The sequence below is a fragment of the Dendrobates tinctorius genome, unplaced genomic scaffold, assembly GCF_039654945.1.
Source record: "Dendrobates tinctorius isolate UK_male_01 unplaced genomic scaffold, ASM3965494v1 ptg000320l, whole genome shotgun sequence".
NCBI lineage: Eukaryota > Metazoa > Chordata > Amphibia > Anura > Dendrobatidae > Dendrobates > Dendrobates tinctorius.
Genome location: NW_027361987.1, coordinates 1,675,095 through 1,819,273, shown reverse-complemented (window position 1 = coordinate 1,819,273; position 144,179 = coordinate 1,675,095). Strand labels below are relative to the sequence as shown.

Below are 144,179 nucleotides of genomic sequence, written 5' to 3'. Positions count from 1 at the left end.
ATAGTTGACGGAGACAAAATAAATCCCAAAAATGAAATCCTCTGTACACCAAAAAGGCATTTCGATCCCTTGACATAAAGGGAATTCTCCCTCAAAATCCGGAACACAGTCCGAACATGTTCCACATGAGAGTCCCAATCCTTGGAAAAGATCAAAATATCATCCAGATAGATGATCAAAAATTTATCCACAAAGTCTCGGAAAATATCATTCATGAAGCACTGGAAGACAGAAGGGGCATTAGTGAGCCCAAAAGGCATCACCAGGTACTCAAAATGTCCCTCCGGAGTATTAAATGCCATCTTCCATTCATCCCCCTGCTTAATGCGAATAAGATTATACGCCCCCCTGAGGTCAAGCTTGGTAAACCAGCAAGCACCTTTAACTCTGGCGAATAGATCAGAAATCAGGGGTAACGGATACTGATATTTAACAGTAATTTTGTTGAGGGAACGATAGTCAATACAAGGCCTTAATGAACCATCTTTCTTGGCCACAAAAAAAAACCCAGCACCTAAGGGTGAAGAGGATGGTCTAATATGACCCTTCTCCAACGACTCCTTAATATAGGATCGCATAGCCTCGTGCTCGGGTACTGATAAATTGAAAAGTCGACCCTTGGGAAATTTACACCCAGGGCTCAGCTCAATTGCACAGTCATAACTCCTATGAGGAGGCAAAGACGCAGACTCATTCTCACTAAATACATCATAAAAATCAGCCAAATAGTCAGGAACATTATGCGGCTGGGGAGAGGTGGAGAAAACAGGAGTGTCACTAAGGGCACACCTACAACCCCAACTCACCAGAGATAAAGATTTCCAATCCAAAACTGGATTATGGATTTGCAACCAGGGAAACCCCAGAATGAGGGTATCATGCAAATTATGCAACACCAAAAATCTGCAATTTTCTTGATGGTCTGGGGCGACCCGCATTACGACCTGGGACCAAAACTGAGGTTTATTCTTCGCCAAAGGAGTAGCATCAATCCCCCTCAAAGGGATAGGCGTCCACAGAGGTGTCATAGGAAACCCACAATGTTTAGCAAAATCCAAGTCCATCAGGTTCAGAGCTGCTCCCGAATCCACAAAAGCCTTAGCGGAAAATGTGGACAGGGAGCAAATCAGAGTAATTGCCAGAAGAAACTTAGGTTGAACACCACCCACAGCAAATGTGTGTGCAAAACGTTTCTCTCATTTAGGGCAGACAGAAATAATATGAGAGGCATCTCCACAGAAAAAACACAGCTTATTACGCCTTCTGAACTCCTGACATTGCGCCCTAGACAAAACTCTATCACATTGCATAGGTTCAGACATTTGTTCAACAGGTGGCAACACCTCTCGTGCAGTTTTGCGTTCACGCAAACGCCGATCAACCTGAATGGCTAATGACATAGAATCGTCAAGACCAGAAGGAACAGGAAATCCCACCATAGTATCTTTTACGGTTTCTGACAAACCCTTTCGAAAGAGAGCTGCCAAGGCACCATCATTCCAGGTAGTGAGGACCGCCCACTTTCGGAATTTTTGACAGTACAACTCTGCAGAATCCTGACCCTGGCTTAATGCCAACAGGGCCTTTTCAGCCTGATCAATAGCATTAGGTTCATCATACAACAACCCCAAGGCCTGAAAAAATGTGTTCACATCAGTCAGAATAGGATGATCAGGTTTCAAAGAAAACGCCCAATCCTGGGGATCGCCGCGCAGCAAAGAGATGACAATTTTAACCTGCTGCGCGGAGTTCCCCGATGAGTTAGGCTTCAAGGCAAAAAATAATTTACAATTATTCTTACAATTCAGAAATTTAGACCGATCCCCAAAAAACACATCAGGAGTAGGGGATCTTTGGTTCAGCAGCATGTGAATGAGCAAGATAGGTGGAAATTCCCCGCACTTCAGCAGTAAGCTGCTCCACACGATCAGACAATTGCTTAATCTCCATTGAGAAAAAATTCCCCCTACGGCCTCAGAGAAATAGAGGACAAAATATACACACAAAAAAATTCTGACACTTTTTTTTTTTTTTTACAATTCTTTCCTGCTATTGAGTACCCTAGAATCTGCGGTATGGCTGGTGATTCTATTATGAATGAGTCACCGGAGGAGGAGAAAACAAAAATACAAGCTAAGTCCAGAAAACCGGGGAGGTTGATAGCTATCGGATTGCAGACCCCTGATCCTATACACCACAACTAACAGTAGCCGTGGGGGGTTCCTACGGTGCCCTAGACCCCTCGTCACAGCCGGAGAACTACATAAGCCTAAAGAAGGAAAGGGGAAATCTAAACTGCCCCAGAGCAGACCCCAAAGCAATAGACAGGCCCCAACATGTATTGTCGGTGAAATACAGATGAAAACACAAACACAGACAGAAAGACAGGCTGAGCAAATGATGGGGCCCAACTAACTAGATAGGACAGGACAGAAAAGATGCTGGCTGCAATCCGCAAAAAACCCTACCAAAAATGTCCCAACCGTCTGATAGGGAAAAAGGCCCTGAAGTCGCTAGACTTCAAAACCACTATATCAGCACTCAGGTATATTCTGAAAACAGATCAAAGAGATAAACTGATCAGAGACAAAAATGGAATTCAGCCAGTCCCAACCAGGACTGGCTGAATATAAACACTAAGGAAACCAGACAAAATCTCATGGAATAAAAGCAGGGCAAAAAACTTAGCTTTTAGTAGACAGGAACTAAAACTGGATGCAAGAGCTCAGAGCAGAAAGGATCACCAGCAACCCTGCAGGGCGTCGGCTGCCTTATATCCACTCAGAAATTCCAGATATCCAATCACACTCCGCCTGTTCAGATGACAGGTTCTTCCCATCCCAATCAATTTCATTACCTCTCTTCACCAGCAGAGGGAGTTCATCAGACATCAAAGGTGAAGGGGAGAATGAACTCACAACACTAATGGTCCTGCAGCAGACACCGGAGGAATAGAAGGAGTGACTGCTTTATTCCCACACAAGACTTGGGGGCACAACAGCAACTGGATAGTGAGCCAGGACTTAGTAGCAAGGAGTCCCCGAAGCAGGCTACAGCTGTCTGCCGTACAAGTAGAGTTCATAAGAACATCGGACAGGAGGAACTCCAGTGTAACTCAGTACTAGGAGTACTTCATTTAAAGGCGCTATAAGAGGAGACGTTCAGAAAGGTACAGGTGGGCGGAGTGTTGGAAAGGAGTATTCCATCTGGCCTGGAGGTTGACTGAGTCCCTGACCCGGAGGACACGGCATGGAGGCAGGCACCTGTTTGTACAACAGACTGTGAGTAAAGCTTTGGAACTACATGCCCTGGTGTCCTCCACTCATTCCCGCGTCACACACACCTGGCACCGCTGCATCCCTGTGCCTACACTGCACCATTCCTGCAACGCGTCTCTACACTGCCCTGGGACTACAGCCCTGCCTGTGGAGGGCTATAACATCACTGCTGCACCACACCATCTGTCCCAGAGGATCTGTCTGCAGCGTCGGCTTACATCTCTATTGCCGAACACCACAGGTGGCGTCACGAATCACTCATAAACTTTCATCACTCTAAGCACACTGCAACAACTCCTTTTACAATGGGTGCCCAGGGCCACGGGCAGGGTCTCAGCTGCCGTGACATCTCCCATTGAAGCTCATAGGGCCCGGTACCAAGTACCCCACAGCCCTGGGAGGTCGACCCACTGAGAAGCTGCAGTGACCATAGTGAGAAGAGAGGCACTGACAAGGCATGTGAGGCACCATCATAACATCTGGTTAGGAGCCCACTCAGATGTCCTTGAGCTGAACCACTCGCTGCACCTCGGAACACATGTAATATTATCTTCACAGCAAGTAGTAAAGAAATCAGTGACACCTGTAAGATAAAAATGCCCATTACACCCATAGATGACTTCCCTGATGGGTACAGAGTCTGAAATGGGGTAACTTTAGGGGGTCGTACGTTGTCCACGAACATCGGGGGCTTTACAACTGGCCCCCACAAGCGAGGACTGCCAAATTAGTGCTCCAAAAAGCAAAACAGTGACTCTCCCCATTGGAGCCCGGCCGTGTGCAGTCATTCCTGACCTCAGGTTTGGGAGAAATTTTTGTGTAAATTGTGGCTCCATTTTACTCTCTGTGAAATAGAAAAATTTGAGTCTAAAACATTTCACCTCGTACACACACGGCTCCGCTCCGTACACCTCGTACAGACGCGGCTCCGCTCCGTACACCTCGTACACACACGGCTCCGCTCCGTACAACTCGTACACACGCGGCTCTGCTCCGTACACCTCGTACACACGCGGCTCCGCTCCGTACACCTCGCACACAGGCAGGCTCCGCTTCGTACACATTGTACACACGCGGCTCCGCTCCGTACACCTCGTACACACACGGCTCCGCTCCGTACACCTCGTACACACACGGCTCCACTCCGTACACCTCGTACACACGCGGCTCCGCTCCGTACAACTCGTACACACACGGCTCCGCTCCGTACACCTCGTACACACACGTCTCCGCTCCGTACACCTCGTACACACGCGGCTCCACTCCGTACACCTCGTACACACGCGGCTCCGCTCCGTACACCTCGTACACACACGGCTCCACTCCGTACACCTCGTACACACACGGCTCCACTCCGTACACCTCGTACACACGCGGCTCCGCTCCGTACACCTCGTACACACGCGGCTCCGCTCCGTACACCTCGTACACACACGGCTCCACTCCGTACACCTCGTACACACACGGCTCCGCTCCGTACACCTCGTACACACGCGGCTCCGCTCCGTACACCTCGTACACACGCGGCTCCGCTCCGTACACCTCGTACACACACGGCTCCACTCCGTACACCTCGTACACACACGGCTCCGCTCCGTACACCTCGTACACACGCGGCTCCACTCCGTACACCTCGTACACACGCGGCTCCGCTCCGTACACCTCGTACACACACGGCTCCACTCCGTACACCTCGTACACACACGGCTCCACTCCGTACACCTCGTACACACGCGGCTCCGCTCCGTACACCTCGTACACACACGGCTCCGCTCCGTACACCTCGTACACACACGGCTCCACTCCGTACACCTCGTACACACACGGCTCCGCTCCGTACACCTCGTACACACGCGGCTCCGCTCCGTACACCTCGTACACACACGGCTCCGCTCCGTACACCTCGTACACACACGGCTCCGCTCCGTACACCTCGTACACACACGGCTCCGCTCCGTACACCTCGCACACACATGGCTCCGCTCCATTTACCTCGTACACACGGCTCCGCTCTGTACACCTCGTACACATGCGGCTCCGCTCCGTACACCTTGTATACACACACGGCTCCGCTCCGTACACCTCGTACACCTCGTACACACAGGGCTCTGCTACATCCACCCTGTAAACCCCTCCTGACCCCACACAGAAACTTCTCCTCATCCGACACACTCTGAGGCCCCTGATCATGTGACCCCTGACTCCTCCCCTCCTGTGACCTCATCACAGGTCCTGTGCACAGAGCAGCCATATATGTGGAGTGCGGCTCTCCAGGTTAGTGATGGGCAGTCCGGCTCCTTTCCCCACTTTTCTCACTCCTGTCCCTTCACTATAAAGCCTGGGCCCCATTATACAGCTGTACAGAGGTCTAGTGAAGGCTTTTTAGCCCTTTCCTCAGACTGTAGCTCCTGGGAACAGGCCCTCACTCCTGTCCCTTCACTATAAAGCCTGGGCCTCATTATACAGCTGTACAGGGGTCTAGTGAAGGCTTTTTAGTAGAGTTGAGCGACTTTTGGTTTTTTAGGGTCGCGTTTCGTTTTGTTGAAACCCGACTTTTCCAAAAGTCGGGTCGAGCAAGATCGTCCGATGATAGGGAAAAGTCGGGGTCGTCCCGAAACACGAAACCCAATGTAAGTCAATGGGGAATAAAAGTCGGCAGTGAGAGGAGGACAGGAAACACACCTACAGTGCCCATTTGAATGCCAAAAGCATCAATTCTTCTTTCTTAAGCTTGTCAACCTTAATTAACTTCATAATACAAGTTATGCACTGAAAAATGGGGGTTATTTGGCTACAAACTGTGGGGGGGGAGGGCTGGCTGCAGGTTTTCATGTGCCCTGGGCGAAAGAGCGCCCCTTTAACACATACCACAACTCATCATGCTCCGATACGGCAGATAAATAGCGGTATAGTACAATGAAAAATACCTCACTTTTTACATCTCATGACGAGGCCCATCTATTTCTCCATACAGAATCATTGGTCCCATATAATGTTTGAAACAGTATATGATGAGCTCCACATAATGCTACAGTATATGTTGGTCCCCATGGATGAAGCTCCACTGTCTTATGGGCCCAAATAATGCTCCAAACATAATGGGCCCCATTTCTAATGCTCTAGTGTATAATGGGCCCTGTAAATGCTGCTCCAGTGTCTGATGTCCACCTTTGGAATGTTCCAGTGTATGGTGGGCCCCATCTATCATTCTCCAGAGTATAGTGCTCCCCAAAAATTGCTGTCCCAACATTGAAAACAATCAAATAAGTCTCCTTGCTAGGGAATCCCTGTACTTGTCTGGACAGGTGCTGTAGCTTGCTTAACAGCTCACCAGCCGTTCTCACGCCCAGTATGGATTGCACGTGATTGCACAAAGGTTAGAAAGGGTACCGTATCCCCAGATAACATGTATGGATAGCGTACACATTCAAAATATATGTCTCAGGAGGCAGGCTCAGACGGTGTTAGGCCCAGTATGGATTGCACGTGATTGCACAAAGGTTAGAAAGGGTACCGTATCCCTGGATAACATGTATGGATAGCGTACACATTCAAAATATATGTCTCAGGAGGCAGGCTCAGACGGTGTTAGGCCCAGTATGGATTGCACGTGATTGCACAAAGGTTAGAAAGGGTACCGTATCCCCGGATAACATGTATGGATAGTGTACACATTCAAAATATATGTCTATACAGCATGAGGCAGGCTCAGACGGTGTTAGGCCCAGTATGGATTGCACGTGATTGCACAAAGGTTAGAAAGGGTACCGTATCCCTGGATAACATGTATGGATAGCGTACACATTCAAAATATATGTCTCAGGAGGCAGGCTCAGACGGTGTTAGGCCCAGTATGGATTGCACGTGATTGCACAAAGGTTAGAAAGGGTACCGTATCCCCGGATAACATGTATGGATAGCGTACACATTCAAAATATATGTCTATACAGCATGAGGCAGGCTCAGACGGTGTTAGGCCCAGTATGGATTGCACGTGATTGCACAAAGGTTAGAAAGGGTACCGTATCCCCGGATAACATGTATGGATAGCGTACACATTCAAAATATATGTCTATACAGCATGAGGCAGGCTCAGACGGTGTTAGGCCCAGTATGGATTGCACGTGATTGCACAAAGGTTAGAAAGGGTACCGTATCACTGGATAACATGTATGGATAGCGTACACATTCAAAATATATGTCTCAGGAGGCAGGCTCAGACGGTGTTAGGCACAGTATGGATTGCACGTGATTGCACAAAGGTTAGAAAGGGTACCGTATCCCCGGATAACATGTATGGATAGCGTACACATTCAAAATATATGTCTATACAGCATGAGGCAGGCTCAGACGGTGTTAGGCCCAGTATGGATTGCACGTGATTGCACAAAGGTTAGAAAGGGTACCGTATCCCTGGATAACATGTATGGATAGCGTACACATTCAAAATATATGTCTCAGGAGGCAGGCTCAGACGGTGTTAGGCCCAGTATGGATTGCACGTGATTGCACAAAGGTTAGAAAGGGTACCGTATCCCCGGATAACATGTATGGATAGCGTACACATTCAAAATATATGTCTATACAGCATGAGGCAGGCTCAGACGGTGTTAGGCCCAGTATGGATTGCACGTGATTGCACAAAGGTTAGAAAGGGTACCGTATCCCTGAATAACATGTATGGATAGCGTACACATTCAAAATATATGTCTATACAGCATGAGGCAGGCTCAGACGGTGTTAGGCCCAGTATGGATTGCACGTGATTGCACAAAGGTTAGAAAGGGTACCGTATCCCTGGATAACATGTATGGATAGCGTACACATTCAAAATATATGTCTCAGGAGGCAGGCTCAGACGGTGTTAGGCCCAGTATGGATCGCACGTGATTGCACAAAGGTTAGAAAGGGTACCGTATCCCTGGATAACAAGTATGGATAGCGTACACATTCAAAATATATGTCTCAGGAGGCAGGCTCAGACGGTGTTAGGCCCAGTATGGATTGCACGTGATTGCACAAAGGTTAGAAAGGGTACCGTATCCCTGGATAACATGTATGGATAGCGTACACATTCAAAATATATGTCTCAGAAGGCAGGCTCAGACGGTGTTAGACCCAGTATGGATTGCACGTGATTGCACAAAGGTTAGAAAGGGTACCGTATCCCTGGATAACATGTATGGATAGCGTACACATTCAAAATATATGTCTCAGTAGGCAGGCTCAGACGGTGTTAGGCCCAGTATGGATTGCACGTGATTGCACAAAGGTTAGAAAGGGTACCGTATCCCTGGATAACATGTATGGATAGCGTACACATTCAAAATATATGTCTCAGGAGGCAGGCTCAGACGATGTTAGGCCCAGTATGGATTGCACGTGATTGCACAAAGGTTAGAAAGGGTACCGTATCCCTGGATAACATGTATGGATAGCGTACACATTCAAAAAAGTGGCATATGTTGATGTTGGACATTCAGCTGATGCAAAAGGCGAAATAGGTGAAGTACCAGGAAGAGGTGGACCAAAGCAAGCCATTTTTCTGTCACCCTATGTGTCATCAGGGGAAGGTGGGACAAAATCCTTGGAAACCCATGCGTGGTTCATTTTAATGAAGGTTAGATCATCCACATTTTGGGTTGACAGACGGGTCCTTTTTTCTGTCAGGATTGATCCAGCTGCACTGAAGACTCTTTCCGATAGCACACTTGCAGCTGGGCAAGCGAGCTCCTGTAAGGCATATTGGGCCAATTCAGGCCAGGTGTCCAGTTTAGCGGCCCAATAGTCAAAGGGGAATGACCTGTGTGGGAGAACATCGATATGGGAGGAAAAGTAGTTTGTTACCATAGTTGACAACTGCTGTCTCCTGTCACTTTCCATCGATGCAGTATTACCAGTTGTGTGAGCGGTATTTGAAAAATCAGTCCACAACATTGTCATGAAACCCCTGTCTCCAACGCCACTTCTGCTGTGTGCACCACGAACACCTCTGCCAAGCTGCCCCCGGCCCGTACGGCTCGTGTGAGAACCATCACCGCTGCTGTGTGCTGGGAATGCCTCAAGCAACCGATTTACCAGAGTTGCTTGTTTATTAGCCAATATTAGGTCAAGGTTCTCCTGTGGCATGATGTTTTGTAATTTGCCTTTATAGCGTGGATCCAGGATGCTGGCCAACCATTAGTCGTCATCGTTCATCATTTTGGCAATGCGGGGGTCCCTTTTTAGGATCTGCAAGGCATAATCTGACATGTGGGCCAATTTTCCCGGTGTCAATGATGCACTGCGAGTGCTGGGTGGAGGAGCACTTTCTGGCAAATCCACATCCCTCCAGTCACGCACAAACCCTGTACCAGACCTTGCCACGCCAACATTTTCACTTGCCCCACGAGATGCATCCTCCTCCCCTAAGTAATCATCCCCATCATCCTCCTCCTCTTCTTCCTTCACCTCATCCAGGAGAGGTCCCTGAGCAGACAATGGCTGAATGTCATCAAGGATTCCCTCCTCCTCTTCCTCCTCATCAACATTGGCTGCAGACGCCTGCTCTTTAAGGTGCGTCAAAGTTTGCATGAGCAGACGCATAAGTGGGATGCTCATGCTTAGGATGGCGTCGTCTGCGCTTACCAGCCGTGTGCATTCCTCAAAACACTGAAGGACTTTACAAAGGTCTTTCAGCTTCGACCACTGCACACCTGTCAACTCCATGTCTGCTCTCAAAGTGCCTGGCCGTGTATCCTCCCACAAATGCATTATGGCCTGCCTCTGCTCGCACAGCCGCTCCACCATGTGCAGGGTGGAGTTCCACCTTGTTGCAATGTCGATAATGAGGCGGTGGTTGGGAAGGTGGAGCAATCGCTGCAGCTTCTGCATACGAACGGAGTGTACAGGCGACCGGCGGATGTGCGCGCACAGTCTTCGCACCTTCTGGAGCAGGGCTGTTAACTCCGGATAATTTTTGAGGAAGCACTGCACCACCAGGTTCAAGGTGTGAGCCAAGCAAGGTATGTGGCTGAGTTTTGAAAGGGCTATGGCTGCCACAAAATTACGGCCGTTATCACTAACTACCTTGCCTGCCTCAAGATGTACACTGCCCAGCCATGACTCAGTTTGTCGCTTCAAGTACTCGGCCAGCACCTCGGCGGTGTGTCTGTCGCCCAAACACATCATCTGCAACACAGCCTGCTGACGCTTTCCACTAGCTGCTCGATAGGGGGACACATCGTGTGCAACAGTGGCAGCTGCAGATGGAGTGCTCGTACGACTGCGCTCTGTGGACGAGCTTTCGCTTCTGGAGGAGGTGGAGGAGGAGGAGGGTCGATCGCCTACAGCCAACTGTTTCCTATACCGTGGGCTAGGCAGCACTGTCCCACCACCGCTGTCCCCTGTGGACCCTGCATCCACCACATTAACCCAGTGCGCAGTGATGGACATGTAACGGCCCTGGCCATGCCGACTGGACCATGCATCAGTTGTGAGGTGCACCTTTCCGCTCACTGACTGCTTGAGTGCATGGACAATGCGGTCTTTCACATGATGGTGGAGGGCTGGGATGGCTTTGCGAGAGAAGAAGTGGCGACTGGGTAGGTCATAGCGTGGTACTGCATAGGCCATGAGTTCGCGGAAAGCTGTGCTTTCCACCAACCGAAAGGGCATCATCTCAAACGAGATTAGTTTGGCAATGTGGGCGTTCAAACCCAGTGTACGCGGATGAGAGACTGAGTACTTTCTTGACCTACTCATAGTGTCTGGGAGGGTGAGCTGGACTTGAGAGCTGCATATGGTGGAAGTAGCGGTGGACAGGGCGGACTGAGAGAGGGTTGATGATGGTGATGGAGTTGGTGTTCTTTCTGATGGCCTAGAATCAGTCTTTCGTTGATATAACAGTGGGATTCCCTGACTGCTGTGGCCTTGCAACGACACCTCAACATTTGCTGCTGTGCTAACCGGTGGGCTTACAGTGGGGGAAACAATGTAGCGTTGCTGACTACCTTCGTTGTGATCAGTTGCACATGTGGCACTTGAGGTTTGGTGTTGTGTCCACGCTTGCAAGTGCATGCTGGTTAAATGTCTAAGCATGCAACTGGTATTCAAATTTTTCAGATTTTTCCCTCGGCTAAAGGTCTTTGCGCACTTCTTACAGATAACCTTGGCCTGATCATGAGGATTTTGTTCAAAAAAGTGCCACACTGCACTCTTCCTACTTTGGCAGACATTTTGCGGCCTAGCACGCTGTGATCTTTTGACCCTCTGGACAAGCTGTCCAGCAACTCTTTTGATATTTGGAACCTGTCTTTGGAGTGCTCCGGGCCTGCCAGATAACAGCTGTTGCGATGTCGATGTCTGCTGTGGATGCTCCTCATCTGAGCTATTGGAAGCAGCACCCTCTTCCCCCAATGGATGCCAATCTGGGTCAACAACTGGGTCATCCATCACCTCCTCTTCTATGTCATGTGCACCTTCCTCTGTGTCACCGTGTATGGTGGTATAGTGTGCGGGAAGGGACACCTGAGTCTCATCAGGGTCAGAATCTGGCTCTGTACACTGCGAGGACAATGTAGTGCTCTGAGTGAATGTACCAGCAGAATCATCCATCAGCGGCTGTGCATCAGTGCACTCCATGTCAGATTCATCTTGGCCTGGGTAATTCACCATTTCACTTGATAATCCAGGCATGGTATGTGAAAACAGCTCCATGGAGTAATCAGTAGTATGGCCTGCGTCATCCTTCAATCTTGGTTGGGGTGAAGGACACAAGGAAAGGTGTGGTTCATGAACATGAGCCTCCAATGATGACTCAGTGCTTTTACTTTTTACAACTGAAGAAGAGGAGGCGATAGAGCTGGAGGCTGAGTCAGCAATGTAAGACAAAACTTTTTCCTGATGCTCTGGCTTTAAAAGCGGTTTGCCAACTCCTAGAAAACTAAGCGTTCGAGGCCTTATGTAGCCAGACGATGACGCAGGCTCAACACCTCCTGCATTCGGTCCTATTTTGCTCTTGCCACTACCATCAGATCCACCACCAACACCATCATTACCAGCTGCCAACCCCCGCCCAATTCCACGGCCTCTTCCACCAGCCTTCCTCATTTTTGGTAGAAATGTAGACAAAATCCAGCAAACTATATAGTATGTAAAACAAGGTGTCTATAGGACAGGGGAGATTTTGAATTTCTGCACACACTTTTGGACACTGGACACTTTTGGATTGTGTGAGGCCCACTGATATCTGAGCGCTATGTGACAGGCTCGATGGCACAGCTGTGACCTAAGTGACTAGAGAATAAGTGAGATTTTGAATCTCTGCACACACTTTTGGACACTGGACACTTTTGGATTGTGTGAGGCCCACTGATATCTGAGCGCTATGTGACAGGCTCGATGGCACAGCTGTGACCTAAGTGACTAGAGAATAAGTGACATTTTGAATCTCTGCACACACTTTTGGACACTGGACACTTTTGGATTGTGTGAGGCCCAATGAATATCTGAGCGCTATGTGACAGGCTCGATGGCACAGCTGTGACCTAAGTGACTAGAGGATAAGTGAGAGTTTGAATCTCTGCACACACTTTTGGACACTGGACACTTTTGGATTGTGTGAGGCCCAATGAATATCTGAGCGCTATGTGACAAGCTCGATGGCACAGCTGTGACCTAAGTGACTAGAGGATAAGTGAGAGTTTGAATCTCTGCACACACTTTTGGACACTGGACACTTTTGGATTGTGTGAGGCCCAATGAATATCTGAGCGCTATGTGACAAGCTCGATGGCACAGCTGTGACCTAAGTGACTAGAGGATAAGTGAGAGTTTGAATCTCTGCACACACTTTTGGACACTGGACACTTTTGGATTGTGTGAGGCCCAATGAATATCTGAGCGCTATGTGACAAGCTCGATGGCACAGCTGTGACCTAAGTGACTAGAGGATAAGTGAGAGTTTGAATCTCTGCACACACTTTTGGACACTGGACACTTTTGGATTGTGTGAGGCCCAATGAATATCTGAGCGCTATGTGACAAGCTCGATGGCACAGCTGTGACCTAAGTGACTAGAGGATAAGTGAGAGTTTGAATCTCTGCACACACTTTTGGACACTGGACACTTTTGGATTGTGTGAGGCCCAATGAATATCTGAGCGCTATGTGACAAGCTCGATGGCACAGCTGTGACCTAAGTGACTAGAGGATAAGTGAGAGTTTGAATCTCTGCACACACCTTTGGACACTGGACACTTTTGGATTGTGTGAGGCCCAATGAATATCTGAGCGCTATGTGACAAGCTCGATGGCACAGCTGTGACCTAAGTGACTAGAGGATAAGTGAGAGTTTGAATCTCTGCACACACTTTTGGACACTGGACACTTTTGGATTGTGTGAGGCCCAATGAATATCTGAGCGCTATGTGACAAGCTCGATGGCACAGCTGTGACCTAAGTGACTAGAGAATAAGTGAGATTTTGAATCTCTGCACACACTTTTGGACACTGGACACTTTTGGATTGTGTGAGGCCCAATGAATATCTGAGCGCTATGTGACAAGCTCGATGGCACAGCTGTGACCTAAGTGACTAGAGGATAAGTGAGAGTTTGAATCTCTGCACACACTTTTGGACACTGGACACTTTTGGATTGTGTGAGGCCCAATGAATATCTGAGCGCTATGTGACAAGCTCGATGGCACAGCTGTGACCTAAGTGACTAGAGGATAAGTGAGAGTTTGAATCTCTGCACACACTTTTGGACACTGGACACTTTTGGATTGTGTGAGGCCCAATGAATATCTGAGCGCTATGTGACAAGCTCGATGGCACAGCTGTGACCTAAGTGACTAGAGGATAAGTGAGAGTTTGAATCTCTGCACACACTTTTGGACACTGGACACTTTTGGATTGTGTGAGGTCCAATGAATATCTGAGCGCTATGTGACAAGCTCGATGGCACAGCTGTGACCTAAGTGACTAGAGGATAAGGGAGATTGGATTGCTTTTAAAAAAGCAGTTTGCGGAGCAGTGGGTAAACAGCAATGCCAGCCTGTCAGGAAGCCTTAAAAGGCAGCCCAACAACCAACACCACTGATACACCACTATATAGCCTCCCCTTGCACTGCACACAGTGACTGGTGTGTTGTGCAGGCCAAATAGCTATCAGCAGCAGAAGCAGTTTTTTTTTCTTCTCGGCAGGACAAAAAAAAAAATTGGGATTGCTTTTAAAAAAGCAGTTTGAGGCCCAATGAATATCTGAGCGCTATGTGACAGGCTCGATGGCACAGCTGTGACCAAAGTGACTAGAGGATAAGGGAGATTGGATTGCTTTTAAAAAAGCAGTTTGCGGAGCAGTGGGTAAACAGCAATGCCAGCCTGTCAGGAAGCCTTAGAAGGCAGCCCAACAACCAACACCACTGATACACCACTATATAGCCTCCCCTTGCACTGCACACACAGTGACTGGTGTGTTGTGCAGGCCAAATCGCTAGCAGCAGAAGCAGCTTTTTGGTCTTCTTACCTGCCTAACGCTCTCCCTACAGAATCAGCAGCAACCTCTCCCTATACTGAGATCGGCAGAAGTAAGATGGCGGTCGGCGTGCACGCCCTTTTATACCCCCTGTGATGCCCACCAAAGCAAGCCAATCACTTGCATGCCCTTCTGAAAGATGGTGGTGACCCGTGCCTATGTCATCACGTTGCCCACAGTGTCCGTGGATCCTGATTGGCTGAAAAAGAGCGCAAAACAAACTTTTGAAACGCGACTTTGGCGCGTAAGTCTCAGACCTCGTGGCCGACCTCATCCTAGGGTCGGGTTTCGTTTCATGAAACCCGACTTTGCCAAAAGTAGGCGACTTTTGAATTTTTTCGACCCGTTTCGCTCAACTCTACTTTTTAGCCCTTTCCTCAGACTGTAGCTCCTGGGAACAGGCCCTCACTCTTGTCCCTTCACTATAAAGCTTGGGCCTCATTATACAGCTGTACAGGGGTGTAGTGAAGGCTTTTTAGCCCTTTCCTCAGACTGTAGCTCCTGGGAACAGGCCCTCACTCTTGTCCCTTCACTATAAAGCTTGGGCCTCATTATACAGCTGTACAGGGGTCTAGTGAAGACTTTTTAGCCCTTTCCTCAGTCTGTAGCTCCTGGGAACAGGCCCTCACTCCTGTCCCCTCACTATAGAGCCTGGGCCTCATTATACAGCTGTACAGGGGTCTAGTGAAGGCTTTTTAGCCCTTTCCTCAGACTGTAGCTCCTGGGCACAGGCCCTCACTCCTGTCCCTTCACTATAAAGCCTGGGCCTCATTATACAGCTGTACAGGGGTCTAGTGAAGGCTTTTTAGCCCTTTCCTCAGACTGTAGCTCCTGGGCACAGGCCCTCACTCCTGTCCCTTAACTATAAAGCCTGGGCCTCATTATACAGCTGTACAGGTGTCTAGTGAAGGCTTTTTAGCCCTTTCCTCAGACTGTAGCTACTGGGCACAGGCCCTCACTCCTGTCCCTTCACTATAAAGCCTGGGCCTCATTTTACAGCTGTACAGGGGTCTAGTGAAGGCTTTTTAGCCCTTTCCTCGGTCTGTAGCTCCTGGGCACAGGCCCTCACTTCTGTCCTTTCACTATAAAGCCTGGGCCTCATTATGCAGCTGTACAGGAGTCTAGTGAAGGCTTTTTAGCCCTTTCCTCAGACAGTAGCTCCTGGGAACAGGCCCTCACTCCTGTCCCTTCACTATAAAGCCTTTGCCTCATTATACAGCTGTACAGGGGTCTAGTGAAGGCTTTTTAGCCCTTTCCTCAGACTGTAGCTCCTGGGAACAGGCCCTCACTCCTGTCCCTTCACTATAAAGCCTTTGCCTCATTATACAGCTGTACAGGGGTCTAGTGAAGGCTTTTTAGCTCTTTCCTCGGTCTGTAGCTCCTGGGCACAGGCCCTCACTCCTGTCCCTTCACTATAAAGCCTGGGCCTCATTATGCAGCTGTACAGGAGTCTAGTGAAGGCTTTTTAGCCCTTTCCTCAGACAGTAGCTCCTGGGAACAGGCCCTCACTCCTGTCCCTTCACTATAAAGCCTTTGCCTCATTATACAGCTGTACAGGGGTCTAGTGAAGGCTTTTTAGCCCTTTCCTCAGACTGTAGCTCCTGGGAACAGGCCCTCACTCCTGTCCCTTCACTATAAAGCCTTTGCCTCATTATACAGCTGTGCAGGGGTCTAGTGAAGGCTTTTTAGCTCTTTCCTCAGACTGTAGCTCCTGGGCACAGGCCCTCACTCCTGTCCCTTCACTATAAATCCTGGGCCTCATTATACAGCTGTACAGGGGTCTAGTGAAGGCTTTTTAGCCCTTTCCTCAGACTGTAGCTCCTGGGAACAGGTCCTCACTCCTGTCCCTTCACTATAAAGCCTGGGCCTCGTTATACAGCTGTTCAGGGGTCTAGTGAAGGCTTTTTAGCCCTTTCCTCAGACTGTAGCTCCTGGGCACAGGCCCTCACTCCTGTCTCTTAACTATAAAGCCTGGGCCTCATTATACAGCTGTATTGGGGTCTAGTGAAAGCTTTTTAGCCCTTTCCTCAGACTGTAGCTTCTGGGATCAGGCCCTCACTCCTATCCCTTCACTATAAAGCCTGGGCCTCATTATACAGCTGTACAGGGGTCTAGTGAAGGCTTTTTAGCCCTTTCCTCAGACTGTAGCTCCTGGGCACAGGCCCTCACTCCTGTCCCTTCACTATAAAGCTTGGGCCTCATTATACAGCTGTACAGGGGTCTACTGAAGGCTTTTTAGCCCTTTCCTCAGACTGGAGCTCCTGGGCACAGGCCCTCACTCCTGTCCCTTCACTATAAAGCCTGGGCCTCATTATACAGCTGTACAGGGGTCTAGTGAAGGCTTTTTAGCCCTTTCCTCAGACTGTAGCTCCTGGGAACAGGCCCTCACTCTTGTCCCTTCACTATAAAGCTTGGGCCTCATTATACAGCTGTACAGGGGTCTAGTGAAGGCTTTTTAGCCCTTTCCTCAGACTGTAGCTCCTGGGAACAGGCCCTCACTCCTGTCCCCTCACTATAGAGCCTGGGCCTCATTATACAGCTGTACTGGGGTCTAGTTAAGGCTTTTTAGCCCTTTCCTCAGACTGTAGCTCCTGGGCACAGGCCCTCACTCCTGTCCCTTCACTATAAAGCCTGGGCCTCATTATACAGCTGTACAGCGGTCTAGTGAAGGCTTTTTAGCCCTTTCCTCAGACAGTAGCTCCTGGGAACAGGCCCTCACTCCTGTCCCTTTACTATAAAGCCTTTGCCTCATTATACAGCTGTACAGGGGTCTAGTGAAGGCATTTTAGCCCTTTCCTCAGACTGTAGCTCCTGGGCACAGGCCCTCACTCCTGTCCCTTCACTATAAAGCCTTTGCCTCATTATACAGCTGTACAGGGGTCTAGTGAAGGCTTTTTAGCTCTTTCCTCAGACTGTAGCTCCTGGGCACAGGCCCTCACTCCTGTCCCTTCACTATAAATCCTGGGCCTCATTATACAGCTGTACAGGGGTCTAGTGAAGGCTTTTTAGCCCTTTCCTCAGACTGTAGCTCCTGGGAACAGGTCCTCACTCCTGTCCCTTCACTATAAAGCCTGGGCCTCGTTATACAGCTGTACAGGGGTCTAGTGAAGGCTTTTTAGCCCATTCCTCAGACTGTAGCTCCTGGGAACAGGTCCTCACTCCTGTCCCTTCACTATAAAGCCTGAGCCTCATTATACAGCTGTACAGGGGTCTAGTGAAGGTTTTTTAGCTCTTTCCTCAGTCTGTAGCTCCTGGGAACAGGCCCTCACTCCTGTCCCTTCACTATAAAGCCTGGGCCTCATTATACAGCTGTACAGGGGTCTAGTGAAGGCTTTTTAGCCCATTCCTCAGACTGTAGCTCCTGGGAACAGGTCCTCACTCCTGTCCCTTCACTATAAAGCCTGGGCCTCATTATACAGCTGTACAGGGGTCTAGTGAAGGCTTTTTAGCCCTTTCCTCAGACTGTAGCTCCTGGGCACAGGCCCTCACTCCTGTCCCTTCACTATAAAGCCTGGTCCTCATTATACAGCTGTACAGGGGTCTAGTGAAGGCTTTTTAGCCCTTTCCTCAGACTGTAGCTCCTGGGAACAGATCCTCACTCCTGTCCCTTCACTATAAAGCCTGGTCCTCATTATACAGCTGTACAGGGGTCTAGTGAAGGCTTTTTAGCCCTTTCCTCAGTCCGTAGCTCCTGGGAACAGGCCCTCACTCCTGTCCCTTCACTATAAGGCATGGGCCTCATTATACAGCTGTACAGGGGTCTAGTGAAGGCTTTTTAGCTCTTTCCTCAGACTAGCTCCTGGGCACAGGCCCTCACTCCTGTCCCTTCACTATAAAGCCTGGGCCTCATTATACAGCTGTACAGGGGTCTAGTGAAGGCTTTTTAGCCCTTTCCTCAGACTGTAGCTCCTGGGCACAGGCCCTCACTCCTGTCCCTTCACTATAAAGCCTGGGCCTCATTTTACAGCTGTACAGGGGTCTAGTGAAGGCTTTTTAGCCCTTTCCTCGGTCTGTAGCTCCTGGGCACAGGCCCTCACTCCTGTCCCTTCACTATAAAGCCTGGGCCTCATTATGCAGCTGTATAGGAGTCTAGTGAAGGCTTTTTAGCCCTTTCCTCAGACAGTAGCTCCTGGGAACAGGCCCTCACTCCTGTCCCTTCACTATAAAGCCTTTGCCTCATTATACAGCTGTACAGGGGTCTAGTGAAGGCTTTTTAGCCCTTTCCTCAGACTGTAGCTCCTGGGCACAGGCCCTCACTCCTGTCCCTTCACTATAAAACCTTTGCCTCATTATACAGCTGTACAGGGGTCTAGTGAAGGCTTTTTAGCTCTTTCCTCAGACTGTAGCTCCTGGGCACAGGCCCTCACTCCTGTCCCTTCACTATAAATCCTGGGCCTCATTATACAGCTGTACAGTGGTCTAGTGAAGGCTTTTTAGCCCTTTCCTCAGACTGTAGCTCCTGGGAACAGGTCCTCACTCCTGTCCCTTCACTATAAAGCCTGGGCCTCGTTATACAGCTGTACAGGGGTCTAGTGAAGGCTTTTTAGCCCTTTCCTCAGTCTGTAGCTCCTGGGAACAGGTCCTCACTCCTGTCCCTTCACTATAAAGCCTGGGCCTCATTATACAGCTGTACAGGGGTCTAGTGAAGGTTTTTTAGCTCTTTCCTCAATCTGTAGCTCCTGGGATCAGGCCCTCACTCCTGTCCCTTCACTATAAAGCCTGGGCCTCACTATACAGCTGTACAGAGGTCTAGTGAAGGTTTTTTTAGCTCTTTCCTCAGTCTGTAGCTCCTGGGAACAGGTCCTCACTCCTTCCCTTCACTATAAAGCCTGGGCCTCATTATACAGCTGTACAGGGGTCTAGTGAAGGCTTTTTAGCCCTTTCCTCAGACTGTAGCTTCTGGGCACAGGCCCTCACTCCTGTCCCTTCACTATAATGCCTGGTCCTGATTATACAGCTGTACAGGGGTCTAGTGAAGGCTTTTTAGCCCTTTCCTCAGACTGTAGCTCCTGGGAACAGGCCCTCACTCCTGTCCCTTCACTATAAAGCCTGGTCCTCATTATACAGCTGTACAGGGGTCTAGTGAAGGCTTTTTAGCCCTTTCCTCAGTCCGTAGCTCCTGGGAACAGGCCCTCACTCCTGTCCCTTCACTATAAAGCCTGGGCCTCATTATACAGCTGTACAGGGGTCTAGTGAAGGCTTTTTAGCTCTTTCCTCAGTCTGTAGCTCCTGGGAACGGGCCCTCACTCCTGTCCCTTCACTATAAAGCCTGGGCCTCACTATACAGCTGTACAGGGGTCTAGTGAAGGTTTTTTAGCTCTTTCCTCAGTCTGTAGCTCCTGGGAACAGATCCTCACTCCTTTCCCTTCACTATAAAGCCTGGGCCTCATTATACAGCTGTACAGGGGTCTAGTGAAGGCTTTTTAGCCCTTTCCTCAGACTGTAGCTCCTGGGAACAGGCCCTCACTCCTATCCCTTCACTATAAAGCCTGGGCCTCATTATACAGCTGTACAGGGGTCTAGTGAAGGCCCGGATCCCTGGAGCGCTCCCGATAATCAGCTGCATGTGTCGCTCTCCATGCAGGTGCTGTGACTATCACACAGCGCGACACACACAGCTGATTATCGGGAGCGCTCCAGCACACTGAGTCCTGCACACACTGAGGCCCCTGATCATGTGACCCCTGACTCCTCCCCTCCTGTGACCTCATCACAGGTCCTGTGAGCACAGAGCAGTCATATATGTGGCAGACACTCCTGGATCTTCTGCTTTCTGGGCAGGTTCCTCCTGTGAGTCCTATTAACCCTTTCGCTCCCTGTATTCTCCTTTCTGACAGGACAATATCTGAATTCGGACAGTGTGACAGGCATTTAAGCAATGTGGAAGGAAAAAATGACAATTGTACTTTTTTTCCTCACAAAAATGTGACTTTAGCCCCAAAATTGGCAGCGTAACAAATCCTTATTTCCCCCACTGTAGTTTGTAGACTCCATATACAGATCCCTTAAGTGCGAAAAGAGCTGAATTCCCCACTTAAGTTATTGCATTTTGGAAATTGCCCCCACTGGGAATTTATCTACAGGTAAAGGCACAATTGTGTCTCCATGGGGGTTGTGCTCACAGCCCAACATCGTATGGCCTCCAAAGAAATGCCACCCCGCACCATTACTGACCTCTGCCAAGCCGGTCATGCTGAAGGATGTTGCAGGCAGCAGATCGCTCTCCACGGCGTCACCAGACTCTGTCACGGCTGTCACATGTGCTCAGTGTGAACCTGCTTCCATCTGTGAAGAACACAGGGCGCCAGTGGCGAATTTGCCTATCCTGGTGTTCTGTGGGAAATGCCAAGCATCCTGTACGGTATTGGGCTGTGAGCACAACCCCCATCTGTGGACGTCGGGCCCTCAGACCATCCTCATGGAGTTGTTTTGTAACCGTTTGTGCAGACACATGAACATTTGTGGCCTGCTGAAGATCATTTTGCAGGGCTCTGGCAGTGCTCCTCCTGTTCCTCCTTGCATAAAGGTGGAGGTAGCGGTCCTGCTGCTGGGTTGTTGCCCTCATACGGCCCCCTCCACATCTCCTAGTGTACTGGCCTGTCTCCTGGTAGCACCTCCAGCCTCTGGACACTACGCTGACTGACACAGCAAACCTTCTTGCCACAGCTCGCATCGATGTGCCATCCTGGATGAGCTGCACTACCTGAGCCACTTGTGTCAGTTGTAGAGTCCGTCTCATGTTACTACAAGTGTGAAAGCACAACCAACATTCAAAAGTGACCAAAACATCAGCCAGAAAGCATTGGTACTGAGATGTGGTCTGTGGTCCACACCTGCAGAACCACTCCTTTATTGAGGGTGTCTTGATAATTGCCAATAATTTCCATCTGTTGTCTATTGCATTTGCACAACAGCATGTGAAATTGATTGTCAGTCAGTGTTGCTTCCTAAGTGGACAGTTTGATTTCACAGAAGTTTGATTTACTTGGAGTTATATTCTGTTGTTTAAGTGTTCCCTTTATTTTTTTGAACCGTGTATATAGATAGATTTTTTTTTCTTTACGTTGGAGGGTCCAATTCCAGCTATTGCTGTGTGATCTGTGATTTCTATCTACTCCACTGTGTACAGGATAATAGAGTATAATAAAGTAGTTATGGACGTGACGTAACTAACATTGTGCAGTGACTCTGCTTTCCATATAGTGATGGATATTTCTTGTTGCTGAAACTGTGATATTTTTTTCTACTTTAAACCTTTTTTAAACCCCTCTGATCAGTGCGATCACACAACATACAAGCCTCTGATGGCTCCGGTGATGCCCTGTACTACTGTAGTGCCGTGTATCATCACTGCCCATCAGTTTAATACTAACGGCCCCATACACATGAGATCAGAGTTGGCTGAACGGTCATTTGGCAGACGGCGATCTCTCCCGACTCCCCCATATACACAAATATTCCAGCTTTCCTGTGGTCTGTATGAGAGAGTCGCCTCCAGACTCCTCTAGCGGAGGATTATCTACAGGAAGAACAAACGGATTATCCTCTGAAATTCAGGATGCCGGATCCTTCTCTGCCCTGACATCATCTGTCGGGAGGCCCCCAAATACATTATATGGTCGGCCAAACCCCCCGAAATCAGTGCTTTCATGGAACTTTAGTCTACTGTGTATGGGGGCGTTATAAGGTAACTTATTGGACGCTGCCTCTGGCCCGGCCTAATAGACCTTCATACATTGCAGCCCAGACCCCATTATTAGGCATGTAAGTATCGGAGTAACTAGGCCGCCCCATACTATCGAGTACTTGGGGGCGGGGGGCATTCAGCCAAACTCTGTCACACCTTCTTAGATGCCATGTTTGCTTTTCACAGCAGCAAGTGGTTAAACTGTCAGGAATTTGTTGCAGCCTCCTCTGTGCCGTCCCTGCGGTGTACATCTATGTTCTGGGGACCAAAAAGATTCATTTCTTTTTAATAAATGTTTAACATGTTAAAAATTATAAAATGTGTCTTCTGCTTTTTGCATATTTTTTTCTTCTTACAAGAATTGTTGGAGCCACTTTTTCTTTAGAAACATTTTAATGTCGGCTTTTTCTGGAGTTTTTCTTGTAATATAGGAAAGCCTAAGGCCAGAAATAATCCCCATAAATCACTGTACATGGAGACTTTGGGATCAGATCATTTCTGTCCGTTGTGATTTTGGAAACAAAAAATCTTTTCTAAAAGCCTCAAACTTCTGTGTGTGACTCAGAGCTGAGATCTAACGAGAAGATTCCAGTGCGGGGAAGACGGCAAACATTCATATAGACGGCCGGCGGGGATGGAGGCAGTGACCGACTCTGGCCACATCTGTCTCTAGAGCCGCAGTAGAAGATGAAGATGTCGTCCTCATCATGAAGGAGTTATTTCTCATGTCGCGTGTAATGAATGTCTCCTGCAGTATTGCTGATGCCGATTCCAGTGTCGGTAATGAGACGAGAATTAGCGTTATGGAAGATGAGTCTATGAGGAACGTGTTCAGCTGCCGACTCCGAGGAGGAAACTGCTTGTTGTCTGTGGCCTAAATATATAGGTTTTATTAGTAGATGTCAGGGAAGAAAACTAAACCCTGTAAGATAATAAATCTCCTCATATGTTTCCCTTATTATCTCCAGTAAGTGTATTATTACACAGAATTCTTAGGATGTTACATCGGATCATCTTCTTCTCATTCAGGTCTCTACAATATCGGATCCTCTCAGTGAAGATCTTCTACAGAAGAGAATTTTCCTGATTTACCCATCAAGGATGGATATGGACAGAGAAAAGATGGCGGAGAGGATGTTACACCTCACCCTAGAGATCCTCTTCCATCTCACTGGAGAGGTGAGAGAGTCTGATGACGTCAAATTACATCATTCTTATCTATGGGAATAACAGATGGACAGAACTGGAGAGGTGAGGACTCTGAAAATGTCTGTAGTGAGATTTATTAATGTGTCTCTCCATAACCAGGATTACACAGTGGTGAAGAAGACCTCTAGTGATCGCTGTCAGGACCCTGTGTCTGAGGGATGTGGAAGACCCCTGAGCCCAATCACGGGGTCTCCACCTCACCCCCTGATCCATGAGGACATCAATGACCAGAAGATCCTAGAACTCATCTACAAGATGATTGAGCTGCTGGCTGGAGAGGTAACACTGCTGGGACATTATACAATAACGCTATGAAGGGATCGGGGGGATGACGGTATCATTGTATGTGTCAGGTTCCTATAAGGTGTCAGGATGTCGCTGTCTATTTCTCCATGGAGGAGTGGGAGTATTTAGAAGGACACAGAGATCTGTACAAGGACGTCATAATGGAGGTTCCCCAGCACCTCACATCTCCAGGTAATAGACAGGACTAAATACACACGGCCTATAATTATCTGTATGTAGAGAATGAATTCAGTCCCTGTATGTGTTTCCTCCAGATCTATCCAGTAAGAGGACAACACCAGAGAGATGTCCCCGTCCTCTTCTTCCACAGGACTATAACCAAGAAGATCCCAGTGCTCCTCAGGATCATCAGGTAGATGGAGAGAAGGTGTCAGGAGATCTCCCCTATGATGTGTAGACGGCTGTGAAGGTCTTGTGCTCAGTCTTGTTTTATCCTCCAGTATTGTATGTTTAATACTTGTGTAATGAGAGCGGTGGAGATGGCAGGATTAGAGCTGGTCATAGATGGGACTTCTCCATCTGTCGGTGACTTTTACAATATTTGTTTCAGGGTGAAGATCTGACCCATATTAATACTACAGAGACATATGTGAGGGGTGATGAGTGGTGTAAAGAGGAGATTCCCACATATGACTACCCAGGTGAGTAGTAACCACCGAATGCAGAGAAGTCACAGATTCCTCTCAGTCACCGGCTGTGGCTGCTTTATCGGTGGTGTAGTCCGGCCGTATTACCATGATCACCATTTTGCGTCTAGACCACAACATTATCATCCACCCAAAACTGTTCAAATGACTTTGGGCATTGAAAGCCCTTTTCTATAGAACTTACGACCTGGAGGATCCACCCCCCCTGGGATTAGTGTGAGGGTGATCCCTTAAGGCATGATCAATATGATTGCTTGTACTGACCCAACATAGGCCGAGTGCACGCTTAAAGAGTCATACCGAACGCAGAGTTAGATGTCTACTCCTTTCTCAGCAAAGGCTTGCACACAACTGAAGTTTATTCTCAAGACAAAGAGACAGGCGATGGGTGTCACACAATCTTCTGAGTAGCCAGTGTCAGTCTATGATAGGTCCATTTCAGCTTCACTTCCATATATGGTATCCAGTATCTCAGCTTCTGCATTCCAAGGATTCCTTCCAGGGTGTTGTCTGAAAGACACAGACGCCATCTTGGTACACCATATCCGAACTGACTTATATAAAGTTTAATAATTGATTTCAGTAGCCATTCTCTCCTTCACATTAGGAGACGCTAACCGTTACCTGCCCAGATCTGTAACTATAAAGCCAACTGACAGCATACATAGAATGTGCTGACAAGATAGAAAATCACTTGTAGAAAAATATGTGCTTTATGTGGTGCTCTAATTACATATTCATCTGTATTACATCTAGCAAAATGTCACTGGCGATGTCGGCGCCTGCGCAGTAGTATCTATACGTAAGAGATAGAGGCTACTGCGCAGGCGCCACTGGTGTCATTTTGCTGGATGTAATTTTTCTAAGCCTCACAATAGTATCCATCCACAGACAGCTGTTTCGGGGTATTGCCCCTCATCAGTGTGGAGTAGGAAACTGGCTGGTAGGAGCAATGCCTAGTAAAAGACTGTGAAAATGAGGATGAATGAACTCATGGAGATCAACATCCAACACTGCAGAGACACCATCACGTGTTTCTCAACGCAGTGATTCTAGAGCACTGCCCCCATCCCTTATGGGAAATATGCAAAACATGCAAAACAGAAGCCGCGGAGACACCATCACATGTTTCTCAACGCAAGCAATGACTAGCCAGGTCTTTCCCCGGGAAGGAACAACCACGGGAAGGGCAGTCTCCAATGAAGGAAACCACCTATGCCAAAACATGGTATCCATCCACAGACAGCTGTTTCGGGGTATTGCCCCTCATTTTCACAGTGAGGGGTCAGCGACCTGTCATAAGCTAATACAGATGAATATGTAATCAGAGCACAACAAAGCCCCGCCCACAGCCCCGCCCCCGAGCACGAGAATATCATTAACTGAAAACTACAAATACAGATTACACAACAACCACAAGACGGATTTCATCACCAGGTATCATTGTAATCAGTATAACGGCGCTGACCTGACAGTGTCTGTAGGTTACTGAGCACAATCCTGCTGACAGGTTCCCTTTAAGACATCTCAGCTCTGTACTATTATACACAGTTCTCTTTAAATGTGTAATATTTCTTCATGAAACTCATCTGACAGAAAATATTGGAGCTTACAATGGTTTAGATTGTGACGTCACCGAGCCCCATACTCTAATTACCCCAGAGAGGTTTCACCACTAGCTACTCATTTATTACTGATGGAGACTGTGGAGTTTGATCATTTCAGTAGATGTTATTGTCTATAGTCACAGTGTTTGATTACAGTAGTGTCCAAAATCCTCTGATTTAACCTCTTCCCGCAGCCAGTTTTGTGTTCTTAATCAGGCCCCATTATTAATATCTGACGTGTGTCACTTTATGTGGTGGTAAGTTTGGAATTCTTCACAAAGGATAATAGAAAACAGATGGATCTTACAAATTATTTTCCAGCTTCGCACTATACTCTATATACGATTATACTCTACTGTCTGGGCACATGGCAGTGTTCAGAAGGGAAGGAGCGCCATTTAGCTATTTGAATGCAGATCTAGCTGGAATAGTTTGCAGACACAATGTATTGGGAGCACTGTTCATGGTCACCTGGCTGTTCATGGTGGACATCTTTTGAGCTTTCTTGGCTCTATCTTCTCTGCTTTCCATATCCCAGGGATTGCCTTGCTCATCGCCCTTTAACACCCTTACATGGATCTGGACTTACACTGGGACCCCTAGGCTTGGACTTGCTATTCTGTAGTGTTAGATGGCAAGAAGAATAGTCAGGTAGCTGGGTCAGAACCAGAAGGACAGAATACAGAACCAGAAGACACAAGAGTAGTCAGTAAACGGGCCACGGTCACAACAGGGGATAAATACACAATCCGCAAGCTGAGCACAGAGGACTGAACCAGAGGAGAACAGCGCTGTATCTGGCAGATTCCGGCCATGTGCTTTGCGCTTTAGTAGGGTGTGGTACTATCCAATTGGCTGAAGTAGGAAGCAGATTACTCCAGCTGGACAGCAGGAACAGATCCCAGATGAGATTGGACACACCATATGCAGAAGCCCTAATATAACTAAATGACAGAAAACCAGAATAGTCGAAATCCCCATAAAGTGATTCCATTTTATAAATTAATTCCCTGAGGGTTGTAATCTATACACACGGGGTCAAAATTGTTGGTATCCCTCGTTTAATGACAGAAAAATCCACAATGGTCACAGAAATAACTTGAATCTCACCAAAGTAATAATAAATAAAAAATCTATGAAAATGAACAAATGAAAGTCAGACATTGCTTTTCAACCAGGCTTCCACAGAATGTGTAAATCGCGGTGTGTCCACTAATTAGCATCACAGGTGTCTACAATCCTGGAATCAGTGAGTGGCCTGTATAGAGGCTACAGATACTCACTGTGCTGTGTGGTGACATGGTGTGTATCACACTCAACATGGACCAGAGGAAGCGAAGGAAAGAGTTGTCTCAGGAGATTAGAAAAAAAATTATAGACAAACATGTTACAGGTAAAAGTTATAAGACCATCTCCAAGCAGCTTCATGTTCTTGTGACTAAAGTTGCACATATTATTCAGAAATTTAATATCCATAGGACTGTACCCAACCTCCCTGGACGTGGCCGCAGGAGGAAAATTGATGACAAATCAAAGAGACGGATAATATGAATAGTAACAAAAGAGCCCAGAAAAACTTGTAAACAGATTAAAGGTGAACTTGAAGCTCAAGGAACATCAGTGTCAGATCACACCATCCGTCGTTCTATGAGCCAAAGTGGACTTCATGGGAGACGACCAAGGAGGACACCATTGTTGAAAAAAAATCAGACTGGAATTTGCTAAACTACATGTTGACAAGCTGCAAAGCCTCTGGGAGAATGTCCTATGGACAGATGAGACAAAAATGGAACTTTCTGGCAAGGCACGTCAGCTCTATGTTCTCAGATGGAAAAATGAGGCATATCACAAAAAGAACACTGTCCCTACTGTGAAACATGGAGGAGACTCTGTTACGTTCTGGGGCTGCTTTGCTGCATCTGGCACAGGGTGTCTAGAATCTCCATCGTACAATGAAATCTCAAGACTATCAAGGGATTCTAGAGAGAAATGTGCTGCCCAATGTCAGAAAGCTTGGTCTCAGTCGCAGGTCATGGGTCTTGCAACAGGATAATGACACACAATACACAGCTAAAAACAGGCAAGAATGGCTGAGAGGAAAATATTGGACTATTCTGAAGTGGCCTTCTATGAGCCCTGACCTAAATCCTAATGAGCATCTTTGGAAAGAGCTGAAACATGCCGTCTGGAAAAGGCAACCTTCAAACATGAGACAACTGAAGTAGTTTCTCTTGAAGAGTGGGCCAAAATACCTGTCGAGAGGAGCAGAAGTCTCATTGACAGCTACAGGAATCATTTTATTTCAACAATTGCCTCCAAAGGTTGTGCAATAAAATATTTTAGTTAAGGGTACAATCATTTCTGTCCAGGCCTATTTCATGAGTTTTATTTTTTTTTTAATTTTGTGGAAGCATGGCTGAAAAGCAATGTCTGACTTTCAGTTGTTCATTTTCATAGATTTTTTAATTATTATTACTTTTGTAAGATTAAAGTTATTTCTGTGACCATTGTGGGTTTCATTAAACAACGGGTACCAACAATTTTGACCATGTGTGTAGGAGGAGTGAATAATTTGACTCCACAGCAACTTTCCGGAAATTAACATGCAGTGGATGTTGGAGTGAAAATTACACATTTGCCATTTTATTACCCAGCACATAGTGCCCAGATTGTGCTCCAGGAGACACCGCAAATTAAGTGGATTCTTCTCACTATAATATTGCTAAGTACAGGGATCCTAAATGTTGTTTGCGCACACTGCAAGACTCCGAAGTGAGAGCGGATTTTGCTGGATTGGTTTATAGAAACTCTGTTGCTTTTCAACAGCCTTTGAGCCACTATTAGTGTGGGAACCTCTGTTTTTCCAATGACAGATGATGGACCTGAGTGGGGACTTGTTTTTTGTGAGATGAGAATTGGTATTATTTTCGCCTACATAACATTGATTGGTTTCTTTGTATTCGATATTTGGGAGGCAGAATGAACAAACAGTTGAACACCGCACACTACTGGCTCATCCAACAAGGTTTTCTATTACACTGTGAACTGTCATTGTCTTGGTAAATAATTAAAGCTTTTACATAGCTTGCCATTTTTATGGACAATTTAAGTAGAAATGTTCAAAAATATAAAACTAAAGGATATTTTAGTAATAAATAATAATTGTTTTTTTTATCTTAGCAGATGACTGTACCAGGAGATCAGAGGGACAGTTGACATCTTCAATTTTTAAATCTGATGATCTTGAGATCCTACAAGATACAACTGAAGTGATTGCTATTACTCCAGATATATCATCATCCATTCATAGCAAAGATTTGTCATCTGATCTTATGAAACAGGTCCCATCTTCTGATTCATTACTGAGTAATAAGGGAAAGCAATGTCACAAAAAAGGCAATAAAAAACAAACTGCTACTAAAGCAGAGAAGTCATTCTCATGTTCAGAATGTGGGAAGTGTTTTACATGGAAATCAGATTTGGTTTATCACCATAGAACTCACACAGGGGAGAAGCCTTTTTCCTGTTCAGAATGTGGGAAATGTTTTATACAGAAATCAGATTTGGTTAATCACCATAGAACTCACACAGGGGAGAAGCCTTTTTCCTGTTCAGAATGTGGGAAATGTTTTATACAGAGATCACATTTTGTTACTCACCAGAGAACTCACACAGGAGAGAAGCCTTTTTCCTGTTCAGAATGTGGGAAATGTTTTAACCGGAAATCAAATTTTGTTAATCACCATAGAACTCACACAGGGGAGAAGCCTTTTTCCTGTTCAGAATGTGGGAAATGTTTTATACAGAAATCACATTTTGTTACTCACCAGAGAACTCACACAGGGGAGAAGCCTTTTTCCTGTTCTGAATGTGGGAAATGTTTTAACCGGAAATCAAATTTGGTTAATCACCATAGAACTCACACAGAGGAGAAGCCTTTTTCCTGTTCTGAATGTGGGAAATGTTTTAACCAGAAATCAGATTTGGTTAATCACCATAGAACTCACACAGGGGAAAAGCCTTTTTCCTGTTCAGAATGTGGGAAATGTTTTAACCAGAAATCAGATTTGGTTAATCACCATAGAACTCACACAGGGGAAAAGCCTTTTTCCTGTTCAGAATGTGGGAAATGTTTTGCACTTAAATCACAATTTGTTAGACACCAAAGAACTCACACAGGGGAGAAGCCTTTTTCCTGTTCAGAATGTGGGAAATGTTTTAACCGGAAATCAAATTTGGTTAATCACCATAGAACTCACACAGGGGAGAAGCCTTTTTCCTGTTCTGAATGTGGGAAATGTTTTAACCAGAAATCAGATTTGGTTAATCACCGTAGAGCTCACACAGGGGAGAAGCCTTTTTCCTGTTCAGAATGTGGGAAATGTTTTAACCAGAAATCAGATTTGGTTAATCACCATAGAACTCACACAGGGGAAAAGCCTTTTTCCTGTTCAGAATGTGGGAAATGTTTTGCACTTAAATCACAATTTGTTAGACACCAAAGAACTCACACAGGGGAGAAGCCTTTTTCCTGTTCAGAATGTGGGAAATGTTTTAACTGGAAATCACAATTGGTTTATCACCATAGAACTCACACAGGGGAGAATCCTTTTTCCTGTTCAGAATGTGGGAAATGTTTTAACCATAAATCAGAATTGGTTAATCACCATAAAACTCACACAGGGGAGAAGTCTTTTTCCTGTTCAGAATGTGGGAAATGTTTTGCACATAAGTCACATTTTGTTACTCACCAGAGAACTCACACAGGGGAGAAGCCTTTTTCCTGTTCAGAATGTGGGAAATGTTTTAACCAGAAATCAGATTTGGTTAATCACCATAAAACTCACACAGGGGAGAAGCCTTTTTCCTGTTCAGAATGTGGGAAATATTTTGCACATAAATCACATTTTGTTAATCACCAGAGAACACACACAGGGGAGAAACCTTTTTCATGTTCAGAATGCGGGAAATATTTTCCGTACAAATCAAATTTTGTTACCCACCAGAGAACTCACACAGGGGAGAAGCCTTTTTCATGTTCAGAATGTGGGAAATGTTTTTGCAATAAATCAGATTGTGTTAGGCACCAGAGAACTCACCAGGGGAGAAGCCTTTTTCATGTTCAGGATGTGGAATAATTTTTAACCAGAAAGGGAGTCTTGTTCCACACCAAATAACTCACACAGGGGAGAAACTTCTTTCTTGTTTAATTGAAAATAAATCTTGATCACATCAGAGAAGCCATTTTTCCTGTTCATAATGTGGGAAATGTTTTAACAGAAATGGAATCTTACTACTAATAATAATCTTTCTTTTTATATAGCACTAACCTATTCCGCAGCCCTTTACAGTTTGCACACATTATCATCACTGGCCCCAATGGGGCTCACAATGTAAATTCCCTATCAGTATGTCTTTTGAATGTGGGAGGAAACCCACGCAAACACGGGGAGAACATACAAACTCCTTGCAGATGTTGTCCTAGATGGGAGTTGAACCCAGGACTACAGCACTACAAGGCTGCAGTGCTAGCGACTGAGCCACCTCAACAGAGAACTTACACAGGGGAGAAGCCTTTATCCTGTTCAGAATGTGGGAAATATTTTAACCGGAAAGCGCTTCTTGTTAGACATCAGAGCAGTTACACAGGGGAGAAGCCTTTTTGATTTTCTTAATATAGTCAATATTTTACTTGGAAATCAGCTGTTAATAAACATCAGAGATGTCACATAGGGGAGAAGCCTTTTTTATGTTCATAATGTTGGAATAGTTTTAACCAAAATTGAATTTTCTTAAATGGGTTGTCTCTTGTCATTCCTCCTGTATGCTGAAAATAGGATAAAACTAAACTTTATTAATTCCAAATGTAAAACTATACCCATAATTCACCCCCTGCAGGTTAGTCAGAAGGTGACTAATAGAAAAAAACATATACCCAACATCTCAGTATATAGGGTGAGGTGATGTATACACACTCACTCTCCAAGCCTCTTATTTCTGTGGGTTTCATTGTCCTCACCAAAGGCGTCATCAGGTGACTATTTAATATTGATCTATATTCAAGCGCGACTGGACAAAAAAAAATTAAAATCATGTTATCTGAAACAGAAAACTAGCCACATATCGGCAGATCCCAGACTTCAAACTTTATACTTCGTATAGTTTTTACATCACGAGGGACATGGATCTATCATTCTACAGGAAACAACCTAGGGGTTTTCAGCCTTGGTTGGAAGAATACAGAGCTGCTCCACTGACCATCGCTGAACCATGGATACGTTTGGAGAAGCCAGGTTGTGATCCTCGGATCAACTGGCCTTTTTTTAGCTTGTATGGACTGAATGGATTGTCATCTTCCTACACTTGTTGTTACCTCATCTCTGTGCGTGCCACAGGTGGGGTAGCAACCCCTGGAGCAAATCAGCGGAAGGATGAGACTCTGCAATGTGCACTCTGTTGGGTATTTTGCTGGGACTGTTCTATGTGTTATCTGCCTGTTTTGTGGTACAATAAAGCATTGCCACACTGCATTACCCTCACTGTGTGTGTGTTGTCTGAGTAGCGTTATGCCCATGTTAAAGGGAGAGCCTGCGTTCGGTGGGATGATCCCTGATCCATGTTGTTTCGGCCAGCGGACCGGGGTGCGCGCTGACCACCCCATGTCTCCACAGGCATGCTTCAATAGTCTCAATGGGAGGCTAGAAGCTGCTATAACCCGATCAGCTCTGCTACATGCAGGCAATGATCAGATCACCTGCATGTAGCAGAGTTGCTCACTTGCTATGAGCGCCAACCACTGGGCAGAGCTCATAGGATCCGGCAGTGACAACCATAGAGGTCTGCTGGAGACCTCTGGTTGTCATGCCAACCTATCGGTGACTCGTGATCACGTGACAGGGTCACCGATGTGCGGGATTTCTGGCCCATCATGTGCGAGAAAAGATGTGGGCTCAGCGCCAGATCCCGCATCAAAAGGAGGGAGTCCGACATCAGCATACAGTTACACCCGATGTCAGAAAGGGGTTAAAGGGGATTGTTTTTACAGAGACAGAAGTGGTAATCAATCATGTATACATACAAATAATTACAGAAATACACAGATTCTAATGTTAAATAGTAGAGTTACCACAAGAAAATATAATTTGTGTAAATCATGTGTAGATATAAAAATTCAGGCAAATGTCAAATGTTCAAAAACAGCAAAAAGCAGAGATGCCGACCTGCCCAGACCTCCAAACAAATGCACTATCAGGGTGAGTGGGCCCATATAGTTAAGATGGCGGCAACACAGGTGCAAGAATACCGATGAGACAACCGCTCACAACCTACCAGTGTGTGGAGGGGGCGGTTGCTTGGTATATTAATGCACAATGAAGACTTGTATGCTCCGCTGTTCACACAATGGGAATGCACATCATCCAGGCTAACAGCCTATTAGTTACACCCATACTATTAGATCAGGCGGGCTGCCTAGCGCCATCCAAATGCATCCCATGTGAACAGACACCACAGTTTACAAGACTGAATGGGCCCAACTGCACCCTGAAAAATAAAGTGCAAAAAACACATATAAAAAATATGAGAGGTATTAGTTAATATTTTGGCCAAAATATGTAAGCAAGTAACCCACGTCATGCGTTGGCCTAAAAAAGTGTCAAAGGACTCACAAAAATTGCTTCTTCTACTTCCACCAATGCTGCTGCTGCTAATATTTTGGCGTTGAAGAATTGATGGTCCGGAGGTTGGAAGTCAACAACCGCGATTCGAACTGTGTGCTTCACTGCTGTCTTAGGGAAAAGCTCTCTTAAGGTTGTGTAAAAGCGTGTTTCAATACTCCAGCATTCGCTGTTCCCTTTCTAGGGCAGGGATCATGTGGCAAAATTTGGTTTTATAACGTGGATCTAATAAAGTGGCAACCCAGTAGTCAGCATTATTCCTAATCATAACTATACAGGCATCATGTTGCATATAGTGCAGCAAGAAGGCTCTCATATGTAGGGCTCTACCATGAGGTCCAAGCCCATGCTGTGTTGGTGACTGGGTAACAATGAGGCTCGTTTCCTCCGTCCCATCCCACCAACCACGAATAACAGAGAGGGGAGTATTATCCTCTTCATCTGACAGTTACTCGCCCATCACCTCTTTCTCCTCCATTTGTTCCTCGGATCTTGCACCTTCCATAACAGCTTGTCTGTTATCACCCCCCCCTCGATCACAGTAATCCACCCTCCCTTGGCACCCACTTGTGTTGCGACAGTCTTGAACTTAGAGACAGTATTATCCCTTCTGCATCCTCCTCTGCTTCCTCCTCTTCTTCTGGGACCACCATCTCTTCCCGCAGGCTATTCAATGTCTTCTCCAGCATATAGATGACCAGAATAGTGATGCTGATGATGGAGGCATCAGTGATAACTATCTCAGTAGCCATTTTTAAACTGTGCAGAAGGGTGCAGAAGTACTTAATCTGTGCGCACTCTGTAAATGTGACATGCGCCAGGTCCATACGGCGTTGGCCCAGGCTATATGACATGACATACTGCGTCAGGACTTGTTGCTGCTGCCACAGTCGCTCCATCGTGCAGAGTGGAATTCCACTGCAAGTCGATGAGGAGAGGGGTGTGAATGGCAGAAATGAGAACACAGCTTACGTGCCTTCTTGAGCAGTTCACCCAGGCCAGAATAGTGGTGGAGAATACGCTATACCACCAAGTTGAGGACATGAGCCATGCAAGGCACGTGTGTGGGCTTGCCTTGCCGTAGGGCCGCCACCAAGTTTGCACCCTTATCACCTTCCCTGCATGCAGGTTCAGCGGAGACAGCCATTGATCAAACTGAGCCTGGAGAACTGTCCACAACTCTTCAGCTGTATGACTGCAATCTCCAAGACATATCAATTTTAAGACTGCCTGATTGCAGAGAGCCCTGGCTGTGCAGTACGGAGGTGGTGGGGATCTGCTCCGCACTTGGAACGCGTGTCTCATTAAGGCAGAGGTTGAGGGCACAGGTGGAGGCCCTAAAAGTGATAGAGGAGGCAAAAGCAGTGGAGGAAGTGTTAAATGTAGAGGTTTGTCCTGCAAGCCTTGGGGATTCCAAGACTTGTGGAGCAGTACCTGTCCCCACAGCCAGTAGAGTCACCCAGTGCCCAGTCAGCGAGATGTAACCCCCTTGGCCATGCTTACTCATCCAAGTGTCTGTGATGACACACTCCCCATGCACACTAGACTGTATAATCTCTAGACTATAATCTAGACTATACTGACTAGATGTTTCTTATCAAAAACATCCACAAAGGCACTATAAGCCGACGGTAATCCGAAGAGAACAGGAGAAGGAAGAGGGGTACCCACGGGATGCAGCGGCAGCAGGCACTGAGCCTGAAAAGACCCCCCCAGCGCAAGACGTTGCCGCTATGCCAATCTAAGGTGGGCTCGTGGAGCCCAGCCAAGGGAGACCGAGTAGGATTGGATGGGAAAGACCTGCCAAGACATAAAACATAATTTTCTCCTTGTGCAGGGCTCCTACCTGCAACTCTACCTCATGAGTGACATGGGTAACTGTCTCTAGCAGGGGTCGACCATCTACGGAAGTGAGACTTTGAGGGTTCTCTAAGGGCCTCACAGGAACAGAAAATTTGTTGACCTCCTCAAGCCTAATAAAATTTCCGGCGGCACCCGAGTCCACATAGGCCACCAGAGAAGCCCGCTTCCCATCAACATGCAAGAGGACAGACAAAGTGAGGGGTAGAGAGGTATCACAAACACCCAGGAAGGCCTCTCTCACCTGGCCTAGGCGGAGGAGTTTTCTGGACGGTCAGGACAAGTTTGGAGCAAATGGGAGCCGCTACCGCAGTAGAAACAAAGACCCTGGAGGGTTCTCTCCCTACAACGCTGGTCAGAGAGCTTCAGGCAGTCCACCTGCATAGGTTAGGGAGCAGAGGCAGAGAAGAGGATCCTGGGTCGGGAACTGGGTGGTCTGCAAAGAGAAGATAAAGGACAAGAAACCCTTCTCTCCCTGGCCCGTTCCTGAAACTGGAGATCTATCCGTGTGGCCAGGGAAATCAAATCCTCCAGAGCTGTAGGGGTATCACGACCAGCGAGCTCATCTTTAATATGACTCGAGAGACCTCGCCAGAAAGCGTCCACCAACGCCTCGCTATTCCAACCTAAGTCGGCGGACAGGGTCCTGAACTGTATGGCGTACTGGCCCACGGTTAGGGAACCTTGGCAGAGGCTAAACAAAGCCTCAGTGGTGGAGGCTAATCGACCCAATTCGTCAAAAACCCGACGGAAAGTGTCCATAAATACAGATAACTGGGAAACCACAGGGTCATCACGCTCCCAGAGGGGATTGACCCAAGCCAGAGCGTCCCCCTCTAGGTGAGAGATGATGAAGGCCACTTTGGCTCGGTCTGTGGGGTACTGCTGGGGCAGTAATTCAAAATGAAGACTGCACTGATTTAGAAAACCCCGGCATAATTTGGCGTCACCGCTATACCGGGGTGGTTTGGCCAACTGCGGAGGAGGATGGGAACCCGCAGCAGGAGGAGCAGAGGCGGCCGACTGCAAGGCAAGCAACCGACCATCTACTGAAGCCATATAGCTGAGGATATGTGACTGGGTATCACGCTGCTGCGCCAATTCTTGCTGTAAGCCAGCCAACTGGGCAGCGTTACCATGGTCAGAGGATTGGAGAGCGGAAAGACGCGAGTCCATAGTTTTCATAAAGGACATCAACGCATCTGGTTTTCCTGAAGGAAAACCAAATCTTTTTGGGCAGCCGTGGCTCCAGCGGGATCAGCAACCTGTTACGGTTGCTGTAGCAAGAGGAATGCAGAGACAACCCGGAAGTGGACCCTCTGGGTCACGGCTACAGAGCCCCTAAGGGCGAGCGTCCAGGTGAGAACCACCCCCTATACAGGGAGTGTTAGGGGTAGACCCCCAGGGGATAGAACCGCGACAGCCGGAACCAAAGGGACGACTGGGCTTAGACAGGAGAGGAGGCACAGGCAAATCCGTACAGGGAGCCCAGGGGAACACAGAGGCCGTGGAGAACAGGCAGAGCGCAGGACCGGAGCACAGCGGGTGGCAATAGCTGGAGGCTGCAAAAGCAGAAGTACTGATAAAACACAAAACGGGAGGATGGAAGGAGCAGGACAGGGAAGGAGTAAGGACCAACAGAGGGTACCGTATAGCAAGAGTGCAGAGGGAGAGCTGTCGGAGGCAGCGCAGGTGGAGGCAAAGGGAGAGGGAACTGAAGATACAGCACACAGCGAAGGCAGAGGCAAGAATAGAGGTACTTAAGACCAGGGACACTGCACAGACAGAGGCAGGGTAGAAGGGGCCTGTAACACAGAGAACGCTGCTATGAGACAGCGTCACCGCATTAGTAGAACAGGCGTCTTACCTGTCCAGACGCCGGGCATAAGTAGCACTGGGTGCCGCCATGTTGGAGGCGGGGCCAGCGTGTCATACTACCCAGGGGGCTGCGCACCAGGAGGGAGGCAGTGCGCAGGCGCCCGACGCCGAGGGAGCCGGAGGCCGGGCGTGGGGACATGTCAGGAAGCGCGTGCAACAAGGTAAGTGGAACCCGGGGCCGTGACAGCCACCTTCAATCCCTTCATGGACGTCACTGTTGAATGATAAATTCATTGTTATTTTTTCTTTTTCACTTACCTGGGATGACAGTCCAGTATTGCTGGGTCTCTCTGATGGGCTCTGCTTACAGAAATCAATCTTTTAACAAACTCTCCTCTTCTTCATAGTCCTGGTTTGTACACTACATGATCTGGATGTTAGGAATAATTTTCTCCCTCCAGTTGATAAGCTGCAAGGGAGATAAGATTTGGTCTGAATATGACCTCTGGTGGCTAGCCCGAGCTACAAAACGTTTCACGGGGCATCCTAAATCATCACATACACATTTGTCATGACCTGTGGCAAAAAAGGGCAATTCAGCTTCCACTCCAAAATCTTTCTTGTGATGGCAGGCATTTATAAAGTTTTCTTATGTTTGTACTGTGCAGAAGAGGCATCCGGGAAGTAGTAGACCTTGTTCAAACTTGGCAGGATGTCAGTTTTTATCACTGAAATCATTTGTTGGGGGAACAGATGAATAGCTATGAATCATAAAGTAAGCACTCAGATATTATAAGTGCACTGTGGAATTTTACTTCTGACTGCAATGCCGGGTCCGGTTTTCCCCCCATTGACTTGCATTAGCGCCGGATCGGGCCGGATGGCCATGCGTTTCATCCGGTTTTCGCTGGATCCGGCAATGTGTCGCAATCCGGCGTCTGTAAAAAACGGCTACTGTAACGTTTTTTGTCTTTTTCACACAATGAAAGCCTATGAGCGCCGCAATGCGCCGGATCCGGCGATAGCCGGATCCGGTTTTTTGGGTCTGAGCATGCTCAGTAGCTCTGCCCACAAGACACATATATAAAAGCATGACAGTGGGACCCTCAGCCACACCCAACATGCCACCCAAGACAGCAACCAGGCGCAGGAGATGGCAGGAGACCACTGCAGCACCATCAGCACCACCACCACCCCAAATGGAGCAGCAAAGGGAACATGCTGAACAGCGGGAGGGGAGTCCAGCAGCAGATGAGAGACGGTAATTATCAAATCCCCCATTCCTCAAAACTAGGGCCATGGAATATCAAGATATTCATTGGCCCTTTGTTTTTCTTTATTCAACAGCCGCCCAAGAGATGCAGCATCAGCAGTGGCAGCACTGGCAGCAGCAACAGCACCACCCACAGCCATGGAGTCTGGCCAGCAAGAGGACAGCACATCTTCTTCTGGGAGCCCTCCCTCGCATCGTCAGCGTTTGACGGTGTTTTTATTTCCAAAATCAATCATCTCTGTAATATATGTCTATTCATTGCCTTTTATTTCAAAACAGGAATCACAAGCTGAAGAGGAGCTCTCAGAAGAAGAAGGAAGGGGTGGACAGACACCTGTAGTGGGCTCACAATTGGTAAGTTTTTTGCATCAAACGCAGAAACACAACATCACACTACACACAACACATAGAAAACAATGTTCTGCAGACGACACACAGTAAACAAATGCCAACATCCAAACACATAAATTTTTTTCTTTTCTTCTCTAGTCTTCCCAATCTGGTGCTCGGCCAAGAGGTCCTCACAGTGCCTCCCAGGGTCGTCGGCGACAGCAACGCGGCGGTCATCAGCGTGTAAGTATAATATTTAAGTGAAATTTTGGTACACTTTTTATTTCATGTCTTAAGTGTGGTGACTAATTTTGCTATTTTTCTCTTTTACTTTAACAGCCTTCACAGGGTGCTCCCGACTCAGACGGTGAGGATGGAGAAATTGATGTTGACAACCTCATCGATCTCGTCAGAGAAAGGGAGCCGCTATGGAATATGGCTGACCGCCGCCATGCTGACCTGATCGTTACCCGACGACTCTGGGAGGAAATCTGTTCGCTCCTTGTGGGCCGCTGGGAGGACCTCGATGCTCGGGTCCAGATTAAAGAGCGGAAGTATATACAGTACCGGTTGCTTGATGTAAACCAGTGTTTCCCGAACTCCAGTCCTCGTGGTCCCCACGGATCATGTGTTCAGGATTTCTATTTACTATGGAAATCCTGAAAACATGACCCCTGGGGACCATGAGGACTGGAGTTTGGGAAACACTGATGTTGTATACTAACCACTTTGTCCTTTCTCGTTTCAGGGGACAGAATTGTGAAGCGGTGGCGGTCTGTGAGGGATCGTTTCAAGAAGGAGTTCAATAAAGAGATGCGGGCCCCGAGTGGATCTGGAGGACGCAGGAGCAAGTACAAGTACGCACAAGCCCTGTCGTTCCTCCGGGATACAATGGTCACCAGAAGGTAAATATTACACACCACATGTGAAAAAAAAATGTTTAGATGTAACAATTTTTTTTCAGCCAGGGCCATGCCATGTCACTATATTAATTGTTTTTTTTTCTCTTTATTCCACAGCACGGTGAGCAGCACTCGGGAGCCTGCACGATTGGACCCTTCTGAGGCGATCCCTGAGGAGACCGGCACCGAGGGACACTTCGACCGCCCCGGTACATCTGCACCTTCCCAGCCTTCCCACACATTCGACCCATCTGTCCCATCCACCAGCACAGGAGCATCGTGGCCGCCTACATTACATGAAGCTGCTGGTGAGGAGATCGCTTTCCCTTTACCCCACCCTTCTGCCCCTGCCACCTCTAGTACACCTGCGGGTACTGGGCGGCAGCGGCAGAGGGGTCAGGAAAAGACTTATGCGCCAGAGTTCTTGCATCTGAATGCATCTTTCCAGAACTGTCTAAAAGTCTTGTCAGAGCAAATCTCCGCAGGCTTTCAGCAGATCAACTCCAGCATTCTGGAGGTGAAGACACTTCTGCAAACCATGCATTCAGAAGCAAGATCTTCGTCAAACCACACCTTTTTCAGGTCTGTTGTGGAGCGCATGGAAACGCTCTCTCCTACCCAGCAGATGCATGTAATGCATTCATGCCATGGTGCTCTCCAGCACGTTACCTCCCAACCTCCTCCTCCCACCCAAGTAGTTCCTCCACCTGCACCCCCTCCAGCCACTTTCCATCCTCCCCCTCCTATTACATACCAGCCACCTCCCCAGTACCAGCAACCTCCCCAGTACCAGCAACCTCCCCAGTACCAGCAACCTCCCCAGTACCAGCAACCTCCCCAGTACCAGACATCTCCCCATTTCCAGCAACCTGCCCCGTACCAAACTCCTTCCCCGTACCATACTCCTTCCCCATACAACTTTCCATCAACATCATCTGCTCCTACAGTCCCTGCCCAACCCTCCACTCCACCGCCCACCACCTCTTCTGCCTCCCACATGTCCACCCATTCTGTAGCTTTTTCCACACCTTCACCTCTAACTGTTCCTTCCCCACCACGATCCCAGTCCTCTCTCCACACTCCCAGTGTCGAAGTGTCCCGCAGCCCCTCCAGCAGTATTTCCACCCCACACTACACAGATTTATAATGTGTTTTTTAATAAAAATGGTCATTTGGTTTAAAACCTTTATTAAAAAAGTTTTTTGCACTTTAAAAACATTTTACAAAAAAAAAATATTTTAAATAAAAGTTAAATTATCGTTTCACAATGGTTGTCTGTCATTTCTTTCTGCGGCGAAATATGTTTAAAAAAAAGGTTAAATACAGGGTATTTCAAAGGTAAAAAGGTATTCAAAACCAGGTATATAACTGTGGGTAAATTTTAGCTTTTTGCCACAGTTGTGTTCCTGGTTGTGTTTGAAGCAAAGTATTTCACCTAAAAAGTTGTGTTTATTGTTGGTGATTTCCTAACAATGTACACGACTTTTGTTAAAAGGTGAAATACTTTGCATAAAACACAACCAGGTACACACCTGTGGCCTAAAGGTAAAAATAGTAAGACCAGGACAAGATAGCCAACTTTGGTTGGCAAAGGTATATACTGTTGGTACAGAAGGTACACAAGTTTGGTTAAGGGCACAAATCTTTCACACTCTGTCATCCTGCCAGTGTACTCTGCCTTGAGGTGACAAAGTATAGTGCAAAATTGTCCCTCATTACTGAAACTGTCACAGAACTTCTAGTGGTAATGTCATGGTAATCTTGCAAGGTGGTTTCTTCAGAGGTGTCCTCAATGGAAATGGGTTCCTTGCAGATAACAAAATTGTGGAGTACCACGCAAGCTTTGATCACCTCGTCCACAGTTTCTGTCTTGAGGTTGATCGCAGTCAATAGGACCCGCCATTTGGCTGTCAGAATACCAAAGGTACATTCAACCATTCTTCTTGCTCTTGTGAGGCGGTAATTAAAAATGCGTTTTGTTCTTGACAATCCTCTGCTACCGTACGGTTTCAAAAGGTGTTCTGACAGCTGGAAGGCTTCATCCCCTACACAGACAAATGGCATAGGTGGACCAGATGTTTGCGGCAGCGGTCTAGGTGGTGGGAACTGGAAGGTGTTTCCATACAGTTTACGCCCCATGGCAGACAGTTTGAAAACTTGAGAGTCATTGGAGCGGCCATAGGCCCCAATATCAACAGCAATAAATTTGTATTCCGCGTCAGCGATGGCCATGAGGACAATTGAAAAATATTTCTTGTAATTGAAATATTCCGATCCCGATCCGGCTGGCTTTACAATGAGGATATGTTTCCCGTCCACAGCGCCCAAGCAGTTCGGAAACTGACATATCTGTTGAAACTTTTCTGAAATTTCAATCCACCTCTCTGTTGTGGGCTCTGGTAAAAACTCTTCAGCTAAGGAGTCCCACAGTGCACGGCATGTGTACTTCACTATTCCAGATATGGTGGAAATCCCGAGTCTGTACTGGAAATGCAGTGACGAAAGGGATTCTCCAGTTGCAAGAAATCTGTGGGGAATTAAAAAACAATCAATTAGTTTAAAATCACAGCATTACATACCAAAAGTCAGCTATAACATTTGGAGATACAAACTACCACCAACAAGATTGCAGTGAAAGTGTGCTCTGATGCGAGGCATATACAATAAATGTGGCTTACCTTAAAGTCACCATCAGACGCTCTGCGGGTGAAACAGAGAAGCGGCAATAGGTGTCCGATTTTCTTATGAGGTGTGCAATGCGCTCCACCAAGTTATCAAAATTCTCCATTTTCATCCGAACATATCCAAAAAATTTATCCGGGTTTCATCTAAGGTCCATGCAGAGTGTAGAATAGACCCCACGCGTCATTCTCTTGGCTGTGATGGGGTGGATCCACAAACGTCGTCTACGATGCCTGATGCGCTGCTGTCTCACTCTCTCCTTCTCCAGAACAATCACCCTCAAACGATTTGCCTCCGCTGTAAAATCCGCCAAATTCTTCAAAATATTTCCAATCACAACATCCATCTTCGCCAGTAACTTGCTCTTCTCTCCAACCTGCACTTTCTCCTTTACAACCTGTCAAAGAAGGGCTGTAGGAACACGCTATATATAGTTTTTCAGTAGCCAATCCCTTTCGGAAGGCCACAAGGGGCGATATTAAAAACCGGATTCGGCGTAATCCGTCGAAAAACGGATCCGGTTTTGGCTGTTAAGAGCAAGACGGATCCGGCAGAAAACCAGATCCGTCACATCCGGTTTTACTAAACATTTGCCGGATCCGGCGCTCCGGCACGACGCCGGAACGCGCCTGACGCCGAAAACCTGATGTGTGAAAGGAGCCTAACAGAACTCAATCCAACCTTACGGATTGAGGAACGGGCTCAGAGACAGAGCCCATAATTGATCCTGTAGGGGATGAGGTGGCTGGCCCATCTTCTCCCCCTACAAGAAGCATGGGTGAAGATGAGTCATCACAGGAGAACCCATTGGCTGCCCAACAAACCACACCACCAGGACCGTCTGCTGCTGCCCCATCACCCATCCTGGAGGAACAGGGCAACTTGAGCAGCAGCCAGAATGGCCTGATCCGGGGCTCCCCACAGGCTGCTGTTACATCCCGGCGAGGCCGAAGAAGGCGCCAGGTCGCTGTTCAAGAGAGCAGGACCAATGTGGACACAGGGGTCCTAAATTATTTATCTCGAGTCACTACAGATGATGGGGAGGAGACCTACTCATGTAGCCTGGCCCTTTATCTCCATGCCCTTTCCCGTGAGGTCAGGCTCCGTATTCGGGGATGTTTTCAGATCCTGCTTGATGCAAGCACCCCCCCCCAATACCCCATATGAGCTTTTTGAATATCTGGAGAGGTGGCAAGCTTTCCCACAGAAATCTAATGCGCATGAGACCACCCACACAGATGCTTGGTCAAGCAGGGTCTGAACATCCTCAAATACGTGGGCCTACACCTCACCCCCTTCCTCCCCCTACCCAACCTTCCCAACAGCAGCAACAGATTTCTGGCTCTAGCCAACCCCACCAATATGGCCACTTTTTCCCACCCAGTGTTGGAGGCTGGTCCCAACCTGGTTGGGAACGACATGGCTATATTGGTGGGTATGAGACACGGGCCTACCCGCCCCAACAAGATGCCCCTCAGCAGTATTACTATGGCCACTACCCCCAACAAGCACAGGAGGAAAGTCAGTACCAACACCATGGGCAACAGTATGCACCCACACAGGGCGATGTTGCTCAAAGTAGTCAGCAGCAACCACAGGCTGCTCCTCTGCCTTCTCCTTCCCCAACATTCCACAATTTATAAGTGGCTAAAAACATGGAAATTGTAAACCCATACTGTACATGAGTGTTCTTAAGCGGTCTGATGGCAGGAGATGTCCAGTGTGTTTGAACTGGTGGTTAAAATCCCAAGGCAAAGTAAAAAAGAGGTTTTCTCCAGCAGCAAAATGAGCTAAAATAGGTAATACTAACATTTCTTATGACGGTTTTCAAATCATATGATTAAGACACCATGACAGGCAAAGCTACCTTATGCGTTTCTGAGACATATTACATGTCTGTAAAAAAGACAATATTTCACAGCGCTATACTGGCAAAGTCAAAGGATCAAAATAGACTACTCACTTGATAATGCCTAGAAAAGGCGTGCTGTCCATATTCACTTAGCAAAATTTAGGCCAGCTAACTATATTCCAAAATCAAGGCAAACAGCCTCAAGACCATCACGCTCTCTCTATGTATTATCAAGTCAGTCTTCTAATTTGATCCTTTGACTTTCCCAGTATAGTGCGGTGAAATATTGTGTTTATTACAGACATGTAATATGTGTCAGATACGCGTAAGGTAGCCTTGCCTGTCATGGTGGCTTATTAAAATGATTTTAAAACCTTCATAATAAATGTTAGTATCTTTTGTAGCTCATTTTGATGATGGATAACTCCTCTTTTTTACTTTGGATTAAAAAATGTGTACAGTTGCAATGTTGTTATTGCACTTTGTATGTTGTTGGATATGTTTGTAATTTTGTTTTAACAACAATGTTGAAATATGCCAAAAGCCCAAATTGGGCCATTGCCCAAGTTTTTCATAGGGCAAGAATATGTTTGCCTTACAAACTAAAAAAAAAAAAAAGCAAAAGTAAAAATTTGGCAACTACACTTTACGTCTGTCTTAATTGTCCAAACCCCCTATCAAAATACGCTTACCAAATCAAATCAACAGTCATAGATTCAGAAGGGGTAGAAATATATTTATTTTGACACACATCAAACCAACATTGCCAACATAGATACAGCATGCTCTTGCCAAGAAGGTTCCCCCTGAGGTGCCATAAAGTAATTAGTGAAAATATCACGCACTTTGAGGCCAGAGATCGGTCTACGTTGATGGTTCATAGGTGGTCTCACCCTACGCACATTGTCCGGCCTACGCACACCAGCAGAGGAGGAACAATCATGTATCCTGGTGAAGTTATGAAGAACCACACAGGCTTTCACTACTTCATTAACATTTTGTTCTCTCAGCTGAATGGCAGACTGGAGTACCCGCCATTTGGCACAAAGAATGCCAAAAGAACACTCCACCAGTTGCCGAGCACGTGATAGGCGCAAGTTAAATATCCTGCGCCTGTGGTGAAGGTTGCGCCAGGGATATGGCCTCATGACATTGCGTGTTAACTGAAAGGCCTCATCTGCCACAAGGACATAAGGGACACATTCTTGAGTGGAGCCTGGTAGCTGTCAGATCCAACTGGTTGTTGCGTAGCCGCCGAGCCATAATGGAAGTATTGAAGACTCTAGAGTCTCCCGTCCTTCCATAGGCCCCAATGTCAACAATTATAAACTTGTATTGAGGATCGGTCACAGCCAACAATACAACAGAAAAGTATTGTTTAGAATTGAAGAATTGGGAGCCAGAGTTCGGCGGCTTACGCACCCGGATATGTTTGCCATCAAGGGCCCCAATACAATTTGGAAACTGGCATTCCTCCTCAAAGTACCTTGATATCCTCAACCAGTCTTCCATCCTGGGCTCGGGCATGACGACTTGATATAGTCTTGTCCATATTTCACTACATGTTGACCTGACTATGCCAGATATGGTTGATCTTCCAATCATAAACTCATGGTGGAGGACAGCATAAGATAGGCCAGTGGCCAGGAAGCTGAAGAACAACAGAAAAGGATGATTGTCGAATGCACATATTTACAAAACAAACAGGTCCATACATACCAAACTTGGTAAGATTTCAGAGCAAATAACACACATCTTGCTTTGCACAATGAGTAAGTGATATTCAGTACATATTCCACATAACATTCTGGTCTGTAAGTTGAAACATATGTGGACTAAGATGAGGGCCTAAAACTTACTACAAGAATGCAAAAATTCAAACTTTGCCCAACACATTATGAACCTAGAGAATGTGGTTCTGTAGTACATACCGTATTGTGAGTAGAAGTCGCTCCTCTGCAGATATAGCTTTGCGCATCCTTGTGTCCTGAAAGGTTATCCCAGGGCGCACTGTCTCCAAGAGTCGATCAAATGTTGCAAGGCTCATGCGACAGTATTGGTAGAATTTGATAGGATGCTCCCGCAGAGAAGAATAGAGGCGGTGAAAATTAACTCTTGTGAGTCGTTGCCTCAAAAGGGGATGTACCCACATGCGTCTCCTCCTCCGCGGATCCACTATCACAGAGTATGGTTGACCAAAGCAGCGTGACAAAAGCCAATTGAAGAGAACCTGCTCAGTTGTGTAGAAAGTCAGACTGTTTGCCATGTTGCACATACAACACCAACACACCTAGTGAAGGCAAGGTGACAAATGGACAGAATGAAGGCTGCCACCTGTTCCTGAGCCAATAAATAGAGTGCAGGCTAATGATTTAAATAGTGCGAGAAAATCTCAGCATACAGATTCCATACGGATGCTGACATGCTCAAAATACGCGACCACACCTTGCTTACGGATGACATACGGAGCACTATTTAGGGGTCATTCATCCGTATTATGCCTGTAAACTACGGACCGTATTTAGCGTCGGGTAGTGTGACCCTGGCCTTATTTTAGGGCTATAGAACGACAAAATATAACAATAGCTTGCAAATAAGTGAGAAAATAATCAATAAATGAGATAAGAAACACAAAAAAGGGTTTTTTTGTTTTTTTTGTGTTTCTTATCTCATTTATTGATTATTTTCTCACTTATTTGCAAGCTATTGTTATATTTTGTCGTTCTATAGCCCTAAAATTAGGGTATTTTCTGGATTTGTGAGGATTATTCAGCGCAGACATTTTTAATTTTATTTGCACTTTAATCAACAACTTGGAGGTGTGTTGTTTGTCGTGCAGCGGATATTCCTCTTGTAGTACTAGCGCCCCCAATATATATATCTAAACTATATACTGTGTAAGTTTATAAGCCACTCCAGTGTCAGGAATAGATAGTATGTGAGAATACAGTATATACCACTCAGGGAACACTTACCTTTCAGAGATAATTTCCATATTCATACTAAATAATGGCACAGATCTCCCAGACATTATGACTGCACATATCCCTAGTCTGTATAACGATATTGCACTCATTCCCTGACAGACCGCAGCATGGCCATTAGTTAGAAGCTGCTAATGATCTTTGGAGCAGGTAAGTTTTCCCTGAGTGGTACATATTGGGCCGTCTGAAGACTGAGTTTAGTCTAGGACAATTTGTCTGCACTACTAATTATCAGCAGTTACATTACCAAACTAGGGCAGTCCCTATAGGAGAAAATCACAAGAATTATACTGTATTGTCACATTCTATCTATTCCTGACACTGGAGGGGCTTATAAACTTACACAGTATATAGTTTGAGGTCTGGGATCTGCCAATATGGGGCTAGTTTTCTGACTGTTTCGGATAATATGATTTTAGTTTTTTTTGTCTAGCCTCACTTGAATATAGTTCAATATTAAATAGTCTCCTGATGAGTCGCCTTTGGTGAGGATGATGAAGCCCGGAGAAATGAGAGGCTTGGAGAGTGAGTGTGTATACGTCACCTCACCCTATATACTGAGATGTGGGGCACATGTTTTTCTATTAGTCACCTACTGACTAACCTTCAGGGGGTGAATTATGGGTATAGTTTTACATTTGGAATTAATAAAGTTTAGTTTTATCCTTTTGTCAGCAAACATGAGGAATGACAAGAGACAACCCATTTAAGAGAATTCAATTTTGGTTAAAACTATTCCAACACTATGAACATAAAAAAGGCTTCTCCCCTATGTGACATCTCTGATGTTTATTAACAGCTGATTTCCAAGTAAAATATTTCCCACATTAACAAAATGAAAAAATCTTCTCCTCTGTGTGACTGCTCTGATGTCTAATAAGAAGCGCTTTCCGGTTAAAATATTTCCCACATTATGAACAGGAAAAAGGCTTCTCCTCTGTGTGGGTTCTTTGATGGCAATCAAGGTTTATTTTCCCATTTAAAACATTTCCCACATTCTGAACATGAATATGGCTTCTCTGCTGTGTGAATTCTCTCATATGTAACAAGATTTGAATTCTGAGTAAAACATTTCCCACATTCTGAACATCAAAAAGGCTTCTCTCCTGAGTGAGTTCTTTGGTGTTCATCAAGATTCTGTTTCTTGGTAAAATATTTCCCACATTCTGAACATGAAAAAGGCTTCTCTCCTTTGTGAGTTCTCTGGTGGTTAACAAATTGTGATTTAAGTGCAAAGCATTTCCCACATTCTGAACATGAAAAAGGCTTCTCCCCTGTGTGAGTTCTATGGTGAGTAACAAGCAGTGATTTACGTGTAAAACATTTCCCACATTCTGAACATGAAAAAGGCTTCTCTCCTGTGTGAGCTCTCTGGTGGTTAACAATTTGTGATTTATGTGCAAAACATTTGCCACATTGTGAACATGAATATGGCTTCTCTCCTGTGTGGGTTCTTTGGTGCTTAACAAGATTTCCTTTCAGGTTAAAACATTTCCCACATTCTAAACATGAAAAAGGCTTCTCCCCTGTGTGAGTTCTCTGGTGTGTAACAAAATGAGATTTCTTTTTAGAACATTTCCCACATTCTGAACATGAAAATGACTTCTTTGCTTTAGGAGCAGTTTGTTTTTTATTGCCTCTTTTGTGACTTTGATTTTCCTTAGTAGTCAGTAATGAATCAGAAGATGGGACCTGTTTCATAGGATCAGATGACAGATCTTTGCTGTGAATGGATGATGATATATCTGGAGTAATAGCAATCACTTCAGTTGTATCTTGTAGGATCTCAAGATCATCAGATTTAAAAATTGAAGATGTCAGCTGTCCCTCCGATCTCCTGGTACAGTCATCTACTAAGATAAAAAAACAATTTTTTTAACCCCTTAGTGACAGAGCTAGTTTGCAGCTTAATGACCAGGCCAATTTTTACAATTCTGACCACTGTCATTTTATGAGGTAATAACTCTGGAACGCTTTAATGGATCCCACTGATCCTGAGAATGTTTTTTCGTGACATATTGTACTTCATGTTAGTGGTAACATTTCTTCAATATGTCTTGTGTTTATTTATGAAAATAACAGAAATATGGCAAAAAGTTTTGCAATTTTAAAACTTTAAATTTTTATGCCCTTAAATAAGAGAGATGTGTCAGACAAATATCTTAATAAATAACATTTCCCACATGTCTACTTTACATCAGCACAATTTTGGAAGCAAAATTTTTGTTTGTTAGGAACTTATAAGGGTTAAAAGTTGACCAGCGATTTCTCATTTTTACAACAAAATTTACAAAACCATTTTTTTAGGGACCACATCATATTTAAAGTCATTTTGAAGGGTGTACATGACAGAAAATACCCAAAAGTGACACCGTTCTAAAAACTAGACCCCTCAAGGCGCTGCTCAAAACCACATTCAAGAAGTTTATTAACCCTTTACGTGCTTCACAGGAACTAAAGCAATATGGAAGGAAAAAAATTAACATTTAACTTTTTTTGCAAAAAATTTATTTCAGAACCAATTATTTTTATTTTCACAAGTGTTAAAAGAGAAAATGAACCACAAAATTTGTTGTGCAATTTCTCCTGAATACGCCGATACCCCATATGTGGGGGTAAACCACTTTTTCAGCGCACGGCAGAGCTCGCAAGGGAAGGAGCACTGCTTGACTTTTTCAACGCAGAATTGGCTGGAATTGAGATCGGATGCCATGTTGCATTTGGAGAGCCCCTGTGTGCCTAAACAGTGGAAACCCCCACAAGTGACCCCATTTTGGAAACTAGACCCCTTAAGGAACTTATCTAGACTTTGAATCTTCAAGTGCTTCACAGAAGTTTATAACGTAGAGCCGAGAAAATTAAAAATCATTTTTTTTTCCTCAAAAATGATTTTTTCGCCTTCTATGTTTTATTTTCCTAAGGGTAACAGGAGAAATTGGAACAGAAAAATTTTTGTGCAATTTGTCCTGAGTACGCTGATACCCCATATGTGGGAGAGCTTGGAAGGGAAGGAGTGCCATTTTGGAATGCAGACTTTGATGGAATGGTCTGTGGGCGTCATGTTGCATTTGCAGAGCCCCTGATGTACCTAAACAGTGGAAACCCCCCACAAGTGACCCCATCTTGGAAACTAGACCCCACAAGGAGCTTATCTAGATGTGTGTTGAGCACATTGAACCCCCAAGTGCTTCACAGAAGTTTATAACGCAGAGCGGTGAAAATAAAAAGTTTTTTTATTTCCACAAAAGTGATTTTTTTTTAGCCCCCAATTTTTAGACTCCCAAAATAGTAAATAGTGGAAACCCCTCAATACTTGCTCCAACCCTAACCCCAACACCCCCTAACCCTAATCCCAACCCTAACCCTAATTATAATTCGCCCTAACCCTAACTCTAACCCTAGACCTAGCGGAAAAATGAAAAAAAAAAATATTTTCTTTATTTCATTATGTTTGCCTAACTAAGGGGGTTATTTACTATTTTTTTTTATTTTGATCACTATGATAGTTTATCATAGTGATCAAAATGAATGAATGGAATCTGCCAGCCGGAGCCTGCAGATTAACGGCGGGCACACTGTGCCTGCGCCCGCCATTTTCTCAGGATCCAAGATGGCGGCGCCCACTGGAGGACGCCGGCCGGCGGGACGCAAAACCACCGGAAGGGGACCCTAGACCACGGAGAGGTACTGGGGGGGGATAGGGGACCCTATTTCTCTCGCCTCTGATATGCGATCACATCAGAGGAAAGAGAAATTAAATGCAAAATCGCGGCTTTTTTTTTGCGGTCGCCGTTATAGGGTTAATAACGGCGATTGCAAAAGCGGGGTCGGCAAAAACCAACCCGATTCATGTTCTCTGGGGTCTCGGCTACCCCCTGCAGCCAAGACCTCGGAGAAAATACGACACTGGGGGTGCTATTTACTTACTCCACAGCGCCGTGAATTCACGGTGCTGTGGTTTCAGTACCCATAGGTCCCAACCCTCCCGATTCCCGCGGGACAGACCCGATTTCTGGTCCTTATCCCGCCGTCTCAGCCGGGAAGCTTTCTATCCTGCGATCACGGTGTATGACCACAAAATACAGCAGAGGCCGCACACAGTGCGGGGCTCGCCACGTCACATCCACAGGGTGCACAGAGCTCACCTCCAGCCCCAGGAAGCAAGAACCCGGAACTAGAGCTACCATATATCACCAAGGAGAGGCGCCCCATCCTGCAGCAAGTGCCCAGAGAGCGTGTGGTGCTGTGAGGACGCGGTCAGGCGCTCAGGTACACGGAACACGCTGAGTCTGGGGGGGACAGTGGAGTCTCGGGGACAGAGAGGTCTGGAGGGGACAGTGGAGTCTGAGGGAGATAGGAGTCCGGAGGGGACAGTGGAGTCTGGGGGAGAGAGAGAAGTCCAGAGGGAACAGAAGGGACAGAGGACTAGAGGGGTCAGATGAGTCCAGAGGGGACTGAGGAGTCTGAGGAAGAGAAAGGAGACTAGAGGGGACAGAGGAGTCTGGGGTGGACAGAAGGGAGAGGCGTCTGGGGTGGACAGAGGAGGCACAGGAGTCTGGGGTGGACAGAGGAGTCTGGGGTAGACACAGGAGTCTGGGGTGGACTGAGGAGAACAGAGGCGTTTGGGGTGGACAGAAGAGTACAGAGGGGACACAGGAGTCTGGGGTGGACAGAGGAGTACAGAGGGGACACAGAAGTCTGGGGTGGACAGAGGAAAACAGAGGAGTCTGGGGTAGACACAGGAGTTTGGGGTGGACAGAGGAGTACAGAGGGGACACAGGAGTCGGGTGGACAGAGGAGAACAGAGGAGTTTGGGGTGGACAGAGGAGTACAGAGGGGACACAAGAGTCTGGGGTGGACAGAGGAGTGAGGAAAAGGTGTGTGTAAATGGGTGTGGCTTAAAATGGGTGTGGCTAGGGGCATGGCCTAAAATTTTGCGCCGCCACCTTTATTCCTCTTTGCCTTCTTCAAAAGTTGGGAGGTATGAGTACCCTTAATTAAAGCCGTTAAAAGGCGTATCGGTGGTCGTTAAGGGGTTAATAAAATATTCTTGAGTTTTATATTTTTCAACATTTCTACTTAAACTGTCCATAAAAATAGCAAGCTATGTAAAAAAACTTTAATTATTTACCAAGACAATGACAGTTAACCATCTAATAGAAAACCTTGTTGGATGAACCAGTAGTGTGCGGTGTTCAACTGTTTGTTCATTCTGCCTCCCAAATATCCAATAAAAAGAAACCAATCAATGTTAGGCTAGTTTCACACTAGCTTATTTTCCACGCAGAGCTCGGTGACGCTAAGCCCCACCCCCTGCCGGCTCCCTGCCCGCCCCATCCGGTCATCGCCGCCTACTATCGCACACGGCTGCATGCGATCTGCGCACCCTATCTTTAGCATAGGGTGCGCAGACCGTGTGCTGGCCGTGCGCTAGTAGGATTTTAGCGTGCGCTCTGCACTTTTGAAGATGTGCCGGTGTGCGCCGAACACACCATGTTGCATTTTGGTGCGCTCGGCGCACCTTCAAAAGTGCGCAGTGCACGTTAAAATTCTACTAGCGCACGGCCTGCGCACCCTATGCTAAAGATAGGGTGCGCAGATCGCATGCAGCCGTGTGTGATAGTAGGTGGCGATGACCGGATGGGGCGGGCAGGGAGCCGGCAGCGGGCGGGGCTTAGCGGCACCGAGCGCTGCATGGAAAATAAGCTAATGTGAAACCAGCCTTATGTAAGCAAAAATAATACCAATTCTCATCTCACAAAAAACAAGTCCCCATTAGGTCCATCATCTGTCAATGGAAAAACAGATAAGGCAGATTAGAGTTAATGCTATAGTTAGGGTTACTGTTAGGCTAAAGATAAGGTTTATTCTAAAGTTATGGGTAGGGTAAAGAATTAGGCTTTTCTCAATTGTCTCCCCAATAATTTGGTCACGTCGTAGTTTTCTATTTCCGGAAAAAATAAAATAAAAACGAATAAAATGGCCGGTCAGTATTATAGTACAGAGGAGGCTTATGCACTTTTATGTTCTGACAGTGAAGAAAGTGCAGTGTCAGATGGCGATGTGGATTTCGAGGGCTTTAGTAGCAGCGACAGTGATAGCTCAGAAATGAGCAGTGATTCTGGTCCATCCTCACACACAAGGACCAGTACAACAAGAAGGACAAATAGCGCTTCTGGAGAAATGTCTCCAACTCAGGGAACAATGCCCAGTACTAGCGCTGTCCCTAGTGCTCGGGAATTGGCGCACACCAATGTCCAAGGGGCTTTGCCTCTTGATGTAGCATTTCCCAGATGGGAGGCTTCGGATTCGGCTTCTCCATTCATCCCTAATTTTAATGCCATTCCTGGTATAAATGTGGAGGTGGAAAATTTTGGACCAATTATTTTTTTAAATTTGTTTCTGACAGATAGCTTGCTAGAGCATATTGTCTTACAAATTTATATGTGTCCCAATTCATCAGCCAGAATCCACGATCCTATTATGCTAGGTCAAATTTATGGACACCAACTAATGTCCTAGAAACGAAAACATTTTTAGGACTTACAGTCGCTATGGGGCTTGATAAAGAAACGAGCATTCAGTCCTATTTGTCCAACTGCCCTGTTCAAGCCACCCCAATGTTTTCTGCCGTTCTTCCTAGGACCCGTTATCAAATGCTCATGAGATTTTGGCATTTTAACGACAATAGTCAATGCCTGCCCAGAAATGTCCCTGAACATGACAGACTATTCAAAATCAGACACATCATCGAAGACTTTACAGAAAAGTTCATAAAGCTTTACACCCCAACAGAAAACATTTCCATTGATGAGTCCCTTGTAAAATTCAGAGGAAGACTGCACCTCAAGCAATTTATTCCTTCTAAGAGGGCAAGGTTCGGAATAAAGCTCTATAAAATGTGCGAGAGTTCAACCGGATACACATCAGCTTTTCACATTTATGAGGGGAAAGACAACAAACTAAACCCACCAGGATGCCCTACTTATCTGGGGACATCTGGAAAAGTCGTTTGGGAGCTGATAACTCCATTTTTACAAAAAGGCTACAATCTGTATGTTGACAACTACTACACCAGCATACCTCTATTTATAAGTCTGGTTGAACATAACATAGGGGCTTGTGGGACCATTCACAAAAACCGTCAGCGGTTTACAGTACACAATCATTGGTCAGCAAAAAGTTCCGAAAGGGGCAGTCAGGGTCTTTACACAATGGAAAGCTGCTTGCCCTTAAGTATAAGGATAAAAAAGATATTTTTATCCTGAGCTCGATCCACACAGATGCCACAAGGGCCACTGCAGACCAACAGGGATCCACTACTCCAAAACCTGTGTCTGTCACTGACTACAACAAATATATGGGGTGTGGACCTTGCAGATCAGGTTCTACAGCCATACCAGGTATCAAGAAAATCATAGATCTGGTATAAAAAGTTAGTCATGTATTTGTTTCAGGTGGCCACATAGAATTCTTTTGTGTTATACAAAAAAGCCGGAAATGCAGATACTTTCCTTGATTATCAGGAAAAGGTCACTGAAAATCTTGTTTTGAAAATGTTGTCCCCGCCAATCCTTTAGAATCTGAAGATGTCAGAAGACTCACTGAGCGACATTTTATTGCACTCATCCCAGTAGCTGAAACAAGAAAGAACCCCCAGAGAAGATGTCGTGTATGTTCCTAGAGAGGAATGAGGCATGATCCCCGCTATTATTACCCACAATGCCCATCATTGCCAGCCTTATGCCTCCATGACGGCTTTACAATCTCCACACAGAACCACGTTTTTGAACTGTTTTGACATTCAAGCATTTGGTTTATTTAGTGACAGACACATTTGAGTAGAGCTGATGTAACAATTTCCGGGGGTAGGTGGGGGGAGGTCTCCAGAGACACAAGCTGGGCACAATATATTGGACACTACAATGACATTTTTGCAATTTTTGCTCTGAAACTTCCACTACGTGTTTCTGGAAATCATCCATGTAGTGAAAATGGTCACTATATCCATAGATGAATTATCAGAGGGGTGTCATTTCCAAAATGGGGTCACTTCAGGGGGAATTCTGTTGTTCTGGCACTTAGCGGCTCTCCAAAGTGTCACAGTGACCACATTTTAGAAATGACACCCCTCTGGGAATTGGAAATGACACCACCCTGTGAATTCATCTATGGGTGTAGTGACCATTTACCTATCTATATATTTTCCAATGTAAAATCTGGGGTTAAAACAACATTTTAGTGGTAAAAATGTAATTATTTTTTCTTCACTGGCCAATGGTATATTTTTCTATGGAACAGCTGTGGTGTCAGTATGCTCACTGCACCACAAGAAGAATTCATTTAGGGAAGTTTTTGGTAAAATGCAGTCACTTTTGGGGCCTTATGCTTATCTGGCACCTCAGGGGCTCTGACAATGTGACATGTCACCCACAAACAATTCCAGCAAAATCTCCTTTCCAATATGACGCTCCTTCCCTTCCAAGCTCTGCCATGCGCCCAAACAGTGGTTTACCCCCACATAAGGGGTGTCAGAATACTCAGGACAAATTGCACAACAACTTTTGCGGTCCAATTTCTCCTGTTACCCTTTGGATAAAAATTGGAGGGCGAAAAGATTTTTTATTTTTACGTTTCTACGTAATTAACTTCTGTGACGCACTTGGGGGTTCAAAGAGCCCACCACACATCTAGATAAGCGCCTTGGAGTCTAGTTTCAAAAATGGGGTCACGTGTTGGGGGTTTTCACTGTTTAGACATGTCAGGGGCTCTGACAATGTGACATGTCACCTACAAACAATTCCAGCAAAACCTGCTCTCCAATATGGCGCTTCTTCCCTTCCAAGCTCTACCATGCACCCAAACAGTAGTATTCTCCCACATGTGGGGTATCGGCGAGCTCAGGAGAAATTGCACAACAAATTGTATGGAGCAATTTCTCCTGTTACCCTTATGAAAATGCAAAATATGGAGCTAAATTTGAATTATTTGTGAAAAATGTTATTTTTTTATTTCGACAACTCTACGTTATAAACTTCTGTGAAGCACCTGTGGGATCAAGGTGCTCAATACACATCTGGATAAGTTCCCTAAAGGGGTCTAGTCTCCAAAATGGTGTCTCTTATTGGGGGTTTCCACTGTTTAGGCAGATCAGGGGCTCTCCAAACGCGACATGGCAACCGCTAATTATTACAGCATATTTTACATTCAAAAAATCAAATGGCGCTCCTTCCCTTCCGAGCCCTGCTGTGTGCCCAAACAGTAGATTTCCCCCACATATGAGGTATCGGCATGCTCAGGAGAAATTGCAACACAAAATTTATAGTCCATTTTCTCCTATTACCCTTGCGAAAGTAAAAAAAAATGAGGTTTAAAGGAAAATTGTTGTGATGGTGGGATCTGACACTGATGTTCCTTGAGCTTGAAGTTCACCTTTTGTTTAGAAGTTTTTCTGGGCTCTTTTGTTACCATTCGTATTATCCATCTCTTTGATTTGCCATGAATTTTCCTCCTGCGGCCACGTCCAGGGAGGTTGGCTACAGTCCCATGGAGCTTAAATTTCTGAATAATGTGTGCAGCTGTAGTCACAGGAACATCAAGCTGCTTGGAGATGGTCTTATAACTTTTACCTGTAACATGTTTGTCTATAACTTTCTTTCTAATCTCCTGAGACAACTCTTTCCTTCGCTTCCTCTGGTCCATGTTGAGTGTGATACACACCATGTCACCACACAGCACAGTGAGTATCTGCAGCCTCTATACAGGCCACTCACTGATTCCAGGATTGTAGACACCTGTGATGCTAATTAGTGGACACTCCGCGATTTATCATGTTCCTTTTGTCACATTATTTTCAGGGGTACCATCATTTCTGTCCAGGCCTATTTCATGAGTTTTATTTTTTTTTTAATTCTGTGGAAGCATGGTGGAAAAGCAATGTCTGACTTTTATTTGTTCATTTTCATAGATTTTTGATAGATTATTACTTTTGTCAGATTCAAGTTATTTCTGTGACCATTGTGGGTTTTTCTCTCATTAAACGAGGGGTACCAACAATTTTGACCCCGTGTGTATAGATTATAACCATCAGTGAATTAATTTATAAAATGCAATCACTTTATGGGGATTTCTACTATTCTGGTTTTCTGTCATTTAGTTATATTAGGGCTTCTGCATATGGTGTGTCCAATCTCATCTGGGATCTGTTCCTGCTGTCCAGCTGGAGTAATCTGCTCCCTACTTCAGCCAATTGGAAAGTACCACACCCTACTAAAGCGCAAAGCACATGGCCGGAATCTGCCAGATACAGCGCTGTTCTCCTCTGGTTCAGTCCTCTGTGCTCAGCTTGCGGCTTGTGTATTTGTTTCCTGCTGTGACCGTGGCCCGTTTACTGACTACTCTTGTGTCTTCTGATTCTGTATTCTGTCCTTCTGGTTCTGACCCAGCTACCTGACTATTCTTCTTGCTATCTAACACCACAGAATAGCAGGTAACACCATGGTACAAGCCTAGGGGTCCCTGTGTAAGTCCAGATTCCATGTGAGGGTGTTAAAGGGCGATGAGCAAGGCAATCCTTGGGATATGGAGAGCAGAGAAGATAGAGCCAACCAGCAAAATGTCACCGGTGATGGCGGCGCCTGTGCAGTAGCACCTATAAGTAAGAGATAGAGGCTACTGGACAGGCGCCGCTGGTGTCATTTTGCTGGATGTAATTTCTTTCTAAGCCTCACAATAGCCACAATATTATAGGCATTATCAACAATAATATCAATGTTATTATTATATGCATTATGTAATAATGGGGGGCAGGTCAGTGAGGGATCAGCGACCTGTCATAAGCCAATACAGATGAATATGTAATCAGCGCACCACATAAAGCCCCGCCCACAGCCTGCCCCAGAGCCCCACCCACAGCCCCGCCTCAGAGCACGGGAATGTCATTAACTGAAAACTACAAATACAGATTACACAACAGTAAACCAGAGTTGCCCTCATTTATGGTGGACCATTGGAGCTACTATGGATCCTGAGCAGAAGATTAGAGAAAATAATATTGCTCCCCATTTCAGGGGAGATTGTGCAATAATCTGAATTCCTTAGGATCAAAAACAATCTAATTTATGACGTGGAGTGACTCCATGACACCAGGGCTGGAGCCAACACATCTCCTGCAGGCGGGAATAAATGTATATTACAGCCATCAGCCACGCACAGCTTAGAGAGGTGAGTTGTGAAATACTCGCCAGGATTCGAGTACCGCGAGTACCAAATCCTAACGAGTATACTTGCTCATCCCTAGTGACCATGAGACATTCAGCAGCACAGAAGGGAGAGAAGATTCATCCGATAAGATCTCAGGGATCTAGGAAGCCAACAGCATCATTACCCTCCGCTTTCTCTTACAGGCCCAGCATAATATTTTTCTACAAGTGATTTTCTATCTTGTCAGCACATTCTACGTACGCTGTCATTTGGCTTTATAGTTTAGAAGACTCTGGTCATTACCTGTCTAAGTCCTGTCTCTTTGTCTTGAGAATAAACTTTAGGATTTCTATGCAGCCGCAGCTCCAATCCCGAATAGCGGCGGAAGCGACGGGTGTTGATGCGAGAGACTCGTGCAACTTTCTTGCATCACACACAGTAGTGTGATCCCGGCCTAACTTTGCGTCCAGTGTGACCCTTTAAGTGTGCACTCGGCCTATATTTGGTCAGGTACAAGTAATTATATAGATCTCGCTTTAAGGGATCACCCTCACACTAATCCCAGGGGGTAGGTGGATCCTCCAGGTTGTAAGTTCTATAGAAAAGGGCTTTCAATGCCCAAAGTCATTTGCACAGTTTTGGGTGGAGGAGAATGTTGTGGTCTAGAGGCAAAATGGTGATCATGGTAATACGGCCGGACTACACCACCGATAAAGCAGCCACAGACGGTGACTGAGAGGAATCTGTGACTTCTCTGTATTTAATGGTTACTACTCACCTGGGTAGTCATATGTGGGAATCTCCTCTTTACACCACTCATCACCCCTCACATATGTCTCTGTAGTATTAATATGGGTCAGATCTTCACCCTGAAACAAATATTGTAAAAGTCACCGACAGATGGAGAAGTCCCATCTATGATCAGCTCTAATCCTGCCATCTCCACCGCTCTCATTACACAAGTATAAAACATATAATACTGGAGGATAAAACAAGACTGAGCACAAGACCTTCACAGCCGTCTACACATCATAGGGGAGATCTCCTGACACCTTCTCTCCATCTACCTGATGATCCTGAGGAGCACTGGGATCTTCTTGGCTACAGTCCTGTGGAAGAAGAGGATGGGGACATCTCTCTGGTGTTGTCCTCTTACTGGATAGATCTGGAGGAAACACATACAGGGACTGAATTCATTCTCTACATACAGATAATTATAGGCCGTGTGTATTTAGTCCTGTCTATTACCTGGCGATGTGAGGGGCTGGGGAACCTCCATTATGACGTTCTTGTACAGATCTCTGTGTCCTTCTAAATACTCCCACTCCTCCATGGAGAAATAGACAGCAACATCCTGACACCTTATAGGAACCTGACACATACAATGATACCGTCATCCCCCCGATCCCTTCATAGCGTTACTGTATAATGTCCCAGCATTCCCAGCAGTGTCACCTCTCCAGTCAGGAGCTCCATCATCTTGTAGATGAGTTCTAGGATATTCTGGTCATTGATGTCCTCATGGATCAGGGGGTGAGGTGGAGGCCCCGTGATTGGGCTCAGGGGTCTTCCACATCTCTCAGACACAGGGTCCTGACAGCGATCACTAGAGGTCTTCTTCACCACTGTGTAATCCTGGTAATGGAGAGACACATTAATAAATCTCACCACAGACATTTCCAGAGTCCTCACCTCTCCAGTTCTGTCCATCTGTTATTCCCATAGATAAGAATGATGTAATGTGACGTCATCAGAATCTCTCACCTCTCCAGTGAGACGGAAGAGGATCTCTAGGGTGAGGTGTAACATCCTCTCCGCCATCTTGTCTCTGTCCATATCCATCCTTGATGGGTAAATCAGGAAAATTCTCTTCTGTAGAAGATCTTCACTGAGAGGATCCGATATTGTAGAGACCTGAATGAGAAGAAGATGATCCGATGTAACATCATAAGAATCCTGTGTAATAATACAATTACTGGAGAGAATAAGGGAAACATATGAGGAGATTTATTATCTTACAGGGTTTAGTTTTCTTCCCCGACAGCTACTAATAAAACCTATATATTTAGGCCACAGACAACAAGCAGTTTCCTCCTCGGAGTCGGCAGCTGAACACGTTCCTCATAGACTCATCTTCCATAACGCTAATTCTCGTCTCATTACCGACACTGGAATCGGCATTAGCAATACTGCAGGAGATATTCATTACACGCGACATGAGAAATAACTCCTTCATGATGAGGACGACATCTTCATCTTCTACTGCGGCTCTAGAGACAGATTTGGCCAGAGTCGGTCACTGCCTCCATCCCCACCGGCCGTCTATATGAAGGTTTCGCGTCTTCCCCGCACTGGAATCTTCTCTCCCGTTAGATCTCAGCTCTGAGTCACACACAGAAGTTTGAGGCTTTTCTGGAAGAACAGGACAGAAGAGATCTGAGGCCGATGTCTCCATGTACAGGGTTTCCCCTCGGGATAAGAGGCTTTTCTGTCCCTTTCCCCCAATTAGAGGGGACACCTGTGGATATCGGGGTCTTTACCGGCTGCAGTCCTGGGGGGATTTACTCGGTGACGTGGACGTTGGACAAACGTCACCATCAATTCCCATCAGAGTGAAGGAACATCGCTCCTCTATTCAGCTCTATGGATCCAGGATGAAATCCACTGCGGCCCCTGCAAGAAAAGAGCGAAGTCTGGTGAGACCCCCGAGGCCGGAGATTTCTACAGCTGCTCTGTGCACAGGACCTGTGATGAGGTCACAGGGGGGGAGGAGTCAGGGGTCACATGATCAGGGGCCTCAGTGTGTGCAGGACTCTGCTGTGCTGGTTGTCATGGTGCTGGATGAGGGGAAGTTTATGGGTGGGGTCAGGAGGAGTTACAGGGTGGATGTAGCAGAGCTGTGTGTGTACGAGGTGTACGGAGCGGAGCCGTGTGTGTACGAGGTGTATGGAGCGGAGCTGCGTGTGTACGAGGTGTACGGAGCGGAGCCGTGTGTGTACGAGGTGTACGGAGCGGAGCCACATGTGTGTACGAGGTGTACGGAGCGGAGCCACATGTGTGTACGAGGTGTACGGAGTGGAGCCGCGTGTGTACGAGGTGTACGGAGAGGAGCCACGTGTGTACGAGGTGTACGGAGCGGAGCCGCGTGTGTACGAGGTGTACGGAGCGGAGCCGCGTGTGTACGAGGTGTACGGAGCGGAGCCGTGTGTGTACGAGGTGTACGGAGCGGAGCCGCGTGTGTACGAGGTGTACGGAGCGGAGCCACATGTGTGTACGAGGTGTACGGAGCGGAGCCGCGTGTGTACGAGGTGTACGGAGCGGAACCACATGTGTACGAGGTGTACGGAGCGGAGCCGCCTGTGTACGAGGTGTACGGAGAGGAGCCATGTGTACGAGGTGTACGTAGCGGAGCCGCGTGTGTACGAGGTGTACGGAGCGGAGCCGTTTGTGTACGAGGTGTATGGAGCGGAGCCACATGTGTGCGAGGTGTACGGAGCAGAGCCGCATGTGCACGGAGCAGAGCCGCGTGTTTACGAGGTGTATGGTGCAGAGCCGTGTGTGTACGAGGTGTACAGAGCAGAGCCATGTGTGTACGGAGTGGAGCCGCGTTTGTACGAGGTGTACGGAGCGGAACCACATGTGTATGAGGTGTACGGAGCGGAGACGCCTGTGTACGAGGTGTACGGAGAGGAGCCATGTGTACGAGGTGTACGTAGCGGAGCCGCGTGTGTACGAGGTGTATGGAGCGGAGCCACATGTGTGCGAGGTGTACGGAGCAGAGCCGCGTGTGTACGAGGTGCACGGAGCAGAGCCGCGTGTTTACGAGGTGTATGGTGCAGAGCCGTGTGTGTATGAGGTGTACAGAGCAGAGCCGTGTGTGTACGGAGCGGAGCCGCGTTTGTTTGGACCCCTCTGTGTACTCTGTATACCCCCATCTTCAGTCACAGACCCCTCTGTGTATTCTGTATACCCACATCTTCAGTCACAGACCACTCTGTGTAAGCTGTATACCCACATCTTCAGTCGCAGACCCCTCAGTGTGTAGCACTCGCAGGCACGCGGGATGCAGTGACGAGGCGTGAGACGGCTTGGACTTTAAGATGTAACTTTTATATGTGAAGATGCCTATAGGGGCTATCTAGAGCAACCAAACTAGCTAACAGTAATTATCCTCGCAGGGATCAACACAAGAATACACTGATAATGCGAACACGACTAATCTGGCAAAGACCAGTGACTATAGGGCCGCCGTATTGCCGACTATGGGTCCTTGACTACAAGGTGTCACTTATCCTCTCTGTCGTCCGGCAGAGCGATGGTCGATGATGCTTCGGCGTTTCAGCCGCTGGGCCCAGCCGACATAAATCTGGCATAGACTTCGGGCATTCCTACGCCCCGGCACGGGGGGGCACAACAGGCCCTGGGAGGGTTCTCCGGCGTTATGCCCCCCGGCGGAGGCAGTATGGTGTTGTCTGGGGCCGGAAAGCGGAGGCCACAGCCTCGAGATGGGAACGTGCAGTGGCTGCCTCAAGTGACTGCAGGCCGGTCGCAGCTGCGGGCCGGAGTGAGGCGGCGGCTGCCACGGGCGGCAGCGGACAGGCCGCAGCCACGGGCTGGAGTGAAGCGGCGACAGCTGCGGGCGGTAGTGGGCAGGCCGGCGCCGCTTGTTGGAGAGAAGCGGCGTCGGCCGCGGGCGGCAGCGGACAGGCCGCGGACAGCAGCGGGTAGGCCGCAGCTGCTGGCAGGAGTGAAGTGGCGACGGCCGCAGGCTGCAGCGGACAGGCCGCAGCTGCGGGCTGGCGGTCGGTGTTCCTCGGCTGGACGGCTCGGTGCCACCTCCTTTCTGTGCACAGTAAGTCCCACTTCTGTCTCGCCTGTCGCTGCTCTTCCCTCTGGTCTCTGGTATAGACTATTGCTCTGGCTCTCTGGCACCCTCTAGCTTCCTCGCGTCTCTTCCCCTGCTGCGTCAACTGACTCCTGCTGGCGTCCTCAGCCCCTTTTATAGTAACTCCTCCCCCAGCCTTTCTAGAAGTCTCTGCGGTCCGTCTCCTAATTGTGTCCCCCTGAAAGTCTCCCTAGGAACCTTGGTGACGGCCCTCTTGGTTCTGGCCCGGACACACAGCGGGGACTCTTCCTCCTACAAGTGTACGCTGTATACACCCGTATACCCCAATCTTCGGGTGCAGACCCCTATGTACACTGTATACACCCATACACCCCCAGCTTCAGTCGCAGACCCCTGTGGTGTATACTGTATACACCCATATACCCCCAGCTTCAGTCACAGACCCCGCATCTCTCACACTGTATACCACTGTATATCCCCAGCTTCAGTCTCAGACCCCTGTGTGTATGCTGTATACACCCGTATACACACAGCTTCGGTCACAGACCCCTCTGTGTACACTGTATACACCCGTATACCCCCAGCTTCGGTCGCAGATCACTGTGTTCGCTGTATAGACCCGTATGCCCACAGCTTCAGTCTCAGACCCCTGTGTGTATGCTGTATACACCCGTATACCCCCAGCTTCTGTCACAGACCCCTCTGTGTACACTGTATACACCCGTATACCCCCAGCTTCGGTCGCAGACCCCTCTGTATGCACCCGTATACCCCCAGCTTCGGTCGCAGACCCCTCAGTGTACGCTGTATACACCCGTATACCCCCATCTTCGGGCACAGACCCCTGTGTATGCTGTATACACCTGTATTCCCCCAGCTTGGGTCGCAGACCCCTCAGTGTTCTTTATACACCCGTATACCCCCAGCTTCGGTCACAAATTCCTCTGTGTACGCTGTATACACCCAGCTTCGGTCGCAGACCCCTGTGTACACTGTATACACCCATATACCCTCAGCTTCAGTCGCAGACCCGTGTATACTGTATATACCCGTATACCCCCAGCTTCTATCCCAGACCCCGCGTCTCTCACACTGTATACACCCGTATACCCCCAGCTTCAGTCTCAGACCCCTGTGTGTATGCTGTATGCACCCGTATACCACCAGCTTCGATCACAGATCCCTCTGTGTAAGCTGTATACACCCGTATACCCACAGCTTCGATCACAGAGCCCTCTATGTACTCTGTATACATCCATATACCCCCAGCTTCGGTGGCAGACCCCTGTATACACTGTATACACCCGTATACCCCCAGCTTCGGTCACAGACCCCACGTCTCTCACTCTGTATACACCCATATACCCCCAGCTTTGGTCTCAGACCCCTGTGTGTATGCTTTATACACCAATATACCCCACGCTTAGGTCACAGACCCCTCTGTGTATGCTGTATACCCCCAGCTTCGGTCGCAGACCCCTCTGTGTACTCTGTATACACCCGTGTACCCCCAACTTCGGTCGCAGACCACTCTGTGTATGCTGTATACACCCGTGTACCCCCAGCTTTGGTCGCAGAACCCTGTGTACACTGTATACACCCAGGTTCGGTCGCAGACCCCTGTGTACGCTGTATACACCTGTATACCCCCAGCTTCGGTCATAGACCCCCCTGTGTAAGATGTATACACCCGTATATCTCCAGCTTCGGTAGCAGATCCCTGTGTACACTGTATACACCCGTATACCCCCAGGTTCGGTCGCAGACCCCTGTGTATGCTGTATACACTTGTATACCCCCAGCTTCGGTCACGGAACCATCTGTTTACGCTGTATACACCCGTATACCCCCAGCTTCGGTCACAGACCCTGCATCTCTCACACTGTAGAACTGACGCCGGACACACACGGTAAAACTGCGGTCGTCGGCCTCTCGTCTCTCGCACTTATACTGATAACATAAGATGGAGTCAGACAAACCCATCTACAAAACGTGAGAACAAAGTCATTACTACAGGACTGTGTGAGAAAGGGATTTATTCTACAAGAAACTTAGGGGCCACAAATGAGAGAATCCGGGCCTCGTGGCTGGATACTCCGGGCCCCCAGCGTGTTAGGACCAGACGGGGTCTTTGTCCCTGGAGCTTCTCTACTCGGGATAATGAGACTCTGATCTTGGTCATCCGTATGGATAATGGAAATGGAATTACAAAGCTTCTCATATACTTTCCATGTTAAACACAGATGGCTCATGTATGGCACAAAGACGGCACATGTACAGCACACAGACGGCACATGTACAGCACACGGACCGCACACGACGGCTCATGTACAGCACATTGACGGCAAACGGACGGCACGCGTACAGCATATGGATGGCACATGTACAGCACACGGGCGGCATATGTACGGCACACGGACGGCATGCTTACATGGACCCATAGACTTGTACTGGCTCTTTGTCACCTCTGTTGCTGGGAAAACATGGACATGAGAGCAGCACCATAAGTCAAATAGGGGACACATGGCATCGTTGAAAAACATGACAGGTCGTGTTAAGGGGCCATACAGTCACATAATAGAAAACAGCAGAATTGCCGTCTTTTTCTACATCCTACCTCACAAACAGCAGAATACAAAGATAACAAAAACAAGTCCTTCATGTCCCCCAAACTACTAGGGTCATGGACAGGAAACCAGAAAGGTACCAGGGTCATGGACAGGAAACCAGAGAGGTACCAGGGTCATGGACAGGAAACTAGAAAGGTAATGTACCAGGGTCATGGACAGGAAACCAGAAAGGTACCAGGGTCATAGACAGGAAACTAGAAAGGTACCAGGGTCATGGACAGGAAACTAAAAAGGTAATATATCAGGGTCATGGACAGGAAACCAGAGAGGTAAGATACCAGGGTCATGGACAGGAAACCAGAGAGGTAAGATACCAGGGTCATGGACAGGAAACCAGAGAGGTAAGATACCAGGGTCATGGACATGAAACCAGAGAGGTAAGATACCAGGGTCATGGACAGGAAACCAGAAGGGAAATATACCAGGGCCATGGACAGGAAACCAGAGAGGTAAGATTCCAGGATCATGGACAGGAAACCAGAAAGGTAATATGCCAGGGTTATGGACAGGAAACCAGAGAGATAATATACCAGGGTAATGGACAGGAAACTAGAGAGGTAAGATAACAGGGTCATGGACAAGAAACAAGAGAGGTAAGATACCAGGATCATAGACAGGAAACCAGAGAGGTAAGATACCATGGTCATGGACAAGAAATCAGAGAGGTAAGATACCAGGATCATGGACAGGAAACCAGGGAGGTAATATACCAGGGTCATGGACAGGAAACCAGAAAGGTAATATGCCAGGGTTATGGACAGGATACCAGAGAGATAATATACCAGGGTCATGGACAAGAAACCAGAGAGGTAATATACCAGGGTCATGGACAGAAAACCAGAGAGGAAATATACCAGGGTCATGGACAGAAAACCAGAGAGGTAAGATACCAGGATCATGGACGGGAAACCAGAGAGGTAATATACCATGGTCATGGACTGGAAACCAGAAAGGTATGATAACAGTATCATGGACAGCAAACCAGAGAGGTAATATACCAGGGTCATGGACAGGAAACCAGAAAGGTAATATACCAGGGTCATGGACAGGAAACCTGAAAGGTAAGCTACCAGGGTCATGGACAGGAAACCAGAGAGATAAGATACCAGGATCATGGACAGGAAACCAGAGAGGTAATATACCAGGATCATGGACAGGAAACCAGAGAGGTAATATACCAGGGTCATGGACAGGAAACCAGAAAGGTAAGATAACTGGATCATGGACAGGAAACCAGAGAGGTAATATACCAGGGTCATGGACAGGAAACCAGAAAGGTAATATACCAGGGTCATGGACAGGAAACCAGAGAGGTAAGATGCCAGGGTCAAAATTATGAGGTCCAGAATAAATGTTTGAATAATTTCTTATCTACTGATGTGTATTTTTGTGGCTATTTAAATGTATAAATATTTATAACAATGTTAATTTTATGTAGATTTTATTCTAATTGTTAAAATTAAAATAATTCTAAGCTCAATCTTCACAAACTGAATGCTGCATCACTTCAGAAAGTGAGGTGAACGGAGTTCAATATTTTGTGAATCCGTTCTGCTCACTAATAGCAGTATGGACCGGAGACCTGAAGGACAGTGTAGTAGGGCATAGAGAGAAACAAGGGTTCCAGGACATATGGGCCCCCGATGTCCTGTTAAAAAAACTAAAAAGTAGGAATATCAAGGAATTTATGGAAAAAAGAAGAAAAGAGAAAATGCTGATGGGTAAGTTTTTCATATTAGGCTCAATATATACCTGGCTTGGTTTTAATAAGGTGGAAATATAATTTTCCCACCAGGTTCTGGAATTGACAAGGAAGTTATCGATTGTAACCAGAACCTTTGAAATTTCGTAATATTACAGACCCGCTTTTTAATTTGACATATGTTAAATCTACCGATCTCAAAGAACAACTGCCCATAATAATATATGTTATTCACCATAAATACTGGACGTGAAGCACCATGTATCTTATCAATGGTATCTAGTGGAGCAGAAGCTATCCTCCAGGAACACAGACCAATATAGTATATCATTAATCTGCAGAGAGTTTATCACTATAGTCGGATGGTAGATATAGAAGGGGGAACTAAAATATATTTGGTCATATATATTATATTTATATCTAATTTATAACCCACTTGCTGATTGTCTCTCTTAGGCCAGACACATCACACAATCACAGGGAGTGTGAGGACAAAATAGTATTGTGACCCGGTCACTGCTTCACATAGAGTCTTCATTGCTAGTGCACAAATCAAGAAGCAGGAGAACGTGGCGAACCCCACAATGTCCACATACCAAAGAGGCACACACAGACAAGACCGATCTATAGGGATGATTACATTACCCAGAGGCGCTCTTTTAGGCTATGTGCACACGTAGCGATTTTTAAGCGTTTTTGCTGCGATTTTCGGCGCGAAAACGCTTAAAAATCGTGTACAGAACGCCCCCCATGCATTCCTATGGTATTCCGCACATGCTGTGCTAATGCTGCGCTTTTTTCGGCGGCGGCATCGCGGAAAAAATCGCAGCATGCTCATTCTTTTGTGCGGAATCGCAAAGAATTGCCGCGATTCCGAACCCATAGGAATGCATGAGAATCGCTTACTTCCCGCATGTGGCTATGCCCACCATGCAGGAAGTTAAGCGTCTCATGTGCGGTTGGTACCCACGGTGTGGAGGAGAGGAGACTGTCCTCCAGGCCCTGGGTACCATACCCCTGTAAAAAAAAAAGAATAAAAAATAAAAAATCGGGGTATATTTACCTTCCGACGTCCCGCGCTGCATTCCCGGCCTAAGCGTTCCCAGTATTGCCTTGCAGCAAGGTCCTGTGATGACGTAGTCTCGCGAGATCGCTATAGTAACACGAGACCAACGTCATCACAGGTCTCGCAAGGCATTACTGGGAATGCTGAGGCTCGGGATGGCAGCGCGGGACGCCGGAAGGTAAATATACTCCGATTTTTTTTTTTTAGCATTTTAACATTCTATCTTTTACTATTGATGCCGCATAGGCGGCCTCAATAGTAAAAACCTGGTCACACTTGTCAAACACTGTTTGACGAGTGTGACCAACCTGTCAATCACTTTCCAAGCGATGCTTCAAATCGCTTGGAAAGTGCTTGAATAACGCACGCGAAAATCGCGGCAAAATCGCGGTCATAATCGCGGTAAAATCGCGCGGAAAAAAAACCGCGCGATTTCTGGGCAGGAGTCCGGTTTTTAGTGAGCGTTTTAAAACGCTACGTGTGCACATAGCCTTAAGCACGTTTCGCTTGTAATGCTTCCTCAGAAAGGGGTTTCTACAAGCGAAACGCGTGTAATATGCAGTTTGCCCCGTTCTGCTGCTTCTGGATTTATGCACCAGCAATGAAGACTCTATGTGAAGCCGTGACCGTGTCATGCCCATAATGCTGCACATGCCCTATGGAATCGGCTTTATTACATTCATTGTTTGTACTATTTTTTGAATGTTTCCATGAGCACTGTCACGTTATGAGTCTACAATGTAATATTTATTCCTGTGTGGATTGTAAACCCGTTCTATATATTCTTTGTATCTGGGTTTATTGTGAATTGACCATTCGGGGAGACCTTACACCTGAGATATGTAACGATATAGGGTGATAAGCGATATACTTGTTATACTTCTTCCATACGGGCTTTCCACTTACAATTATATATATGTAAAGGATTTTTCTAAACTATACTTTGGGACAGATTTAGATTTGTTTTATATACATACCTGATGATTTTTCTCTGCATAATCTCTTCTTTTTATATTTTTTATGTGTTTTGTTGAAATACAGATATATTTCATACTGACATGTTGTTTATGGGAGTAACGTTTGTAGGCTGTGTTGTTGATTTCTACTTCTGAATATATAGAGGACCTCATTTGGGCTTTTTATATATACATGATTAGACAAACGAACTACATATAGTGATAAAAGGTGTATACATGATAACCTCATACTGCAGGGAAAGACATGTATTCTAGAATACTAAAGAAAGTGATAATACAAAATGACAATATTTAGTATTTCACCAAACGCCATTACAGTCCATAAATCCCCATGTCCCTTTTATCTAATGTCATTACTCACATAACTCTTCACATATTGACTACTGTATTGTCCTCATCACAGACACTACTTACTACCATATGACACCATTACTTACTCTCACAATGCCCTGCAGCTACTCCTATTAACCCTTGTGTATGCCAACCATACCTGCTAATGGCTCTGATGTCATTTTATGTCTCCATTCTGGCTAGAGCTCCCATAAAGTCATCTCATTAGCTGCAAAGTTAGTTAGCGAAAGATTTTCCATGATGGCAGCTCAGTCTGACATGGCTGTTCAATATATTTAGTACTGATCATTCTCGTACAATGAGTGTTTTTATTGTAACACTAGCTGAAGAGCCCGGTGCTGCCCGGGCATAGTAACTAACTGTGGTTAGTTATAGCAAATTATAATTATCCTCCATCCCATAGTCCCGTGCCCATATACCCATCATACATATCCACGATCCCATAGGCCCGTGCCCATATATCCATCATACATATCCTCCATCCCATAGTCGAGTGCCCATATACCCATCATACATCCTCCATCCCATAGTCCCATGCCCATATACCCATCACACATCCTTCATCTCATAATCCCATGCCCATACATATCCTCCATCCCATAGTCCCGTGCCCATATATCCATCATACATATCCTCCATCCCATAGTCCCATGCCCATATACCCACCATACATATCCGCCATCCCATAGTCCCGTGCCCATATACCCGTCATACATATCCTCCATCCCATAGTCCAGTGCCCATATACCCATCACACATCCTCCATCCCATAGTCAACCATTATGACATCATAATGAGCGTCGGGGCTTGCAACCTATGACATCAGCGTCGCCATGGCAACCATTGTGACATCATAATGAGGGGCGGGGCTTGATATGCACACACTTTTTCCCCATTATGTAGCTAGGGGCAAAATTGGTGAATTGGAATGTGTAGGGTTAAAATTTCGCCTCACAACATAGCTTAGGACGCTCTCAGGGTCCAGACGTGTGACTGTGCCAAATTTTGTGGCTGTAGCTGCGACGGTGCGGATGCCTATCCTGGACATACATACATACACACATACATACATACACACACTTGAGCTTTATATATTAGATGGCCAAACATGAGGAATGACAAGGGGTTGTCCTAGTAGTGGTCAACACCTTTAAGAAGATACAATTTTGAGTTAAAATATTTCCAACATTTTGAACATGAAAAAAACTCCCCGTGTGACTTCCCTGATGTTTATTAAGAGTTGATTTTGGTAGAAAACATTTCCCACATTAAGAACATGAAAATGGTTTCTCCCCTGTGTGAGTTTTTTAGTGACTAAGAAGAAGAGAAGATTTCTTCACAAAACATTTCCCACATTCTGAGCAGGAAAAAGGCTTCTCCCCTGTGTGAGTTCTATGGTGTTTAACCAAGTGTGATTTCCAGTTAAAACATTTCCCACATTCTGAACAGCAAAAAGGCTTCTCCCCTGTGTGAGTTCTTTGATGATTAACCAGATCTGATTTCCAGTTAAAACATTTCCCACATTCTGAACAGCAAAAAGGCTTCTCCCCTGTGTGAATTCTTTGGTGACTAACAAAATGTGATTTCTTTGAAAAACATTTCCCACATTCTGAACAGGAAAAAGGTTTCTCCCCTGTGTGAGTTATACGGTGCATAATCAAATCTGATTTCCTTGTAAAACATTTCCCACATTCTGAACAGGAAAAAGGCTTCTCACCTGTGTGAGTTCTATGGTGATTAACCAAATGTGATTTCTGGATAAAACATTTCCCACATTCTGAACATGAAAAAGGCTTCTCCCCTGTGTGAGTTCTCTGGTGCTTAACACAATCTGATTTCTTTGTAAAACATTTCCCACATTCTAAACAGCAAAAAGGCTTCTCCCCTGTGTGAGTTCTCTGGTGCTTAACCAAATCTGATTTCTTTGTAAAACATTTCCCACATTCTAAACAGCAAAAAGTCTTGTCCCCTGTGTGAGTTCTATGGTGACTAACCAAATCTGATTTCTGGTTAAAACATTTCCCACATTCTGAACAGGAAAAAGGTTTCTCGCCTGTGTGAGTTTTATGGTGAGTAACAAAATGTGATTTATGTGCAAAACATTTCCCACATTCTGAACAGGAAAAAGGCTTCTCCCCTGTGTGGTTTCTATGGTGATTAGCCACATATGATTTCTTTGCAAAACATTTCCCACATTCTGAACAGGAAAAAGGCTTCTCACCCGTGTGGGTTCTTTGGTGATTAAACAAATCTGATTTCTGGATAAAACATTTCCCACATTCTGAACAGGAAAAAGGCTTCTCGCCAGTGTGAGTTCTATGGTGCTTAACCAAATCTGATTTCTGGCTAAAACATTTCCAACATTCTGAACAGGAAAAAGGTTTCTCCCCTGTGTGAGTTTTCTGGTGTGTAACAAAATTAGATTTCTTGTTAAAACATTTCCCACATTCTGAACATGAAAAAGACTTCTCCCCTGTGTGAGTTTTCTGGTGTGTAACAAAATTAGATTTCTTGTTAAAACATTTCCCACATTCTGAACATGAAAAAGACTTCTCCCCTGTGTGAGTTTTCTGGTGTGTAACAAAATTAGATTTCTGGTTAAAACATTTCCCACATTCTGAGCATGAAAAAGGTTTCTCCCCTGTGTGAGTTTTTTTGGTGACTAAGAAGAGATGATTTCCTCACAAAACATTTCCCACATTCTAAACAGGAAAAAGGTTTCTCCCCTGTGTGAGTTCTATGGTGACTAACCAAATCTAATTTCTTATTAAAACATTTCCCACATTCTGAACAGCAAAAATGCTTCTCCACTGTATGATTCCTTTGGTGCTTAACCAAATCTGATTTCTTTGTACAACATTTCCCACATTGTGAACAGGAAAATCTATTCTCTGTTATGTGAATTTTTTCATGTTTAGGAAAAGTCTTTTCAAGAAAACTATTTCCATATTCTGAATCTGAAAATGGCTCCTTTCCTTTAGAATCAATTAATTTTTTAATGCTTATATTGTGACTTTGATTTTCCTTAGTAGTTGGTAATGAGCCAAAAGATGGGACCTGTTTCATAGGATCAGATGACAGATCTTTGCTGTGAAGGGATGATGATATATCTGGAGTAATGGCATTCACTTCAGTTGTATCCTGTGAGATCTCAAGATCATCAGATTTAAAAACTGAAGATGTCAGCGTTACTAAAAATAAAACCAGTTAGTAATTTTGAATACAATATCTTCAAATGTTATACTTTTGAGCATTTCTACTTAAGCTGTCCATAAAAGATACAAGCTTTTTAAAACCATTGAATTATTCACCAAGACAATGATAGTTCACAGTCTAATCGAAAGCCTCATAGCATGAACCAGTGCATCATGGTGTTCAATGGTTTGTTCATTCTGCCTCCCAAACATGGAATAAAAAGCCACCAAACAATGTTATATAGGTGAAAATTATACCAATAAAACTTCTACTCATTTCACGGAAACACAAGACACCACTAAGGTCCATCATCTGTCAGAAGAAAACCAAAAGGTTTCCACAATATTTGTGGCTCAAAAGCTCTTGAAAAGCAACATGGCTTCCATAAACCAATCCAGCAACATCCGCTCTCCCAAAGTCAAATATCCACTCTCTTCTGAGCCTTGTAGTGCGCCCAAACCATATTTAGCATCCATATATTTGGCATTACTATAGTGAGAAGAACCCACTTAATTTACGGTGTATGTTTCCTGGAGCACAATCTGGGCACTATGTGTTGGATAATAAAATGGCAAATGTGCAATTTTCATGTTGCAACATCCAGTGCGAGCTAATTTCCGTAAAGTGTCACTACTCCCATAGAATAATTCACTGAGTGTTATAATTTCCATAATGGAGTCACTTTATGGGGATTTCTACTGCTTTAGTTTCCTGTAATTGTGTTATATTAGGGCATCTGCAGATGGTGTGTCCCCTCTCCACTGGAATCTGCTCCTGCGATGTTTGATTCCATCACCAAGCGGCGCCTTATTTATTGTGCAGGCGTTGCTGGTAATAGAAGAGACGTCGAAACCAGAAGCTCTGGGTGGCGCTGGCTCTGTCCAGCCACTAAGATTAGGGTGCCTGAGACCAGTAGTTTCATCCAGCCTGGCAGTATGGGTTTATGTGCTGTCCAGCAATCTGGTAGCAATCTACTACCTGCTTAAGCCAATTAGAAAGCACCAAACCCTACTAAAGCTTGAAGCCTATTCCCGGAATCTGCCAGATACAGCCTTGTTCCCCTCTGGTTCAGTCTGTGCTCAGCTGGTGTATTTGTTTCCTGGTGTAATCCCAGCCCGCTTAGTGACTACACTTGTGTCTTCTGATTTTGTACTTTCTCTGCCCTCCTGGTTATGACCAACTACCTGACTATTCTTCTTGCCATCTCACCCCACAGAATAGCAGGTAACACCATGGCCCAAGCCTAGGGGTCTCTGTGTAAGTCCAGATCCATGAAGAGGGGTTAAGGGATGATGAGCAAGGCAATCATGGGATCTGGAAAATAGAGTAGATAGAGCCAAGCCTTCTCACAGTGGCCATCTTTGGATCTGCCAGGTGATCACTAACAGTGCTCCCAATACATCGTGTCTGCAAACTATTCCATCAAGATCTGTGTACGAATAGCTAAATGGCGCTCCTTCCTTTCTTAACCCTACCATGTGCCCAGAAAGTAGTGTACAACCACATATAGGGGATTGTTGGATTGAAGAGACATTGGGAAATAATTTGTAAGGTCCATTTGTTTCCTATTATCCTGGTGAAAACTCTCTGGGTAATTATAGTTTGGGGCACGGTGGCTCTTGGCAATCTAAACTATCGTAAGGGCCAATATTTTCCATCAGATGAGTTTCAAGAAGAAATATTAAATATTCATAGAGAACGTTTTATAATAGTGCAGAGCTGAGGTGTCTTAAATTTAGATCTCAGGCATTTGGCAGAGGTAATGGAGACCTTATTTTAAAGGCTACCAGGTAGTTGCAGACTCACATAAGTGAGGCAGGCCGATCCCACCATCATCAGACTACCATACAAAATGAACCTCTACAAAAAGAACTAGAATAAAAAAACATGTTACCGTATTTTTTGGATAATAAGATGCTCAGGATTATAAGACGCACCCCAAATTTTGAGGAGAAAAATAGGAATTTTTTTTAATAACACGGTGGTGCTTCTTATAATCCATGCGTCTTATTGCTGTGGTGAAGCGGGGTCCCAGGGTCGCTGCTGGAGGAGGCAGGAGTGGGGTGATGCTGCAGGCCACAGGGTGGGATGAGGGGGTGTCCGATGTGCAGTGCACCGCTGCGAGTGTTTGGAGCTGCTGGGGTGTCTGCCACTGCCCAAGGTGGCCGCCTCCGCTGCTGCTGCTCGGGGTGTCCACCGCTGCTGCTGCTGTCTGAAGTGTCCGCCGCTGCGGGGGGGACTCTGCCGACTTTTCGTGATAGGCCAGAGCCCCTCGCATGTCCGTGGTTTCCACCTGTGCGTTGGACTCCGTGAACATGGGTGCTGGGGGTGCGGCGCATGCGCAGATGGAGATCTCGGTATCAAGATCTCAGGATGAGATTTCAGCCCTGAAATTAGATCTCAGGATTCTAGGAAGCCAACAGCATCATTACCCTCCACTTTCTCTTACAGGCCCAGTATAATATTTTTCATCAAGTGATTTTCTAACTAGCCAGCACATTCTACGTACGCTGTCATTTGGCTTATCTGGGCAGGTAACGGTCAGCGTCTCCTAATCCCAGGGAGTAGGTGGCTCCTCCAGGTTGTAAGGTCTATAGAAAAGGGCTTTCAATGCCCAAAGTCATTTGAACAGTTTTGGGTGGAGGAGAATGTTGTGGTCTAGAGGCAAAATGGTGATCATGGTAATACAGCCGGACTACACCACCGATAAAGCAGCCACAGCCGGTGACTGAGAGGAATCTGTGACTTCTCTGCATTCAGTGGTTACTACTCACCTGGGTAGTCATATGTGGGAATCTCCTCTTTACACCGCTCATCATCTCTCACATATGTCTCTGTAGTATTAATATGGGTCAGATCATCACCCTGAAACAAATATTGTAAAAGTCACCGACAGATGGAGAAGTCCCATCTATGATCAGCTCTAATCCTGCCATCTCCACCGTTCTCATTACACAAGTATAAAACATATAATACTGGTGGATAAAACAAGACTGAGCACAAGACCTTCACAGCCGTCTACACATCATAGGGGAGATCTCCTGACACCTTCTCTCCATCTACCTGATGATCCTGAGGAGCACTGGGATCTTCTTGGTTACAGTCCTGTGGAAGAAGAGGACGGGGACATCTCTCTGGTGTTGTCCTCTTACTGGATAGATCTGGAGGAAACGCATACAGGGACTGAATTCATTCTCTACATACAGATAATTATAGGCCGTGTGTATTTAGTCCTGTCTATTACCTGGAGATGTGAGGGGCTGGGGATCCTCCATTATGACGTTCTTGTACAGATCTCTGTGTCCTTCTAAATACTCCCACTCCTCCATGGAGAAATAGACAGTGACATCCTGACACCTTATAGGAACCTGACACATACAATGATACCGTCATCCTCGATCCCTTCATAGTGTTACTGTATAATGTCCCAGCATTCCCAGCAGGGTCACCTCTCCAGTCAGCAGCTCAATCATCTTGTAGATGAGTTCTAGGATCTTCTGCTCATTGATGTCCTCATGGATCAGGGGGTGAGGTGGAGGCCCCGTGATTGGGCTCAGGGGTCTTCCCCATCCCTCGGACACAGGGTCCTGACAGCGATCACTAGAGGTCTTCTTCACCACTGTGTAATCCTGGTAATGGAGAGACACATTAATAAATCTCACCACAGACATTTCCAGAGTCCTCACCTATCCAGTTCTGTCCATCTGTTATTCCCATAGATAAGAATGATGTAATGTGACGTCATCAGAATCTCTCACCTCTCCAGTGAGACGGAAGAGGATCTCTAGGGTGAGGTGTAACATCCTCTCCGCCATCTTGTCTCTGTCCATATCCATCCTTGATGAGTAAATCAGGAAAATTCTCTTTTGTAGAAGATCTTCACTGAGAGGATCCGATATTGTAGAGACCTGAATGAGAAGAAGATGATCCGATGTAACATCATAAGAATCCTGTGTAATAATACAATTACTGGAGATAATAAGGGAAACATATGAGGAGATATATTATCTTACAGGGTTTAGTTTTCTCCCCTGACATCTACTAATAAAACCTATATATTTAGGCCACAGACAACAAGCAGTTTCCTCCTCGGAGTCGGCAGCTGAACACGTTCTTCATAGACTCATCTTCCATAACGCTAATTCTCGTCTCATTGCCGACACTGGAATCGGCATTAGCAATACTGCAGGAGATATTCATTACACGCGACATGAGAAATAACTCCTTCATGATGAGGACGACATTTTCATCTTCTACTGCGGCTCTAGAGACAGATGTGGCCAGAGTCGGTCACTGCCTCCATCCCCACCGGCCGTCTATATGAAGGTTTCCCGTCTTCCCCGCACTGGAATCTTCTATCCTGTTAGATCTCAGCTCTGAGTCACACACAGAAGTTTGAGGCTTTAAAAAAGATCTTTTGCTTCCACAATCAACGTGGACAGAAATGATCTGATCCCAAAGTCTCCATGTACAGTGATTTATGGGGTTTATTTCTGGCCTTAGGCTTTCCTATATTACAAGAAAAACTCCAGAAAAAGCCGATATTAAAATGTTTCTAAAGAAAATTGGCTCCAACAATTCTTGTAAGAAGAAAAAATCAGAAGACACATTTTATAATTTATAACATGTTAAACATTTATTAAAAAGAAATGAATCTTTTTGTGCCCCAGGACATAGATGTACACCGCAGGGACGGCACAGATGAGGCTTTAACAAAAACCCTGAAAAGCAAACATGGCATCTAAGAAGGTGTGACAGAGTCCGGCTGAATGCCCCCGCCCCCAAGTACTCGATAGTATGGGGCGGCCTAGTTACTCCGATACTTACATGCCTAATAATGGGGTCTGGGCTGCAATGTATGAAGGTCTATTAGGCCGGGCCAGAGGCAGCGCCCAATAAGTTACCTTATAACGCCCCCATACACATTAGGCTAAAGTTCCATGAAAGCACTGATTTCGGGGGTTTGGCCGACCATATAATGTATTTGGGGGCCTCCCGACAGATGATGTCAGGGCAGAGAAGGATCTGGCATCCTGAATTTCAGAGGATAATCCGTTTGTTCTTCCTGTAGATAATCCTCCTCTAGAGGAGTCTGGAGGCGACTCTCTCATACAGACCACAGGAAAGCTGGAATATTTGTGTGTATGGGGGAGTCGGGAGAGATCGCCAATGAAGAGAAGGATGAATGAACTCATGGAGATCAACATCCGACACTGCGGAGACACCATCACGTGTTTCTCAACGCAGTGATTCTAGAGCACTGCCCCCATCCCTTATGGGAAATATGTAAAACATGCAAAACAGAAGCCGCGGAGACACCATCACGTGTTTCTCAACGCAAGCAATGACCAGCCAGGTCTTTGCCCGGGAAGGAACAACCACGGGAAGGGCAGTCTCCAATGAAGGAAACCACCTATGCCAAAACATGGTATCCATCCACATACAGCTGTTTCGGGGTATTGCCCCTCATCAGTGTGGAGTAGGAAACTGGCTGGTAGGAGCAATGCCTAGTAAAAAGACTATGAAGAGAAGGATGAATGAACTCATGGAGATCAACATCCGACACTGCGGAGACACCGTCTGCCAAATGACCGTTCAGCCAACTCTGATCTCATGTGTATGGGGCCGTTAGTATTACACTGACAGGCAGTGATGATACACGGCACTACAGTAGTACAGGGCATCACCGGAGCCATCAGAGGCTTGTATGTTGTACGATCGCACTGATCAGAGGGGTTTAAAAAAGGTTTAAAGTGGGAAAAAAAAATCACAGTTTCAGCAACAAGAAATATCCATCACTATATGGAAAGCAGAGTCACTGCACAATGTTAGTTACGTCACGTCCATAACTACTTTATTATACTCTATTATCCTGTACACAGTGGAGTAGATAGAAATCACAGATCCCACAGCAATAGCTGGAAATGGACCCTCCAACCTAAAGAAAAAAAACTCTCTCAATCTATATACACTGTTCAAAAAAATAAATGGAACGCTTAAACAACAGAATATGACTCCAAATAAATCAAACTTCTGTGAAATCAAACGGTCCACTTAGGAAGCAACACTGATTGACAATCAATTTCACATGCTGTTGTGCAAATGGAATAGACAACAGATGGAAATTATTGGCAATCATCAAGACACCCTCAATAAAGGAGTAGTTCTGCAGGTGGGGACCACATCTCAGTATCAATGCTTTCTGGCTGATGTTTTGGTCACTTTTGAATGTCGGTTGTGCTTTCACACTCGTGGTAGCATGAGACGGCCCCTACAACCCACACAAGTGGCTCAGGTAGTGCAGCTCATCCAGGATGGCACATCTATGCGAGCTGTGGCAAGAAGGTTTGCTGTGTCTGTCAGCGTAGTGTCCAGAGGCTGGAGGCGCTACCAGGAGACAGGCCAGCACACCAGGAGACGTGGAGGGGGCAGTATGCGGGCAACAACCCAGCAGCATGACCACTACCTCCACCTTTGTGCAAGGAGGAACAGGAGGAGCACTGCCAGAGCCCTGCAAAATGATCTTCAGCAGGCCACAAATGTTCATGTGTCTGCACAAAAGGTTAGAAAATGACTCCATTAGGATGGTCTGAGGGTGTGACATCCACAGATGGGGGTTGTGCTCACAACCCAACACCGTACAGGACGCTTGGCATTTGCCACAGAACACCAAGATTGGCAAATTCACCACTGGCGCCCTGTGCTCTTCACAGATGAAAGCAGGTTCACACTGAGCACATGTGACAGACATGACAGAGTCTGGAGACGCTGTGGAGAGCGATCTTGTCATGCCTGCGCCGCCAGTACCGGCACCGCCTGTCAGGTCCGGTGTCACCTATCTCACCGGGTCCCGCTCTTCTTGCTGCTGCTGCTCCCACGGTTCCCCGCTTACCGCTATGGCCGCCGCACGACACCCTCAGCCTCCCATCCTGCAGCCCGGGGGATTCAGCACGAGGGTTCCTCTTCCTGTCCTGCTCCAGGTATGCACCTTAGGCCGTGGGCGCGCGCCCTTCTCACTTAACCCCTTCTGCACCACCCCATGTGGAGCAATCACCAATCAAGCTCCAGCACAGGGTATATCAGGCGGCTCCTCCCTCATGGAGGCGCCTGATTATCGTGTGCCTTCCGTACGGTATTCTGGCCCCGTCTGGTCACTCCAGTCTACAGTCGCTCCTGACTCCAGTCGCTCCTGACCCCTGTTGCTCCTGGCTCCGGTCACTCCTGACTCCAGTCGCTCTGCCTTGTCTGTCTCACCCGCACCTGGGCCGCCCCTCTTGGTATCAGCTGTCACGGTATTCGACTCCTTCGGGCCTGCTCCTGATGGTCCCTGTATAGGGGTCAGCACCACCTGGCCAGCTCACCCCAGGGATCCCGGTACCATGACCCAGAGGGTACACTCTTGCTACTCATAACAGTATAATCAGGCCATGAACCCCGCTGGTGCCTCGGCAGCCACCCAAAAGGAACTACTCTTTTTGCGGCAGAACCAAACCCGGATTATGGCTTTTATGAAGTCCATGGACACTCGGTTATCCGCAATTCAAACCTCCGATCCAGGGAGCGCCCCTCTGCTCGTGGGACTCCAGCAGGAGCTCGCGCAGCAGCGTGATACTCAGTCCCATATTCTAAATTACCTTTCATCTGTTGATGACCGTTTGCAGTCCCTGCAGTCGTCCACAGCGGCCTCTGTCCCGCCCCGCGACCCTGCACATCACCCACCGCCACGTTTGGGGAAGCTTCCTAGGTATAGCGGGGATCCCAAATTATGCCGGGGGTTTCTTAACCAGTGCCGCCTACATTTTGAGCTGCTGCCCCAGCAATACCTGTCTGATAGGGCTAAGGTGGCATTTATCATGTCCCATCTCGAGGGGGAGGCCTTGGCATGGGTGAACCCCCTGTGGGAGCGGGATGATCCGGTGGTATCCAGCCTACATGACTTTCTGGATACTTTCCGCCGGGTCTTTGACGAGCCCGGGCGTCTGGCCTCCACCACGGAGTCCCTTTTCAATCTCCGACAGGAAACTCTTACCGTGGGACAGTTCACTATCCGCTTCTGGACCCTGGCCTCAGAGCTCGGGTGGAATAATGAGGCATAGGTAGGGGCCTTTTGGAGGGGGCTTTCGGGGAAAATCAAGGACGAGCTTGCTGGTCGGGACACCCCCCACCTCTTTACAGGACCTTATATCCCTGGCTACTCATATTGACTTGCGGTTCCAGGAATGCTCCCGCGAGGCAGTCAGGGAGAGAGGCCAGTCTAGGTTCAATCCTGCCCCCAGTCCTCGTTCGTTCAAGCCTGCCAGTAGTTCTGCCCCGGAGCCCATGCAGGTGGATCGCGTTAAGCTATCAGTGCTGCGGCGCAGGGAAAGGTTACGGCAAGGTTTATGCCTCTATTGTGGTGGAACCAACCACTTCCTGCGTTCCTGTCCTGAGAGGCCGGGAAACTCCTCCGCCTAGGCCAGGTAAGAGAGGCCTTCCTAGGTGACTCTGTTCCCTCTCTACCCCTTACCATCTCAGCTTTAATTCTCCTAGGTTGGGAGCGTAGATCTGTGGAGGCATATGTGGACTCGGGTGCGGCGGGCAACTTCATTCGGATGGAAAAGGTGGACAAGTTCCGGATTCCTGTCATCACCCTTGAAGAGCCGCGTGTGATCACCTCGGTGGATGGCAAGCCGTTACCTGTTCCCGTCAGCACGGTCACTCTCGAGCTGGAAATGCATATCGGAGCTCTTCACCGGAAGAGAATTGCTTTTTATGTTTTGCCTAATTTGTCTCACGCTCTGCTCCTTGACCTGCCCTGGCTCAGGTCGCATGAGCCAGTCCTTGCTTGGCGCTCCGGGGAAGTCCTCCGCTGGGGTCACGCTTGCCTAGAACGTTGTCTGCTGCTTGTTACCCGTACCAGTCTGCACCAAGTGCCCGCAGACCTTCCGGGGCTTCCCGTGGCCTACCATTCATTTGCGGATGTCTTCAACAAGAAGGAAGCCGAGACCCTTCCTCCGCATCGGGCCTACGATTGCTCAATGGAGCTAGTTCCTGGAGCTTCTCCTCCCAGGGGAAGAATACACCCGTTGTCACCTGCAGAAACCTCAGCCATGTCGGAGTACATCCAGGAAAACTTGGCCAGGGGCTTTATCCGGAAGTCGTCTTCTCCAGCAGGGGCCGGGTTTTTCTTTGTTCGTAAGAAGGATGGATCCCTTCAACCTTGCATTGACTACCGAGGCTTAAATAACATCATGGTCAAGAATAGGTATCCTCTACCACTTATCCCCGAACTGATGACCGCCTGCCTGGTGCCCGGATCTTTACCAAACTGGATCTATGGGGGGCCTACAATTTGGTCCGAATACGTGCTGGAGATGAGTGGAAGACCGCCTTCAACACGCGGGATTGCCATTATGAATATTTGGTCATGCCCTCTGGACTTTGTAACGCCCCAGCGTTCTTCCAAGAATTTGTTAACAACGTTTTCCGGGATCTTCTATACTACTCGTGCCTCGTGGTGTATTTAGATGACATCCTCATCTTTTCATCAGACCTGCCCTCTCACAGGAGGAGTGTTCGCCTGGTCTTGAAACGCTTGCAGGAGAATCAACTTTATGCCAAGTTGGAGAAATGCCTGTTCGAGCAGACCTCCCTACCCTTCTTGGGGTATATCATCACGGACTCGGGGTTGCGAATGAACCCAGAGAAATTGTCCGCGGTGCTCAAATGGCCACGACCTGCCGGAGTGCTGGCCATTCAACGGTTTTTGGGCTTCGCAAATTACTATAGGCAATTCATCCCGCACTTCTCTGCTTTAACCAAGCCTATTGTTGCCCTTACCCGGAAGGGAGCAAGACCGAACATCTGGCCCTCGGAAGCTGAAGATGCATTTTTCACCCTGAAGCGGGCCTTTGCTACGGATCCGGTTTTGCATCGGCCAGAGGTCGGCAAGCCCTTTGTCTTCGAGGTAGATGCATCTTCTACTGGGGCAGGGGCGACTCTTTCCCAAAAGGGCGCTTGACTCCGTGCGGGTTCTTCTCCAAGTCATTTTCACCCGCAGAGTGTAACTACATGATTGGGGATCGGGAGTTGCTGGCCATAAAGATGGCGCTGGAGGAGTGGCGTTATCTCCTGAAAGGGGTGGTCCATCCCTTCACCATATTCACTGACCACAAAAACTTGGCCTACCTCCAGTCGGCTCAAAGACTTAACTCCAGACAAGCCAGGTGGTCATTGTTTTTCTCTCACTTCGACTTTGAGCTCCACTTCCTACCCGGTGACAAAAATACCAAAGCAGATGCTCTCTCCCAGTCCCTGCAGTCACCCGAAGTGGAGGAGGCTCCGTCGCATGTTATCGATCCTGCCCGAGTTATCACGGTAGCTCCTGTGAATCTTGATTCCGTGCCACCTGGCAAGACCCTCATCCCGCAAGACAAAAGGGCAGAAGTACTACGCTGGGGCCACTCCTCCAAGATCGCTGGACATGTCGGCATCAAGAGGACCCTTGTGCTGGTTTCCCGTTATTACTGGTGGCCTTCTCTATGCCAAGATGTGTCAGACTTCATGGCCTCCTGCTCAATTTGCGCCAGGAACAAGGTACCTAGAAGCTTGTCCTCCGGCCTTCTTCTGCCGTTGCCTGTTCCCGAAGCTCCTTGGCAACATATCACCATGGATTTTGTTACCGACTTACCCCTCTCTTCTGGATGCACGACTGTTCTGGTGGTAGTCGATCGGTTTTCCAAGATGGCCCATTTTATCCCGTTACCCGGCTTGCCCACAGCTTCTAAATTGGCTAAAATCTACATTCATCAGATTTTCAGATAACACGGATTTCCTCAGCGAATCTTGTCTGACCGCGGGGTACAGTTTACCTCCTGCTTCTGGAGAGCACTCTGTAAACTCTTGGGCATATCCCTGGATTTCTCTTCTGCTTATCATCCACAGACCAACGGGCAAGTCGAACGGGTCAACCAAGTCTTGACCTCCTACCTGCGGAACTTCTCTAACGCTCATCGTGACAATTGGGTCGATCTTCTTCCATGGGCAGAGTTTGCCATAACAATCACTCCAATGAATCCACCACCAAGTATCCGTTTTTGTGGTCTCTGGTCAGAATCCAGGTGTGCCTCTTCCATTATCTTCATCCTCCGGCGTACCCGCCGCCGGTGCCCTCTCCCAAGAGTTTTCCCAGGTCTGGAGGAAGACCAAAGAGGCTCTTATACAAGCTGCGGCCGGGATGAAAAAACATGCCGACAAGAGGCGGAGGGATCTCCCACCATACCATCCAGGAGACAAGGTCTGGCTGTCGACCAAGCACATCCGCTTGAAAATCCCTTCACATAAATTGGGCCCCCGGTACATCGGTCCCTTCGAGGTTCTTGGACGCATCAACAATACGGCCTACAGATTGAGGCTGCCTGCTTCACTCCGGGTCCATAAAGTCTTCCATATCTCGCTCCTAAAACCGGTCATCCTCAATCAGTTCTGTGTTATGAATGAGTCACCGGAGGAGGAAAAAACAAAAATACAAGCTAAGTCCAGAAAACCGGAGAGGTTGGTAGCTAGCGGATTGCAGACCCCTGATCCTATTCACAACAACTAACAGTAGCCGTGGGGAGTTCCTACGGTGGTCCTAGACCCCTCGTCACAGCCGGAGAACTAAATAAGCCTAAAGAAAGAAAGGGGAAATCTAAACTGCCCCAGAGCAGACCCCAAAGCAATAGACAGCCCCCAACAAGTACTGATGGTGAAAACAGATGAAAACACAAACACAGGCAGAAAGACAGGCTGAACAAACGATGGGGCCCAACTAACTAGATAGGATAGGACAGAAAAGATGCTGGCTGCAATCCGCAAAAACCCTACCAAAAATGTCCCAACCGTCTGACAGGAAAAAAGGCCCTGAAGTCGCTAGACTTCAAAATCACTATATCAGCACTTAGGTATATTCTGAAAACAGAGCAAAGAGATCAACTGATCAGAGACAAAAATGGAGTTCAGCCAGTCCCAGAAAGGGCTGGCTGAACACAAACACTAAGTAAACCAGACAAAATCTCATGGAATAATTGCAGAGCAAAAGCTTAGCTTTAGTAGACAGGAACTAAACTGGATGCAAGAGCTCAGAGCAGAAAGGATCACCAGCAACCCTGCAGGGCATCGGCTGCCTTATATCCACTCAGAGATTCCAGATGTCCAATCACAATCCACCTGTTCAGATGACAGGTTCTTCCCATCCAAATCAATTTCACTACCTCCTTTCACCAGCGGAGGGAGTTCATCAGACATCAAAGGTGAAGGAGAAAATGAACTCATAACAGTTCTGTCCTGCGCCTCCCGTTGTTCCTCAGCCAGTAGGGGACGATGACGTCTTCGAAATGATGGATATTCTGGCCATGAAAAAGGTTAGGGGAAAGACTTTTTTTCTCATTGATTGGAGAGAGTTCGGGCCTGAGGAGAGGTCTTGGGAATCGCGAGAGAATGTTGATGCTCCTCGCATCATGGACAGATTCTTGGCCAATCTCAGAAGGAGGAGACGTAAAGGGGGGGAACTGTCATGACTGCGCCGCCGTTGCCTATGACTGCTCTGTGCACACAGGACCTGTGATGAGGTCACAGGAGGGGAGGAGTCAGGGGTCACATGATAAGGGGCCTCAGAGTGTTCAGGACTCAGTGTGCTGGAGCGCTCCCGATAATCAGCTGAGTGTATAGCGCTGTGTGATAGTCACAGCACCTGCATGGAGGGCGACACATGCAGCTGATTATCGGGAGCTCTCCAGGGATCCGGGGTCCCGATGCAGCTATTCGCTAAGCGATATTAGCCAATAACAACTTATCTGACGATATTCGCTCATCTCTAGTTATAACAGCTCAAAGAAATTCACCGAACTTTTCATTAAGTTTAATAGCAAGACCATGGTCAAAATGACCGTTATTGTGAGCAGTAGTAAGATGAAGATGAAATGATCTCTAAAAGGCCGAATGTTATGATTGAGTCACCGCAGGAGGCAAAAACAGAAATGCTAGCTAAGTCCAGAAAACCGGAGAAGTTGGCAACTATCAGATTGCAGACCCCTGAACCTAACAACACAACTAGCAGTAGCCGTGGGGGGTTCCTACGATGACCTAGACCCCTCGATCACAGCCGGAGAGATACATAGGCCTAAAGAAGGAAAGGGGAAATCTAACTGCCCCAGAGCAGACCCCAAAGCAATAGGCAGCCCCCCACATATAATGACGGTGAAGCAAGATGGAAACACTACACAGATAGAAAGACAGAGTGAGTAAAGATGGGGCCCAAAAACTACCTAGATAGGAACGGATAGGAAAGCTGCTGTCTGCAATCTGCCAAAACCCTATCAAAGACAAAGCCAACCAGCTGATATAAAAATGGCCCTGAAGCAACTAAGCTTCAAAACTAAATCAGCACTCAGGTATCTTCAGTGGACAGAGCTAAAGGAATACTGCACACTCTAGCAGGGAGTGGCAGAATCCAAAAAGCAAGAAAAACAAAAACAAATCTTAAATGCAAATGGCAAAGCAGAAAACTTAGCTTTAGGAGAGCAGGAATCAGACTGGTGTCCAAGAGTCCACAGAGAAATCACCCGCAGGGCAGAAAGGGCGTAGGCAGCCTTATATCCAGTCAGAGACTCCACTCAGCCAGTCGTCTTCATTAGTCCCAGGTGCCTGATAATCAGGCTCACTACCTTCCTTCACTAGGATAGGGAGTTCACCAGGCCTCAGAGACGGAGGGGAAAATGAACTCACAACAGTACCCCCCCCTTGAGGAGGGGTCACCGAACCCTCAACAACGCTACCAGGGCGATCAGGGTGAGCCCGATGAAAGGCACGCACCAATCTTTTGGCATGAATATCAGAGGCAGAGACCCAGGAATTATTCTCCTGACCATAACCCTTCCACTTAACCAAATACTGGAGTCTCCGTCTAGCCAGACGGGAATCCAGAATTTTCTCTACCTCATACTCCAAGTTACCTTCCACCAATACAGGGTCCGGAGGTGCCACCTCAGGCACAACTGGCTCAACAAACCTCTTCAACAAGGACTTATGGAACACATTATGGATCTTAAATGTGACAGGAAGAGCCAAACGAAAAGAGACCGGATTAATAATCTCCAAAATCTTGTAAGGTCCAATAAATCTAGGCTTAAACTTAGGAGAAGCCACCTTCATAGCAATATTTTTTGATGATAACCACACCATATCACCAATCTTAAACTGGGGACCAATGGTCCTATGTCGATTGGAAAACCGCTGGGCCTTTTCCTGGGAGAGAGATAACTTATCCACCACTTGGTCCCAGATCTGGTGCATTCTCTCCACCACAGTGTCAACCCCTGGGCAGGCAGAAGGCTCCACCTGCCCTGAAGAAAATCGGGGATGAAACCCAAAGTTACAAAAAAAAGGTGACATCAAAGTGGCAGAACTAGCTCTATTATTTAAAGCAAATTCGGCCAAGGGCAAAAATGAAACCCAATCATCCTGATCAGCGGAAATAAAACATCTCAAATACGACTCCAAGATCTGGTTTGTTCTCTCTGTCTGCCCATTGGTCTGAGGGTGAAAAGCAGAGGAGAAGGACAACTGAATTCCCAACTTGGAACAGAACGTCCTCCAAAATTTAGACACAAACTGAACTCCTCTGTCAGATACAATGTTCTCAGGAATCCCGTGCAAGCGAACCACCTGTTGCAAAAACAGGGGCACCAACTCAGAGGAAGATGGCAACTTAGGGAGTGGTACAAGATGAACCATCTTAGAGAACCTATCACAAATCACCCAAATAACAGTCATTCTTTGAGAGACCGGCATATCAGAGATGAAATCCATTGAAATATGGGTCCATGGCCTCCTGGGGACCGGCAAAGGCATCAACAACCCACTAGAGCGAAAACAAGATTTAGACCGGGAGCAAGTCCCACAGGACTGCACAAAATTCCTGACATCATGAGACAAGGTGGGCCACCAAAAAGAGCGACTCACCAGATCTCTAGTACCAAAAATACCAGGATGACCAGCCAATGCAGAGCAATGAACTTCAGACATCACTCTCTTCTTCCACTGGTCAGGAACATACAACTTTCCACTGGGACAACGCTCAGGTTTGTCCTCCTGGAACTCTTGCAGAGCAAGTCTCAAATCGGGCGAGATGGCAGAAAGAACTACCCCTTCGCCTAAGATGGTAGCAGGCTTGGTCACCACAGGAGAATCAGCAAAGAAACTCCTAGAGAGGGCGTCTGCCTTGACATTCTTAGTTCCAGGAAGAAAAGAGACCACAAAATCAAAACGTGTAAAAAACAAGGCCCACCTAGCCTGTCTAGGGTTCAAGCGTTTAGCCGACTCTAGGTAAATCAAATTTTTGTGGTCAGTGAGGACCACAACTTGATGTTTGGCTCCCTCCAACCAATGTCTCCACTCCTCAAATGCCCATTTCATGGCCAACAGTTCCCGATTCCCCACATCATAGTTACGTTCAGATGAAGAGAACTTTCGGGAAAAGAACGCACAGGGTTTCATTTTAGATGTTACCGGATCCTTTTGGGACAAAACCGCTCCTGCACCAATCTCAGAAGCATCCACCTCTACCTGGAACAGGAGTGAGACATCAGGCTGCCGCAAAACCGGGGCGGAGGTAAATCTACGCTTCAGCTCCTGAAAGGAGGCAACAGCCTCCGGAGACCAATTCAACACATCCGCACCCTTCCTGGTCAGGTCAGTCAATGGTTTGGCAATACTAGAAAATTTTGCTATAAATTTCCGATAAGAATTAGCAAAACCCAAAAACTTCTGGAGGGCCTTCAAAGAAGTGGGCTGAACCCAATCATAAATGGCCTGTACCGTGGCCGGGTCCATTTCAATAGTTGACGGAGACAAAATAAATCCCAAAAAAGAAATCCTCTGTACTCCAAAAAGGCATTTCGATCCTTTGACATACAGGGAATTCTCTCTCAAGATCCGGAACACAGTCTGAATATGTTCCACATGAGAATCCCAATCCTTGGAGAAGATCAAAATATCATCCAGATAAATAATCAAAAATTTATCGACAAAGTCTCGGAAAATATCGTTCATGAAGCACTGGAAGACAGAAGGGGCATTAGTGAGGCCAAAAGGCATCACCAGGTACTCAAAATGTCCCTCCGGAGTATTAAACGCCGTCTTCCATTCATCCCCCTGTTTAATGCGGATAAGATTATACGCCCCTCTGAGGTCAAGCTTGGTAAACCAGCAAGCACCTCTAACTCTAGAGAATAGATCTGAGATCAGGGGTAACGGATACTGATATTTAATAGTAATTTTATTGAGGGCACGATAATCAATACAAGGCCTAAAAGAACCATCCTTCTTGGCCACAAAAAAAAAACCGGCACCTAAGGGTGAAGAGGATGGTCTAATATGACCCTTCTCCAACGCCTCCTTAATATAGGACCGCATAGCCTCGTGCTCGGGTACAGATAAATTGAAGAGCCGACCTTTAGGAAATTTACACCCTGGACTTAGTTCAATCGCACAGTCATAACTCCTATGAGGAGGCAAGGACGCAGACTCATTCTCACTAAATACATCATAGAAGTCCGCCAAATAGTCAGGAACCTCATGCGACTGAGGAGAGGTGGAAAAAACCGGAGCCTCACTAAAGGTACACCGGCAACCCCAACTCAACACAGACACAGACTTCCAATCCAAAACTGGATTATGAATTTGCAACCAGGGAAACCCCAGAACAACGGCATCATGCAGACCATGCAACACCAAGAATCTGCAATTTTCTTGGTGGTCTGGGGCGACCCCGCATGACCACCTGGGTCCAAAACTGAGGTTTATTTTTAGCCAAAGGGGTAGCATCAATCCCCCTCAAAGGGATAGGCGTCTGCAGAGGTGTCAACGGAAATCCACAACGTTTAGCAAAATCCAAGTCCATTAGGTTTAGCGCTGCTCCCGAATCCACAAAAGCCTTGGCGGAAAATGTGGACAGGGAACAGATCAGAGTAATCGCCAAAAGAAACTTAGGCTGAACCCCACCAACAGAAAACGTGTGTGCAAAGCGTTTCTCACGTTTAGGACAAACAGAAATAATATGTGAGGCATCTCCACAGAAAAAACACAGCTTATTACGCCTTCTGAATTCCTGACGTTGCGCCTTAGACAAAACTCTATCACATTGCATAGGTTCAGACGTCTGTTCAACCGGCGGCAACACCTCTCGTGTAATCCTGCGTTCACGTAAACGCCGATCAACCTGAATGGCTAAAGACATAGAATCGTCCAGACCAGAGGGAACAGGAAATCCCACCATAGTATCTTTTATGGCTTCTGATAAACCCTTCCGAAAGAGAGCAGCCAAGGCACTATCATTCCAGGTAGTAAGGACCGCCCACTTTCGGAACTTTTGACAGTACAACTCTGCAGATTCTCGACCCTGGTTCAATGCTAACAGGGTCTTTTCAGCCTGATCAATAGCATTGGGTTCGTCGTACAGCAACCCCAAGGCTTGAAAAAATGCGTTCACATTAGTCAGAATAGGGTCATCTGGTTTCAAAGAGAACGCCCAATCCTGGGGATCGCCGCGCAGCAAAGAGATGACAATTTTAACCTGCTGCGCGGAGCTCCCCGACGAGTTAGGCTTCAAAGCAAAAAATAATTTACAATTATTTTTGAAACTCAAAAACTTAAATCGATCCCCAAAAAATACATCAGGTGTAGGAATCTTTGGTTCAGCAGCATGTGAATGAGCAAGGTAGGCGGAAATTCCTCACACCTCAGCAGCGAGCTGCTCCACACGATCAGACACTTGTTTTATCTCCATTGAGAAAAAAAAAAATTCCCCCTACGGCCTCAGAGATATAGAGGAAAGAATACACACTTTTTTTTTTTTTTTTTTTAAACACAATTCTTTCCTGCTATTGAGTACCCCAGGATCTGCAGTATGGCGGGTGATTCTGTTATGATTGAGTCACCGTAGGAGGCAAAAACAGAAATGCTAGCTAAGTCCAGAAAACCGGAGAAGTTGGCAACTATCAGATTGCAGACCCCTGAACCTATCAACACAACTAGCAGTAGCCGTGGGGGGTTCCTACGATGACCTAGACCCCTCGATCACAGCCGGAGAGATACATAGGCCTAAAGAAGGAAAGGGGAAATCTAACTGCCCCAGAGCAGACCCCAAAGCAATAGGCAGCCCCCCACATATAATGACGGTGAAGCAAGATGGAAACACTACACAGACAGAAAGACAGAGTGAGCAAAGATGGGGCCCAAAAACTACCTAGATAGGAACGGATAGGAAAGCTGCTGTCTGCAATCTGCCAAAACCCTATCAAAGACAAAGCCAACCAGCTGATATAAAAATGGCCCTGAAGCAACTAAGCTTCAAAACTAAATCAGCACTCAGGTATATTCAGAGGACAGAGCTAAAGGAATACTGCACACTCTAGCAGGGAGTGGCAGAATCCAAAAAGCAAGAAAAACAAAAACAAATCTTAAATGCAAATGGCAAGAGCAGAAAACTTAGCTTTAGGAGAGCAGGAATCAGACTGGTGTCCAAGAGTCCACAGAGAAATCACCCGCAGGGCAGAAAGGGCGTAGGCTGCCTTATATCCAGTCAGTGACTCCACTCAGCCAATCGTCTTCATTAGTCCCAGGTGCCTGATAATCAGGCTCACTACCTTCCTTCACTAGAATAGGGAGTTCACCAGGCCTCAGTGACGGAGGGGAAAATGAACTCACAACAGCCGAACCTCTAAGATGACACATGTCTTTTGTATTTTAGGCAAAAATAATAATAAATAAATATATATATATATATATACTCACTGTATATAGACTTTTTTACAATTTCATAATTGCAAAAAGGAAAGAGGGGCGATGCAAAATTTTGGGCACCCTTGGAGATTTGTGTACTGAGATAATTTTGACCAAGATTTCACACCTTAATTAGCTTGTTAGGGTTATGGTGAGATCACATGGTGACCAGGAGCTACAGTCTGAGGAAAGGGCTAAAAAGCCTTCACTAGACCCCTGTACAGCTGTATAATGAGGTCCAGGCTTTATAGTGAAGGGACAGAAGTGAGGGCCTGTGACCAGGAGCTATAGTCTGAGGAAAGGGCTAAAAAGCCTTCACTAGACCCCTGTACAGCTGTATAATGAGGCTCAGGCTTTATAGTGAAGGGACAGGAGTGAGGGCCTGTTCCCAGGAGCTACAGTCTGAGGAAAGGGCTAAAAAGCCTTCACTAGACCCCTGTACAGCTGTATAATGAGGCCCAGGCTTTATAGTGAAGGGACAGGAGTGAGGGCCTGTGCCCAGGAGCTACAGTCTGAGGAAAGGGCTAAAAAGCCTTCACTAGACCCCTGTACAGCTGTATAATGAGGCCCAGGCTTTATAGTGAGGGGACAGGAGTGAGGGCCTGATCCCAGGAGCTACAGTCTGAGGAAAGGGCTAAAAAGCCTTCACTAGACCCCTGTACAGCTGTATAATGAGGCCCAGGCTTTATAGTGAAGGGACAGGAGTGAGGGCCTGATCCCAGGAGCTACAGTCTGAGGAAAGGGCTAAAAAGCCTTCACTAGACCCCTGTACAGCTGTATAATGAGGCCCAGGCTTTATAGTGAAGTGACAGGAGTGAGGGCCTGTGCCCAGGAGCTACAGTCTGAGGAAAGGACTAAAAAGCCTTCACTAGACCCCTGTGCAGCTGTATAATGAGGCCCAGGCTTTAGGCTGTGTGCACACGCTGCGGATTTTGCTGCGGTTCCGCAGCGGTTTTGGCCGCTGCGGACCTGCAGCAGTTTTTGCTGCGGTGTACAGTACAATGATTCCCTATGGGAATCAAAAACCGCAGTGCAGACGGTGCGGAATTTTCCGCGCGGATTATCTGCGGTTTTCAATCCGCAGAAAGAATTGACATGTCAATTCTTTCTGCGGATTCTCCTGCGGTTTGCCATCTCCTCCATTGAGGAGATGAAAAACCGCAGGGCAAAACCGCAGAGCAATCCGCAGGTAAAACCGCAGGTCTTTTGACCTGCGGTTTCACCTGCGGATTGTACAAAATCCGCGCGGATGAATCCGCACCTTTTCCGCAGCGTGTGCACACAGCCTTATAGTGAAGGGACAGGAGTGAGGGCCTGTTCCCAGGAGCTACAGTCTGAGGAAAGGGCTAAAAAGCCTTCACTAGACCCCTGTACAGCTGTATAATGAGGCCCAGGCTTTATAGTGAAGGGACAGGAGGGAGAAAAGTGGGGAAAGGAGCCAGAAGAGCCGGACTGCCCATCACTAACCTGCAGAGCCGCACTCCACATATATGGCTGCTCTGTGCACAGGACCTGTGATGAGGTCACAGGAGGGGAGGAGTCAGGGGTCACATGATCAGGGGCCTCACTGTGTGCAGGACTGCTGTGCTGGTTGTCATCCTGCTGGATGAGGGGAACTTATGTAAGACCTATATATTTAGGCCACAGACAACAAGCAGTTTCCTCCTCGGAGTCGGCAGCTGAACACGTTCCTCATAGACTGATCTTCCAGAACGCTAATTCTCGTCTCATTACCGACACTGGAATCGGCATTAGCAATACTGCAGGAGATATTCATTACACGCGACATGAGAAATAACTCCTTCATGGTGAGGACGACATCTTCATCTTCTACTGCGGCTCTAGAGACAGATGTGGCCAGAGTCGGTCACTGCCTCCATCCCCACCGGCCGTCTATATGAAGGTTTCCCGTCTTCCCCGCACTGGAATCTTCTCTCACGTTAGATCTCAGCTCTGAGTCACACACAGAAGTTTGAGGCTTTTAGAAAAGATTTTTAGTTTCCACAAACACAACGGACAGAAATGATCTGATCCCAAAGTCTCCATGTACAGTGATTTATGGGGTTTATTTCTGGCCTTAGACTTTCCTATATTACAAGATGGATGTGAAGACTTTTCTGCCCAATGATGATATAACTATTCTAGGAGTGACGCCTTTATAACCAGATAATAGTATGTTTGCAGCTTGCAGAGCACAGCGGCTCCTTCTTCAGGCAGCTGGAACAATCCAGTCTCTCTCTCAGCACTGACAGCTTCTATGGCTGCTCTGGGGAGAAAACTATTTTTTGTGGTAAAATGTAATTATTTTTTCCTCATCGCCCATTGGTATAAAATACTGGGAGAAAGATGAGTAATTGAGAGGTGGGGGGTGTAACATGGCGCCTCTTATTGGGGGCTCTGATAATGTGACCCCCTAACACCATAAGAGCAGACTCTGCCCTGTCAGACGGCGCTCCTTCCCTCCTGAGGAGTGTCCGGCCCCTTATGGGGTATCGGCGCTCAGGGGAAATTGTGGAACAAGTGGTTTCTGTTTTCTCCTCTTCTCCCGTGTGATAATTACAGACTCGGGGACGGAGCGACATTTTAGTGGGAACATTTCATTCCTCCGCTCAATGTTACACAATTCTGTGACCCCTGAGGGTTAATAATCCTCCCTGCCCCCTAGATGAGCCCCCAGAGGTGGAGGGGGTAACATGGGGCCACTTGTGGGGTCTCTGCTGTTCTGGTGTCAGAGTTCTTCACACGTCACACGGCGTCCGCCGTCTATCCCAGCCACAATGGCGCCCCTTCCCTCCCGAGCCTGTGGGGTATCGGCCCTCAGGACACACGGCGCACTGTGCGGCCTCAGCGCTCCTGTCACCTGTAGGACAATGATACATTGGGGGAAAGTCACATTTCTGTGAGGAAAACAGGAAAATTGTCATTTCTTCCTTCCACATTGCTGAAATTCCTGTCACACTGTCCGAATTCAGAGATTGTCCTGTCAGAAAGGAGAAGACAGGGAGCGAAAGGGTTAATAGGACTCACAGGAGGAACCGGCCCAGAAAGCAGAAGGTCCAGGAGCGTCTGCCACATATATGACTGCTCTGTGCACAGGACCTGTGATGAGGTCACAGGAGGGGAGGAGTCAGGGGTCACATGATCAGGGGCCTCAGTGTGTGCAGGACTCTGCTGTGCTGGTTGTCATGGTGCTGGATGAGGGGAAGTTTCTGTGTGGGGTCAGGAAGGGTTTACAGGGTGGATGTAGCAGAGCCGTGTGTGTACGAGGTGCACGGAGCGGAGCCGCGTGTGTACAAGGTGTACGGAGCGGAACCGTGTGTGTACGAGGTGTACGGAGCGGAGCCGTGTGTGTACGAGGTGTACTGAGTGGAGCCCTGTGTGTACAAGGTGTACGGAGCGGAGCCCTGTGTGTACGAGATGTATGGAGCGGAGCCGTGTGTGTATGAGGTGTACGGAGCGGAGCCGTGTGTGTACGAGGTGTACTGAGCGGAGCCCTGTGTGTACGAGGTGTACGGAGCGGAGCCCTGTGTGTACGAGATGTATGGAGCGGAGCCGCATGTGTACGAGGTGTAAGGAGCGGAGCCGTGTGTGTACGAGGTGTACGGAGCGGAGCCGTGTGTGTACGAGGTGTACGGAGCGGAGCCGCGTGTGTACGAGGTGTACGGAGCGGAGCCGTGTGTGTACGAGGTGTACGGAGCGGAGCCGTGTGTGTACGAGGTGTACTGAGTGGAGCCCTGTGTGTACGAGATGTATGGAGCGGAGCCGTGTGTGTACGAGGTGTACGGAGCGGAGCCGCGTGTGTACGAGGTGTACGGAGCGGAGCCGCGTGTGTACGAGGTGTACGGAGCGGAGCCCTGTGTGTACGAGGTGTACGGAGCGGAGCCGTGTGTGTACGAGGTGTACGGAGAGGAGCCGTGTGTGTACGAGGTGTACGGAGCGGAGCCCTGTGTGTACGAGGTGTACGGAGCGGAGCCCTGTGTGTACGAGATGTATGGAGCGGAGCCGTGTGTGTATGAGGTGTACGGAGCGGAGCCGTGTGTGTACGAGGTGTACTGAGCGGAGCCCTGTGTGTACGAGGTGTACGGAGCGGAGCCCTGTGTGTACGAGATGTATGGAGCGGAGCCGCATGTGTACGAGGTGTAAGGAGCGGAGCCGTGTGTGTACGAGGTGTACGGAGCGGAGCCGTGTGTGTACGAGGTGTACGGAGCGGAGCCGCGTGTGTACGAGGTGTACGGAGCGGAGCTGCGTGTGTACGAGGTGTACGGAGCGGAGCCGTGTGTGTACGAGGTGTACAGAGCGGAGCCGTGTGTGTACGAGGTGTACGGAGCAGAGCCGTGTGTGTACGAGGTGTACGGAGCGGAGCCGCGTGTGTACAAGGTGTACGGAGCGGAGCCGTGTGTGTACGAGGTGTACTGAGCGGAGCCCTGTGTGTACGAGGTGTACGGAGCGGAGCCCTGTGTGTACGAGATGTATGGAGCGGAGCCGCATGTGTACGAGGTGTAAGGAGCGGAGCCGTGTGTGTACGAGGTGTACGGAGCGGAGCCGTGTGTGTACGAGGTGTACGGAGCGGAGCCGCGTGTGTACGAGGTGTACGGAGCGGAGCCGTGTGTGTACGAGGTGTACGGAGCGGAGCCGTGTGTGTACGAGGTGTACTGAGTGGAGCCCTGTGTGTACGAGATGTATGGAGCGGAGCCGTGTGTGTACGAGGTGTACGGAGCGGAGCCGCGTGTGTACGAGGTGTACGGAGCGGAGCCGCGTGTGTACGAGGTGTACGGAGCGGAGCCGTGTGTGTACGAGGTGTACGGAGCGGAGCCGTGTGTGTACGAGGTGTACGGAGAGGAGCCGTGTGTGTACGAGGTGTACGGAGCGGAGCCCTGTGTGTACGAGGTGTACGGAGCGGAGCCCTGTGTGTACGAGATGTATGGAGCGGAGCCGTGTGTGTATGAGGTGTACGGAGCGGAGCCGTGTGTGTACGAGGTGTACTGAGCGGAGCCCTGTGTGTACGAGGTGTACGGAGCGGAGCCCTGTGTGTACGAGATGTATGGAGCGGAGCCGCATGTGTACGAGGTGTAAGGAGCGGAGCCGTGTGTGTACGAGGTGTACGGAGCGGAGCCGTGTGTGTACGAGGTGTACGGAGCGGAGCCGCGTGTGTACGAGGTGTACGGAGCGGAGCTGCGTGTGTACGAGGTGTACGGAGCGGAGCCGTGTGTGTACGAGGTGTACAGAGCGGAGCCGTGTGTGTACGAGGTGTACGGAGCAGAGCCGTGTGTGTACGAGGTGTACGGAGCGGAGCCGCGTGTGTACAAGGTGTACGGAGCGGAGCCGTGTGTGTACGAGGTGTACTGAGCGGAGCCCTGTGTGTACGAGGTGTACGGAGCGGAGCCCTGTGTGTACGAGATGTATGGAGCGGAGCCGCATGTGTACGAGGTGTAAGGAGCGGAGCCGTGTGTGTACGAGGTGTACGGAGCGGAGCCGTGTGTGTACGAGGTGTACGGAGCGGAGCCCTGTGTGTACGAGGTGAAATGTTTTAAACTCAAATTTTTAAATTTCACAGAGAGTAAAATGGAGCCACAATTTACACAGAAATTTCTCCCAAACCTGAGGTCAGGAATGACTGCACACGGCCGGGCTCCAATGGCGAGAGTCACTGTTTTGCTGTGTAAGGAGCGGAGCCCTGTGTGTACAAGGTGTATGGAGCGGAGCCGTGTGTGTACGAGGTGTATGGAGCGGAGCCGTGTGTGTACGAGGTGTACGGAGCGGAGCCGTGTGTGTACGAGGTGTACAGAGCGGAGCCGTGTGTGTACAAGGCGTACGGGTGGAGCCCTGTGTGTACGAGGTGTTCCCAGTAATACAGACAAGAACCAAACAACAGCAAAAAAGAGAAATGTAAAGTCATGAAAGAGAGAGGCGGGAGAAAGGGTTAAGGAGGAGAATGGGGAAGGAAAAATAGGGTTTGTTAACCCCTTAGAGACCTTGCCCTTTTTCATTTTTGCGCTTCTGTTTTTCGCTCCCCTTCTTCCCACAGCCATAACTTTTTTATGTCTCCGTCAGTATGGCCATGTTAGGGCTTGTTTGTTGCGGGACAAGTTGTGCTTTGGAACGACATCATTGGTTTTACCATATCATGTACTCAAACATGGGAAAAAAAATTCCAAGTGCGATGAAATTGCAAAAAAAGTGCAACTCCACAACTTTTTTTTGATTTTCTTTCTACCATATTCACCATATGCTAAGACTGCCCTGCCATTATGATTCTCCAAGTCATTACAAGTTCATAGACACCAAACATGTCTCAGTTCTTTTGTATTTAAGTGGTGAAAAAAAATCAAAAATTTGTTGGGAAAAAAAAATGTGCCATTTTCTAAGATCCGTCACATCTCCATTTTTCATGATCTTGTGTTGGGTGAGGGCTTATTGTTTGCGCGCTGAGCTGATGTTTTTATTGATCCCATTTTGGTGTAGATACGATCTTTTGATCATCCATTATTGCATTTTAATGCAATGTCGCGGCGACCAAAACACCTTAATTCTGGCATTTTTACTTTTTTTTCTCACTACACCGTCTAGTGATCAGTTTGTTCCTTTTTTTATTGATAGATCGGGCGATTCTGAACGCGGCGATACCAAATTTGTGTATGTTTGATTTTTCTATTGTTTTATTTTGAGTGAGGTGAAAGGGGGGGGATTTAAACTTTTATATTTTTTATATATTTTTAAAAACTTTTTTTTACTTTTGGCCTGCTTCAATAGTTTCCATGGGAGACTAGAAGCTGCCATAACTCGGTCGGCTCTGCTACGTACAGGCGATGATCAGGTCTCCTGTATGTAGCAGAATACCTCACTTGAGCTGACATGTGCTGGGAAAGATGCGGGCTCACCGCCGGAGCCGACATCAAAGGGAGAGAAGCTACCTGCGCCGTACTAGGACGGTCATGAAGGGGTTAAGGAAAATGGGGAAAAGGGAAAAATGAAAGGGATAGAAAGAAAATGAAAAAGATTGGTCTGCACCGGATAGGCTGGGAAAGGGGTTACGGGACACATGTAATACCTTATATATAAAACATTTAAGAGGCAGGAGGGGAAGAGAAGGAATGGGAAAGGCGAGGAAAGAAAAGGGGAGAAAGGAAGAACAGCTGTAACCAGGCGGAGAGACGAGAATCTAGAGGAATCCTGACTGTTACATCATGGAAGATACTGATTGTTGGAGTCTGATAGCGCCGCAGTTCTCATGAAATCTGCGCTCTCTGTGGTCTGAAGACCCTGCGGACCTCTGGGGCTTTGATGCATTTTCCCTTTATAGGCTTCTTCTGAAAAAAACGTATTAAGATAAAAAATGTATGAAGAGAAAACCGCCGTCACATTTATAAGCGCAGAATCAAAGCTTTTCTGTACTATTAAACAAGTGTTAAACGCGGCTTCATATCCGCCAAATAACATCAAATATGGGGGAAAATGCAAAAAAGAAGAAACGCAGCAAACGCGCTATAATCAGGGAAGATTGTCACTACGTCATCTGGGTCAGACATTTACAGAAGAAAGAACGCAGCATTTACGCTACGTGTGAACACGTCCTCCGCATCACAGCTTTATCACATTATTTTATGGGTTTTATAGAGAAAAATATCAATTACCCCATTTTGTTTCTCCCGTAATTTACCGATTCCTGTAAATAATCTGATCGCTGTATTCTGCGGGTCATTACAGTTATATTGGCACAACTATGTCCGGGTTATTCACTGATTTGTGATGCTTATTATTTAAAAAAAAAAACACATTAAAAATGACATTGTTTTCATTATCAGGTGTTTTTCATTATTATTAGTAATTTTATAGGATGAAAAAATCTCTTATTCTCTTCTAGAATTCAGAAACATCCATTGTACACAGCAGTGTATTTCTATCGGAATAATCTGCCTGTAGTCAGAGCCTGGAATATGGATCAAGTGCACACAATCCTGCAGCCACTTCATTGGAGCTTGTGGCTCAGCAGCTTACAGTGCCTGTCAGTAATGTTGAGGCTGTGGGTCCAGGATCTGGGAGTCTAACATTAAAAAATACATTTTTGTAATTGCTTATTATTTTAAATACTTTTATAGGAGCAAAAATATATATTTTTCTTCCCCTCAGTATACAGGCACCATAAAAAAAGCATTCTTATACACAATGTATTGCTATGGATATGTATACTCTGCTTCTGAGTTCACTGCCGGCAATATAGAGGTCAATATGACCAAATTCTCCCATCTCCAGCATTGTGAGCTGTGGCTCACTGGTAAAGCAGCAGCCTGTGGAGACTGAGATGGAAGCTGATAGTCCTGGGGAGACCAATCACTGAAGGGAGAGGAAGTGAATATATAATTTAATTTATGCACTTAGCAGAGAGAAGCAACTCCTTCCTCCAAGCAGGAGGAGCTACAGGAGCATTGAAAACGTTGGAGAGAGGAATATAGAGGTTGGGAGAACAGCTGAGACGTGACATGACCGTCCAGCTGAATCTGGGATGGTTGGGAGCTATGCAATTGAGACGCTGATGTGTCATTACCTTAAAAAGGCGGTCCATGCTCGGAAATTCTACTAAGATGAGTAGCCAAAATTCCTCCAGAAACTCACTGCCAGTTATTGCAAGCGCTTGATTGCAGCTGTTGCTGCTAAGAGTGGCCCAACCAGTTATAAGGTTTAGGGGCAATCACTTTTTCACACAGGGCCCTGGAGGTTTGGATTTCTTTTTCCTTATATAATAAAGATCTTCATTAAAAAACTGCATTTTGTGTTATCTTTGGCTAATATTTACATTTGTTTGGTGATCTTATACATGTAAGTGTGACAAACATGCCAAAGAATAGGAAATGTGTATGCATATGTCTAATATACATATATACAGTGTGTGTATATATATATGGTGATGGTGAGGAGGCAGGGAGGAGTTTGTGTGGAAAATGAAGATGGCGTGCTAAGTGCTGGCTCACAGGCCACTGCAACGCATAGCGGAGCTTGTAGTATTAGAGCGCAGTACGCCGGGGGACAAAAAAAAGTGATTGATAAACATCAGAGCTGCATCTGGCAGACACCAAGTGATGCTATCTGCCTTATAAAGGTATATATTACTATAATAAGAGTATGGAGGCATTACTGGCAGATAATAGTAAGAATAATGAATACAAAATTAAACGAATTAGGGTAGTGGATAACTGTTTTAATATTTGGTACAGAAACCTTTGTTTGTAATTACAGAGGTCAGACGTTTCCTGTAGTTCTTGACCAAGTTTGCACACACTGCAGCAGGGATTTTGGCCCATTCTTCCATACAGATCTTCTCCTAATCCTTCAGGTTCCAGGGCTGTTGCTGGGCAACATTGATTTTAAGCTCCCGCCAAAGATTTTCTATTGGGTTCAGGTTTTGAGACTGGCTAGGCCATTCCACGACCTTGAAATGCTTCTTAGTTCCTCTTGCTGTGTGTTTTGGGTCTTGGGTCATTGCCATGCTGGAGGACCCAGCCATGACCCATTTTCTATGTTCCAACTGAGGGAAGGAGGTTTTTGGCTAAAATCTCGCGATCCTTGACCCATCCATCCTCCCTTAAATATGGTGAAGTCATCTTGTCTGTTTTGCAGAAAGACACCCCTAAAGTATGATGTTTCCGCCCACCGTGCTTCATGGTTGGGATTGTGTTCTTGGATTTGCACTCATCCTTCTTCTTCCTCCAAACATGGCGGGTGGTGATGATAGCAAAAAGTTCTATTTTGGTCTTATCTGACCAAGTGACATTCTCGCTTGCCTCCTCTGGATCATCCATTGTTATGAGTGAAGGAAGACACTAAATAAAAAATAAATAAATTGCCTTCGTCACTCAGGGTCCACCGTGCGGTGGATGGAATAACCGCTGCTAAAAGAGGCAGAGCACTAAGGCGGTAATGTGCACAGGGTTTTAACTGTACCCAGTGCACTGAAGCAGACTGTTATATGCACAGAGCTGCAAACAAAAGCATAAATAACGCTGAGTCTGTACAGGGTCACAGACTTCCAGTGATGCAGATACGGTATTAAAGGTCACGGAAGTATCCTTAAACACCAGGACTACTCCTTCTAGACCTACCGTAAAAATAGGATGCGGAACGTCGCAACTGCGAACGCCCGACAGGCTGCAACCGCAGCGCGGCGTGAACTGAGCCGCAGAGAAAGCACCGCTATGCTGCAAGCGCGATGCAGGACGCTAGCTGCTGGCAAAGATGAAGCTGGAGTGCGCTGGTGCTGGCGCTAATACTGACTGATGCCCAAACACTCACACAGACGTATTATCAGAGGGAAGGGGTTCTTAATAAGTCAGTCACCAGTCCAAGCATCCATCACCATACATACAGCAGCCGTATGAAAATACTAGCGCATGGCGGAACGGCCATGAGCACTTTTTATAGCATATGGGACCTGCCAGAAATCTGCAGGTCTCCAAAAGGAGCCAATAGGATCCGGAGCAGGACCTGAGCACCTGACTCCTGAACTCCAGTGGGAGCTCGTCTCGTGAGCATGCTCAGAAGATGGCACAAAGGACTTAGCCTCTGGAGATAAATGTGAGAATCTGGATTCCTGCATAGGCATGGTAGAAACCAGATTCCTAACATCCAGATGACTATTGGCAAACTTCTAATGGGCCTTGACATATGCTGGTGTGAGTAGCAGGACCTTGCGTGCCCTGGAAGATGTTAATCCATGATGGCATAGTGTGCTTGTAGCTCTATTACCGGCACCCCTGCATGGTGGGACGCCAGCTTACGCACTGCCTCAGACCCTCGGCACAATCCTCAGCGCTCTCCTGCTTCCTGGTTGTGTGAGCCCCGCAGCTCCCAGCGGTGCACCTAGTACACACATGCGCGCACTAAAGGGGCAGAGCAAGTATATACTAAATACCCTTAGCTTGTTACTCAGAGATATTTAGTATAATTACTACGCCTGGAAGATGGCTTCCAGCTAATTGCTGGGAGTCATCCTATATAAAAGACTCCCTCTCCCTTAGGGATTCGCCATGTGACGTGTAGAATCATTAGTCAGTAAGGTGTACTTCTAGTGAGTTATGAGGTCCCCTGGTCCTGGTTTGGCCAGTGTCCTAAACCTGTATTCCTTGCCCCAGTGTGGCCAGTCCTGAATCTGTCATCCCCTGGTCCCAGAGCAGCCAGTGTCTGAAACTCATTCCGGTGTGGCAAGTCCTGTATCCGTAGTCACGTAGTCATTCCCAGAGCGGCCAGTGCTTGAAGCTTGTCCATGAGTGGCCAGTGCCTGAACATTGTCATCTGGTCTGTTTGGCCAAACCCTGTTCCAGTATCATAGACCAGAGTGTCTTAACCTTGCCGTAATCAGTGTCAGTAACCATTCTGTAGAGGTACCAGAACTTACTAGTCTGAACAGAAACTTATCCCTATTCAGTGTCAGCGAACCTGACCCCTGGGGTCTGCAGCTGCAATATTGGGTTCTGCCCAGGAGTGGTACCTGGCAGCTACCTGCAGGTCAGTCTGTATCCACCAGTGAACGCTAGGTAGCTGATTAGCTATGCACACTTCCTGAGCAGGCCCAGTCCTGTGATCCCAGCTCTCTTCAGGTCATTGACCCAGTCTTACCATGTAGTTCTGGGCTTTCTGACCTTTCTCAGAATCTTCCTTACCCCACGAGACGAGATCTTGCATGTAGCCCCAGACCGAAGAAGACTGACAGTCAACTTGTTTTTCTTCCATTTTCTAATAATTTTGTCAACAATTGTTGCCTTTTCACCAAGCTACTTGCCTATTGTGCTGCAGCCCACCCCAGCCTTGTGCAGGTCTACAATTTTGTCCCTGGTGTCCTTAGACAGCTCCTTGGTCTTGGCCATGGTGGAGAGGTTGGCGTGTGACTGATTATCTTGAAAGGTGTCTTTTATATAGGCAACAATTTCAAACCGGTTGCAATTAATACAGGTAACAGCAGAGTAGAAGGGCTTTTTAAAGAAAAACTAACAGGTCTGTGAGAGTCTGAATTCTTGGTGGTTGGTCGGTGATCATACACTTATTTCATGCAATAACATGCAATTTCATTATTTTAAAATCATACAATGTGATTTTCTATTTTTTATTTTTAGATTTTCTGTCACCGTTGAAATGTACCTGTGATAAATATTACAGACTCCTCCATTCTTTGTAGGAGGGAAAACTTGCAAACCGGCAGCGTATCAAATACTTATTTTCCGCACTGTGTCAGGATCTTGGCTGTACATGTCCTTAAAGATTCATTTCTTACATTCGCATCGACATTTTTCAACCAAACTGTGAAGTCGTGAGCGATGAGCACGGTGAGAGATTCCACCAAGATATTGCACCTATGGAAAAAAGAGATCAAGGACAATGGAATCCATCAATGCTTGTAGATAACATTGGACCATTGTAGGAGATGACCCGGTGCAGGAGTACAAGAGACAAGCAAAAAGAGCTGTCACTGAATGAGGGCCACAGCTTATAATGCAATTTCTGTGATTGTGTGTAATCCGTAATAGTGTTTAGATATGTCTTAGATATTGGAATTGCTGCTAAGCTTCCTCTAAGTATCAGACAATTGGCCTAACAAAATATCACGCATCTTTATATTTGCAGAAATAATGTTTCCGAGTCCTGAAACTTTTATGTATCAATAACATGTAGCGGTAAAAGGAAAACTTGTAGATATCGTAGAAACAAGGGACAAGTAAAATTGTCATTGTCAGATCTGAATTCAGAAGGAGAGAATCATGAGGACATGGCTCGTTTCATAACTCAACCGGACAGCTTCTTTATAACCAATGAATTTTTATTAAATGTTAAACAGCTACAAGTCCTACAGTCAGCGCAGAGACAATAGAGTTGGTGATAGGGGCATCACATAGGACTTGTCTCCTAGAGAAAAGGAAAAACCAAGGAAAACTGAAGCACAAAAAATAGGGATCATACGAACTAAGGGGGGTAAGAGGGAAAGGTAGACATTGCTCCATGAAACTTTAAGCTGATTTTCATCATGCCGTAATTATTTAGTTTCAAAGGCAGCGTAATACAATAAATAAGAGGGGTGGTGTTGTGAGTTCATTCTCTGGTTCACCAGTTGTGAGTTCTCCTTCCAGACTCCCTCTGGTGGTAACAGGAGGTAGTGAGGATGATTTGATCGCTGGAGATCTGCCACCTGAGAATGAGGATGACGATTGGATCTCAGGAGTCTCAGATTGGATTTAATACAGCCGACGCCCTATTCAGTTGCTGGTGATTCCTTCTGGCTTGTCAGCTCTTGGTTTTCAGCTCTGTTCCAGTCATCTAAGCTAAGTTTTTCTGCTAATGTTCACACTTGATTTTGTTGGTCTATTCAGTTTTTTGTGTGGTCAGCCAGCCCCTGCTGAGGGCTGTGCCGAATTTCCACTCTTATTTATCAGTATTTTGCCAATTTGCTTTCTGTCCCGTACTAGTTTGGTCTCTTTTTGCTCTGTCTCAGAATATTTGAGAGTGCTGATATAGTGGGAGAAGTCTAGTGACTTCAGGGTTAATTTTGCTATCAGAAGTGTTGGACATTATTTTTGTAGGGTTTTTTGCAGTGTCTTTCCTTTCCTTTCCTCTCTAGTTAGTTTGGGCCCCATCGCTTGCTCAACCTATTTTCCTGCCTGTGTTTGTGCTTTCATCTTGTTTCACCGTCAATACATGTGTGGGGGCTATCTATTCCTTTGGGGTCTCCTCTGGGGCAGTTAGTTTTCCCCTTTACATGCTTCAGGCTTATTTAGTCCTCCGGCCGTGACGGGCATCTAGGAACATCGTAGGTACGCTCCACGGCTGCTGCTAGTTGTGTGGTAGGATCAGGGATCTGAAATCTGCATAGTTACCAACCTTTCTGGTTTTCTGTGGCTTAGCTTGTTTTGCTTTTTTCTCCTCGGTGGCCCATTCATAACAGAATCACCAGCCATACCGCAGATTCTACGGTACTCAAAAGCAGGAAAAAGTTGTTAAAAAAAAGTGTCAGAATTTTTTTAAAAATAATTTTTCCTCTTTTTTCTCTGGGGCCGTAGAAGGATTTTTTTTTCTTTTTCCTAATGGAGATTAAGCAATTGTCTGATCATGTGGAGCAGCTGGCTGCTGAAGTGCAGGGAATTTCCATCTACCTCATTCAGTCACATGCTGCTGAACCTAAGATCCCTACTCCTGATGTGTTTTCTGGGGATCGGTCTAAATTTTTGAATTTTAAGAATAATTGTAAATTATTTCTGGCCTTGAAGCCTAACTCATCGGGGAGCTCTGTGCAGTAGGTTAAAATTGTCATCTCCTTGCTGCGCGGCGATCCCCAGGATTGGGCTTTTTCTCTGACACCTGAAAATCCTATTCTGACTAATGTGGATGCATTTTTTCAAGCCTTGGGGTTGTTGTATGATGAACCTAATGCTGTTGATCAAGCTGAGAGAACCCTGTTGGCATTAAACCAGGGTCAGGATTCTGCAGAGTTATACTGTCAAAAATTCCAAAAGTGGGCGGTCCTTACTACATGGAATGATGGTGCATTGGCAGCTCTCTTTCAGAAGGGTTTATCAGAGACTGTAAAAGATGTTATGGTGGGATTTCCTATTCCCCCTGGTCTGGATGATTCTATGTCATTAGCCATTCAAGTTGATCAGCGTTTACGTGAACGTAAAACTACACGGGAGGCGCTGCCACCTTTTGAACAAACGTCTGAACCTATGCAATGTGATGGGGTTTTGTCTAGGGCGCAACGTCAGTAGTTTAGAAGGCGTAATAAGCTGTGTTTTTTCTGTGGAGACGCCTCTCATATTATTTCTGTCTGCCCAAAACGAGAGAAACGTTTTGCACACACATTTGCTGTGGGCAGTATACAACCTAAGTTCCTTTTGGCAATTACTCTGATCTGCTCCTTATCCACGTTTTCCACGAAGTCTTTTGTGGATTCAGGAGCAGCATTGAATCTGATGGATTTGAACTTTGCTAAACGTTGTGGTTTTTCCATGACGCCTCTGCGGACGCCAATTCCTTTGAGGGGTATTGATGCTACTCCTTTGGCGGAGAATAAACCTCAGTTTTGGACCCAGGTGACAATGCGAGTTGCCCCAGACCACCAAGAAAATTGTAAATTTTTGGTGCTGCATAATTTGCATGATACTATTGTTCTGGGTTTTCCTTGGTTGCAAACTCATAATCCAGTTTTGGATTGGAAATCTGGGTCTGTGGTGAGTTGGGGTTGTCAGTGTGTTCTTAGAGACGCTCCTGTTTTCTCCACCTCTCCTCAGTCTCATGATATTCCTGATTATCTGGCTGATTTTTCTGATGTATTTAGTGAGAGTAAGTCTGCGTCTTTGCCTCGTCATAGGAGTTATGACTGTGCAATTGAGTTGATGCCTGGGTGTAAATTTCCCAAGGGTCGGCTTTTCAACTTCTCAGTACCCGAACATGATGCTATGCGATCCTATATTAAGGAGTCATTGGAGAAGGGTCATATTAGACCATCCTCGTCACCTTTAGGTGCTGGTTTTTTTTTTGTGGCCAAGAAAGATGGTTCATTAAGACCGTGTATTGATTATCGTTCCCTTAACAAGATGATGGTTAAATATCAGTACCCGTTACCTCTGATGTCTGATTTATTCTCCAGAGTTAAGAGTGCCTTCTGGTTTACTAAGCTTGACCTAAGGGGGCATATAATCTTATTCACATCAAGCACGGGGATGAATGGAAGACGGCGTTTAATACTCCGGAGGGACATTTTGAGTACCTGGTGATGCCTTTTGGGCTCACTAATGCCCCTTCTGTCTTCCAGTCCTTTATGAATGATATTTTCCGTGACTTTGTGGATAAGTTTTTGATCATCTATCTGGATGATATTTTGATCTTTTCTAGTGATTGGGATTCTCATGTGGCACACGTCCGGACTGTGTTCCGGATTTTGAGGGAGAATTCCCTGTTTGTTAAGGGATCGAAATGCCTCTTTGGTGTACAGAGGATTTCATTTTTGGGATTTATCTTATCTCCATCGACTATTGAAATGGACCCGGCCAAGGTACAGGCCATTTATGATTGGGTTCAGCCTACTTCTTTGAAGGCCCTCCAGAAGTTTTTGGGTTTATCTAATTTCTATCGTAAATTTACAGGTAATTTTTCTGGTATTGTCAAACCACTGACTGATCTGACCAAGAAGGGCGCTGATGTGCTGAATTGGTCTCCTGAGGCTATCTCAGCATTTCAGGAGCTTAAGCAGAGATTTACTTCAGCTCCAGTTTTACGACAACCTGATGTCTCACTTCCATTTCAGGTGGAGGTAGATGCTTCTGAGATTGGTGCAGGAGCTGTTTTGTCCCAAAAAGACCCTGTGACTTCTAAGATGAATCCCTGTACCTTCTTTTCTCGAAAGTTCTCCCCATCTGAACGCAACTATGACGTGGGGAATCGGGAATTGTTGGCCATGAAGTGGGCATTTGAGGAGTGGAGACATTGGTTGGATGGAGCTAGACATCAAGTTGTGGTCCTCACCGATCACAAGATTTTAATTTATCTGGAGTCGGCCAAACGCTTGAATCCTAGACAGGCTAGATGGGCCTTGTTTTTCACGCGTTTTAATTTTGTGGTCTCTTTTCTTCCGGGCACTAAGAATGTTAAGGCAGATGCCCTTTCTAGGAGTTTCTTTGCTGATTCTCTTAATGTGACCAAGCCTGTTACCATCCTAGGTGAGGGGGTAGTTCTTTCTGCCATTTCGCCCGATCTGAGACGTGCCCTGGAGGAATTTCAGGAGGATAAACCTGAGTGTTGCCCTATGGGAAAATTGCATGTTCCTGACCAGTGGAGAAAGAGAGTGATGTCTGAAATTCATTGCTCTGGATTGGCTGGTCATCCAGGTATTTTTGGTACCATAGATTTGGTGAGTCGGTCCTTTTGGTGGCCTGCCTTATCTCGTGACGTCAGGAATTTTGTACAGTCCTGTGGGACTTGTTCTCGGTCTAAACCCTGTTCTTATTCTAGTGGGTTGCTGATGCCCTTGCCGGTGCCCAAGAGGCCATGGACCCATATCTCAATGGATTGTATTTCTGATCTTCCTGTCTCTCAGACAATGACTGTTATCTGGGTGATTTGTGATAGATTTTCGAAGATGGTCCATCTTGTACCACTCCCAAAGTTGCCATCTTCCGCTGAGTTGGTGCCCTTGTTTTTACAACAGGTGGTTCGGTTACATGGGATTCCTGAGAACTTTGTGTCCGACAGAGGAGTCCAGTTTGTTTCCAGATTCTGGAAAGCCTTTTGTTCCTATCTGAGAATTCAGTTATCCTTATCCTCCGCATTTCATCCCCAGACCAATGGACAGACTGAGAGAACAAACCAGACCTTGGAGTCTTATTTGAGATGCTTTATATCTGCTGATCAGGATGATTGGGTCTAATTTTTGCCCTTGGCCGAATTCGCACTGAACAATAGAGCTAGTTCTGCCACTTTGATGTCACGCTTTTTCTGTAATTTTGGGTTTCATCCTCGATTCTCTTCAGGGCAAGTGGAATCTTCGTCCTGCCCAGGTGTGGACACTGTGGTTAAGAGAATGCATCAGATATGGGACCAAGTGGTGGATAAGTTGTCACTCTCTCAGGAAAAGGCCCAGCGATTTTCCAACCGGCATAGGACCATTGGTCCCCAGTTTAAAGTGGGTGATATGGTTTGGTTGTCGTCTAAGAATATTCCTATGAAGGTTGCATCTCCTAAATTTAAGCCAAGATATATTGGTCCTTATAAGAGTTTGGAAATTCTTAATCCTGTTTCGTTTCGATTGGCTCTTCCAGTTATGTTCAAGATCCATAACGTATTTCACAAATTTCTGTTGAAGAGGTTTGTTGAGCCAGTGGTTCCTATGGCAGCACCTCCTGACCCTGTGTTGGTTGAAGGCAATGTGGAATATGAGGTAGCGAAAATATGGGATTCTCGTTTGGTTAGACGGAGACTCCAGTATTTGGTCAAATGGAAGGGTTATGGTCAGGAGGATAATTCTTGGGTCTCTGCCTCCGATATTCATGCCAATAGATTGGTTCGTGCTTTTCACCGGGCCCATCCTGATCGGCCTGGTGGCGTGGATGAGGCTTCGGTGACCCCTCCTCAAGGGGTCTACTGTTGTGAGTTCATTCTCTGGTTCACCAGTTGTGAGTTCTCCTTCCAGACTCCCTCTGGTGGTAACAGGAGGTAGTGAGGCTGATTTGATCGGTGATCTGCCACCTGAGAATGAGGATGATGATTGGATCTCAGGAGTCTCAGATTGGATTTAAGACAGCCGATGCCCTATTCAGTTGCTGGTGATTCCTTCTGGCTTGTCAGGTCTTGGTTTTCAGCTCTGTTCCAGTCATCTAAAGCTGTTTTTCTGCTAATGTTCACACTTGATTTTGTTGGTCTATTCAGTTTTTTTGTGTGGTCAGCCAGCCCCTGCTGGGGGCTGTGCTTAATTTCCACTCTTATTTATCAGTATTTTGCCAATTTGCTTTTTGTCCCTTACTAGTTTGGTCTCTTTTTGCTCTGTCTCAGAATATTTCAGAGTGCTGATATAGTGGGAGAAGTCTAGTGACTTCAGGGTTAATTTTGCTATCAGAAGTGTTGGACATTATTTTTGTAGGGTTTTTTGCAGGTTGCAGACAGTGTCTTTCCTTTCCTCTCTAGTTAGTTTGGGTCCCATCGTTTGCTCAACCTATTTTCCTGCCTGTGTTTGTGCCTTCATCTTTTTTCACCGTCAATACATGTGTGGGGGCTATCTATTCCTTTGGGGTCTGCTCTGGGGCAGTTAGTTTTCCCCTTTTCATGCTTCAGGCTTATTTAGTCCTCCGGCCGTGACGGGCGTCTAGGAACATTGTAGGTACACTCCACGGCTGCTGCTAGTTGTGTGGTAGGATCAGGGATCTGCAATCTGCATAGTTACCAACCTCTCTGGTTTTCTGTGACTTACCTTGTTTTGCTTTTTTCTCGTCGGTGACCCATTCATAACAGGGTGGTATAGTGTTTAAGCCCTTTCTGACATCAGACGTACTATTCCGTCCATGTTACCTGGGCCAATTTGACCATTGACGGAATAGTATGTCTCGGCGATCGCCCGCACACACGAGTGGTGTGCGGCCGATCGCGGCCAGGTGTCAGCTGATTCTCACAGCTGACACCCAGCACTAAGTGCCAGGAGCAGTCACAGACCGCTCCCGGCATTTTAACCCCTGAAATACTGCAATCGAACACGATCACAACATTCCAGGAGCAGGCAGAGGGCTGACAGTCCCTCTGCCTTTGGATCGGAGACCCCACAACATGACGCAAGGTCGTGATCACTGCCATGGTAACCCGATGTTGTCACGATCCGGGGCTAAGAAACTTCCTGGTCTTGCGCAGTGCAAGTCAGGCGGTCTCTCAGTGTCACGGCACTAAGTGTAGCGCTGACAGCTTCTATAGCAGGGGTGGGTAACCTCAAGCTCCAGGGCCATTTACGGCCCTCAATGACCTTTTATCAGGCCCCCGAGCAGATTCTCAGGGACTGCATTCTTGGGCAGGGAGTTGTATTTTGATTGCCAGAAGCTCATTAATTTCTTCTTGCTCTGTTAGCACACACACGCAGTGTTCACTACTGAACATTGAAGGGCATACAATAAAAGATTGAGTCATGAAACCAGTGCCAGAGACAGGATGTACTTTGTGGGCGGAGTTTGTACGGCCCCCAAAGGATGGTATAAATATCCAAATGGCCATTGGAAGAAAGAAGATTCCCCACCCCTGTTCTATAACATGGGGATGCTGCTTCATCTGCCTGCCATAAAAGCGATCAGCCTGCAAAAAATGACTGTCCCATAGTGGGACAAAGTGTAAAAGATAGAATGAAATAAAAAAACATGTAACTAATTGTAAAAATATAAAAAAATAAATAAAAAATAATAGAATAAATATTGACTTTTTTATTAACATTAAATATTTGAATTAAAAAAATCTAAACAGTAAAAGTACACATATTTGGTATTGCCACGTCCATAACGACCTGCCCTATAAAACTGTTCCACTAGGTAACCCCTTTAGTGAACACCATAGAAGCAAAGGCAAAAAACAACGCTTTTGTCATCATACCGCCAAGCAAAAAGTGGAAAAACACGTGATCAATAAATAAACATGGTACCGCTGAAAACATCTTGTCCCGCAAAAAAATAGCCCCCATACAGTGTCATCAGCGGAAAAATAAAAAAGTTATAGCTCTAAGAAAAAGCGATGAAAAAATAATAATTTTTTATATAAAATAGTTTTTATTGTATAAACATAAAAAAATGATATAAATGAGGTATTGCTGTAATCGTACTGACGCAAAGAATAAAACTGCTTTATCAATGTTACCACACCTGGAACGGTATAAACGCCCCCCCAAAAGAAATTCATGAATTGATGATTTTTGTTCATTCTGCGTCCAAAAATCAGAATACAAAGCGATCAAAAAATGTCAAAAAATTATAGCTCTCAAAATGTGGTGATGCAAAAACTATTTTTACAATGAAAAGCATCTTTTAGTGTGTGACAGCTGCCAAGCGTAAAAACCCGCTATAACACCTCATTCACGTGTCCTGATATTTCTGGTACTGGTACTGTGGCGGCGATCGGCACAAGCAGGGGAGAATGATGAGAGTCGTGTTCAGCACCTGGAGCTGGGGAACAGCGCTTACTGTAACGCTTCTTCCCCGGTGCCGATGCGTGTCACATGAATGACATCCATGTGTTTTATGTGTGCACGTATGCTGGCTGTTTTGTGGCCCACGCTGACATTAAAAATCGACATCAGCGTGTTTTGCTCATGGACAAACGGTCCGTGGAAACACACTGACATGTGCACAGACCCATTCACTTGAATAGGCAAATAGTGCTCCGTTCCTCCCGAGTCTCTCCGCATGGCTGCCCAATGGTATAAAATTCTGTGACACACCTATGATGTCTATATGATCACTGCAAACCCTAGATGAATTCATTGAGAGGTGTAATTCATAAAATGGGGTCACTTATAGGGGGTTCTACTGTTCTGGCACTTCATGGGCTCTCCCAGTGTGTCATGGCACCTTCAAACCATAACAGTAAAATGTGGCGCTCCTTCCATTTTGAGCTCTGCCATGCACCTAAACAGTGGCTTACCCCAACATATGGGGTATCAGCGCACTCAGGACAATTAGCACAATAACTCTTGGGGTCCAATTTCTTCTGTTTCCCTTGAGAAAATAAAAAATTGGCTTAGAAAATATCATTTTTGTGGAAAAAAATATTTTTTACTTTTATGGCTCTACGTTATAAACTTCTGTGAAGCACTTGAGGTTCAAAGTGCACACCACACATTTAGATAAGTTCCCTGGGGGGTCTAGTTTCCAAAATGGGGTCACTTGTGGGAGGTTTCCACTGTTTAGGCACATCAGGGGCTCTCCAAATGCGACATGACACCGGCAGACCATTCCATCAAAGTCTGCATTCTAAAACGTCACTACTTCCCTTCCGAGCCCCAATGTGCACCCATACAGTAGTTTTCTGCCACATATGGTGCATCAGTGTACTCAGGACAAATTGGACAACAACTTTTGAGGTCCAATTTCTACTGTTACCCTTGGGAAAATAAAATATTGGGGACTAAAAATCATGTTTGTGGAAAAAATGATTTTCATATTTTTACGCCCAGACGCTATAAACTTTAGTGAAATACCTGGGGGTTCAAAGTTCATATCACACATCTAGATAAGTTCCTTGGGGTGTGTATTTTCCAAAAAGGGGTCACTTGTGGGGGTTTCCACTGTTTATGCACATCAGGGGCTATCCAAACGCAACATGGCGTCCAATCTCAATTCCAGCCAATTTTGTGTTGAAAAAGTCAAACGGCGCTCCTTCCCTTCCAAGCTCTACCATGCGCCCAAACAGTGGTTTACCCCCACATATCAGATATCAGCATACTCAGAACAAATTGCACAATAACTTTTGCAGTCCAAAATCTCCTGTTAGCCTTGGGGAAAAAAATAATTGGATCTGAAGCAATGTTTTTATAAAAAAAAGTTAAATGTTCATTTTTTTTTTTTTTAAAACATTCCAAAAATTCCTGTGAAGCACCAGAAGGGTTAATAAACTTCTGACATGTGGTTTTGAGCACCTTGAGGGATGCAGCTCTCAAAATGGTATCACTTTTGGGTATTTTCTATCATATAGACCCCTCAAAGTGACTTCAAATTTGATGTGGTCCCTAAAAAAAAAAATGGTGTTGTAGAAATGAGAAATGGCTGGTCAACTTCTAACTTTTATAACTTCCTAACAAAAAAATTTTGGTTCCAAAATTGTGTTGATGTAAAGTAGACATGTGGGAAATGTTATTAAGTCTTTTGTGTGACATATCTGTGTGATTAATGGGCATGAAAATTCAAAATTGGAAAATTGCAAAATTTTCCACCAAATTTCCATTTTTTTACAAATAAATGCAAGTCATGTCAAAGAAATTTTACCACTAACATGAAGTAAAATATGTCATGAGAAAACAATGTCAGAATCACCAGGATCCATGGAAGCGTTCCAGAGTTATTATCTCATAAAGGGACAGTGGTCAGAATTGTAAAAATTGGCCCGGGCATTAACGTGCAAACCACCCTTGGGGTAAAGGGGTTAATGGCTAACTGAAAAGATGGTAACACATTGCAAGCTTTCCAGACAATTCAGGTCTCTTCAGGCATAGAATAATACAAAATCTGAAGAATCACATAGCACAGACATAATGCAATAGGTAAGACAAATGACGTGAAGTAGAACTATCATTATGGGAGAGGGATAAACAGTGGTGGTCATAAATATTGGAACAGTTCATAGATTAGGAGTGTGAAAGTTTTATTGTCCCCTGATAGGGGTCTGGTTCTGTGTTGTGATGCCCCACAAGGTCTGAGAAGAAAATTCCTTAATTGATATAAAAAGACATGAATCCATGCGACACATTCATTCCTGCATTGAGAGTGTCAAAGGCTGTCATGAGTTTATACTCCCAGATCCTTCTGTTTCTCTGAGATTTGAAGTTACCTTTTTAATACAAGTAATTTCATGTCCATGGTGCTGTGATCAGGGCTACAAAAATGTTTTGCCACACGTAGATCTATTCTTTTTTCTCTTATTGTGTAGTTGTGAGAATTCATCCTTGTTCTAAGTTTTTGCCATGTCTCTCCCACATACAGACCCCCAGTTGGTACAAATAATTAAGTACACCACACTTTCATACCTTACACCACTCTTAATTATTTGTGGAGTTACAACATTTGACATTTGCCTGCATTTTTATAGCTACACATGGTTTACACAAATTATATTTTTTTGTCTTAACTCTATACTATTTACCATTAGAAGCTGTGTATTTTTGTAATTATCTGTATGTATACATGATTGATTACCACTTCTGTCTCTGTAAAAACAATCCCCTTTAATCCCTTTCCGACATTTGGCATAAATGTATTCCAATGTCGGACTCCCTTCCTTTGATGTGGGCTCCATAGAATCATAGAATCATAGAATCGTAGAGTTGGAAGGGACCTCCTGGGCCATCTGGTCCAACCCCCTGCTCAAAGCAGGATTCGCTAAATCATCCCAGTCAGATGTCTGTCCAGCCTCTGTTTGAAGACTTCCATTGAAGGAGAACTCACCACTTCTCGTGGCAGCCTGTTCCACTCATTGATCACTCTAACTGTCAAAAAGTTTTTTCTAATATCTAATCTGTGTCTCTTCCCATTCAGTTTCATCCCATTGCTTCTAGTCTTTCCTTGTGCAAATGAGAATAAAGTTGATCCTTCTACAATGTGACAGCCCTTTAGATATTTGTAGACAGCTATTAAGTCTCCTCTCAGTCTTCTCTTTTGCAAACTAAACATTCCCAAATCCTGCAACCTTTCCTCATAAGACAGGGTTTGCAGACCGGTCACCATTCTGGTCGCTCTTTTCTGAACTTGCTCCAGTTTGTTGATGTCTTTTTTAAAATGTGGTGCCCAAAACTGGACACAATATTCCAGATGAGGTCTGACCAAAGAGGAGTAGAGGGAAATAATGACTTCACGTGATCTAGACTGTATGCTTCTGTTAATACATCCTAGAATTGTATTTGCCTTTTTTGCTGCTGCATCACACTGTTGACTCATATTCAGTCTGTGATCTATTAGTATACCCAAGTCTTTTTCACATGTGCTGTCACTTAGCCCTATTCCTCCCATTCTATATATGCTTTTTTCATTTTTATTGCCCAGATGTAGTACTTTGCATTTCTCCCTGTTAAAAACCATTCTGTTAGTTGCTGCCCACTTCTCCAGTTTATTTAAATCTTTTTGAATCCTCTCTCTCTCTTCTCTAGTATTAGCTATCCCTCCTAGCTTTGTGTCATCAGCAAATTTAATCAGTTTACCCTCAATTCCTTCATCTAAATCGTTGATAAAGATGTTGAACAATACAGGGCCCAGGACAGAGCCCTGTGGTACCCCACTTGAGACATTCTTCCAACTGGATGTGCAGCCATTTACGACCACTCTTTGGGTCCGATCACTAAGCCAGTTATGAATCCACCTAACAGTTGCCTTGTCCATTCCATACTTAGTCATTTTTTCAATAAGGATTGTATGAGAGACTTTGTCAAATGCTTTGCTGAAGTCAAGATATTCTATATCTACAGCATTTCCTTGATCCACCCAATCAGTGATACCGTCATAGAAGGAAATTAAGTTAGTCTGACATGACTTATTAGTTAGAAACCCATGCTGACTCTGTTTAATCACTTCATTTTTATCCAGGTATTGACATACATGTTGTTTAATAATTTGTTCAAAGATCTTTCCTGGTATAGAAGTCAGACTCACCGGCCTATAGTTGCCTGGGTCCACCTTCTTCCCCTTTTTGAAGATAGGAACAACATTTGCTCTTCTCCAGTCTTCTGGCACTTCTCCTGTTCTCCAAGAATTTTCAAAGATTATGGAGAGGGGTTCAAAAATTTCTTCTGCTATCTCCTTCAGTACTCTGGGGTGTAATTCATCTGGACCTGGAGACTTGAATTCATTTAGGTTAGCTAAGTGTTTCCTCACTATCTTTCTGTTTATAGATATCCTGGATTCTTCTATTCCCTTAATAGGACAGTGAATAACAGTTGATGTTGCATTTCCTTTCTGAGAGAAAACAGATGCAAAATAGGAATTTAAAAGTTCAGCCTTCTCAACATCCTGTCTTACCATTTCATCATTTTCATCCTGTAAAAATCCTATAGCATCTTTGACTTTTCTTTTACTTTTGACATATCCCCAAAATCCTTTATTATTGCTTTTGACATCTCTTGCAAGCCTCAGTTCATTTTCAGCTTTAGCTAATCTGATTTGTGCCCTGCAGGTTCTGCAGACAGCATTATATTCTTCTTTAGATATGCCTCCCTCTTTCCATTTTATAAACATTTTTTTCTTCCTTTTTAGCATGTGCTTAAGTTCTGTGTTCATCCATCCTGGTTTCCTTAAATGCTTCCTATTCTTCCCTCTTTTCGGAATTGTTAACATGTGCTTTGAGAATTTCATTTTTCAAGATTTCCCATCCTTCCTGGACATTTTTGTCTTTAAGGATATCCAGCCATTGGATCCCTCCAATTCTCTTTCTGAATCCCTTAAAATCTGCCTTTCTGAAATCTAACCTTGACGTCTGAGTCTTCACAGGTCTTCCACCTCTAGTTATCCAAAATTCTAATATAGCATGGTCGCTACCTCCTAGGGTCCCAGCCACTTTTACCTCCTCAACCATTTCCTCCCTGTTTATAAGGATTAGATCCAAGGTAGCAGTTCCCCTTGTTTTCTCCCTTACCTTTTGGAAGATAAAGTTGTCAGCAAGAGAGGATAAGAATTTCCTTGACCTGTTAGTTTTGCCTGAGAGAGATTCCCAACAAATGTCTGGATAGTTGAAGTCTCCCATGACAACTATGTCATATTTTTTGGAGAACATGGCCATCTGATGCATAAAGAGTTCATCTATATCTTCGGCTTGCACAGGCGGCCTGTAGTAAATGCCTACAATGGTGTCCTTTCCATTGTTCTGTCCTTGTATTCTTACCCAAACAGTTTCCACAGAACTCCCAGTCTCTGAAGCTTCAATCTCTGTGCAGATATACGCGTTTCGAACATACAATGCGACACCCCCTCCTCGTTTATCAAGTCTGTTTCTTGCAAATAAGTTGTATCCTTCTAGTCTTGTATTCCAATCATGTGTATTGTCCCACCAAGTTTCAGTGATTCCAATGACATCATATTTCTTTTCCTGTGTTAGTAGTTCCAATTCTCCTTGTTTGTTGCCCATGCTTTGTGCATTAGTATAGAAACATTTTAGTTTGTGATTGGTTTCTCTTTCTCCAATATTTTTATTAATTAGATTCTTTTGTCTTCGTTCTTCCTTTCCACTTCTAATAGCAGAGTTCTCAATAGCATTTGTCAGGTGTATGGCTTTTTCTGGTCTTTTGCTTCCCTTCCCATGTTGTTCTAGTTTAAAGCTCTCCTTACAAGTGTAGCAAGGCGACTTCCAAATACATGCTTTCCAGTCTTCGTAAGGTGCACCCCATCTCTAGCAAGTAGTCCATCGTATAAGTAGTTCACTCCGTGATCCAGAAATCCAAATCATTGCTGACGGCACCATCGACGTAGCCAGTTGTTCACCTGCAGAATCTTATTCCACCTCCTTGTTCCATGGCCATCCACTGGGAGGATGGAAGAGAAGACCACCTGCGCTCCCAGTTCTTTCACTTTCTTGCCTAAGTCTTCAAAGTCTCTGCAGATGATTTCCAGGTCGTTTCTTGCGGTGTCATTTGTCCCCACATGTAGTAGCAGGAATGGGTAGTCATCTGTAGGTCTGAAGAGTCCTGATCTCCTGTCAGACACATCTTTAATTTTTGCACCTGGAAGACAGCACATTTCTCTTGTAGTTATATCCGGTCTGCAGATAGCGGCCTCTGTTCCTCTCAGCAGGGAATCCCCCATGACCACCACTCTCCGTTTCTTCTTCATAACATTTTTCTTTCTCCATCCAGGAGGACTCTGAGGGCGTACAAGGTTGCTGTTTGTTGGCAAAGTCTTATCCTGATGTATTTCTTCATCGTTTTCCTGCGTGAGAGCCTGGTACTGGTTTCTGAGCAGTATGGGTGCTGACTGCCTCCTGATCCTCCTGCTTCTCTGGGTCACATGTCTCCATTCCTCTGTTTCTTCAGGTGCACTTCGAATTTCTTCTCTTTCTGTAACATGAAGAGATAATTCTGCTCTGTCCAAGAACTCTTCACCTTCCTTAATGATCTTCAACGTAGCTAACCTCTCTTCGAGATTTTGCAACTTTTCCTCCAACAGGGACACAAGCTTGCATTTGTGGCATGTGAAGTTTGGCTTTTCCACTGGTAAATCTGTGAACATGTAGCAAGAAATGCAGCTCACCAAATGGCTCCTGGCCTCTTCCATCTTGAGATTTCTTAAAAAGATGAAAGATGAGCCAAATTTCGCGCGCCTATCGGCGCGCAGTTTTTCCGATTTCCTCTTTTCAGCTGCAACGGCCAAAACCCAGTGATCGTTGAGCTCGCGGAGACTCTTCACTTATCCCAGAAGGCACTGGGAATATGCAAATGATCTCCTCAAGACTCTTCCCCTGGTTTTCCGATTTCCTCTTTTCAGCTGCAACGGCCAAAACCCAGTGATCGTTGAGCTCGTGGAGACTCTTCACTTATCCCAGAAGGCACTGGGAATATGCAAATGATCTCCTCAAGACTCTTCCCCATCACTGAGCCCACATCTTTTCCGGCACATGTCAGTTGTCAACTACTCCACCTGTGGCACGCACACAGAGATGGGGTAACAACAAGTGTAGGAAGATGACAGTCCATTGAGTCCATACAAGGTGCAAAGCCACTTGATCCGAGAATCACAACCTGGCTTCCCCAAACGTATCCATGGTTCAGCGATGGTCAATGGAGCAGATCTGTATTCTTCCAACCAAGGCTGAAAACCCCTAGGTTGTTTCCTATAGAATGAAAGATCCGTGACCTTCGTGATGGAGCCATGATGTAAATGGCTGCCGTCCTGTCTCTGGTCCTTTTGGGATGTATAGATGTCTTGGCAGAATCTCTCTAGCTGTTTCTCTCTCTGTCTCTTTATACAGAGGCCTGTAACCTATTTGTACACTTAACAAGTGTCCCTCATTCAGTATTTACATTAAGGGTAAGAATGGAGATGAGAACAAGTAGCATTACTTGATTATTTAAACTATTTGCATAGTTTTTCCCTCTCTGCTTTAGAAGTCAACAAACTGGCTCCATAACATAACGCATAATTAGCATATCAGCAAACATCACTAGTGATCAAGGATAAGCGCACAATAAAAGTCACTATCACCGGCTGACACAAACAAAAGTCTGTTTTCTTGACCAACTAGAAATCAACACTTAAATTTAAAGCCAACATACAGATAACATTCTATTATTCTTCGTTTGCTAAAAAATAGTCGTCTAGTTAATTAAGGAACAATGCTGTATGTCTTCACAATGCCAAAAGTAAAAAAAAAGTTTTTAAAAATATTAAAAAAATTAAAAAAAATATAAAAGTTCAAATTCCCCCTTTTGCCCCATTTAAAATAAAACAATAAAAAAATACATATTTGGTATTGCTGCATTCAGAATCACCCGATCTATCAACATAAAAAAAGAATTAACGCGATCACTAAACGGCGTAATGAGAAAAAACGTAAAACAATGCCAGAATTAAGTTTTTTGGTCGCCACACTATTGCATTAAAATACAATAACAGGCGATCAGAAGATCATATCTGCACCAAAATGGTATCATTAAAAACGTCAGCTCGGCCCACAAAATATAAGCCTTCACCCAACCCAAGATCATGAAAAATGAAGATGCGACGGGTATCGGAATATGGAGCAATTCTTTCATACTTTACCTAATGAAGAGGAGGTATTTTTAATGATAAATGTTTGTTTTGGGTCGTTTATTTTCTGTTGGTATTTGGTTTATCCTATAAAACTCCCATATAATATTCTCACCTTGAATTTATCCTATAAAACTCCCATATAATATTCTCATCTTGAATTTATCCTATAAAACTCCCATATAATATTCTCACCTTGAATTTATCTTATAAAACTCCCATATAATATTCCATCCTTGAACACACGCCACGTGCATCATGCTTTTGTACAATTTGTGAATAATATATATAGGTTCTCCTCGTCTGAGTTATTTTTGAAGGTCAACAAAATACGATTTTCGTGTCATTCATTTCTCACACTCTAGGTATAATAATGACTTTTCCCTGTGTGGGATTTTTGATGTTTAAAAAGGTTTTCGGTACCTGCTTTCTTGGGTGTCTTGAGGTTGTTATGTGATGTGAGCAGTGTGCCCAATCAGCGCTGACGTCACTGTCCCCACCTTCGGACAAATCAAGCATCATGAAGCCGTCAGAGAGCAGCCGCAGCCCTGGCCTCCTGTTCATGTTCAATATGTCCGAAGGAAGGAGCAGTGAAGCTGACGCTGATTGGGTGCAGGGCTCGTGTGATGTGAGAACCTCACATAAGCCCCGGGACAGTGAGTCTCAACACCACTGAATTGGAGCCGGCACGCCAGCGGACTATGAGTGTTTTTATTTTAATGAGGCCAAACATAAGGAATGAGTTCACTGAGAAAAAAATATATATAAACCGTGTTTTTTGGACTATAAGACACACCTAGGTTTAGAGGAAATTAGGAAAAAAAAATTTGAAGCAAAAAATGTGGTTAATTCTGTACTTAATATCCCTTATCCTGGTATATATGGTCCCCTCATCCCTATTCTGATACACATGGCCCCCTCATCCCTACCCTGGTATACATAGATCCCTCATCCCTATCCTAGTATGCAGGGTCCCATCCTATTGTGGCATGATTGGCCCCATCCCACTCATGGTATGCCGTGCCCCATCTCATCGTAGTATGCATGGCCCCATCTTTATCCTAGTATGCAGGGTCCCATCCTATTGTGGCATGATTGGCCCCATCCCGCTCCTGGTATGCAGTGCCCCATCTCATCGTAGTATGCATGGCCCCCATCCTTATCCTGGTATGCAGGGCCCCCATCTCTTCCTAGTATGCAGGGCACCATCACTATTCGGGTATGACTGGCCCCCCATTCCAGTCCTGGTATGCATAGCCCAATCCATATAATTGGCCCCCATCCTGGTATCCATGGCCCCATCACAAAACATTAAAAAAAAAAGCATTACACTTACCTACCCGGCGCTCCCTTGCTGAATCCTGCTCTGATACCAGCAACTGGTTCATGCTTGTAAGCAGCACATGGCAGGGACATAATGCATTGCTCACAAGCAGAGCACAGCTGCCGGAGTACTCGCCGTTAAAACTATATCAACATTATGAACATAAAAAAGGCTTCTCCCCTATGTGACATCTCTGATGTTTATTAAGAGTTGATTTTCAAGTAAAATATTTCCCACATTAAGAAAATGAAAAAGGCTTCTCCTCTGTGTGACTGCTCTGATGTCTAACAAGATTCCCTTTCCGGTTAAAATATTTCCCACAATCTGAACAGGAAAAAGGCTTCTCCCCTGTGTGAGTTCTATGGTGAGTAACAAGCAGTGATTTACGTGCAAAACATTTCCCACATTCTGAACAGGAAAAAGGCTTCTCCTCTGTGTGACTGCTCTGATGTCTAACAAGATTCCCTTTCCGGTTAAAATATTTCCCACAATCTGAACAGGAAAAAGGCTTCTCCCCTGTGTGAGTTCTATGGTGAGTAACAAGCAGTGATTTACGTGCAAAACATTTCCCACATTCTGAACAGGAAAAAGGCTTCTCCCCTGTGTGACTGCTCTGATGTCTAACAAGATTCTCTTTCCGGATAAAATATTTCCCACAATCTGAACAGGAAAAAGGCTTCTCTCCTGTGTGAGTTTTATGGTGAGTAACAAGCAGTGATTTATGTGCAAAACATTTCCCACATTTTGAACAGGAAAAAGGCTTCTCTCCTGTGTGAGTTCTTTGGTGTATATCAAGATTCCCTTTCTGGTTAAAACATTTCCCACATTTTGAACAGGAAAATGGCTTCTCCCCCGTGTGAGTTCTCTGGTGACTAAGAAGATGCCATTTCTGGTTAAAACATTTCCCACATTCTGAACAGGAAAAAGGCTTCTCTCCTGTGTGAGTTCTTTGGTGAATAAGAAAAAGTGATTTTTTATGAAAACATTTCCCACATTCTGAACATGAAAAAGGCTTCTCTCCTGTGTGCGTTCTATGGTGTGTAACAAAATCTGATTTATGTGTAAAACATTTCCCACATTCTGAACAGGAAAAAGGCTTCTCTCCTGTGTGCGTTCTATGGTGTGTAACAAAATCTGATTTATGTGTAAAACATTTCCCACATTCTGAACAGGAAAAAGGCTTCTCTCCTGTGTGAATTCTCTGGTGTCTATCAAGAACCGATTTCTGATTAAAACATTTCCCACACTCTGAACAGGAAAAAGGCTTCTCTCCTGTGTGAGCTCTCTGGTGTCTATCAAGAACCGATTTCTGATTAAAACATTTCCCACATTCTGAACAGGAAAAAGGCTTTTCCCCTGTGTGAGTTCTATGGTGAGCAACAAGCAATGATTTACATGCAAAACATTTCCCACATTCTGAACATGAAAAAAGCTTCTTTGCTAAAGGAGCAGTTTGTTTTGTAATGCCTCTTTTGTGACTTTGATTTTCCTTATTAGTCAGTAATGAATCAGAAGATGGGACCTGTTTCATAGGATCAGATGACAGATCTTTGCTGTGAATGGATGATACTATATCTGGAGTAATGGCAATCACTTCAGTTGTATCTTGTAGGATCTCAAGATCATCAGATTTAAAACTTGAAGATGTCAGCTGTCCCTCTGATCTCCTGGTACATTCATCTGCTAAGATAAAAAAAAAAAATTATTTTTAATAAAATATCCTTGAGTTTTATATTTTTGAACATTTCTACTTAAACTGTCCATAAAAATGGCAAGCTATGTAAAAAACTTTAATTATTTACCAAGACAATGACAGTTCACAGTCTAATAGAAAACCTTGTTGGATGAACGAGTAGTGTGCGGTGTTCAACTGTTTGGTTTCTTTTTATTCAATATTTGGGAGGCAGAATGAACAATCAATGTTATGTAGGTGAAAATAATACCAATTCTCATCTCACAAAAAACAAGTCCCCACTCAGGTCCATCATCTGTCAGTGGAAAAACAGAGGTTCCCACACTATTAGTGGCTCAAAGGCTGCTGAAAAGTAACAGAGTTTCTATAAATCAATCCAGCAAAATCCGCTCTCCCTTCGGAGTCTTGCAGTGTGCGCAAACAACATTTAGGATCCCTGTATTTAGCAATATTATAGTGAGAAGAATCCACTTAATTTGTGGTGTGTGTCTCCTGGAGCACAATCTGGGCACTATGTGCTGGGTAATAAAATGGCAAATGTGTAATTTTCACTCTCCAACATCCACTAAGTGTTAATTTCCGGGAAGTGGCCGTGGCGTCAAAATATTCATTCCTCCTACACACGTGGTTAAAATTGTTGGTGCCCCTCGTTTAATGACAGAAAAACCCACAATGGTCACAGAAATAAGAATCTGACAAAAGTAATAATAAATAAAAAAATCTATGAAAATGAGCAAATGAAAGTCAGACATTGCTTTTCAACCAGGTTTCCACAGAATTAAAAAAAAAATAAAACTCATGAAATAGGCCTGGATAGAAATGATTGTACCCTTAACTTAACCGCTTCGTGACCACCAACGTTAGATAAACGTCGGCGCTAGCAGGGCTTTGTGCAGCGCGGACATTTGTCTACGGTTGGCGGTTTTGTGCTCATCGGGACCCCACATACCTTATAACTAGGGGATTCCACCGCACAGCGCTTCCTGTGACCCTTGACCTCATTGAGATCTGATTTGTTCAGGTCCTGATGACATCAGCGTCACACCAGCCAATGAAACAAATCACTAGGAAAGTTTGCTGCAGCAATCAACTTTCCCGGACGATCTGCCCCATAAAAACGCTGTTTCTCCTCAGATCTCCTGTCAGTGAGAGATTAGAGGAGAAACAGTGTTACAAGAGCTGCTGGGAACAGCTGTGTCAGTCAGCGATTGTGGTATAAAGTAAAAAAATACAAATAAGGCAGGTTAGGGTTAGTGCTATAGATAGGGTTAGTGTTGGGGCTAAAGTTAGGGTTTATCCTAAAGTTAGGATTAGGCTAAAGAATTAGGCTTTTCTCAAATGTTTCCCCAATTATTTGGTCACGTCGTAGTTTTCAATTTCCGGTAAAAAAATAAAAATGAATAAAATGGCCGGTCAGTATTATAGTGCAGAGGAGACTTATGCACTTTTATGTTCTGACAGTGAAGAAAGTGCAGTGTCAGATGGCGATGTGGATTTCGAGGGCTTTAGTAGCAGCGACAGTGATAGCTCAGAAATGAGCAGTGATTCTGGTCCATCCTCACACACAAGGACCAGTACAACAAGAAGGACAAATAGCGCTTCTGGAGAAATGTCTCCAACTCAGGGAACAATGCCCAGTACTAGCGCTGTCCCTAGTGCTCGAGAATTGGCGCACACCAATGTCCAAGGGGCTTTGCCTCTTGATGTAGCATTTCCCAGATGGGAGGCTTCGGATTCGGCTACTCCATTCATCCCTAATTTTAATGCCATTCCTGGTATAAATGTGGAGGTGGAAAATTTGGGACCAATTATTTTTTTTAATTTGTTTCTGACAGATAGCTTGCTAGAGCATATTGTCCTACAAATTTATATGTGTCCCAATTCATCAGCCAGAATCCACGATCCTATTATGCTAGGTCAAATTTATGGACACCAACTAATGTCCTAGAATTGAAAAATTTTTTAGGACTTACAGTCGCTATGGGGCTTGTTAAAAAAATGAGCATTCAGTCCTATTGGTCCAACCGCCCTGTTCAAGCAACCGCTATGTTTTCTGCCGTTCTTCCTAGGACCCGTTATCAAATGCTCATGAGATTTTGGCATTTTAATGACAATAGTCAATGCCTGCCCAGAAATGTCCCAGAACATGACAGACTATTCAAAATCAGACCGATCATCGAAGACTTTACAGAAAAGTTCTTGTTCTTAAAGCTCTACACCCCAACAGAAAACATTTCCATTGATGAGTCCCTTGTAAAATTGAAAGGAAGACTGCACCTCAAGCAATTTATTCCTTCTAAGAGGGCAAGGTTCGGAATAAAGCTCTATAAAATGTGTGAGAGTTCAATCGGATACACATCAGCTTTTCACATTTATGAGGGGAAAGACAGCCAACTAAACCCAACAGGATGCCCCTCTTATCTGGGGACATCTGGAAAAATGGTTTGGGAGCTGATAACTCCAATTTTACAAAAAGGCTACAATCTGTATGTTGACAACTACTACACCAGCATACCTCTATTTAAAAGTCTGGTTGAACATAACATAGGGGCTTGTGGGACCATTCACAAAAACCGTCAGAGGTCTCCACAATCATTGGTCAGCAAAAAGTTCTGAAAGGTGCAGTCAGGGGCTTTACACAATGGAGAGCTGCTTGTCCTTAAGTATAAGGATAAAAAAGATATGTTTATCCTGCGCTCGATCCACACAGATGCCACAAGGGCCACTGCAGACCAACGGGGATCCACTACTCCAAAACCTGTGTCTGACATTGACTACAACAAATATATGGGGTGTGGACCTTGCAGATCAGATTCTACAGCCATACCAGGTATCAAGAAAATCATATATCTGGTATAACAAGTTAGTCATGTATTTGTTTCAGGTGGCCACATATAATTCTTTTGTGTTATACAAAAAAGCTGGAAATGCAGATACTTTCCTTGATTATCAGGAAAAGGTCACTGAAAATCTTGTTTTTGAAAATTTTGTCCCCACCAATCCTTTAGAATCTGAAGATGTCAGAAGACTCACTGAGCGACATTTTATTGCACTCATCCCAGTAACTGAACCAAGAAAGAACCCCCAGAGAAGATGTCGTGTATGTTCCTAGAGAGGAATGAGGCATGATCCCCGCTATTATTACCCACAATGCCCATCACTGCTAGCCTTATGCCTCCATGACGGCTTTACAATCTTCCACACAGAACCACGTTTTTGAACTGTCTTGACATTCAAGCATTTGGTTTATTTAGTGACAGACACATTTGAGTAGAGCTGACTTAACAATTTCCGGGGGTAGGTGGGGGGAAGTCTCCAGAGACACTGTCACGCTTACCGCTCCCGCTGGTCCCACGCTCGCCGCCTCCACCGCGCGCTCGGCTCCTGCCGCGTCCTCCTCTGGCTCCACGCTGCCCGTGGCCTCCGAGCGCGCCCGCCGTTCCAGCGCGCCCCTGCAGCGGGCGCGCACCCGCCGGCACTCCAGCCTCTTGCCCCGCAGTCAGCCTGACTGCTCTGCCCGGGGCGCATGCGCAGCTCACACCCCGGGTCTCAGCACTGGCTAGCCGGTTCTCTCTCCGCCCCCATGACCCTGCTGATCCGACTCGGAACTCATATCCCTATAAAAGGCAGCCTCTCCTCTGGATCGCTGCCTGATCGTCTATGGTATTCCATGACAGACTCTCGGGTCCACCTAAATCCTGCCTAGCACCCAGCCTTGCTTTAGCATACCGCCTTGCTTCACTAGCTGAACTCTCACCGCCTTTGCATTTTCTTCCAGAGCCGGCTGGTCCAGTCCGTTCCTGCCTCCTCCCGTGTGTGCCTCTTCTGTCTGTCCCTGCCTGCTCCTGTGCCCCGGTCATCCTCTCCATTTAGCCCTGCAGCCGTTCTTCCTGTGTCCTTCGGACGGTCCTGTCTGCATTTCATCCCGGTGACTGACGGTCTACTCCTCCAGTTGTCCCCAAGGTATCAGCTTCCGCGGCGATAGTCTCCTCCGGGCCTGCCCCAAACGCTCCCTGTATAGGGGGTGGTACACCTGGCCCGCTCGCCCAGGGGTAGGTTCGTCGTCGCGGTCCTGTGGGTTCACCCTTGGAGTCCTTCCAGCCTCACAGAACGATCAGGCCATGGACCCCGCTGGTACCCCGACCCAGAAGGAACTTTTGTTCCTACGGGAGGATCATGCCCTTCCTCAAGACAATGGAGTCCCGCCTCTCGTCGTTGCAGGCCTCGGATCCAGGGAGTGCCAGCCAGATCGCCGGTCTCCAACAGGAGCTTTCCCAGCAGCGTGACACTCAGGCTCACATCCTGAATTGCATGGCCTCGGTGGATAACCGCCTGCTTGCCCTCCAGACCGCGGCCGCAGCCCCGGCACAGCCTGATCTCTTTGGCCACCCGCATCGACCTACGCTTTCAGGAACGATCTCGAGAGCTCGCCAGAGAGAGAAGGCCTTCTCGCGCTCCACCGGCTGCCCATAGTCCACCCCGTTCCCGCCCAATGTCAGCTTCCTCGGTCCCGGTACCGGAACCCATGCAAGTGGATCGCCTCAAACCGGTAGAGGAGCGTCGGAGAGAAAGGGTCGAACAGAGGCTCTGTTTCTATTGTGGGAGTGCGTCTCACTTTCTTCGTTCTTGCCCCATTCGTCTGGGAAACGCCTCCACCTAGGACAGGTAAGAGAGGCCTCCCTAGGTAATTGTGACTCCTCTCTACCCTTGACTCTTTCTGTCCTTTTGCATCTAGGTACTATGCGTTTTTCTGAATGGGCCTATATTGATTCTGGGGCAGCCTGTAACTTGATCCAACTTGAGGCGGTTAGGAGACTTCGGATTCCTGTCAGATCCCTGGAGACCCCTCGTCAGATTGCGTCGGTCGATGGCCAACCCCTCTGGGAGTCCGTTACTCAGGTCACTGAAGAAGAAGTGGAACTTCAGGTCGGAGCCTTGCACCGGGAGAAGATAGTATTTTACGTGCTGCCTTCTTTATCCCATACCATTCTTTTGGGCCTTCCCTGGCTAAGAACACACAAACCTATCCTGGACTGGCGTTCTGGAGACATCCTGCGGTGGGGCCAACCTTGCCAAAATAAGTGTCTGCTCACCGTACAGCCGCAAGATTCCTCACGTTCTAGGTTGACGTCTACCGAGCTACCTTCCGCCTATTGGGCCTTTTTGGACGTCTTTGACAAGAAGGAAGCAGAGACCCTGCCTCAACATCGTCCATATGACTGCCCCATCGACCTTGTCTCCGGTTCCACACCGCCTCGTGGTCGAATCTACCCGCTGTCCCCTTCCGAGACTCAGGCTATGTCTGAATACGTCCAGGAAAATCTGGCCAAAGGCTTTATTCGCAAGTCGCCCTCACCCGCGGGAGCCGGATTCTTTTTTGTCAAGAAGAAGGATGGGTCCTTTCGTCCCTGTATAGACTATAGATGTCTCAATGATATCACCATTAAGAACAAATACCCCCTTCCTCTTATTCCGGAGCTATTTGACCGTCTACGGGGTGCAAGGATCTTCACGAAATTAGATCTTCGGGGGCCTACAATCTGGTCCGGATCCGCTCTGGCGATGAATGGAAGACCGCCTTCAACACCCGAGACGGCCACTATGAGTACCTGGTTATGCCCTTCGGCTTGTGCAATGCCCCCGCAGTGTTCCAAGAATTTGTTAATGACATATTCCGAGACCTTCTCTATGTCTGCGTGGTGGTTTACTTGGACGACATCCTGGTGTTTTCCCCGGATCTGTCTACGCACAGAAAAGATGTACGCCAAGACCTACTTCGTCTGAGAAAACATCATCTCTATGCCAAGCTTGAAAAATGCGCCTTCGAACAGTCGTCACTGCTGTTCTTGGGTTACATCATTTCCAACTCTGGCTTGTGCATGGACCCTGGAAAAGTGACCGCCGTACTCAATTGGCCGCGTCCCCAGGGAATCAAGGCAATCCAGCGGTTCCTGGGATTTGCCAACTATTACCGGCAGTTTATTCCACACTTTTCCGCTCTGACCGCTCCAATCTCCGCTTTGATCCATAAGGGAGCCGATCCTCACCACTGGTCTACCGAAGCCGAGAACGGCTTCCGAACCTTGAGGCAAGCCTTTGCCACAGCTCCCGTGCTACACCGTCCAGAGGCTAACAAGCCATTCACACTCGAGGTGGATGCCTCTGCCACCGGAGCCGGTGCGGTTCTCTCTCAGAGATCTCCTTCCGGACGGTTGGTCACCTGCGGCTTTTTCTAAAAGACGTTCTCCCCTTCAGAGAGAAACTATACCATCGGAGACAGAGAACTGCTCGCCATTAAGCTAGCCTTGGAGGAGTGGCGATATCTTCTGGAAGGAGCCGTACACCCACTCCAGATCTTCACTGACCACAAGAATCTAGCATATATTCAGTCTGCACATAGGCTTAACCCTCGGCAGGCCAGATGGGCGCTATTCTTTACCCGGTTCGATTTTGAGCTCCATTTTCGTCCTGGTGATAAGAACCTCAAAGCGGATGCCTTATCCCGATCCTTTCTGGTCTCTGATAAAGAGGAGGAGCCTTCACACATAGTGGAGCCTAGCAAGCTTATCGTAGTCGCTCCTGTTAACCTGACTTCCTTACCTCCCGGCAAGACTTTTGTCCAAGACAACGACAGGAGGCGAGTTCTACATTGGGGTCATGCCACCAAGTTAGCCGGCCACGTCGGTCTCAAGAAAATGCTCTCCCTCATCTCTCGCTTTTATTGGTGGCCCTCCCTGCCTCAAGATGTCCGAAGTTTCATCGCCTCTTGCCTGTCTTGTGCCAAGAACAAGGTTCCCCGGCAGCGACCCTCTGGTCTCTTGCACCCACTTCCGGTTCCCTCGGCCCCGTGGCAACACATTGCGATGGATTTTATTACGGATCTGCCTCAGTCCTCGGGCCACACCGTCATTTTTGTGGTCGTGGACCGCTTCTCTAAGATGGCCCACTTCACCCCTCTACCAGGATTACCTTCCGCTCTCGAACTGGCGAGAATTTTCATATCTCATATCTTCCGGATCCATGGCTTCCCCAAGCACATTGTCTCGGACAGAGGGGTTCAGTTTACCTCGCGATTCTGGAGGGCCCTATGCAAGATGATGGAAGTAACGCTGGACTTTTCCTCCGCTTACCATCCTCAATCTAATGGTCAAACGGAGCGTACGAACCAAACTCTCGTGATGTATCTCCGACATTTTTCCAATGCCCACCAGAACGATTGGTCCAGCTTGCTCCCTTGGGCTGAGTTCGCTTACAACAACCATCCCAGGGAATCCTCCACCAAATCACCCTTCTTTATTGTCTACGGGCAACATCCTGGTGTACCTCTGCCGGTACTCCCGGCCTCGGGTGTGCCGGCGGCCGATCTTCTGACCGAGGAGTTCTCCAGGGTCTGGCAGGAGACCAAAACCGCACTTGAACGAGCACGTGACAGATTCAAGAGACATGCCGACAAAAGACGCCTAGATTCTCCGTTGTACCATCCTGGGGATAAAGTTTGGCTATCCTCAAAATTTGTCCGTCTCAAAATTCCCTCTTATAAACTGGGCCCGCGGTACATCGGTCCTCTTGAGATTTTAGCCCGTATCAATGATGTTGCCTACAAGTTAAGACTCCCCGCTTCGCTACGGATTCCTAACTCGTTCCATGTGTCCCTCTTGAAACCGGTCGTACTCAATCAGTTCCATGCTTCTGCTGGCCGTGCCCCCGCGCCCGTCTCCGCTCAGGATATTTTTGAGGTTAAGGAAATTCTTGCCATGAAAAGGTCCAGAGGTAAAACCCTTTTCTTAATTGACTGGAAGGGTTTTGGTCCAGAGGAAAGATCTTGGGAGCCCCGGGAGAACATTCAAGCCCCTCAAATTTTAGCTAAGTTCCTTTCCGACCTTAAGAGGAGGGGGCGTAAGAGGGGGGTACTGTCACGCTTACCGCTCCCGCTCCCGCTGGTCCCACGCTCGCCGCCTCCACCGCGCGCTCGGCTCCTGACGCGTCCTCCTCTGGCTCCACGCTGCCCGTGGCCTCCGGGCGCGCCCGCCGTTCCAGCACGCCCCTGCAGCGGGCGCGCGCCCGCCGGCACTCCAGCCTCTTGCGCCGCAGTCAGCCTGACTGCTCTGCCCGGGGCGCACGTGCAGCTCACACCCCGGGTCTCAGCACTGGCTAGCCGGTTCTCTCTCCGCCCCCATGACCCTGCTGATCCGACCCGGAACTCATGTCCCTATAAAAGGCAGCCTCTCCTCTGGATCGCTGCCTGATCGTCTATGGTATTCCATGACAGACTCTCGGGTCCACCTAAATCCTGCCTAGCACCCAGCCTTGCCTTAGCATATCGCCTTGCTTCACTAGCTGAACTCTCACCGCCTTTGCATTTTCTTCCAGAGCCGGCCGGTCCAGTCCGTTCCTGCCTCCTCCCGTGTGTGCCTCTTCTGTCTGTCCCTGCCTGCTCCTGTGCCCCGGTCATCCTCTCTATTTAGCCCTGCAGCCGTTCTTCCTGTGTCCTTCGGACGGTCCTGTCTGCATTTCATCCCGGTGACTGACGGTCTACTCCTCCAGTTGTCCCCAAGGTATCAGCTTCCGCGGCGATAGTCTCCTCCGGGCCTGCCCCAAACGCTCCCTGTATAGGGGGTGGTACACCTGGCCTGCTCACCCGGGGGTAGGTTCGTCGTCGCGGTCCTGTGGGTTCACCCTTGGAGTCCTTCCAGCCTCACAGACACAAGCTGGGCACGATATATTGGGCACTACAATGACATTTTTGCAATTTTTTCTCTGAAACTTCTATGAGTTTCTGGAAATCATCCATGTAGTGAAAATGGTGACTATATCCATAGATGAATTCCCAGAGGGGTGTCATTTCCAAAATGGGGTCACTTCAGGAGGGAATTCATCTCTGGGTGTAGTGACCATTTACCTATCTACCTATTTTCCAATGTAAAATCTGGGGTTAAAACAACATTTTAATTGTAAAAATGTAATTATTTCTTCTTCACTGCCTAATGGTATAATTGTCTATGGAACAGCTGTGGTGTCAGTATGCTCACTACACCACTAGAAGAATTCATTCAGGGAAGTATTTGGTAAAATGCGGTCACTTTTGGGGCTTATGCTGTTCTGGCACCTCAGGGGCTCTGACAATGTGACATGTCACCCACAAACAATTCCAGCAAAATCTGCTCTCCAATATGGCGCTCCTTCCCTTCCAAGTTCTGCCATGCGCCCAAGCAGTAGTATTCTCCCACATATGGGGTATCGGCGAGCTTAGGAGAAATTGCACAACAAATTGTATGGAGCAATTTCTCCTGTTACCCTTATGAAAATGCAAAATATGGAGCTAAAAAGATTTGTGAAAAATCTTATTTTTTTTTTATTTGCATGGCGTCATGTTATAAACGTCTGTGAAGCACCTGTGGGTTCAAGGTGCTCAATATACATCTGGATAAGTTCCCTAAGGGGTCTAGTTTAAAAAATGGGGTCCCTTTTTGGGAGTTTCTACTGTTTAGGCACATCAGGGGCTCTCCAAACACGACATGGCAACCACTAATTATTACAGCATATTTTACATTCAAAAAGTCAAATGGCGCTCCTTCCCTTCCGAGCCCTGCCGTGCCCTAACAACAGATTTCCCCCACATATGGGGTATCGGCATGCTCAGGAGAAATTGCAAAACAAAATGTATCGTCCATTTTCTCCTGTTACCCTGGCGAAAGTAAAAAATAATTAGGTCTAAGTGAAAATTTTTGTGAAAGAAAAGTAAATGTTTATTTTTTCCTTCCACATTCCATTCATTCCTGTGAAGCACCTGAAGGGTTAATAAACTTCTTGAATGTGGTTTTGAGCTCCTTGACGGGTGCACTCTTTAGAATGGTGTCACTTTTGTGTATTTTCTGTCATATTGACCCCCAAACTCACTTCAAATGTGACGTGGTCCCTAAAAAATGGTTTTGTAAATTTTGTTGTAAAAATGAGAAATCGCTGGTCAACTTTTAACCCTTATAACTTCCTAACAATAAAATTTGATATAGTTGATATAGATGCTGCTGCGCAGGCGCCGCCATCACCGGTGACATTGTGCTGGATGTAATTTTTTTCTAAGCCTCACAATAGCCACAATATTATAGGCATTATCACCAATAATATCAATGTTATTATATGCATTATGTAATAATGGGGGCAGGTCAGTGAGGGGTCAGCGACCTGTCATAAGCCAATACAGAGGAATATGGAATCAGAGCACCACATAAAGCCCCACCCACAGCCCCACCCACAGCCCCGCCCACAGCCCCACCCACAGCCCCACCCACAGCCCCGCCCCAGAGCACGAGAATCTCATTAACTGAAAACTACAAATACAGATTACACAACAGTAAACCAGAGTTGCCCTCATTTATGGTGGACCATTGGAGCTACTATGGATCCTGACCAGAAGATTAGAGAAAATAATATTGCTCCCCATTTCAGGAGAGACTGTGCAGTAATCTGAATTCCTTAGGATCAAAAACAATGTAATTGGCTGTAAGTTCTATAGAAAAGGGCTTTCAATGCCCAAAGTCATTTGAACAGTTTTGGTTGGAGGAGAATGTTGTGGTCTAGAGGCAAAATGGTGATCATGGTAATATGGCCGGACTACACCACCGATAAAGCAGCCACAGCCGGTGACTGAGAGGAATCTGTGACTTCTCTGCATTCAGTGGTTACTACTCACCTGGGTAGTCATATGTGGGAATCTCCTCTTTACACCACTCATCACCCCTCACATATGTCTCTGTAGTATTAATATGGGTCAGATCTTCACCCTGAAACAAATATTGTAAAAGTCACCGACAGATGGAGAAGTCCCATCTATGATCGGCTCTAATCCTGCCATCTCCACCGTTCTCATTACACAAGTATAAAACATATAATACTGGGGGATAAAACAAGACTGAGCACAAGACCTTCACAGCCGTCTACACATCATAGGGGAGATCTCCTGACACCTTCTCTCCATCTACCTGAGGATCCTGAGGAGCACTGGGATCTTCTTGGTTACAGTCCTGTGGAAGAAGAGGACGGGGACATCTCTCTGGTGTTGTCCTCTTACTGGATAGATCTGGAGGAAACACATACAGGGACTGAATTCATTCTCTACATACTGATAATTATAGGCCGTGTGTATTTAGTCCTGTCTATTACCTGGTGATGTGAGGGGCTGGGGAACCTCCATTATGATGTCCTTGTAGAGATCTCTGTGTCCTTCTAAATACTCCCACTGCTCCATGGAGAAATAGACAGCGACATCCTGACACCTTATAGGAACCTGACACATACAATGATACCGTCATCCCCCCGATCCCTTCATAGTGTTACTGTATAATGTCCCAGCATTCCCAGCAGTGTCACCTCTCCAGTCAGCAGCTCAATCATCTTGTAGATGAGTTCTAGGATCTTCTGGTCATTGATGTCCTCATGGATCAGGGGGTGAGGTGGAGGCCCCGTGATTGGGCTCAGGGGTCTTCCACATCCCTCAGACACAGGGTCCTGACAGCGATCACTAGAGGTCTTCTTCACCACTGTGTAATCCTGGTTATGGAGAGACATTAATAAATCTCACTACAGACATTTCCAGAGTCGTCACCTCTCCAGTTCTGTCCATCTATTATTCCCATAGATAAGAATGATGTAATGTGACGTCATCAGAATCTCTCACCTCTCCAGTGAGATGGAAGAGGATCTCTAGGGTGAGATGTAACATCCTCTCCGCCATCTTGTCTCTGTCCATATCCATCCTTGATGGGTAAATCAGGAAAATTCTCTTCTGTAGAAGATCTTCACTGAGAGGATCCGATATTGTAGAGACCTGAATGAGAAGAAGATGATCCGATGTAACATCATAAGAATCCTGTGTAATAATACACTTACTGGAGATAATAAGGGAAACATAGGAGGAGATTTATTATCTTACAGGGTTTAGTTTTCTCCCCTGACATCTACTAATAAAACCTATATATTTAGGCCACAGACAACAAGCAGTTTCCTCCTCGGAGTCGGCAGCTGAACACGTTCCTCATAGACTCATCTTCCATAACGCTAATTCTCGTCTCATTACCGACACTGGAATCGGCATTAGCAATACTGCAGGAGATATTCATTACACGCGACATGAGAAATAACTCCTTCATGATGAGGACGACATCTTCATCTCCTACTGTGGCTCTAGAGACAGATTTGGCCAGAGTCGGTCACTGCCTCCATCCCCACCGGCCGTCTATATGAAGGTTTCCCGTCTTCCCCGCACTGGAATCTTCTATCACGTTAGATCTCAGCTCTGAGTCACACACAGAAGTTTGAGGCTTTTAGAAAAAATTTTTAGTTTCCACAAACACAACGGACAGAAATGATCTGATCCCAAAGTCTCCATGTACAGTGATTTATGGGGTTTATTTCTGGCCTGAGGCTTTCCCATATTACAAGAAAAACTCCAGAAAAAGCCGATATTAACACCTTTCCTACATTAGACGTACTATTCCGTCCATGTGACCTGGGACCTAAGTCCCAAGGACGGGATAGTACGTCTGCGCGATCAGCTGCACTCACGGGGGGAACGCAGCTGATCGAGGCCGGGTGTCAGCTGATTATCACAGCTGACACCCAACACTATGTGTCAGGGGCGGTCACGAACTGCCCCGACACGTTAACTCCTGGCACACTGCGATCAAACACGATCGCAGTGTATCGGGGGTTTAGGGAAGCATCGGCAGGGAGGAGGCTCCCTCCGTGCTTCCCTGAGACCCCCACAGCAGCGCGATGTGCAGCACTGCTGCGTGGGGCTCCTTCCCTGCAGGTCCCCGAATCCAAAATGGCGGCGGGGACCTTCGGGGGCCTGCAGGGAGGCGGCTTCCTCATGCCTGCAAAGCACCAGCATGAGGAAGACTGCAGCACTGCCTGTGACAGATCGCTGATCTCTCACAACGATCTGTGATGTGACAGATCAGCGATCTGTCACATGACATTTATGTCCCCCCTGGGACAAAGTAATAAAGTAAAAAAAAAAAAAAAAAAAGTTTAAAAATAATTTATAAAAAAATCACTAAATAAATTTAAAAAATATATATACATATATTCCCTAATAAATTCATTTTTTGAAAAAAAATAAATAAATAAAAGTACACATATTTGGTAACGCTGCATCCGTAACGATCCGCCCTATAAAACTGTCCCACTAATTAACCTCTTTGTTGAACCTCTTAAATAAAAATAACAAATGAAGCAAAAAATAATGCTTTATCATCATACCGCCGAACAAAAAGTGCAATAACGCGCGATCAAAAAGACGGATATAAATATCCATGGTACCGCTGAAAACGTCATCTTGTCCCGCAAAAAACGAGCTGCCATACAGCATCATCCGCAAAAAAATTAAAAAGTTATAGCTCACAGAATAATTATTTTTTATATAAAATTGTTTTCAGTGCATAAAAGCGCCAAAACATAAAAAAAGAGATAAATGAGGTATCGCTGTAACCGTACTGACCCGAGGAATAAAACTGCTTTATCAATTTTACAGCACGCGGAACGGTGCAAACGCACCCCCCAAAAGAAATTCATGAAACGCTGGTTTTTGTTAATTCTGTGTCCCAAAAATCGGAATAAAAAGCGATCAAAAAATGTCACGTGCCCGAAAATGGTACCAATAAAAACGTCAACTCGTCCCGCAAAACATAAGACCTCACATGACTCAGTGGGTCAAAATATGGAAAAATTATAGCTCTCAATATGTGGTGATGCATAAACAATTTTTACAATAAAAAGCGTCTTTAAGCGTGTGACAGCCGCCAAACATAAAAACCGCCATAAATAGTAAATCAAACCCCCCGTTATCACCCCCTTAGTAAGGGAAAAATAATAAAATAAAAGAAAAATATTTCCATTTTCCCATTAGGGCTAGGGTTAGGGCTGAGATTAGGGTTAGGGGTGTGTTGGGGTTAGGATTGGAGTTAGAATAGGGGGGTTTCCACTGTTTTGGTACATCAGGTGCTCTCCAAATGCAACATGGCGTCCGATCTCAATTCTAGCCAAAAAGGTCAAATGGCGCTGCTTCCCTTCCGAGCTCTGCCATGCGCCCAAATAGTGGTTTACCCCCACATATGGGGTATCAGCGTACTCAAGACAAATTGCACAATAACTTTTAGGGTCCTGTTGCTCTTGGGAAAATAAAAATTGGAGTAAAAAGATCATTTTTGTGGAAAAAATATGATTAATTGTACGGCTGTACTTTATAAACTTCAGTGAAGCCCTTGGGGGTTCAAAGTGCTCACCACATAGATACGCTTCTTGGCGGGTGTAGTTTCCAAAATGGGGTCACTTGTGGGGGGTTTCCTCTGTTTAGGTACATCAGGGGCTCTCCAAACGTGACATGACGTCCGATCTCAATTCCAGCCAATTTTGCACTGTAAAAGTCAAACGGCGCTCCTTCCCTTCTGAGCTCTGCCATGCGTCGAAACAGTGGTTCCCCCCACATATCAGGTATCAGCGTACTCAGGACAAATTGCACAATAACTTTTCCAGTCCAATTTCTCCTGTTACCTTTGGTAAAATAAAAAAAATGGACCTGAAGTATTTTTTTTGTGAAAAAAAGTTAAATGTTCTTTTTTTTTTTAAATATTCAATAAATTCCTGTGACGCACCTGAAGGGTTAATAAACTTCTTGAATGTGGTTTTGAGCACCTTGAGGGGTGCAGTTTTTAGAATGGTGTCACTTTTGGGTATTTTCTATCATATAGACCCCTCAGAGTGGCTTCAAATGTGATGTGGGCCGTAAAAATAAAATGGTGTTGTAAAAATGAGAAATCGCTGGTCAACTTTTAACCCTTATAATTTCCTAACTGAAAAAAATTTTGATTCCCAAATTGTGCTGTATAATGAGGCCCAGGCTTTATAGAGAAGGGACAGGAGTGAGGGCCTGTGCCCAGGAGCTACAGTCTGAGGAAAGGGCTAAAAAGCCTTCACTAGACCCCTCTACAGCTGTATAGTGAGGCCCAGGCTTTATAGTGAAGGGACAGGAGTGAGGGCCTGTTCCCAGGAGCTACAGTCTGAGGAAAGGGCTAAAAAGCCTTCACTAGACCCCTGTACAGCTGTATAATGAGGCCCAGGCTTTATAGTGAAGGGACAGGAGTGAGGGCCTGTTCCCAGGAGCTACAGTCTGAGGAAAGGGCTAAAAAGCCTTCACTAGAGCCCTGTACAGCTGTATAATGAGGCCCAGGCTTTATAGTGAAGGGACAGGAGTTAGGGCCTGTGCCCAGGAGCTACAGTCTGAGGAAAGGGCTAAAAAGCCTTCACTAGACCCCTGTACAGCTGTATAATGAGGCCCAGGCTTTATAGTGAAGGGACAGGAGTGAGGGCCTGTTCCCAGGAGCTACAGTCTGAGGAAAGGGCTAAAAAGCCTTCACTAGACCCCTGTACAGCTGTATAATGAGGCCCAGGCTTTATAGTGAAGGGACAGGAGGGAGAAAAGTGGGGAAAGGAGCCAGAAGAGCCGGACTGCCCATCACTAACCTGCAGAGCCGCACTCCACATATATGGCTGCTCTGTGCACAGGACCTGTGATGAGGTCACAGGAGGGGAGGAGTCAGGGGTCACATGATCTCCGGAGTGCAGACCTCCATGGAGCCTTCTCCTCAGTCAGTGACATTCCCGCCATTATTCGCCCCTCACTACTGGCACAATTACCCCGCGCCGCCTTCTCTACACAGTGTTATGTGTGGAATGTAACGTGTGATTTCTCTGGAGGGAAATAGACCCCACACATGAGGGAATTCTCACCGGTTACAGGCCGTCTACTATATGGCGGCATATGATTGTGCTATCGACTCCACACCAGGAGCTAAAATGCCCAAATCTCTAATGTAACCGCTATAAGAGAAGATATAACAAATTTCCCCTAAACTCACACAGCGGAGGAGGCCTCACTTGGAGCAATGTGACTCGCGCACAGAAAATCTATTCCTGGTTCTGTGATTAAGTTATCGGCCGACAGGAAGAAGAAAGGTCTGAATTACAGCCCAGACTGGAGGAGAAACTGCAGGAGTTAGAATTGGCCAATCAGCGCTCTTCACCCCTATACTTATCTACACAAATACAAGATATGAAATGACAATTAGACGCCATTCTCACCACCAGAACGGAGAGGCGCTAACTTGGAGTAAAGCCGCGTTTTATCACCATGCCAATAAGCCTAATAAGATGCCGCTCGTAAGCTCAGAATGAGAGAGTCACTGCATATAATCTCCTCTATAAAAGACCCTAAGGGTCAGATCTCAGCCCACCCCGATGTCATGTATAGCACTTATAATGAATACCCCCAGAGTTTGTATTCCCCCCACAATCACCCCCCCCCTCACTACTGGAGTCATTCCTTCACACCCTACATCTACCTAACCTGACTGAGTCCGCGGCACAACAACTCCATTTACACATCTCTGAGGAGGAAATAGTTTCAACACTCAAAAAACTAAAAAGAGGAAAGTCCCCGAGGCCGGATGGTCTTACAGCAATATATTATAAAAAATGCAGCGATGTGCTGACACCACATATAAAAACCTCTGTAATTCACTACTAAATGGCTCACAGCTGCCCCCTGAGCTCTACGTGGCGCATGTAACCGTAATCCCTAATCCTAAGAAAGATCATCTCACCACAAATTATAGACCTATATCCCTCTTATACATTGACTTCAAAATCTTTACATCCATTGTGACAGGACCAATAAAATCCTCCCTCACCTCATCCATCGGGGTCAGGTTGGTTTTATACCAGCGCGACAGGCCCCAGATAATATTAGGAGAGCGTCAAATATTATTCATACAACTAACCTACAACCAAAGCGACTTCTCCTGCTTGCATTAGATACTGAGAAGGCTTTCGATTCGGCGTCCTGGACGTATCTCTTTACGGTTCTATCGGAAGTCGGATTCTCCCCTAAACTTATAAAGTGCCTCCAATTGTTATATGATAGCCCTATCGCTTATGTAAAACTCCCGTCACCACATCCCCCTCCAATTAATATTCAGAGGGTACCAGGCAGGGCTGTCCTCTATCTCCGGATCTTTTTACACTTGCAATGGAACCCATTGTGGAAGCAATAAGGAGAGATCAGAATATCCTGGGCCCTGAGAATATGGGAGACCAATATAAAGTCAGCCTCTTTGCGGATGATCTCCTGCTAACATTAATAAGTCCCCACACTACACTCCCTCACTTGTTTTCCCTCCTTCACAAATTTGAGAAGATCTCAGGGTTGAAGATTAACATTGATAAACCCGAAGCATTATTTGTAAATTTTCCTAAGAGCAAACTAATATAGCCTCCCATTTTGGGTTTATACACAAAGAACATTATCTAACATATCTGGGTATCAACTTAACAGCCAACAGGTCACCTCTGTTTAGGTGGAATTACACTCCACTGATCCAAAACTTTCAGAGGGACCTGGATAGATGGGCTTCCTCAAAGTTATCCTGGCTCGGCAGAATACATGCATTAAAAATGGTGTCACTGCCTCGCTTCTTATATCTATTTAGGTCCCTCCCAATTATGGTACCAGCCAGAACGTTCCCTCATTTACACTATATGATGTCTAAGTTTCTCTGGCCAGGAAAACAACCCAGAATTGTGCAAAAACGTATGTTCCGTCACAGAAAAGAAGGGGGTTTATCCCTCCCTAATTTTACACTTTATTACAAGTCGGCACAGATTGCTCCATTAATAAGTGCGTGTTCATATCCCAATAGTCCGAGATGGGTTATTCTGGAATCATTTCTCTCCAAACCATTCTCTTTATCAGGCCTAATGTGGACCACAGACCGACTTCCACGGGGGGTTAATGAATGTGGCTCCTTTTACAGTCCACTCGTTGCTTCTTTGGAGGAAAGTCCGGTTTAAATATAACTTACAATCAAGCCCTTCTCCCCTGACAGCTATATTACACAACCCCATGTTCCCGCCAGGCCTTGAGCCACAAATGATTTCTTGGTGGAAGCTGAAAGGTATTCATATACTTAAACATTTGTGTTCCCCATTTAATATCTTACTTGACAGGCAGGAATTTGTTCAAACATTTGACCCTCTAGTTAGGGAGGTAATGCGACTGAACCAGATCTTCCACTTTGCAAAGCAGATCCTCCCGAGCGGTACTACTCTCAGGGCAACCAGTTTTGAAAATAAATGTCTAAATGACCCTTTGGGCAGGGGAACGATCTCATTGATCTACTATGCTATACATTCTCCACAAGATGATAAAAAATTGAAGTATATGTTACAGTGGGAGGAGGATTTGGGGTTTGAACAGTCAATTGATGAATGGTATCATAGCTATGACGCCATATCAGAAGGTAGTCACCAGACTTCCCTTGTGGAGACCTCCTTAAAACTATTGCACAGAGTCTATTATGTACCGGAAAAAACTCACAGCATTTTTCCTAAAATCTCGGGAGACTGTTTTAGGGGCTGTGGAATATCTGGTGACATGAGACATATTTGGTGGTCTTGTACGGTGGTTTCTGGGCTTTGGGAGAAGGTGAAGTGTCTGATAGCACAGATGTATGGTGGACCGGTTGATCTGGAACCTTCTACCCTTTTACTGGGAACCAGGCCTTCCCGGCTTCCAGAAAGCTTTCAGAAGCTAGTAAACTACTTATGTATGGCCACTAAAATCCACATTGCAGCAAAGTGGAAGTCGCCCTCACTGCCAATATCTATGGTGAAAGAGAAGATGAACGACATTATGTTACTCTCATTTGTGGCCCCAGCGTTTCTTGTAGAATAAATCCCTTTCTCACACAGTCCTGTAGTAATGACTTTGTTCTCACGTTTTGTAGGAGGGTTCGTCTGACTCCATCTTATGTTATCAGTATAAGTGCGAGAGATGAGAGACCGACGACCGCAGTTGTACCGTGTGTGTCCGGCGTCAGTTCTACAGTGTGAGAGATGCAGGGTCTGTGACCGAAGCTGGGGGTATACGGGTGTATACAGCGTACACAGGGGGGTCTGTGACAGAAGCTGGGGGTATACGGGTGTATACAGAGTACACAGGGGTCTGCGACCGAAGCTGGGGGTATACGGGTGTATACAGCATACACAGGGGTCTGTGACCGAAGCTCGGGGGTATACGGGTGTATACAGCATACACAGGGGTCTGTGCCCGAAGATGGGGGTATACGGGTGTATACAGAGTACACAGGGGTCTGTGACCGAAGCTGGGGGTATACGGGTGTATACAGAGTACACAGGGGTCTGCGACCGAAGCTGGGGGTATACGGGTGTATACAGCATACACAGGGGTCTGTGCCCGAAGATGGGGGTATACGGGTGTATACAGAGTACACAGGGGTCTGCGACCGAAGCTGGGGTATACGGGTGTATACAGCATACATGGAGGGTTCTATGCCTGAAGCTGGGGGTATACGGGTGTATACAGCATACACGGAGGGGTCTATGCCCGAAGCTGGGGGTATACAAGTCTATACAGCGTACACAGGGGGTCTGTGACCAAAGCTGGGGGTATACAGGTGTATACAGTATACACACGGGTCTGTGATCGAAGCTGGGGTATACGGGTGTATACAGCATACACAGAGGCGTCTGCGACCGAAGCTGGGAGTACACCTCGTACACACACAGCTCCACTCCGTACACCTCGCACACACACGGCTCCGCTCCGTACACCTCGTACACACACGGCTCCGCTCCGTCCACCTCGTACACACACGGCTCCGCTCCGTCCACCTCATACACACACGGCTCCTCTCCGTACACCTCATACACACACGGCTCCTCTCCGTACACCTCGTACACATGCGGCTCCTCTCCGTACACCT

General features: G+C 46.3%; 2 protein-coding genes, 1 long non-coding RNA gene and 2 pseudogenes across 3 annotated transcripts; 1 reads left to right on the top strand and 4 right to left on the bottom strand.

The window, feature by feature from the left end:
- Positions 1-29,438: 29,438 nt before the first annotated feature.
- Positions 29,439-31,577, top strand: LOC141073944 (uncharacterized). Its single transcript, XM_073561475.1, has one exon. The coding sequence runs from the start codon at positions 29,585-29,587 to the stop codon at positions 31,388-31,390; it is 1,806 nt and encodes a 601-aa protein (XP_073417576.1). The 5' UTR covers positions 29,439-29,584; the 3' UTR covers positions 31,391-31,577.
- Positions 31,578-45,360: 13,783 nt separating this feature from the next.
- LOC141073924 (uncharacterized) lies at positions 45,361-47,267 on the bottom strand. Its single transcript, XR_012227097.1, has 2 exons — positions 46,577-47,267; positions 45,361-46,296 (listed from the first exon to the last, which is right to left on the bottom strand). It is a non-coding gene; the product is annotated as an uncharacterized lncRNA (long non-coding RNA).
- A 1,149-nt stretch (positions 47,268-48,416) lies between these two features.
- LOC141073943 (uncharacterized) lies at positions 48,417-50,142 on the bottom strand (annotated as a pseudogene).
- A 10,099-nt stretch (positions 50,143-60,241) lies between these two features.
- LOC141073916 (uncharacterized) lies at positions 60,242-131,341 on the bottom strand (annotated as a pseudogene).
- Positions 73,664-76,975, bottom strand: LOC141073900 (zinc finger protein 316-like). The gene is made up of 4 exons (XM_073561440.1): positions 76,843-76,975; positions 76,662-76,759; positions 76,373-76,463; positions 73,664-73,668 (listed from the first exon to the last, which is right to left on the bottom strand). The coding sequence occupies exons 1-4, from the start codon at positions 76,973-76,975 to the stop codon at positions 73,664-73,666; spliced, it is 327 nt and encodes a 108-aa protein (XP_073417541.1).
- Positions 131,342-144,179: the final 12,838 nt, after the last annotated feature.

Excerpts from the sequence above, each read along its gene's own strand:
- LOC141073944 (XM_073561475.1), top strand. The coding sequence starts at position 29,585 with ATGAAACAGGTCCCATCTTCTGATTCATTACTGAGTAATAAGGGAAAG.
- LOC141073900 (XM_073561440.1), bottom strand. The coding sequence starts at position 76,975 with ATGTGTCAGGTTCCTATAAGGTGTCAGGATGTCACTGTCTATTTCTCC. Across the intron at positions 76,760-76,842 it reads CCAGCCCCTCACATCTCCAG|ATCTATCCAGTAAGAGGACA; the intron begins GTAATAGACAGG and ends CGTTTCCTCCAG. Across the intron at positions 76,464-76,661 it reads GTGCTCCTCAGGATCATCAG|GGTGATGATCTGACCCATAT; the intron begins GTAGATGGAGAG and ends TATTTGTTTCAG.